Here is a 134,271-nt window from a genome sequence, read left to right as displayed (position 1 = left end):
GTGTCGGCCGTTCAACTCAACTCCCCCGTCATCGTCATACACTACGACTTTTCGGATGACGTACTCGAGTATCAAGTTGAACAGCAAGGGTGAAAGAGCATCGCCTTGTTTGAGCCCTGTAACGACATCAAACTCCTCCGTAAGGGTGCTACCCACTCTAACCCGCATTTTGCTTACTTGAGTGGCAACTTTGGTCATTCTGACTAGCTTGTCAGGTATGCCTAAGGTCTTGAGTATTTGGTAGAGAGCTTCCCTGTCGACGCTATCATAGGCTTTGGTAAAGTCAACGAACAATGAGTGAATGTCCCGGCCAAACTCCCATCTTTTCTCCATAAGCTGCCTTAGGAGAAAAATCTGGTCTACAGTGCTCCGGTTACGGCGAAAGCCACACTGGTAGTCTCCGAGTGCTGATTCTGCATATGGTTCTAGACGACCCAGAAGTATGTACGAAAGAATTTTGTATGCCGTCGGAAGCAGCGCAATCCCCCTATAGTTTGCACACCTTCTCCTCGAACCTTTCTTGTGTATGGGACATATAACACCCAGGTTCCACTCCTGTGGTTGTTTTTCGTCATTCCAGATCTTAACAATTATCTCATACAGTCTAGACTGCACTGCCCCTCCCCCATATTTCCATATTTCTGCTGGTATACCATCAACACCCGGACACTTATTGTTCTTAAGCCTCATTATCGCCTTTCTCACCTCTTCAAAAGTAGGTATTTCAGTTTGTGTACTGTGTGAAGTATCCTCTGGTACATTAATGTCAGTTTCAACAGGTGGGCAGTTGAGTAACCCTTCAAAATACCGTCGCCACTCATTTCGCATTTCTGATGGGTCTGAGATGAGGTTTCCTGCATCATCTTCAAGGAACTGGACTGTTGGTTGATAGCCTTTCTTGACCGCCCTTACTTCCTGGTAAAATTTCCTGCTCGCATTTGATCTCATTAACGTCTCTACTTGGCTCAGTTGGTCTTCTAGATGTTTTCTTTTGCACTGCCTGATCAGGTTCCTTAGGAAGTTGCGCTTCTCAGTGTATTCGATCTCCCATTTGTGGTCTTGTAGCGATAGTGCCCTGAGTCTCCGCTTTTCTTCCATTGCCATGTCACACTCCTTGCTCCACCACTTCCGCTTCTTGCAACTTCCTCTCTTTCCTATCACCTTCAGTCCAACCTCCTTAACGATGTCCCTTACTTCTACCCAAGCCTCGTCCACATCGTCTTGCGCCTCTAAACCATTAAATCTATTATGCAGCTCAAGCTGAAAAGTCCTCCGTACAGCTTCATCTTTCAGATTCTCTGTGTTCATGACTGGTTGACCTGGTCTATCGGTCTTACGTATCGCTTTGATATGTCATCATCAGCCATTTCTGCATACGCACTAGTGGATAAAATGCGTTTTTACCCGCTGGTATTAAAGGACAAAACACGTGTTTCCAAGCTAGTGAGGGGAAAATATAATTACTTAACCGTGATAAATCTACCAGCCGTTGATTTCCAAATCAAACCACGGGAAAGATTCACCTTTCGAACTAAATAATAGGAATAATATGCGAATAAAACCGTTCCCATCGCCCGTCTTAAGTGATTCGCGAATGCAGCTGTCGGCCCGGTGCAACGACAATGCACATGCACTTTTATAAAAAGACTTTTCGTAGTGGAAAGTGTCAGGCGGTTAGGCCCTTTTGATTGGAGTAAAAGTTCGGCGGGTAAGAAAGTTTACGTTATTTTTTGCAATCTACTTACCTATGTTAGATTAGGATGCAGTACCCTGAAATGAACTGAGGTAACAAGGGACAGGGACTGTGGTACCTACATTTGACAAGGGTTCTTTTTCTCATTTTTAAGAATACTTAGATGGACTATTTGTACGTACCTGTCGTTTTTAATTTTATATGATTTACTCGAATATCTTTTCTTTTGCCCTAACCGGCCTATTCTGGGTTGGTTGTTAGACTTGTAGATTTGAGTGCTGCAAATCAGTATTATAACAAAAAAATACATAAATTATTGATGTGATTCTGGGGGGGCGATTTTTGAATCTCACATAGGGGATTTATCACTAAAATACCGGTTGAAAACGGTGACTTGCTTATTATTTTCAGTGACAATTTTCTGAATTCGAACGCATCTTAGCAGCAGTATAGCATAATTTTTAACGACAATCTGGAAACGTTAGGTTCGTCACGCTGCAGGCTAGGGTCGATATTAAAGAAAGTCGTTAACATCAATTTAATAACGCACGTTAAGGTCACAGCTAATTTATAATAAGGAAGCAACAGGCGGTCCCATTGCTAAAAACTCTAAAAAGCATACGACTCCTTGGGGTGGGCTAGCAACCCTGTAGAGTTCTTAAAAACTGAAATTAATAGTAACGGCTTCCTAGGTGACCCCTGTTTGTTAAGCAATCTAGGGAAGGAAGAGTCTCAGATTCGAATGCTTGAGTTGTCAGTTTTTATTACAGATATTCGTTTCTTAAATATGGACGGTTATATAGTTATTAATATCATTTTTAGGGTTCCGTACCTCAAAAGGAAAAACGGAACCCTAATAGGATCACTCGTGTGTCTGTCTGTCCGTCGTCACAGCCAATTTTCTCCGAAACTACTGAACCGATTAACTTGAAATTTGGCACACATATGTAAACCTGTGACCCAAAGACGGACATGTAATTTATATTAAGAAAATTTAATTATAGAGGCCACATTTTGGGGGGTAAAAGTGAAAATTAAAAATCAAAGTTTCTAGAACTATATTATGTTACATATCAAATGAAAGAGGTTTTTATAAGTACTTCAAAAATATTTTTTTAATAATTTTTAGTAAGGTAATTTTGAAGTTATTTAAGAAAATAGGCAAATAATGACCCCCCCTTATCTCCGAAACTACTATGCGTAAAATTTTCAAAAGATTACATGAAAACCTATTAGAAATCTACAGTAAAGCGTAAGTCGGACTTAAAAGAAAAAAACTCAAATTACGAATTTCACTCACTGCCGCTGCAAAGGAGTTACCAAATCTCTTGAAATTGTTTGAGCGCGTTTGAATATTACATATAAACTCATTTCTGTTTCGTTTTGTTCAAAATATTGATTATTCGCAAAAATTACTTAAATTCCTACTAAAAAGGAGGCGCTTAAGCCCTTCTTGTAGTGTACGGAACCCTTACGTAGCGAATAGAACTCGCACTTGGCTGGTTTTTTACGTGTGTCGTCGCCTACCTATTACTATAACACATATTATTGAGTTTGCGATGGGAATAGGACTGGATTACCAGATTACCATTCATTATACGCGAATGCAGTCAGTTGCCACAGTTTTCATGATATCTATCGCGATAACCGACTAAAATGTGTTCACTATTAATTGCAATACGTTTACACATTACATTAAAAACAAGAACCAGATTTTACCAAATGAGCACGCACCTATTCCTGTTTGGAATTGGTGCAAAGGTCGTTGACCTCGCCCAGCTGCCAAGGGTCTCCCCTTCGAACCCATAAGGGTCGCGAGTTTTCCTAATATTACACCGAATATTTTACTCAAGCTCTCATCACGCGATCTCCCGAAAGATGACTTTCAACTTAATTTGCTTAAAGTTATGGTTGGTTTTAGTTTAATATGATTGAGAGAAATAAGAGTTTGTGAAGGTTACAGCTTCAAACAGCCCTTAATTCTTATACATACAAGTTATGTTTGAATCTCCATGTTTATGTTGTTTTTATGATTTTTTGAACTCGAAGTGCTTTATGTTTGCGGATGGAAATTGAGGAAATGTTCCACTTTAATAGTTATTTGTTATACAAGGGGGCAAAGTTGTATTTTAACACACGAGAAGTAAAATACTTTAATACATTTCGCTACAAGAACCCGACTGTCGGAAGCGTAGCCGATTACATGGGTTTCCCCGTATGTAGCGAAAATGTCGTAGCGCCGCGTAGAGCCCGGTTTCGAAAGTGTTAAGTTACATAAAACATCTTAACCTTCCTATACCAAACATGTATCATTTTAATGGTAGTCCGTTTTCATATTATCCGATCCGATATCGGATGTCGGAAGGATTTCAATGGAAAAATCTAAGATGGCGCCTGTAATGTATGGGATATCGGTCCTACATCCGATATCGGATGGGATAATGTGAAAACGCACTTATTCTTAATTTGTCGCATTGGTAACTTTATTGCTTAATGCTTTAATGCTTACATGTTTGAAACGAAGTTAGCTGGCTAAGACCAGAGATAAGTATTCTTCGGCCCTAAATCATCCTAGTCCTAGTCTCAAGGATATATCGTCGATGATGCTAGAAAATTAGAAATAAGACAGGCCATAGGTACAAATACATAATTACATACAAAATTACTAGAACCACTAAAACGAACTTTTGAGGCGTATACCTACTTCTGAATATAATTTTTTTGCGTTAAAAATGTCTTAATATTAATATTATCCCTTGCAATGATTTCAGTATTTACCTACTTAAAGATGACGTGCTGATGTTCATGGGTGTACGTGAGAGTTCCCCTTTATGTACGAATATTAGAAGCTTGCCACCCTCCTCAAAGCAATAGATATATTTTATTCAATGTATATTTCCTAATCTGAAAACAGGATTTTATTAGGATTGCTGAGATAAAGACATATAAGTACATAGGTGATAGGTGCAGTTTAACAATTTCATTATTATATTTAAAAAAAGTTAAAAACATTATTAGTTTTATAGTTAAAATTTCATTATTATCAGTAAGCCACTACATGACTGTCATAATAAAACATAATTATTTTTTTACCACATCAACTGGTTAAGGCTTAAAACAGATAGATTGCTATCTGTATTAAGCCTTAACCAGTTGATGTGGAAAAAAAAATTGATTGAATTACATTTTATACACAAGAGTGCAAAGTAATTTTCCAAAAAAAAAAATTAACTTGATATAAGCGGGCTGGTAGAATTTTTCTATTAAATGGTAATTTTGAATCATACATATTGAATAAATTGATGGATTTGATTTATGTAGTGTTGGTGTGGTGGAAAATTTTGTGTTTCACTGGGTGGGAAAGTTTGTTTAACCTTCGTGTCTTGCAACCCTCGCAACGCTAAAGACCCCACTTTTTGAACCATGAGCGAAGCGAGTTTAATATTGGAAATGTGGAATCTTTCGCTTGCTTTGCCCTCTTGTAAAACAAATAACTACTTATTGTGTCAGAAGCCTTTAACTATGAGTTCTTATGTTTTGACGGACCAAAACCAAAACCAAAACTGACATACATTTTCCGTGGCGTTGACGCCATCTAGTGACATATTCTAAAACGTCACGACACATTGTTGAGGCTATTCTCTGCTACGACAGTGCTTGCATATTCCATCTATGTAATGTAACTGCAGTTACAGCGATGAGATTCTATTAGACATAGAAATCAATCTGGCTCAACATATTACCATAACATGCCTATATATAAACACGGCGACAGAATGTTAATTCCATCCACGTGGTTCTACCATCTGTCCAATCAAAAAAACGTAAAAGCACAATGCCTATCTAAATCTTGATGATACATTATTTCGCCGACAATACTTGAAGGTACGTACAGTCGAAAAAACATAGATAAAAAGGTCTGTCTTCGCCCTTGCATGAATGGCTCGATTCCCTTTGAAAAGTTTTAAGAATGCAATTTTTCTATTTCTATGTTGATCTTTGTATTGTACATTTGGTTCAATGTCGCTAGGGTGGTTCAGATTTGGGATAGGGGAGGACACGAGTGGAATAGTTGTCATTAGAAGAATGATATAAAGAGTAATTTTTATTATTAATGATTTTTTAATATCATTTATTTGATGTAGATTGCAGTGACTTGCATATTTCTCGGTGTAATGGTTTTGGTTAATAATAAAATCATGTTCTGCGTATATGAATGGTTGCTGCCCTTTCTAAGACAGTTTATTTTAACTAATTAATGTAGATGTAGGTGTAGATGTAGATGTTGTCTACTTATATGTAGACATTTCGATAAGGTTTAAATATTTTTTTCCCCTCACTAGCTCGGAAACAAGTGTTTTGTCCTTTAATAACAGCGGGTAAAAACGCATTTTATCCACTAGTGGGTAAAGTAATTTGACCTTGAATAAAGTCAAATTAACTGCTTTAAAATTGATAAAAGCAGGTGAATCTAGTAATAAAGATGATTTACCACCTGTGGAACTACTGGAAGCAGTGATAAACGCATTTTTTGCGTTGTAGTTTCCTCGCTACTGTGAGGGGAAAAGTTTTGTGTTACACTCGGGTGCAAATGTATTTTACTTCTCGTGTGTTAAAAAATTCGCAAGTTCAGGGTTCTATTCTCGAACCACTCGCTTCGCTCGTGGTTCAACTATAGAATCCTTTCACTTGCTCGTTTTTCAATTCCACACTCGGCGTTAAAATACAACTTTGCCCCCTTGTATAACAAATAACTATTTTTCCAATATCGAATGTGATTTTATTTGAAGAAGACACAGACCAACCCCTATAGACATCTATTACAAGACGACTCGCGGTGGCCAGCCTTCCTAGTATTTGCACTGATATAAGCGCGGGCGCTCGCCGTGCCCGATCAGTATCGACCAAGTAACAGACCCGAAAGCAGCGCGTGTTTTTCGCACAAAAAAATTGGAAAAGGGTATTTTGATGCCTTAAAGATGTCCACCTGTAGTGTGAAATGGTGTGGAAAGGTAACAAGAAGCTCAAATTTAAAAACAGACGGCATTACATTCCACAAATAAGTCATATTTATAATTTATTCAGAGCCGGCATAGGTCAACTTACATTGGCCACTTACGCGTCAGTAGAGGGACAGTCATACTTCTGTCCCTTTTCATCTGGCGCGACTGCCCGCCGTCCTTGAAACGGCCAATCACAGCGCGCTTAACACATTCCCCGCCCGCTCCTCGCACCCCAAACACTGGTGACTCGTATCGCGAACCAAATATACAAGACTGCCACTCTATAGGAGGTTCTCTGTGGAAGAAGACCATTGTGTACCTAAAATAAGTTTATTGATTGCACTGGAACTAAGTAACGTAAGTAGTTATAAAATCCATATATAGTATGCTGTATGGTCCATGTGCGTTTACTTCCGTCCTTGATATACTCTGGCAGGTGGTAAGCGTAACTTTCATTCGCTGAAACATATCGGTGTCAACATGAATGCTTCTTTTGCAACAACTTGACCTATATGCTACAGCTTGAGATGAGATATTGTACTTATACAATACAAATAGTCTTGATTGTTTGGTTAAAGAAAACAATTGTCTTTTCAATATTATTGAGAAATGCTATAGAGATACTTTTTCTTTATTGCCAGTGTGTACTATCCCTTGGAAGGTTTCAGGGTCTAAATTCTGGTCGTGTGTTTATTTTGTAGTATTTTACTTTTACACATTGTGTGTGTGTTTATTGATAAATGTCCTTTCTTAAACATTTTGAATATGTTTTTGTTTAAGATGGATATTCGTTTTATTGGTTTACTGGTCATCAATCTCCTCAGGACTCGGAATCTCGGGAGCTTTATAATTTCCGAATTCAGACTGTCATTTTATAACATAAAAGTGTCCTTTATAAAAGACGGTAGGGTCCGTACGGTGACAATTACTTGTTCCTTCATAAACTGGAGCCATTACTCACAAGTTGAAAGCCACACCGCACTCAAACCCAGTCCCATGGGAACGTCTCCGTCTCTCAGCCGCCTTGTCAACCCAGTCCGTACCTCAACTAAACGACAAAGGCACTAGGCATACTGCGAACACCCAAGATCCCCCATCTTTCTCTTTCACTCTCGTTAAAGAGTAATACAACTGACAGAGAGAGATGCTCCAAAATTGGGGAAGATCAGTGTTCGCGGTAGCCCCCTGCGTACCTCAAGTACAAAGGCCCACAGGTAGTGTTTTTTTTTCGAACATCTGCACAAAAACCCCGGATAGCAGATGGTACGCTCATTGTGTGCACTACTTTTTTTTTCATCTTGAGTTTCGGATGTTGTCCAATTTCGATCGCGAATCAATTTTAAAGTATAAATAACTTCCGTTTAGCGCTAAGGGAGATAAAAGTATAGAAAGTTTTTTTTTAGTTCCGTTACATGTATGATTATACGGATTTTAAGGGATGGTAGACGTCTTGTTATGGTGATGCATGCCTGAATCTACATTGATATAAAATGTGTACCAGTGACACAATAAATACACCTACCGTGTCTGTTTTAAGCCCCTAACGCAAAAAGAGGCACGGTATACGTTTGACGCCTATGCCCGTCTGTCTGAGGTATCGTATCTCTCAAACGGATGCACCGATTTAGATTCGTTTCTTTTACATAAAAGCGGGTTTCCCTGAGGTGGTTCTCAGATAATAAGTTAGTATGTTTGACAAAAAGACCAGTAGTTTGAAGACTTTGAAGAGTCCACCTCTTTTCTACATTAATGTTATGGTAGCGTAGAGAAGTAGGGATTATTAATATGTATAATAAAAATTAGACAGTGCAAGCAAGTTACCGTTCGCTAGTTACCTATGTAAGAGCTAGAATGACGTATTCTGCACATGTGCCCTTAAACCTTTAACGGGCAAAAATGTATGGATTAAATCCTCATCGCCATCATATAGTAAGTCCTTACTAAATATTAAAAGTGCAAGATAGTGTTATAGGGTAATTTTTACGAGACTAGTGCTCTATGAAGGGTTACACATGTTACAATGCAACTAAACACTATACATACAAAGCTTTACATAAAATACCTATCGTAAGTCCTTGAAGAAACGACGTAGCTAGTAGGTACCTAAAATTGCAAGTTCAATGCTGAAATTATGCAATGGAAATGATGAATCAGCGATAGCTAACACCACAGTTTGACACTAACAAGACACATTAATTTTCTTCAACTCGCAAAAATATCGTCATATTTTATCGCTATTTGCTGTTGACACGGCCGACCTCATCGCATCCGGAGGTCAAAGTCGCCCGCATTTCGGCAAACTTCTGAAGCTGTACTACTGTTAACTTGTTTGTTTATTTATAGGTTTTTTTTTCAAAGATCTTTGTTTTTATGTGAATATAATTATGAGCCAGACTTTTACACATTGACCTAGACTTAGACTTGCGATATGAAACTCATGACATGAGACGTTTTTTCTACTCTACTTAATATGTTTCTCAATAATGTTGTATTGTATTACACCAACCTATTTGGAGTATTTAGCAATTCACTAGATAATTATTTATGTATCTATAAAGTATGAAATAAAGTATGAGTACAGAAATGTAGAATAATAATTGCCTTGAGTTTCTTGGTTGCGGCGGTTTACTTGTCAGAATTATATCGACGTCAAATCTATGAGTCAAGTATCGATATTTTTAATTGATTACAAAACTGACAGAATTTACGATATGTAGACTTATCTAGTCACAATAACCACAAAAATGTGGATGTTCTCGTGTCTCCTTAGTGCCACACAAGGTCTTGATTTTTTTATTATAACTAATGTGGGATGGATATTGACAATTCCTGTAATCAAGACAGGTAAACAATTCCAGATAAATGTGATATTTATAAATAAACTGCGTACTTATCCCAAAATGTTTTTCAGTCCTATTGCGACGCCATTTTGTCTTAAGGCGACTGTAGCTTATGTTGAATTTAGTCCTGACAGTTTTGTGAAAGCTATAAGCAAATTATCGTTCTTATACAAGGTGCTCGCGAGGAACCCAAATAACTTTAAGCGTTTTTTCTCTTTGAGTTGCAGACGTCCATAGGTTGCGGTGACCGCTTTCCATCAAGCGGACCGTACGCTTGTTTGCCACCGACGTAAAATGTCATATAAACTTGTCTAATTTCAGAGTTATTACAAATAAAAAAAAACATTTCCGTATTGTTGCTCAGTACAAAAGGCCTTCAAAATGTGACAAGAAAAATTTAGTTTTTAGAAAAAGAAATTAAGAAACTCATTTTAATTGCCAAATTTATGGATATATTTACTTTTTGTGTGAAAATACTTCCAAAACAGTAAAAAAAATTTTTTGGCGAAACATTTTCAAATTCATATAACATTTTTTCTTTCTTTTGGCCTCTGAAACGCGTGGTTCGATTAAGTTATGCGGGTTCCTCGCGGGCACCTTGTATAGGTATTCTGTGGTTCTGTGCGCTCTTCATAAATGTTCACAGGGTGTCAGGAACTCAATATAGGTACATGTACAGGTGTTTACGGATTCTGTATCAAATCTCACAAGAATTGTTAGGGTCAAAAGGCTATGGGAACCTCTTCCTATCAGGCGGCTCGTGTGCTTGTTATCTACTTTTTCTTTATGTTTTTGCTGACTTGCAGTGTAGTTGGCATCACTTACGCTATTTTATTTATTTTTCAGTTCAATTTACTACCCCACTAGCAACCAGTGAAAGCGTTATTCAAATATCGATCGCATTTTTACGAAATAAGTTCCAAATTCAAACTAATGTTTCAAAGGCTGTTACGTCCATGTTTAGTGGGCAGACAAATCACGACGTAACCACTAATAGCTATAAAGATCACTTTTCCACAGCATCACAAACATGTAAAGATGTGCATGAGGCATACATACCATTTTACCTGTAGACGGAAATTCGAGGCACCCGACGTTTGCACCTCGGAGCTTTGGAAGCTAGCCCTGTGTTTTAACACGAAATGTCTAACTGTCTTTACCATTTCTTAGTGCATTTTTACATTATCCGATCCGATATCGGATGCCGGACCGATATTACTCCTACAAATTTTCGAATACCTACTACAAGTGACTATAATTTTCGAATAACTACCTACTAAAACATAAATATTTATGATAAAATGGATTTGTTGTACACACACAAATGTGTTTGTAAATGCCTGTTTACCAAGATTTGAACCTGGGAATTTCGAGTAAAAAAGTTGATTTTATACCTATATTTTTTTCCAATTAATTCACATACCTGGAAAGCTAAAAAACACCATAACAATCCAAAATCCCACCACTGATCTCGAAAGCTTAAGCTGATAAGAAATAATCTATTTATTTACAACCGTGGTAGTTTTATCAAAAAGGGTTCAGCATTCGTTATCGAAACTCCATTCTATTTCATGTTATCATAATACTAACACATTTGGATTTTCTCAGGTAACAATTTGTGATAATTCTATCTTCATTCATTTTTGAGACAATAGGGCAAATATAGTTAGCTTTTGTTGATTTGACACGGAATAATAGTTCACGTGTTTTTATTTATGGTAGTTTTAACATTAAGCTAAAGTCTAAACGGAAAAAGAAGAGTCAAAGAAAAAAAAAATTAACAGAAAGCTAACTGTTGTAGTTTTATCAAAAAGGGTTCAGCATTCGTTATCGAAACTCCATTCTCTTTCAAGTTATCACATACATACTAACACCTTTGGATTTTCTCAGGTAAATTTGTGATAATTTTGTTCTTCGTTCATTTTTGAGACTACTCAGTTCCTAAAATAACGTTCCTCAAAGTAGGTACCTACTTATCTATTTTTAAACAGTTTTTTTTATACCTAGCCTTTTCCTATCGTCTATAGGTAATTCTGTCCTTTGCATTATAAATAATATTAGTTAAATAACGTCGTAATAAATAAATAATAATATTTTGAAATCACAAATCGTTACGTGAGCAAACTTCACGATTGTATCAAAGCTGTAACAATTTTCCACATCAGAATAGTTCTCCTCATTCACATGTAATCATGCCTATATGTATATATAGGCCACGGCGCCAATATTCGGTGATCTCAATTAGTTTCCCAGATCCCTTATCATTTCTGCGAACCGGGTCCGGATCTGAACCCACTTCCGTCTGACTTTGTATGCCTACATACTTATAACTTATACTTGTCTTTGATTATTTCGATAATAGCTTTTGTGATTGGTAACGTTTTAATTTTATGGCGATGTGGTCAAAATAGACCGTAATTTTATAAACTTCACAACTCTAACTATATTAGTTAATGTAGGTTAATCTTACTACATAATAAAAATATTGACGGTTGCTTCGTAGGAAAAATAACAACTTAGGTATTTTTTTATTATTCTAAACGTGATGAGAAAGTTGCGTTTTATCCTCAAGAGTATCAAAGTTATTTGATGCAAAAGTTAGTTGTTTACCTATTTACTGTTTTCAATTTTGATTAAAATTGAGTTGTGTTGATTATAAAGTAGTCAAAACGCCAAAGCAAACAGTTGACGCATTTTAAGAAAAATACAATTCTTTAACCCTCGCCTGGGAAATTTAGAAACATTAATCTTATTTTAAGAAAGCTTAAAATGTAGTTAATGTTCCCATTTCAGTAGGTATTTTGCGTGTACTATACCCGTAAGTATGGAGACTAATGAGGGGCTTCACGAATCATGTAATTCGCCCTGTGCCTACCGCAACACTTTATGAAGTGCAACGGCCGCAGTGATGTGTTGCACATAAGTAGTGGTATAGTAGTCGCGGGTAGGGGTAGTAGCCAGGTAGCGTGGCCGTAGTACAGGGCGGGCGGAAGCTGTGCCGCTGCCGCCCTGATGCAGTCTCCCCGCGCCCCGCGCGCGGCGCCCGGCCCGACCGCGGCGCGCCACGCGTGCGCGCTGCGCCCGCCGGCCGGCGAGCGACAGTTCACCGCCGCGAGCCGACCCGCACGCACGCGTCCATGCCTCCGCGCGGCACATAGACGATCGAACGCACATTTTAACCCAGTGACGAGAGGGCGACCTCTCTTTGACCAGCAAAATAGCTTCGCAAGTGGAAATGCCGTCGAGCCTCTTCGGCGAGCTCGGCTCGGTCGGCGGTGGCCTGGTAGAAGACCAGCGCGCCTTCCAACTCGCGCTGGAGCTGAGCCTCCTCAACCTGGGGGAGAGCCTGCCCACGGCGAACCCGCTGGCGAGCCCGCTGGGGTTCGCGCCGCCGCCTGACGACCGCGCCAAGAAGTCGCAGAACATGACCGAGTGCGTTCCTGTGCCGTCCTCGGAGCATGTCGCCGAGATCGTCGGCAGGCAAGGTACGTTAACAGCTGTTGAGACCCGGCGTCTCCACCCTTACGTAAGGGCGCACGTGCGTCGGCTTTTAGGTTATATTCGATCCTCCCCTAGCTCGAGAAATTCGCACTAATTCGCACCGAATTCACAATTCCTGTGCTTTGTAGGTAGTGTTTTGTTTACCTACCCCACGAGTGGATGTTCGTGCCTCCAGACCCGCTAAATGTGTCGATTAGTTGTTAAAAGTAGCTTTGGTGCTTGTGTTTCGGTTACTTTAATGTTTGTTAGTCGTAGCTTGAACGTAGGTTCTCGTAGGCGGTTTTATTCGTTCTACGAAAGCTCACCTGCTAAAGTGAGGCAGCCGCGAGACTAGGGGTAGAAAGGTTTCGCTGCATGTTTACCGTTGCTAGGCAGATGTAGCATGCCTTCGTGGTTAATCGCGCAATCAAAACTTGTCTAAAAACTTGTTCGAGTGGCAAAAAAACTCGGAATTAATTAAGGTTACCTACCCTTGGGCAAAAAATCGGGGGATGTTGTTTTTTCTGTTGTAAAACACCGACAAAGGCGTGGGTCGGTTTCCCAGGAATCGTAGAAATGTGCGCAAGATTGCATCTATTCTCCGATGTTTTTTAGATGGTAGAATGCAGATGGATCGGCTGTGGGTTGTTGGGATAGGCTCGGGCGGTGTTGGAACTAATCATTAACATCAACAGAGCTTGGTATCGCTTCGAACATTGTAGGCTTCTTGTTGTTATTTTCCGATTTTGTTACCTTAAATTTGTAAACAAACTTTTTGATGCATATTGTAGGTAGTTGTAGTGATATTAATTACTCTCTTTTCAATATTTTTTTAAAAGAGAGCTTTCTCTCTAATTATACCTATTCTAAATCTTAGTCTAATCTGTTATTTGCCACTAATTTAGTATCCTTAGTTACATGTTTGTTTCCTTCAATTTTGTCATAAGCATGTTATTCAGACGTTATTCAATGCATGCTGTAGGTAGATGTACAGTGAGCTGCAAAATTGCATGGAGAAATTATGAATGAATTCATTGATAAATTCGTCATGCACGTTTGCAGCTAGTACATAGAATAACATAAAAAAATCATCATGTGTGGTTGTACATAGTACTAACTCCGTATGCCTGTATAGTGTATGTATATTGTATATCTATATCTGCAGTTTTGTCTATCATTGGTACTTGGGTGTCGGCCTCAGGGATTATTTTATGAATTAAGGTACATTATTCACGTGCACAAGTTGCCTAAGATCTGTCGGTGGTGTAATTGGCCCGACACGAAATTAGTTTGCGACTAACATGCTATACAAGACAACCGGGGTTAGAACGGAGCTTTCCTACCTAGTTAGTTTAGGTACACTGGTAACCAATATCAAACTTAGGACAATTATGTACAGTCGAGTTCATAGGTAGGTTAATATTGGTACAATTTTTCGCCTTAATTCGTTGCACTATGGTAGAATAGAAAATGTGTACCTACATATGAGCTCGACTGTACAACAGTCCTCAATAAATATCGGAGCGGGCAATGTGCTCAGAAATATCTGGACAAGCACAATCGTATCGTAAGAAAATTCCTTAATTATTTATGAACACCTTGATTTCTCATTTTTAACCCCCGACGAAAAAACGACGGGGTGTTATAAGTTTGACGTGTCTGTCTGTCTGTCTGTCTGTCCGTCTGTCTGTCTGTCTGTCTGTCTGTCTGTCTGTCTGTCTGTCTGTGTGTGTGTCTGTCTGTGGCATCGTAGCTCCTGAATGGATGAACCGATTTCGATTTAGTTTTTTTTATTTGAAAGCTGTATTAGTCGGGAGTGTTCTTAGCCATGTTTCATGAAAATCGGTCCACAAGGTCGCGGTCGGGGGTTTTTTCAAAATTTTAATTTTGTGGTTAGGTTATTCAATAAGCTTTCTTTGAAGCACAATAAGGTAGAATGTAGCTTTTTTGAAGCTTTCTAACACATGATGGATCTAAGACCATGTAAACGTAAAATTTCCAATAGGTTACACAATGCTTAACAATGACTAGGTAGTACGAAACTAAAATAGGTAGTACTAGTACTAGTACCCACATAAAAGCTCACATCATGCTTCCCTCACTTAGGTACCTAGTACGTCTAAGTACCTACTTTAGGACAAAGTCGAACCCAATTCAAAATAAACATACAAAGCTTTCCACAATTCCCATGCCACACATACAAACCATACAATACAACCCTTCGTGCTTCCAGACCTGCCTACACACCAACATACATATAAGAAATACTATTGTTACCATTGCTACTATAATCATTGCTTACTGCATAAACCAATCTAATGACTAATATAATACATAATCACATTTCACTGGTAACGCCAGAAGCGATAGCTTTCTAGACGATTGGAATACGGCTTTAAATCAAGTACTGTATACTATATATGGCTTAAAGGCATTCTCTTATCATAACCGCTTACGCTCTTTTGTCGTTGAAGCTATGCACACAGACTTGCATCCAGACGTCGTAAAATGAGAGCAAAAAACCGGCCAAGCGCGAGCAGTGTTTATAATAATAATCTGATTATTACTCTGATATGGGTAAAACAGGGTGGCTAGCCGAATGGCACAATCGCTCACGAAACGCTCACGAAACGAAGCGCTAGTAGATATCTATCTCTATCGCGCTTGCGTATTGGCGCGACAGAGCCAGCGGCGTATCGCTTTCGTTTGGCGTCGGAGAAATGCCATTCGGCTACGGGGCCAGTACTTTTGCAGTGGCATTTGAAGGTCTTATTTTGAATGAAATTTGGGTAGATGCAAATTAAACAAATATATGTACATACTAGTTTTTGCCCGCGGCTTCGCTCGCTTTAGAAAGAGATAAAAAGTAGCCTATGTCACTCTCCATCCCTCCAACTATCTCCACTTAAAAAATCACGTCAATACGTCGCTCCGTTTTGCCGTGAAAGACGGACAAACAGACACACACACTTTCCCATTTATAATATTACCTCTACTGTATGGAAGTATGGATTCACGTTCTATCATAAGCAGGAAAGGGCATATACACGTACAGTCTAACCAAAAACCGTGTGTCATGTCTTTCAAATCAATGTGTGAGAAAACGGGACGACACTACAATGTTGCCACTTTTTACTTTCTTCTCTTTTTGTTCAGACTGTAGATGTACACATTGTAGACACACCTACACATATTATGTGTGTATGTTACACACCCTCATTGCCTTCCCCTTTGCGGCTATCAGCTAAAATGCCGGATCTCAAAATGGATTTACACTTTAAAGTTGCACTATAAAAATTATAAGACGAACCACACAAGACAAGAAAATGTAAACTTTCAAGTAACTGACCCTACCCCACACACCTAGCGTATACACAAAACTACATAACGTTCCCTATACTCAGTTACTCACCCTGTTACCCAGTATAACCTGACCCACATATGCATTAAAATAGTACTGAAACTGTCCCAGGTATATTGGTCGGCATTAGATGCACTTGGATAAGAAGAGTGCTGAATAGCAACTCCAGACAAGCCCTTTCATCCTGCCCTAAATATACATACCACTTACAACCATGTCGAACTACCGCGCCGCGCTCCACGCACCAATGTTTACGAAGACGCCGAAGCCGCTTAGTGTGACAAGGTATCACGGCAGGTCGTTATATTTAGGAGCCGTGTTTTGTTTTTCGAGCGCGTTATTAAATCAACGTTTCGCGAAAGTTCGTTTTGTGTTTTAGGGTTCTTTGAGAAATTCGGCCTTTGTTGTGTAATTCGCGGTTTATGCGATAAAGTATCGAACCAGAAAGTGACTTGCAACTCTTGTACTGTTAAGAAGGCATCCATTAGAGTAAACAAGACAGATAGCGTTCCTGCTGGATTTTGAAGTGTAGCCTTATTCTTATTGCGCAGAATTTATCAGTCTTATAGATAGATAGATAGTCTTATAGTTTGGTAGATAGGTACATTGCACAGGTACCTTATTTCCAGTCTTTTCTTGAAAATTCAGCACTGAGAAAGTTTTATAAACAAACTTCTAAAAATCATCATAGATGTGTTCAAATGTTTTACACTTACCTACATACTTATAATATATTTACAACATCCTATATACAAAGCAATTATACTTTATTTTTATCTTCCAACCGTTCAATTTCGCAAAAAGTTGTTCTATAATAATACAGATTTACGCTCAATGAGTACTTTGGGTTTATTTTCGTTCTATAGAATCTCAGGTAGCTCTGCCTTCGTTCCAAGAACATCGAAAAGCACTGCTTTTTTTGCAGTCGGTACAATGGGTAACTCAATACGCCCTTTTTGAGCTTTCACAGGATTTCTTTTCTACCTGTATTTTTGAGTACCTCTAAAGCTGTGAAGATTATTATGTTCAATCATTCATGGCACTAAAATTAAACACGCGTATGTTGTGCGCTCTCATTAATTTATTCAGAATCAGACATCATCATTCGCTTGCCCTTATCCCAATTATGTGTGGTCGGCGCAGCATGTCTTATTCCATGCGTCTATCATAAGAATAAAATAAGAATAGTTTATTGGTAATAAGAAATAATTACAATAAGGTATATTTTGTCCTGTGGCCCCACACTAGGCTAAGCCTGTCACGTGGCAGCCAAAATTAAATGAACATAAATACGTCATGTCATTTCTCGCACAGTCTATCCACCTATTCTTTTCACTTCAGAATCAGACATTTCAATATCAATACATAATTGTATGTATTGAAGTTTGTCCTACTTATCAAAAAGCACACATGCAAATTAGTTTGATAAACAGATTTAACAGATTACAAACTTTGCATAGGTTCGTAAACAGGCTAGGATTTATGCCTGAAATGGAAGGTACTCGAAAAGGGAAATCGCCTTTATAATGTGGGTGGTAACTGGTAACTTGGGAGTTGGTAAGGTACATAATTATAAGTATTTAATTTTAATAGCCCTTGTAGTTTTATTGTAATTTTAGTGCCCATTTCAATATCTCATTAAGTATACTTTAAATCCTCAATAAGGGATTCAGAGATATCCCCTTTAGATTTCTATTTATCTCTTATTAAATTGACAACAAACATCATCGATCTAAACTACCTAGATGCACCATCATGGCTTAGAATGTGTCCGCAGCAAATTGTGCTTGAAAATGTTCTAAGCACAATTGGGCGGTCAGTAGCGCTTCATCCGCCGTGTCGGCAACATGCCTAAGTGCTCCGTAAAAAAGTGCAAAAATAACACCTTATATACGTTAAAAAAGGATGACGTATCGTATTTCCGGTAAGTAATTGTTAATAATTTTATAATGTTATGCATTTGTGGCCAAAATAGCTTCCTAACTTACTAAAAACATTTATTTTCTACAATAATTAAAGTAAATTCCTTGATTTGGTCTTACGCAGTTTGTCTCTTTCTCTCGCGCTATACTAGTAATGAGCGGACGGCGACAAAAGATGGATGAAGTGGAACATAGTTAAAAATGGAATGATGGAGTCGCTAATTTATATTTTTTGGAAAAGAAGCCTATTTCATATTATTAGTGTATGTATTTATTTATTATTATGGACCAATAAGTCTGAAATAAATGATTTCAATTCAATAATATTAATACATATCTTATAAATTACTTTAATTATAAAAAGAAACAACCCGGGAATAGCAAATTCGTTTTTAAGTAATAAAAAAGGTTTTTATTCCAGATTCCCAAAACAAGACGTTGAAAGGGAAAAATGGCGCAAGATTATAGCTGAGGAGCGGAGAGAAGATTTACCCACACAAAGCTTTGAAAGAAATTACGTAGAATAATAAATTAATGTCATCATTCAATTCTTCTTTGTTTTAATAGCTACTTAATTCATATTCTCCAAGTGCACCATCCCTCACACACACCACATACAATCCCTCAACTGTTTACCTTCACATAATCGCTACACATACAATCACTACACGCACACACACACATATGTTATATATATTAGACGACCGGTCTGGCTCAGTCGGTAGTGACCCTGCCTGCTAAGCCGCGGTCCTGGGTTCGAATCCCGGTAAGGGCATTTATTTGTGTGATGAGCACAGATATTTGTTCCTGAGTCATGGATGTATCCTATGTATATAAGTATGTATTTATCTATTTAAGTATGTATATCGTCGTTTAGTACCCATAGTACAAGCTTTGCTTAGTTTGGGGCTAAGTTGATCTGAGTAAGGTGTCCCCAATATCTATTTATTTATTTATAAACATACATACACACACACACATATATATATATATATATTTTAAACAGTTTTTCGCAAAAATACAGCAAATTTCCTCATTCTCGTCTTTCATCTCATAGCGCGACTCCCATGATGCCTCTGTCCATCCTCGTTCCCAATTTAAAAATGGCGTTTAGATTGTTGCAGCGCGAACGAAATTAAACTTATGTTGGTTGCAATAAGACGTAGATTTGTTTAAAAATATGCACACCTGCGATCTGCGGTCATAAAATTTTATGGCTTTCGCGATGATCACATTCATTAATGTCATAACCGCCAATTGCTTGCATTTGAAATTGAACTCTAAGTACTAAGAAATAACGTTGTTTTTGTAAAAAAATTAAAGTAGTTTTTACTACATTGCGAAGTTTTCGTTTGTCAACTAGACGCACACATTTGCAACTAAGCGATCGGACACTTTTGAGTGTCGAATTTGTAGGCGATAGTGTATCTAGGGAAGTTTAAATCGATGACAAACATATTTATACGTACTTTTATACAACTTTTATGTGGTTCCCTTGTCCCGTTGTCCATCTCCTGTCCTATCAAGAAACAATACAGTCTCTAAAAATGTCAAATGGCTACAGTATTTCACCTACTTTATTTTGAATTTCTAATTTACGCAAGGAATATTCTGTGTTACCACACCACGTGTCGAGTACAGTTTGAAAACTCATTCATACATTTGTGAAAGCGCGTTTAGATATTACTAATTCTTGACGATTCCTAAAACGGGCCTAACAACGCACTTTATATGACATGAATAACAATATAACAACGCGATACGCTCAATTTCCGCCTTTATGCTTTAGATTGAAGGACTCAGTTTATTCAAATTCGGACATCATTTTCGTACTGGTGACATTCTGGTAGGTACACATAAACCTACTTCCAATGAATATTGCGAATATTGCCTTGTAGTAACCAAATTAAGGTAAGACCTGCAAAATATTCAAATTTCGTGAAGCTTTGTTGACTTGACTAGATGTGTGAGAGGCTTCGCCCGATTAGCTCTTTTATTTGTATTGTATGTTCATATTTTATGATATTTATTATCTATAGTTGAGAATATCTTCAAGTAACATATAAAAAACAAAAGACATATACATATTTCCTAATATATCCACAACATTTTCAAGCCCTATCTTGGGAAACTCATTCAACATTTCCCATTTCGAAGAATCTAACCAAAATGCTGTTCTCAAGATCTCTTATACTGGTCCTACAAGTGACACAATTGGCAAGAAGAACGACAGCCTTATTGAAACAAGCTATGTTTAAAATTCTCGCGTTTACGCGACGCGTCACGTCCGGTCCGACTATCGGTTTCGATGGCGATCGTCGATCTGACCTCCTGTCGGCCCCTCAGATCCTTTGATTTGTAGCACCAGCGTGTGCTTTGCATGTGTCAATTCCATAAACGATTTATCCTGTCGCGATTTACATGCGCGCAAGGTGTTTTACATGGAGCGTGTAGCTTTTAATGTTACATTTGCATCGATGCGTTTTGGGTTTAAAATGTTGCTTGAAAGACGTATGTTGTTGCGCGTACAGTTGAAGCGATGTTTTTATTAATGTAACGACATTTTTATACATGTTCGAGCTATCAGATCAGTCAGTCACAGCAGCACTCTGTTTACTTCTTTAATGTTTAGCTGACATCCCTTGAATCAACGGTAGTAGCTTTTAAGCAATAACATTCACTGGGTAGCTTCTCCCGTATTCCTACAACATTATCCACTTGATATTGTGTCTGCGGCTAGAGGCTCGAGCCATCCATCCCCGTCGTGACGAGCGGACCGGTTTCACATCAATGAGCCCCTCTCCCAGCCATCTTTTGATGTTCGGCCTTTTTATACACAATAACTCTCGATTTTGACGTTACCCAGCCGCGTAGCTATCTTCACTTGTACTTTTTCTATGTATTACATTTCAATTTCTTTAGCCTTCATGTCTTCTCCGGTGGCTACATATAAGGATTAATGTGAGTGAGTAATCGATGTAATTATCGATGAAACAGCAACATCGGAAGGTACGCGTGCGAGCGGAATGTACCAAGATCACAGCAGCAGCCGAGTGGTGGCAGAATGGGCAAGATTCGCAATAATCGCAATGTAGCTCGGTATGCGTTCCGGTCGACGCCTCCGACTCAGGGTCAAGGCTTCTGCACGCTGCTGCACCGCTAGTACTTTCGTCTTGCTCTTTCCCCGCTCACCGGAAGGCTAAAAGCGAAACTGATACTTACTAGCTCCTTTTCCCACGAAGCGCGGCCCATACGCCTTACTAGCCGTTGACCCCACACCGCCACGTAAAATCATAAGCGTCCCGGCTGAATTGGAACCAATAAATGTCAGCTTATTATTCGAACGATCGCTAAATTGGTTCTTAAGTGACCTGCTTTAACTTAACAAGATTACACAAATCTCCCTATCCGTTGACAATTTTTGAATGAAACTCCACTAAAAAATAAACGAGCATGTGTCCCGCGCTGAGACATCCCGAAATTCCAGGGCCGCGTTTTTTGTTAAACTTGACAGATGCATTCTGGGACGCCGCAAGCATCTTGCGTCCTTATCGCTCGAGAAAGGGATCTATGATATGTACTACGAGTACGACGAATTCGAGGGTTATTTTTGTGCTCCTTAGCATTTCCCCGTCCTTGTCGCTCGCGGTGGCGCCAGTGCGCGGGAAGAGGCCTGCCTTGTTGTTTGTATTGTGCGTCGCTCGGCATTCTCCACTGCTACTTTTTGTGATCTTGAACCAGTCGGTGCAGCGAGCTAGAAATCATTGCGCTGCGAAAGAAGCAGCGTGACGTCACGCGGCACCCCCACGTCTGCGAAACTTAGGGACCCTAATGAATGACTTCCTAATTGCCGAGCAGTACAAATAAACCCGTAATCCGGCGCGTCGAAAACTGCTGTTTAATTATAAACCTTGAGCTCTTTTGTTTCTGAGTTGCGAATCGAGTGTGCGGCGTCGCGACGCTTACCGCTTCACGGCTCGGACGCGCGGTTAGTTGTCGATCGAGGGACGATGTGAAAAGCGGTCTTATTTGGATATGTTTAGGTCACATTCTCGCTGTCGGGCAGATTTCAATAGGTTACTCGCTGGCGAGCGAGCAAGTCGATGTGCTTGCAGGCATGTTGACAATCCATCTCGGCTGTCAAGGCGATAGTTAGACACAGTCCCATTTCGATTACTGACTATAATAACCACCGCTCATTACTGCCCTCACCACAGAGGACTTCACTTACAGAGTCCCAGCTTTAAAGATAGAAGCTGCGCGTTCCCACAGTTGTATGGAGCTATTACTCTGTACCTTCAATATTCTGTACTATGCACGCAATTTGAGAGAGCAATTTAAATGTCGACTACATTACTGAACAAAAAAGCCGTTTCGTTTTCTTGTAAGGTTTAATGACAGGATACGGAGGAGGACGCAGATGTGCGAATGTATGAAAAACGGTTCCGTCCTAGCAACAGCACATGTGGGGCGTACGCATGTTTACGGCCGATTATGATATTGTTAACCTTTTTAACGATATTGGAATCAAGTCGACGGCAAACCATGTCAAACTGACATGAACAACCCTTTGAGTGCGTTTTTAAATTGCATCATTTGCATCCCTACTTCAAACAGGCAATGCAACAACATTTTAAACAAATGTATTAATTGCAGTTACGCAGGGAAGTGTATGAATGGGTACTTATAGAGTTAACTTCGAAGGTCCTTGTGCTCCCAAAACTACTAGTTCATAAAGATAAGATAAGATAAGATATCATTTATTGTATAATTATAGGTTTACATAATGGGTGATATTTTAGTAGGTATTTAGGTGGTATCACTATAATTCATCCTTTACTTCCCAGCATTTTATGCTGAATTGACATATATTCAAGGAAAATAAAAGTTAATTATAGATGATCTGTCCATCTGGCATGACATCGGCCTTGAACTCATTAAATTCGTCATTAGCATCCCACCATCTTACCACGTTGTTAGTTTGATATTTGTCATTTTATCATGCTGATACTTCAGGATATACCTATTATAAGTTAAATACTTCAGGATACACTTGTTTATAGGCTATACTAAACAAAGTTTTGTACAAAGTACAACAATACTTGCTGGCTTCCAAACTACCCTAAAACAGAAATGGTTGTTTAAAACATTCGTTATGAAATGTTCCATTAAGTTCTTAAGGCCCATTTCTTACCTCCCTTTTAAACGAATTTATTATGCAATAGTTAAAACGTACAAGAACGGTTTCGTTGGCATCTGCGCCAACGGGCGGGCCACCTGCCCCCAACCGACGTACGATTACGTTGGAAAACGTTACTAATGTCACTTGACATATCATTTATTGGTATTTTGTTGAAGTTTTGAAGGTTTTATTTGTATAAAACCGTTACACACAGAACGGTGGTAGGGTTTAGTCACCATAAAGTCCATAAACCTTATTCTTTTTTGGTCTTAGGACTCCTTTATGTCAGTAAGACCTTACTTTTATATTTCAAAAAGTCAATTTCCTTTTCTGATTAACGGACCTTAACAAAACAGGATTAAAGAGAATATAGCGTCTTATTTGCGAAACTATTTTCGTATTTAAATTCTCCAGACATTAAAACACTTGTCCTTTTTCGTTCTACACGTCTCAGTGGATTCCAATCTTTATAAGTATTGTTTAATTTACATGGCTGGCATTAACTTATTCACAGCACTAGTAAGTATTTCTCAGTACTTTCCTGATCTATGATTACTCACACTCGATATGGATCTAGGGGTCAAGTTATACTGGTGCAATGTATTGTAGTTTGTAGACGTTTTGTTTTTTTCCTGTCTTCACATACTGGCAGTATGATTGCTATATTAATACTTGCAAGGGACGCGCGAGTTGTAGCACAAATTACATTGCTGCGATCTGTATAAAACCTTTGATAAAAAGATTAAAGACAAATATTTGACGGTTATATTCAGGTGACACAAAATAGAGTAAATACTAATTACACCTAGTTATTAACGGAACAATTACGAGCTTTTAAAAATGTAAAGGGTATTTTGTCCCCCGCGGAATGCAGTATAATTCTTAATTCAAAAGGGCAAGGCGCATTCAAGTTGCAACCGTCGATACGCCATTCTTTCGTTCGTTGGCAGCTGCCGATGGCGTGTGAACGTGGAACCTGTGTGTAAGCGCGTTACGAACGTACACCTCTTATCTTTTATAATACCCTGGTGTCCCTGGTATTGAAGCGATAGTTTGTTTTATATTTTTCTATAAGAAACTTTGGTTTGGAACCATTGATATAGCGAAAAAAAGCTGTCAAATGCTAGTTTGGGAAGTAACCTACGGTTACTACAAAAAATGTACTTACAGAGAATTTGAATCTTGATTACTTAGCGTAAATAGGTACCTAATGCAGTAATGACCATATTACACTGCAAATTTAACTTATTTATTTATAATATTGTCTTCGGTTACCGCGATACTTAATTACTTACTCATGAAATAAAACTATGTAAACGGATTAAATCGCGTATAATGAATATTATTTATTTATCCTTGTAAAACGAGGACTGTTATAAATACACGAACGCCTACTTATCCCACCCACCTGTTCAGAAGTAAAGAAATACAACCCACATGCAAAATGCAATAAAAAGATATAAGTACTTATTTATTTGTTATCTATTGCGGTAAATTAGCTCAACTAAAATTAAACACGATTAGAATGAGGTTTTCCTCATACGCATAAATTTACTGAATGAAATAAAATAACATAAGGAAGTTGCTAGTACTTTGTTGTTGTAACTGAAAAAAATGTGTTAACTCGTGGTTAATGGTATTATTGTTTGTACAAAATAGTACAAATGTTAGTTTAATATACTTAGTTCAGTTATGGAACTGTTCAAAATGTCTTACCTTCATCAACTTTGTAACACACGCCATGGTTCTTATCGCTTCTATCACAATAAGCGGAAATATATAACACACATAATTACACTACATACTTAACTATGGCTCGGAGAATCGGCAACACAAAGAAACTTCAAGGACTCAATGAAAAAGCGTACAGAATTACCCGAAATTTAAAAAAAATGTTATCTCTCCCTTTGTTAAAAGTCCATTATTGTGAAATGCCTTAACACTTGCAACAAAAGCATCCAACTACTTAAAAATATTCCCAAAGCCATACGAATGTGACTCCTAAGCGACTGAATTAGAGTCTCCATAACTCATCTTATCTTTTACCGAATATAATGCTATAGAATTGAAAAGGTCTATAGTTGTTTTGCGATGCCATGCACATAATGCTTTTTGACTTGGCAGGGTGTTATAACTGTACCCGAAATCCGCGTGAAGGGCTGAGCTACCTGGACCCTTACCTGCTCTAATCAGGACTAATGGCGATAAATTAAATGTCTCGAACGGGATTTATGGATTCACTTCATTATTCTTGCATTTGCGGGCTTATCAGGTATCGAGTTGACAGAAAATGAGTTAAAAGAGTTGTCATTTAATTGGCTCGACTTTTAGTTGAAACATTTAAAATTTATTGGGTTTTAAGAACTTTTTAAGAGCCTTTCGTCTGAATACCATCAGAGTTAAGCGCTTAGTCCGGCTGGATTTGACACTGAAAGATGGACCTACCGCACATCTGTCGTAAAATGATCATGGGAACGCCATCTTCAGAGCAACGAGACTGTAATCAAGGGCCTTACGATCACGGAGGCCTTTGTCTATCAAGACAATAACCTCAAAAATAGTGGTCTGGGCGGTCGCTGAACCTGCAACCCTCTGCACGCGACACGAATGTCATCGGTGTAGAGTTTCGCAGGCTCCGCGTAGTGGGTGGCTGATACCCGATCCATGGAAACGTTTCAATAGCGCTCAAGAAAAACGGTTAAGAAACGCCCGGTTTTTTCGCTCGGTGTCGTGTTGCCTTTAGATTTTCGTATGCTGGCGCATTATTTCGCGTCGTTAATTGTGTGCTTTTTGCGCGAGCCACCTGCTGGCGTAATTAAACATAGTCGAAGAAGTCCGGTATTGTCGCTACACGCTCACCTTCGATCAGATATTTATAGATGGCCAGTCTTCGAGTACTAGTTGTCACATTGCTGGTGTAAGGTTTATAGTGTAGGGCAAGGATGATTTATAAGGATTTACAATCTTCAACTAAGAATCGTACCTTGATTTTTTAGCGCCACCTATTAAATACTACCATAACTACATTGATGAGGCCTACTTTTTTTTTTCAAAATGTGTATTGACGTGATATCATGATATTAAAATAAAGAAATATGTCATTTGTTCTTATAAAAAATAAGAACATGCAAAAATATTTGGGGAAAATATCATTTTTGCCACTCCAAGGCTGCAAAACAGCGCCATTTAGTTTTAAGCCTAAAAGGCCAATACATTTCAGGGGTGCGCACATCAGAACAATAATAATATGGTGTGGTATGGTGGTATACAACGTTGTAAATGTAGTAATATTGAGGTAAGTCCTCTAACCCCCCAATGTTATTCTAAGAAGCCAGTGCTTTACGTACGGCATTATTTAAAGCAGATCGCCTATATATTAGTGCCTACTTGAAAAATAAATATTTCATTTTCATTTTTTTTTTTTCAAACAATGCATCCTAAAACAACGGATCGCTTTTGCAAACGAAATGAAACGTTTTGTATCGCAAAATGTGCCACAGTTTAGCGTGTCGGGGATAACGGATGACGGCCGTCCGAGACGTCCCGAATCTTGTCGAGTGCAGGCATTAAGTGCGCTTATCTCTCGACAAGCTTTGATCTCGCTCTTCCAGCTTACGTTTGTAATTGTAACCTCCATCCCAACTAATCTGCATTGTTAGTGTCGGTGTCGGCTTTAAATCGCGCAATCAACGGAGACATTTTTTCAATTACTCGCAGCGGTCTAAATTACAGACCGGCGTGCGTGCGCTCAACTTTTGCTTATTTCCTTAATAACGAGCGAAATAAAGGCGAACTTCGTGCCCCAGGTGTCAATTGCAATGTAAAGCAGCCAAATTACACACAAAACGGTTCGCTTTAAAAATTATCTTATTGATCCATCAAGCGTTTGTAATTTGCGAAATTCGAGACTGAAGGATTTACAGAAATGAGAATGTTCCTTTGCACATTTCATTATGAAAATGTGATCGTTACAGATTTGATCGCTCAAGATAATGTAGCCAGACAGGCGTTGGACTGCTGAAGCGTTGAGATTCACCAGGGGAACATAAAGCTGGGGGTTATCAACCATTCCCATCTCATCGCGATCATTCGGTTTGACGGAAAAAAACTTTAAAGTTCGCAGGTGCTCGTGCTCGTGCGGCAGATGTTTCGTCTGGGTAACGATTTCGAAACCCGTGCATTCTGAATGCGCTCTACGATTTCTTATGTCCCTGGTAGTTAAAACTGATTCGCTTTCTTATTTTGGAACAATCAAAGAGATAATTTACAGCTGACCTTTAAAGTAATATCGGAGATTAAACGTAAACAGCTCGCTGTATCTCGTGTAATTATTTTACAATAACGATCCCATTCAGCTATAAAGGAATTGTTCACCCGAACCCCACATCTGCCGGTAGGTACAGACTGACAGACACGTGTTTTATAACTACGCACCGGATCTAATTTGACCGCTTCAGTATGTTTCACGTTAAGATAGCGTGGCGTGCCTTTAATGGTTCTAGTTTTTATTTAAAAATTAAATGAAAAATTACGTTTGTCGGAGTGTGACGGGTCCGTTAACCGCAAAGGCGAACGTCTGGCTGCTTTGCATACAGTACAGTACCGGGAATCGAACGAAATTCGAAAACAAAACAAATTGCATTTCCGGGGCGCCGACAGATGGCGCTTCCCGTCAGCTGCTGGCGTAACGGCTACACGAACCACTACCTCCACTTACAGAATTATATCATTATAAACTATAATTTTATACTACGTGTTAAAAGTTCGACTGCTTTCTCATAGCATTAAGATTGAATACGATTTTTTATCGATTTGGGTGCGGAAGCAGGAGCGTTTTCGCTCTTGGCATTCATAGTGTTAAATTATAGGTACTTATTGTTTAAATGTACTAATAATATTTTTAATAAACTTTTCCGAAATATTTTCGCATCGGCTCACCCTATCCGCCATCATTGGTTTTCGAGAACTCGTCGAGATAATAGCCGTATTAAATAAACTATAAAAACGATCACTGCCGATGTTCGGACGCTCGCAACAGTATTTCTTGAAAGGCCTTAAGCGCATGAAGATATGGTGAAGATAGAACTTTCTCGATTGTGGTAGAATATTGTATGGACGAGAGCGAGAGTCGCGGAGCGGCATTCCGCTGTAATAGTCCTTAGAGCCCATCGCTCGCGACAATCGTACCTCAAATATAGCGTTTTATTCACAAGCTAGCTTTCGGAGACTTTCAACATATATTACATATAACATTCCTCTTAAAAGCTTCAGCAGAAAGGCGTGGCTAGAATAAAAGCTGACTATTGTTTATTTGACAATTTAGGATACTCGCACAGGAAAGTGATTCCAAGTTTCCCGACGTAATTATGTTATGACTTATGATACTGTTGCGTTGCTCCTTGGCTCTTAATATTTATATGCACTTTTTTCTTAATGTCCTTTTAAAAAATAATACAATATTCAAGTTTTTTTTTGGAAAATTCTTTCTGTCGGTCTGCTTTGAATCTGACCTTAGGTAAGTAGCAAAAAATATTTTCCAAATTAAACATTTTTTGCCAGCGATGTTTCGCGGGGTATCAGTTTGATCTAAAGTTATAAATCTTATCTGAGTAGTTTAGTGTTGTACGTTAGATACAAGGTCAGTTAGTCAGTTGTATGTAATTGTTCAATTCGGAAAGGAAACATCCAGATTACGATCCATGGCACTTCGAATTTCTAAACGTATCATAGTTACAAAGTCGTATGTGGAATATTTGTCGATGATAAAAGACCTTACGATGTTCTAGACACGAGTAAGTTGTTATTTTGGAAAGGTCCTATAAATTTATACATTCTGGAGAGTGTGCACAGGAACTGCATGACCTGGTTCCTCCTTCCCCGTTCCATCACCGGACAACCAGGCGCGGGGAGCGGTTTCACCCTTACGTTGTCGACCTACCTTTCATTCGCACGAAGAGGTTTGCCTCTTCTTTCCTAATGCGAACTGCTAAGGAATGGAACATGCTCCCCTCATCTGTATTCCCGGGCGAATACAATCTGGGTGAATTCAAGTCAAGAGTGAATAGGTTACTGAACCAGTGAGCTACAACCTCGGCCTTGTCGTCACTTTCCATCAGGTGCGACTAAGGTCAATCACTGGCCAGTTTATAATAAAAAAAAATAAAAAAAAATTTCCGATGTACCTTGTAGATAAGACCCTTTAATATTAAATTGATCCCATAATTGGCGAAGGTTTTCTTAGAAGTCGATTTGTGGTCGTATTTACCAATCATTTGATCTTTTTTCACGAGCAGTCGTTATGAATGTAAAGTTCATGTTATCCTGGTCTCCATGAGGCATCCACTCGGCAAGGAAGAGCAATGAGCCAAGTCTGTATTTCCTTCGCTGGGTCTTGTTTTTGCACCGGATGGGCTGGCATTGTTTTAAATAACTCAGGAAAGCGTTGAAAGTGAAAATCAAAGATCTATAGGTATTGTAGGTACCTACTACTAGTATTACATATTTCCGAGTTAGAGTATTCCTTTAATTACTTATTTTGGGCTATGTCCAAAAATGTTCGGTTTTGTAATGAATTCATTATATCATATCTAGTATCTGAAGCTTACTTACTCCTTAGACGACTATTTTCAAGTGTCAGACTGAACTATATAATTAAACCATAATAGGTACCTACTTCATTAATAAAACGTTAATTTTTGTAAAAAAAACATAACTGGTTGGTTAACCAAACGTGAAACGACTGATAAACCTATGTAACAGATTTGTTAGCATAAGTACCTAGAATGAAGAAAATGACATGTAAAATGTCTTTTCTCAAACATGCAATGAAATATTGTCTTTACGTTCCTTAAAATGGGCTGGGAAGTATCGCTTTTTGGGCGCAACAACTCGAGAGGACTGTAAAGGGATTTCATATTATTTTTCAGGCCTAGGCCTGCAAAGTAACTTTTTTTTTTTAAATTGTCCTTTAGAGCATTTTTTTTTTATTTCATTGTATGTTTGAGAAAAGCACTATACATGCCTCGGCGTGAAAACGGATTCCCGGCCTCGTATCCCTATCCGGCCTCGCTCGCACGCTCGCTCGGTCGTATATACCCACTTGGCCGGAAATCCTCATTTTCCCGGCCTCTGATGTAATGTACTATTTTATTAATAAATGATCGTATCGTATCGTAAGATAATTAAATTATTGACTATGGTCTTAAAAACCTTGGACTTGACTAAAAAAATATGGCTTGTTCGCCATTACAATCGCTAATTTATTAAATTATGGAAGTATGGTGTCAAAACAACATTAAATTAACGATTCAGGAATGAGGGCAAATTTTAATGAAAAATATAATTATGTTCTATTTATGCAGCGAATTTCTTCTAAGTAATATTTATCCATTTCTATCTGAAGTCTTTTACCGAAAACGATCCACGTGCATTTCCCTTAAAAAGTGGCTACTACGTCTAACGTCAACTGTCAGCTGGTGTTTTTTATTTGGCTCGCGTGTTGACATAGAAACACACTCCTGCTTATTATCGAGGGGGCCCGAGGGACCGGCCAGTTGGAGGGTTAATGTTGCGCGCGAGTTAAAAAAAAGTTGCGCTAGTAGCTAGTAGTATAAAAAAGTTGCGCTAGTAGCTAGTATATAGTATAGTATAATGTTGATCTCTGGTAGATAATTTACACTTAGAATGGCAAAGCAAATATTGAACAAAATCGAAAGTTCGTTATCAGACTCATAATGTCTCTTGCCTTGCCAATTCGAGCCATAGCGAAATTACAAGTAATTCTGAAAAAAGTCCTCAATGTCCTCATTCTATGCTATCAAGGATCCTTTGTGACAGAAAGCTTGAAGAATTTTTGATTTTTACGGTGCACCCTTCGTTCTCGAACATCGATCTACAAAATTCTATGCGGCCACCCACGATTGTCAGTTAAAACTCGTAATTTACCTAATTTTGTTTACTTAGTCCGTGATGCTCCAGTGCATTTCTGCGCCTCTGGTACTTGACCGACTCTCATTTGCATACCCAAAAACATTTAATCACAAGAAAAACACATTAATAACGCCAAACGTCACAGATCCGATAATTAAGAATTAATATTGGAGTATATTTTTAAATTCGGCGATAAATAACGCCGATATTTGAGGTATGTCGGTACATTAAATCGCCGGCGACATTGTTCGGGCTAATACCGACAACGGAATCAGACCGGATTATTCCTAATTCGACAGATTCAGATTTTTAAAGCGACCACTTTAGTGTGAGCTCACAAACCATTAACTGTGCCTCATCGTTGAGCGTATTTACATAGGTATACTTGAGTCTACTCGCTCTGTGTGCGATTGGAATGTGATTTCGACTAATTGATGCGCACGGCGTGCGCCCGCCAAGTTCGAGGACCGGACATTCTTTATCCAACACACCTTTGCTTTAAGGCTTTTTCGTATTGTTGGTTTTGAGAGGTTGTTCAGTGATTTTTCACAAATGAAATACAAAGGAAGAAATAACACTTAAGGCCTTAATGGAAAGGTTTATAAAATTATACAGGTAGGTAGTCTGTCTGTCTAGTGCCAATATATTCCCTTTAATGTACGTGTCAAGTTGTCAACATCATTGACCACTTTTTATATGGCTAAATTAACTAAATGCTAACATTGAATACACATAATATATTCATAACAAAAACACTGTTAAATTAAATGCAGTTTATATAATTCGCCTTCTAGATCAGGTTCTTGGTTCCGACCAAAGACTTGGCCTATTAGGTACTCCGTGGGAATTTTTAGGCCGCGAGTGTCGGCCGCTGTTTCGACAAAATAGATTCACGGCTATTCTAGCCTGGCCTTCTGGCGATTCCACCAGCTTTGTAATTACAGGTATCGTCTATGATTCTGTAGAATCTCAAACGGGTCAACGTTCATTGGGTCCGTCAGGGCCTCCGTTTGATCTGAACCGCTCCCAGCCTCCTTTTCCACTTAAATTTCAACGATACAAAATTCATTTAGATGTTTATCGCTTTTAAGACGAAAAACTAATAACGTCAATGGCAGTTGAATTATAGCGAACCGGCGGCGAAACGTTTTAGGTATTCATCTTCATTCTTTAAAAGCTAATTAATTACATGTGTAGCCAAATTTGTTACCAATTGGGGACTATTCCAGTTGGAACAGTAGTAGCTTATTAGATTATTTATTCATCGTTAATTTATTTCTAATAGTAAAACGTTCTAGTTTGAGGGTGTAAATTGTTGGGATCTTCAATTCTTCAAGACCTTCAAGTCGTAGTTGACTGGGCTAAAGCTCGACCGTGTACAGACTCAATAACGCCTGCATAATCCTATCGTAAACGCCGATAGTTCCTAATCCTATTGACTACGCGTAGTCTTTATCATGGCTAGTGCTGAAAGTCTGCCTAGGTGTTTGTTTGCAGACTCAATATATCCAGTCTGTTGCTAACTAAACACGTATAAAATGTACTTTATTAGAAATAATTATTGGACGCTGTATATAAAGTTAAGGTGCGGCCCAAAATGCACTTATCGCCAAATTGGCAAAAATGCGATGACGAAGGCTCGTCTTGTTTTGTAACAGAGTGCAACGGTCGGGGAGTGACCGACCAGGAGCGCAGCGGCGGCCGGAGGTCCACAAGTGACCAATAAAACGACTAACAATTAAATTAATCGCCATGCGAACGTCACGTCACGGGTCGTGCCCGGATTCAAATAAGAAACACGGTATGGCCGATTAGTTTATTAATTTGTTTGATGTTTTTTGGTTATTATACCTACGTGCGGTCGTTTTAGTTTCAAATTAATTAAATATTTCGCCAACGGTAATAACAACCTAAAATACCAACATGTTATTTAAATTTAATCATAAATTATCTGTAAAAAATTTAATTGCTACCAGACAATTCACGCATGAACCATGATCGAGTCACGTAAAACAATAAAATTAAAAGTAAATGCAATGTGACATTTCACTTTCCGGGTTCGACCGCCAGGTGGAGCTGAGAGCGGAGACCACCGCGGACGCACAAAGTCACTTATACAAGTAACTTTGCAGAAAAACAGATCACCGGCTCGGAATAAGTCATGCATGCATATATTTATCGTTAGATTTATATCGCTTGCATTAAATATCAAAATATCTGTCAACCGGCGGCTCCTTTTATCTATGCAGCCTTGGTGCGGCGGCGGTCGTCGCCGAAATCTTCGCACCGCGCTCGACTTACTGTCGTATGGTAATTTGTTTATACGCCCAATTTGGCGAATCGTCAACTTAATTTGAGGAGGCGTCGTGTGGCTTTACGATTTGTTATCGTGAAACCTTTAATTGTAAGACTATATTTTGCAAGCAAAAAAAAAGTGTGCTAACTTCGTAATTTAAAAAAAAAAAGTAAAAAAATCGGACTTTTTTTGGTTTTTATTTTTTATTAAAAAACTATGCGTTTTTGGTCAAAAGTTGCTTTGTAATGTTGAAAGCGCATTAAATTTTAAACAGTTTGACACCTTTTTTATCAATGTCCGTCAAATAGTTTTCGAGATATGAAGCGTCAAAAAAGGTTAATTTTTGACGCATTTATAAGTATAAAATGTAGCGTTTTGCCAATATTTTTGGACAAATATCTGCAAAATACTTCATGATATGATATATATTGCAATATAACATTGTATAAAATTTATTTTGCTTTAGTTTTAGTGCAAATAAAGGTCAGTAAGACGAATGGTTACTTTGGTAAACAAAAAAAAAATCTATAAATAGAGAAGCCAAGAGTCTGGTAGATTGGTTAAGGTAAAATAGTTTACGCTAAAAGTTTTAGGTTGAAAGTGCTATCTATTCGATCTTAATTTCTTTGATATCTAAAAATTGTCTAAGCTAACTTTGCATCGATTTGACTATTACTAATGAAGAAATAAAATACAGTAAAATTTTGAAGTTTAGTAAACTAGAAAAATCACAGAACTTAATTTAGATAGAATAAACAAATTCATATATTTGTATAGGGGCCGAGCGTGTCAAATTTTGTACTGAAGTTGATTCTTGCCTGTAATTTTAAATATGTCTCACGCTCTTGATTGTTCATAATTTTTGTGTTGTTGCAATTGAATATCACGTAACGAGGCATTTTTTATGTTTTGGTTGACTTCAACTTACAAAAATTGACGCCCGAAAGCTGCAAGCTGCGAGTAAAGACGGACAACTCAGTGGATTTCACTGAGTTCATTTGACACGCTAAGTAGATACGTTTGCTTGATCTATGGTATATATGACATCTGTGAGAAAAATAAAACAGAATTAGTTACATTGTAGTGTGACAGGCCACACTCACACTACATTTTCCTTTTACATTTTCCTTTTTGAGGGTCCTGGTTCTGCATCTTGATGGCACAACTGTAGTGATAGAAAGTCCACTTGAGTTGTATTTGACCACCAATTGCTGTGGAATAAACTAGGGGAACGGAAAGCGCCCACGCCAATTATTAAGATACTGGAGAAGTGGTATTCCCAGCAGAAGAACGTAGTAAGATGGAAGTCAACTCTGTCCACAGCCAGCGGGCTAAACTGTGGCGTGAGACAAGGAGGCAGTATGTCTCCGGCTCTCTTCAGCGTGTACATGGATGGGCTGTCGCAGGCTTTGACCAGTACCGAGGTTGGCTGCTCCATCAATGGGCAAATGATAAATCACATCGCATATGCAGACGATATGGTCCTACTAGCACCATCTGTGGGAGCTATGCGTAAGATACTTGCAGAATGCGAGAGATACGCCATACAATCCGGACAAGTCTGAATTTATGCTCATGGAGGCAGCACAATATGCCCACACATGTACCACCTCTTTTGCTTGATGGAGTTAAATTGCGGAGAGTCCACGAAGTCAAATATCTTGGTCACATCTTGTCCAGTTTAAAAGACCAGGAAGACATAGAAAGGCAGAGGCGAGCCACCGCAGTAAGGGCAAACATGTTGGCTAGAAGATTCGCCAAATGTAGTGAACTAGTGACAGCGTAAAAAGACAGCTGTTCCTCAGTTTTTGTACAAGCGTGTATTGTATACTGTCGAGTTATGGTCCGACTACACCTGCGCGGCGGTGAGAGACCTGCGCGTGCAATACAACACATACTATGTACTGATATTTCGTTAAACGGAGAATACTATGATTCGGGCACGTCCACGACAACGCTCGTGAGATTGCATCGAATTCGATGTTATTGACCCTCAGTGATATGCTTTAAAAACCAGTCCGTACAAGAACAATTTCGGAACAATCTGATTCAATTAATGAGGGTTTTCTACTCGTAAATATTTTTTTCCGCCAAGCGGCGATCCTGAGGTCTTTTTGACCGTAAATTTAACTTACTAAATAAATGTTGATTTGATATACGCAAATATGTGTCTGAGTAATACTTGAACAGCCCCCAAATAATAATAATTTATTCTCCGCTACACCTCCTGTAAATATATGTAAACTATGCCATTACCATCCACCGATTATTTCTGATCCAGTTATACTAGACTTACGATATAATCCTATTTTTTAGGGTTCCGTAGTCAACTAGGAACCCTTATAGTTTCGCCATGTCTGTCTGTCTGTCTGTCCGTCCGTCCGTCCGTCCGTCCGTCCGTCCGCGGATAATCTCAGCTCAGTAACCGTTAGCACTAGAAAGCTGAAATTTGGTACCAATATGTATATCAATAACGCCAACAAAGTGCAAAAATAAAAAATGGAAAAAAATGTTTTATTAGGGTACCCCCTACATGTAAAGTGGGGGCTGATATTTATTTTCATTTCAACCCCAACGTGTGATATATTGTTGGATAGGTATTTAAAAATGAATAAGGGTTTTTTGATAATATTCATATTTTCGGAAATAATCGCTCCTAAAGGAAAAAAAGTGCGTCCCCCCCCTCTAACTTTTGAACCATATGTTTAAAAAATATGAAAAAAATAACTTTATAAAGACTTTCTAGGAAAATTGTTTTGAACATGATAGGTTCAGTAGTTTTTGAGAAAAATACGGAAAACTACGGAACCCTACACTGAGCGTGGCCCGACACGCTCTTGGCCGGTTTTTAAATAACTGGCACACTTTTGGTCTTAAATGAAAGCTAGTGAAATTTTCTACATTTTATGTAATAGCCTGAGTTGTTTTGCTGATATCTGTCTCAAAATATTAGCAAAAGGAATATTTTCATAGAAAGGGGAAAAATGTTCTTTTTTTGACGCTTCATATCTCAAAAAATATTTGACGGACATTGATAAAAAAGATGTCAAACTGTTTGGAATTTAATGCGCTTTCAACATTACAAAGCAACTTTTGACCAAAAATGCATAGTTTTTTAATAAAACGGCAAATACCAAAAAAAGTCTGATTTTTTACTTTTTTTTTAAATAATGTGTCTGATCACATCGCGTTTTGGGATATGCAGCTTAATTTACAAAACGTAGGTAAATTGTAATGGTTTAACCCTTTTAATCCTTCTAATTAAAAAAAGCTAAAGTTCTTGTTATTTTCGGTAATCCTTCTACTGATCTTGAACTTTATTAATAGAAACGTACTGGGTAATAATTGGTAATCCGTACGCCCTGCTGATCGGTCTCGCGAAGGGCGTCGCGACCTGACGACCTATCACAAACAAATATAAAGACCCATTCACGCTATTCACAGCCTTGAACTAGTTAAACGGGGCGGGATAAGTCTCCAGACAGACAAAAAAAAGAATCGCTCGCTTAGAGCAGATGTATGATTATCTTATTATAATATTTTGCTCATATCATCCGTAATCCGTAACTGTTGTTATTTGAGACGTTTTTTGCCCTCGCGTCAGCGGTGCAACATTGCAGTACTCCCAAGCGAATAAGGTTCTAAACACCTTTGATCTTCGAACAAATAAAGCCTTTTTCCTTTGCATCGCGGCTTACGGGTCACACGCGAACCGTTTGATGTAGGTTCCTAATGACCACAAATCATAAACGGGCTGCAGTATGCAAAAAATCTTGATATTAATCTATATTTTCCGTTAGACCAACTCCGGTTTATTTTTATTTAAACGGCGTCGATGAAATATAGCGATAAAATGAAGCCGTCCCTTTTTTTAGGACACCAATTTGGCCATAAATAAATAAGCCGATTGGGTCGGCGACTACTATAGTATCAACGCGTAGAGCTTGCTTAAGTATTTAAGTATGTATGAATCTATTTTTTATACTTATTCTCAGGTCCGTAATGGTATCATATTAACTCGTTTCACTGTGAATGTATAAGTAGTTATTTGTACAATATAATGACGGGTTCGGTGATTGCCTCTCCGAATTGTAATTATGGATCATAAACAAAGCTATGTTTTTAGTGTCCGGAAAAAACTGCCAAAAGCTAATCTGTTCACAGCAATTAACCTATCAGGCGTTATTTAGTGTTGGAGGCCGTTGCTAATGTATAGGTGCACATTCCATTTAAATCAAAGTCTAGTTTTAAAGTACACTCAGTCATACTTAATAATTACGATGATCTCAAAAAACATAAGTAGTCTGAGGTATGATACTCTTGGTATGCTTAGTTAGACTTACAATTAATTTTATTTAAAGAATAATTTACTTAGAGTAGTTTTAATATTGCTATTGAAGTTTAATAAATCTAAAAATATAATTATGAATTATATCAGTACATAAAACGTGAAAATAAAATAATAATTATTATTTATTACCGACTAACTTGGCCGGACGCACTGCAGGGTAACCAAAAGTGTCTAAATCGGTGGTGTAATTCCTATATTCTTACAAAAGAAAATAAGGCTTAAACTGAACTGAATTCAGAAATATATTTTTATAAATGTAGGTGTAAAAGACAAGAGTCAAGACAATACAAGTGCAACTAACAGTGTAGGAGTGTACGTACTACATATTGATATGATAGATTACGCCGACTGCACGCAATGCGTGCGCCCCCCAGTTGTCCATTTACTTCGAATAAAAGGAACCAATCACATTCATTTTCCGAACAAAGCGTTATTTTCATGTTTTGACATCTTTTGATGCTTTTACGTATTGGGTGCAGTCATATTAACAGATATTACAGACACGGTCGCCGCACAAAGGATTGCCAATTTAATGACTGGGTCGTGATGCGTGAAGCAAGATTCACAAAAGCTCTTCGGGAAAGCGTTTATAAGGAAACAAAGCATCAAGACTCACATCTGCTTCACTTATACCTTGTGTTTCTTCGTCATAAACTTATTCTTCCGGTGTTGCTTTTCAACTATAACACGTACTGTCAAAATTCCTCACTCTTTCCCGACTAGCGACAGTCAGATATCTGTTAAGTGTCTTTTGACGTTGACTATACCATCAGACGGGATGTCAACGCTTGCCAGAGGAATTATTCCACTTACGTCACCTGCCAATTAGGTCAGATTTTATTTTTTCATACATCAAAATTTTAGAAATTCCATATAGGTCAGAAAATCAAAACCGCTGACGTAAGTGGAATATTTTAATGCCATTTTCGTCAGGTCCAATTAGGACAGAAATTTTTATTCCACTTATGTCAGTTTCCAGTTAGGACAGATATTTCTTATTCCAGCTACGTCTGATTGCAGTTCTGTTAGAGAATCACATTGCCGATGGTCCCGGGTTCGAATCCCGGTAAGGGCATTTATTTGTGTGATGAACACGGATATTTGTTCCTGAGTCATGGATGTTTTCTATGTATATACGTTATGTATGTATATATATTAGGAATCGGATGAATTCCTGACTTTACCAGGATAAGCTGGTGGACCAGTCTAAGTGATTCCGGTGGACGGAATGGTCGAAACTGTATTTGTAGATATAACAGAGTCCAACTGTAGAGTCAGGTTAACATGCTGTCATTATTGGAGTGCAGTCAAGTCAGCCTGCTGTCATAACTGGAGTCCAGTTAGGTTAGCATGCTGTCAACACTGGTTTCCAGGTAGGTCAGTTTTTTGTTTATCCACATTGGAATCCAATTAGGTCAGAGATGACCTAGATGGAACAAATTTTTTTCTGACCTAATTGGCAGGTGACGTAAGTGGAATAATTCTGCCAGAGTTGCCAGTAATAGTACAAAAGGAAATAATTTTTAAGAAAAAAAAACCGTCGCCTTTCGGGTTCTGGTGAAAGCTACTTGCGAATGTTGGATTATGTAGAAATGTGTAAGTATTTTTTTAAACTGCTTTTAATGCTTTAATTATTAGATGGCAACACAAATGAATATACGTATAACGTTAAGGTTTGAGGAGTTTCCTCAATTCCTCATGAATCCTATTATATTATAAGAAATCGAAGCTTGACAAACTTTGACTTCAAAACTTATGCTTAACAAACATAACTAAATAAATGTCACTGTTCTGAACTTAAATGCATGCTTTTCTTACAAAAATACCAAAGTCACTATGAGTGTGGCACGTTCAGGTTTGAGGAGTTTGGTTCTGGCCATCATCAGCAGTTCCACTGCACCAAATGTCACTGTTCTGGACGAAAGTGCATGCTGTTCTTATAAAAATACCACAGTCACTATAAGCGTGCCGTTCAGATTTGAGGAGTTCGGTTCTGACCATCATCAGAAATTCCACTGCACCAAATGTCACTGTTCTGGACGAAAGTGCATGCTGTTCTTATAAAAATGGCAAAGTCACTATAAGCGTGCCGTTCAGATTTGAGGAGTTTGGTTCTGGCCATCATCAGCAGTTCCACTGCACCAAATGTCACTGTTCTGGATGAAAGTGCATGCTGTTCTTATAAAAATACCAACAAAAAAAAAAAAAATGAGAGCGTTTTACTGGATAGCATAGAAACTAGTTTCAAGCTCCCACACATAGACGGCTTCCTTGTGGCTGATAGATTCATTTGATACCTTCCACCACTTCGTGATCATGTGTCCCTGGTAGTCTTGTGCTATGTGCAGTAATAATTTTATAAAAATCAACTTTAATCATTATTTAAAGGTTTAAAATATTCGACTTAAGTAGACGTTAAACTGTAATATTATCAGTACAGGACCTTGCCATGTCCAGAGAAATTTGTGCCAGACTGGCTCTCAATTGGATCAGATTAATGCATCGTTAAAGTGCAAAGCGCAGCTTGATGCACATCACGAGTGCAATCAATTTGGCATATTCAGGAGCCCGAATATCTTAAAATTGATCAAAAACACCATCCCTGTAATTTTACGACTAAAATTGATACGACAGTGGAAAGTAGACTGACTGCATTGAATAGCAACGGAAAGTTCACCAACACAAGTCGTTTATCATAAAAGTGGCTTGTTGATAAAGTATTCAAAACAAGCCAAAGATTCCAGCCGTCCCACTTTTCAAATAAAAAGTTACGCAATGTTGCTATTTTTAGACGCACTTGCACTTCAATAAAATAAGTGTTGACAGATCTTGAAATAGTCGCTTATTGATTATAAACGGAGGAGATAAGGCTATTTATGAATGCATAAATAAGATAGAAGGCCGGCTCCCACGCAATACATCGAGGTAGGTCGGGACAAACAGTCAAACATACAAATTAACCCTAACACATAAGGTCACACTGTGAGCAAAAAACTGTTTTAATAGCTTCCTAAATTTAATAGACCGTTTAATAAAGATGTACAAAGATTCTGAGAAACTTGTTACTCAGACATTGGATACCTAATTTGAGTTTTCTGTTATTAAAACATCATAAATGATTGATGCATTATTCAGTCGGATGGCCGACCTTGCTAATTTGATCATTGTTTTCGCTTGTTTGATCGTCTAGCGGGCCGTAATCGCTTATTAGTAATACATTGTTCACTAATTTAATCAGATTGCCTTTAAGTTCTTGTTTTAATTTTGACGACAGTATTGAAAACAATACCGCTAAAATAAAATTGTTTTAAATGTGCACTGACATAAATTGTAAAGAGAGTTTTGGCTACCATATTAGTCAGACCTCACACCTCACAATAAAACGATGCGGTTCGTATGATTGATTGCTTATGTACCTACCAGAAAACTGAGAGACGTTTATAGGTAGGTATTTACTTCGCAATGCATCCGTACATACGGCACCAGGGCGGCATGGGCAGCGAGAGTGCAGAGGTTATGAAATTGCGTGCGACCGCAAGGCATCCGGCGGACAAAGACGTGCGCCGGACGAAAGCTCCGGATGCGCGTAATGCGCTGATATTGGTGTGCGCGGACGCGTAACTATACGTACTACTTAGCCCTTATTGGCCGACAAGTTTCGTGGCTTCCATTTTGGGTCATTTATTTCACCGTTGCTTTTTTATCATGTGGTCATTTCATGTTGGAAATCTGTTGACGTCCGCATAACAATCCATATCAAGGGATTCTTTCATTTCACTCAAGTCGTTGACTTATTACTCGGTCTCGGACAGTTCAATATGTCATAAAGATAACAATGTTATTGTATCCTCCGTCACTATAAATTAATAAACACTGCTAACAAACTGCTCTCGTTAAATCGATTATCACCCAACACCCAATCGTATTGTTAATTCGGAACGCGAGTCGGTTAACCGGCGAACTTGAATTTCGAATGCGCAAAAGAAACGAGTCCAAACTGGATAGGCGACCCTAACGCCCTTCGTTTGTTATGTCGCCCCTCGCTCTTCGCTAGGTTTTGTAACGGTACAGTGTCACTTTCGGGGCCCAGTGCTGTCGGATCATTTCGACGTCTAATAACCTCTGGTTCGGGCTCATAATTTATAAGGCGGTCGAGGCGACCGCTTTTTACCTCCACCGCTGTCTGGGAATCCGCAACAAAGATTCCGTTTTGCATTCCGCGGTCCCACCGACCAATTCTACGTTTCGTTCGCATTTATAAATCGATGAGCCAAAAAATCTGTGCGTCACGTTCGGGGACGAAGTTTCCCACGTTAATCCTCGTCTAGAAAACTAATCAGTCTTGCTGAGCCCGCTGAAATGAGTTTCCTGTAGGGACGCGAGTGCGGAACGTACGTTGGAACGACGTATCCAAAGTACACGTACCCGGTGAAATAAAGACCATTCCCGATCTGAATTCAAACTCCCATTTCTGTTATCTCGACTGAATCGGCAGTTTCGGCAATGCGTCCGTTTGACAATGTTTGTGCGTGAGGCGTGTGGTTATTATGCGTATGTTTCCCCTTTGTCCGCGACAGGGTTCATGCTCTGGGGTACAGTTGCGCGCGTGACCTACTTTTGGCACCATAAAGTGCCCATCAAATTTCGTCTCGTCGGTTTCGGGTGAAGTCGGGGTTGTTGCTTTTTTAAGTTTACACGGGCCCGTTGCATTCCCCCGTTTACGAGCGGCTGACCGGTGCTCGCAAAGCTCGTAAAAGATCAGATTTTATTTCTTATTGTTCGCCTTTCGCGAAATCTAATTGAAGGCGGCAAGCGACCACCGCAGCCTTTACGCGTTTTTAATTTTACTGCCCGGGACTTATGTCCTGCCAGTAATCAACCGGCGGAATTCGTTCATGGCTTTTTATAACGTAGAGGCCTTAAACTGTTTCGTGATTATATTGACTCCCAACTGCCATCCAATATACCTGCGATCTTTGGAGAGTACTCTAAACGCCTTATTTACTTATATCCTGGGTCGAAACCACATTTTGACAAGAAGCTTTCGATCTGCTTCAAAGCTATATATTTAATACAGATTGCGGTTGTTCCCCGGGGTCCGCGGAGGTGGTAATCAAGTTTAATAATCATAATGCCGCGTCTCCGGCATCTGCTGACAACTCGTAATGTTTTCATCGTTCGCTTCAAGTCTTAAAATAAACATAAAATTGTCATGTAGGTACAGTAAACTTGAATGTATGCAAAACCGCCATCTGGGCTTTGCATGTCCTCAAGTCTATTTATTTTCATTAACTTACTTGTTTTGGAGGCTGGCCGGTCAGTAATTGAACCACGTCGAGTCGCTACATCCATTTATCGGCTTATTAAAACCCGATAATTGGCACAAATTGGATGTAATTTAAGCCCCTACTTGTATAACTTATCCGTACCATTAATACGACAAATGACAAAAAGCAGATAAATAAATTAGTATATTTTTCACCACGAACAAAACACATCCGTATGTTCGTACAAGATTAACGACATGATATGGCATAGGCGTCGTATTGGCAATAGGTTACCTGCAAAGTATGATAAATTATCACAAGCACTCGTCTACCGCGATACTTCATATTAGTATCATTAATTTATTTGTACTCGCTGTACATTACGCAGCGTTAAAGACTAGATTGCATGATTTTTATCCTACAAAACATTCTATGTACATCGAATAAGGCATGTTCTCACTCGTGACTGGAAGCGTAGCAGCCGTGGGGTCCACAATGTTTAGTGTTTGCGCTGACCCCGGCTAGCTGACTCACTTAGTATTCGCCTCCAGCGCAAGTGCGTCACGCGGCTATCGGAAACGCTAACGGCTGAGGCGTATTTAAATATACCCCGTCCAGTTGACTACGACCCTTCATTGATTCCTGCTCATCAAGAACAAAGCCCGCCTGGAGTCGGTCACGTTAAATTGGCTACAATAATGACTATTGCTGAGCATGACAGTAAGGAGTAAAATTGTCGTGTGTATTCAAGCTGCCTCGCAAAGTGCGATAAAAACCTACTAAATTCCATTTCGAAATTTAAATTTTGGAGCGCGATAGCCGAAGGAATTCGGCTGTGATACGGTCTTTACGGCGGAGACACCAACTTTTTAATAAACTGTGCCATCATTCCTTAAAAAAAAGCAATGGAATGATTTATCGTATCATAGTACGCGACGCATGAGTTACCCGGTGTTTGTATTGCGAGTTGCGCATATCTCGCTGGATGTTTACTGAAATTCCACTTTTCTCGAGACAAAGATCGTGCGTGAGCAAATTTGAGGCAGACTGCATGTTTTTTACCTTATTGTTCGCGATGACGTACTGTTCGTCAGACTCGGGGTAATCAAATGAAAACACACGCAACGTGTAAAAGCCCTTTTGTAATGCCCATTGTTTTGAACAAATTAAATTATTTTCATAAAAAATATTTTAACTTGTATTTTTTAAGTAGTAACACTACTATTATGTTATAAACATTAAATAAATGTCATATACAAAGAAAAAGTGACCAAGGCCTCCAGTGTTCCGAGCTGGAATCGAACCAGCGTACTCCGCTTACCGGGCGAATGCCTGAACCACTCGGCCATCGGTGCACGAAGGCAAATTTCCATACATTCCCGAAGGCTCGTGGCGCCCTTTGCCATCCCTGAGGTAGAACAGCTCGGAACACTGGAGGCCTTGGTCACTTTTTCTTTGTATATGACATTTATTTAATGCCCATTGTTTTGTTCGTTTAGCGAAATAACAATATTACTGACTTTGTATATTGTGTATAAACATTATAAAATGCATACTAAATATACCTTGTTAATGACTTATTATGTCTTGATGTTTTTAGGCTAAAATATGTTATCTAATATATGCACATAAATTATTTATAGTAAGTAATAAAGCTTGTGTGAATTGGTACTGAATATCTTTTATTTCTTTCGCAGGTAATAATCGAGTCGTCGAAGATTTGGTCCTATAAAAACTTGTAAGTTATCCAAATCTTTTGGAAAGCAGACAAGAGAAGAATTCGGCCTTTCTGAGGAATCCTATTCTTTCCTAATTTCCCGTCGGGACGAAGGAATATTAATGAGAATAAACTGTATTACTGGGACAATACTCGGGTTTATTCAATTTAAAATATATAGTCACTTCAGAGGCAATTAAATGCTTTTGTTATTGCAATCTACATAATATATAATAGAGTATATGGTAATTGGGAATGGTGTAGCATAGTTTGTTGATACCGGCAGTTATTTCAATGTTAACTGAGTAAAATCGTCTTCTATTTAATACAATATTCCCAAATTTCTTTCTTGACTGTCTGTCCGTTTTTTGTGTTTGACCCATAATCTTCCGTTAGACTCATCCGAACAAAGTAAAAATAAAAAATGGAAAAAAATGTTTTATTAGGGTACCCCCCTACATGTAAAGTAACCCTACACTGAGCGTTTGGCACGCGCTCTTGGCCGAACTTCGCATCCGAGTAAGTTAAAATTTGGCACGCGCGCGAAATCGCAGTAAGATCGCATTCAACACAGACCATGAAACTCACAAAGGAATAAATGGTTTACAGCCATACAATTATTATGGGACCCTAAACTAGGATGTTTTGTAAATATTGTTTGCGCACGTTCCTTTAAAAAATGGCTTAGTGGACTAGACTCAATAGAAATTAAGTAGACATACGAATTGCTAAATACTTGATCACATAATATTTTGGATGAACTTCTGTCATGTTTAGGACAGTCGACATCAGAAACAATTTAAATAACATTGTAAATATTACGAAATGATAGATTGATTGCTATCAACTAGTACAAGTAGCAAAAAATTGCATAAATTAATATACATACCGTAACATCGGGGTACTTTAGCCCTAGGCGGTAACTTTGGCCCAAAACGGAAAAAAGATTAAACTTCCCACCACGCCGCACGTCAGGAGCTATAGATCTAATTCGTGCTACTCATCGATAAATGGCCGTGTGGGACAGCCGGTAAAACAGTTTCACATTACGAGTAACAAAGCTCATTGGTTAATCCATAATTTTAGCGAGGAGTTGGTACCAGTAAACGTAACACGAATTTAAAATGTGCAAACTTCTTCACGAAACAAAGAAAGCAGGTGAGGTTAAGTGTTTGATTGTTATCAATCGTAACAGATATATTATGTATCTGGGACCCTGAAGTGATATAAATCAAAGGAGAAGTATATAATAATCAAAATCTCAGTATTCTTTGGCTAACTCTTTTGGGTAACTTTGACCCATGAGCCGTGAACATTACAATGTATTGGTTAAATGGTAATTACGCGTTTATCAAGGAAAAAATGTATCTGTATGCGAAGAAGCAGCGCTAGTAAGTTGTACGAAGAGGGGAAAATCCTGGAAATGGCCTGCAATAAAAGATGAACAGTTATACTACTGAGAAGAAGAGACAAAGAAAATGAATGTTCCTAAATTAGTAAAAAAGGCTTATTTACTGTACCTGTAATTGATACTGCTTAGTTCTGATTAGTCCTTGTTGATTTAAGTAATAGGTACGCATAAGTCTGATTGATATCTTACCTAATGATTCTCAATTTTGATTTTAGGTGCCAACCTATTAAAATAATTTGATATCCATGATACCTATCTGTTTTTAAAATAAATAGTTACACATGTTAACTGGTACTTAGGTACTAATGATTAGGTATAATGAATAAGTTTAGAGGATTATTCTGCTTTACCTGGCAAAGTTTTAATAAAAATAAGATATGTTTGATATTTTTTTTGAAGTTTTTTTAGCGTAACAAACAAATTAATCAGGATACTATGGCTTTCTTTAATATGTGTGACCAATCTAAACAGGTTTCTTTGTGCTTTTATTGTAAACCGTTACGTTTAACTTAATGGAAAATCGAGGATCAAATAAACGCGCTATAAAGAGCAATTTTAGCCCAAACTTTAAGAAAAAAAAAATCACTTTGAGGGGTCATTTTATTAAGTTTTATGCATGTGCATGAGTTGATTATATCCACAACTAAACACCTATATGCCTATAAAAGAGTCATAGTGGCATTTAAATTCAAGTAGGTACTCAAACGAGAAGTAATAAGTAAGTAATAAGTGTCATGATTGTGGGACAAAGTACCCCGATGTTACGGTATGTATTATTGACGTTCGTTTGGTTTGGCGGCCAGCGCAAACATCTGCTCCCAACCCAACGTTCCGACCCACCGGCCTTTTGTTCCCCACTCATTTATTAACGTTTAACACGAATCCGTCTTGTAAAAATCGATCAATTCGTTAGCACGAACTATCAAACTCGTTTGGGCTTATTATCTCGTATCGCTTATGTTCAAATAAAAAAGGCCATATCATTTTTAATAGCGCTACTATTATAGCAACCGATCTATTCAAGTTTTGCCGCCGAATCATGTGTCTTAATTTTACCTATCATGTTAAATAGACTTTAAAATACTGTGCAAACTTTTTAAAAGCTCTGTAAACAACACTAAAGTATCCCTCCTAATATTGCATCATTTACGAGAGCGAAGAAGCCTCACGCGCCGCGAGTAATTGAGCTCGGTACTGACCTAGGCCACAGCACTTTCTTCTAAACTCAAAATGTAACCGTAACTATGATGGCGGCGATTTCCGGCGCCCGTGACGTCACACGCCCGCCGGTCGCCGCCCGCTGAGCGCGAGCGCGCCGCGCCGCGCTAACCTCACTCCGACGCTTACTTTCGTTTACTTACTTCCAATTTCGGTGCTTTAAATTCAACTATTTTGTATTTTAAATCGATGCTAATTTGGCTAATCGAGAACGTGCTCCTTAATATATTCAGCAGGAAAAATTACATGTATCGAATGCCACTTATAATGCGAAATAAGAGCAAAATCCTGAGTAATTTTTCACACGATACGGCGCATAGTTGCCCTAAGCGCGGGGTGAGCGAACTCGCGCAACCTGTAATTTCGGACCGCAAAAGGAGCAAAACGCATCGAGATTGGTGATTAAAAACCTTTGTCGGGTCTACTAATATTTATATTTTCGCGATTCGCCCGACATCTAATTGGCCGGCCGTATATTTGATGTAGGTGCGCGACCGCGACCACACCGGCGCTTCATTAGTTTTCCTGGTAGAGAAATCATAAACTACTCGGTTTTTATGGACCTCGTATATGTCGAACCGTGACCGCTGACCGAGCGAATCCGCCGACAAACAATTTACTTCGCCGCGTCCCGTCCTCGCGACCTAGTAGCTACATTATAAGAAATAAGAGCAATACAATTCTGGTTCAGGAGCAATTTTTGACAGCTATGGTCAAAATTAAAGTGACCTAGTTTCGTAGAATTGCATTAAATTGAAGATGAGTCCGCCAGCAGGCGCATGCACATTGACATGCTTGATTGACACCCGCATTTTGGTGTCCTCTCTCGCCTTAATTTGACAGCTTCAAACGAGCCAATTGCGATAACCAACCAAGGCCAGAATCAAGAATTTCATGGAAACAATCGAAGTAGGATTGATTGAAAACATTAACGTCATATTTAAAGCCATTGTTATATCGAATCGTTTTGGTATGTTAAAAATAGCAAAATTACAAGTTATCGCAGGTGGCATGAGTAACTAGTTTGAACTGGCGGGAACTCTCGCTCGCCCAAGGTCTGGGATATTGAACCTGGCCGGTGCAACAGCACTGCAAGGTCCGCCGCGAAAGGGACGGATGCTATCACTCATTGTTATGGGGGAAATGTCGCGGCCACACGCGCGCTCGAACCTTCGGTTCCTAATCCGCTCCTAACAGAAATAGCGAGAGGATGAGTGAGACCTACTTCCGTGAACGAACGAACTTAGAAATGGCATTAAACTTGACTGAACAAAGTGTTTCAAGGGAGGGGCGTGCTGACGCATCCGTCTGCACTCTGCACCGTCATGTCCTTTTTGTTATTGCGCTTTCGTTCGTTGTTTAAGCAAACGTTTATGCCAATATTAATCAGAAGTGGCGCAATTAAATCCGCCGGTCGGACCGGTCTGCCGCCATTCGTATGTTCCCACGCGGTTGATGTCATTTTAATTATGAGCGACCTTGGGCCAGGGATGTCTGGGGTGGCTGCTGGGACCACTGACCCACTGGCTGTGACCGGATTCCTGTCGGTGGTTTTCGCCTCGTCAGCGCGTTCCGCGCCGCCGGCTCCGAGGAAACGCGTTAAGGTTATATCAAATGTATATAGCGCCTTTTGGTTCTGGTTCTAGGTTAATGTGGCGACGCGCTCAATGATCACTACTCAATGATGGGAAGTAATTAACTGTCGAAGCAGGTTTCTTGACCCTAACCGTTACTATTATTTTTCTCGATGCCTCTTTTGACTTTTGTCAAGAAGTATTCAGCAGTCTGTGCTAACCTATAAATTCCCATCGAACAGGAAGCGCAGGAGTAGACACAAATCGAAGGTAAACTTCTTAAGCGTTCATTGGCATTAATAAGAATTAATAACGTTCGGTTTTGGAATGTTAGCGTCATCCATCCGCCTCCCGCGGAGATGGCGTGAACTCTTTATCGGTCGATACCGCACTTATAAACAGACCCAAAGATTTTAAATATAAATAGCAATTCAGGTCCTCCTTTGGACAATATTGCCCCTCCAGTAGCTTTCCGACAACTTCGTCAAAGTCAATTCACAAGACGTTCAAAACAAGTATTCGCGACGAAAACTTGGTAATCATTTATGGCAAGCTTGTTGTTAAAATATCTACTATGTAGTTTGGGCTGCGTTTTAGGCATATTTTACTGTCGAAACATCATTCGTATACTTCGATTCGGCGGCGTCATAACGACCCGCAATGTTCTACTTTCCGAACATTCCTATCAGCATATTGTACCGAATTATCCGTTGCGCAATATTGTACACAAGACGCTTTGAGCTTCGACCACGTGTGGCTGCTAACACGAGCTAGTTCAAGTTCTCACGACGTCACGGTAACGAGTGCGTTCACACCCGTGCTGCGGTACCTTAGAACCAAAAGGACGTAGCATGAAGCTGGAACACGCGACATACATCGTTCTTGTCCGAGGAGGGAAACGTAACCAAGCCCCGGCCGTGTGTCGGCCGCTGCTTATTTATACTTGGCAAACACTCCAGATAAGCGCTGAACGGCGCGCCTGTACTTCCCACATCTGCTGCGACCTTGGCTCCTGGCTTGTGTAACTTCCTTATCAGTCACGCTCCCCTGGCACCACCGCCGCTGCTTTCCGGCGAATCTCACCAGGTTTTCCGGTGTCGATAAAGCCTTATCAGACAGATGTCGAAAGGCCGAAACCACGTAAGATGCCGATCAATAAAGTGAAGTTATTGACGACTATCATCGTAAAGAGCGCTAATAAACCAGCTCATCCTCGTTAACATAATTAGAGATTTCGGCACCCGAGAACCGGTTTTGATATCAGCTCTTTTGTGGCTTTTATCGTGCTCTAAATCATGAGCGTCGAAGTTTAGCGAAACCGAAAGTGTGTGTCGCTCGTGGCCGGTCGTCGAGGGCGGAGGAACCTCGCCTCTGTCGCGTGCCAGGAAAGCCCAAAACTCGTTGAGTTACAAGAGGCCGGTGGGACAGTGGAGACCGTTTTGTTGACACTACGACTACTACGAGCGATGTGGGCATGCGCCGTCCTTCCGTGAGTTTATTATTCTGATTATAAATTAAACTGCTCGTTAATCGTCCCTTTAATCTGTCTGGCCGTTGACTCCGGCAATAGCTCACTCGGCCTCGAAAGTTGTTAAATCTAATGAATGCGTCGTGTTTGTTTATATGAGAAAGAAGCTACAAGTTGGTTGCAGGGCACAGTCCCGGGGAAGGACTTAACTGGTTTGGTTTTGTTAGTTATTATGCGTCGTTTAGGGCTCGGATGGTACAATGGTGGCCGAGTCACCGGCGCGGAATGTGGCTGCATCTCGGACAGCCTCCGAGCTCGCATTAACTCTTTCCCTCGGCTAGTACCCTAGTCCGCCGCTCGGTAGATATCGACGTGCGATATCTTTTTTTATACCTTATTGTTTAGCCTCCAAATGATACACTCCTTGAATATTTAGCCATATCCGCTGACTTCACCGCTTATAAAAAAAACGCGAATAATTAGTCAATAAAAATTCCACCGATTATATAGTTGTTACACGGGTGTTACGTAATTGGAGTAAATGACCTAAGAACTAGTGTGGTCTCGCCGAAGGTCTTGGGGACCTCATGGGGTTGACTTGCCTACCGTGGTGCAATTAGGGTCCATCTTCTGAGCTAGCGTAGCATGACGTAGCGCGATGTAGGGCGTCAGAAAACGACTGAAAACAAAAGCTGTCAACAATCAGCATACAACAACTGACAACAATGAAGGGTAATAATTTAGAATTAGCTTAATAACACTTCGGCAATATTTCCCTTGCCAAATGCGGTAACGATTGTATCGCAATTGTATTAATGTTTGTTTCCACGGCGTCTCAAGTGGAGGTGGGGCGTGGAGTGCTCAGTTGCAAGCGCGCGTTGGACGCTGCCCTTGACCGAGCATCGAGTAAACAAATTGAATGAATCGCGTAGCGTATGAGCCATTCACGTGAGCCGTTAAGGCATAATAATTCAACGAGTGTGGGACTTACGTACAATTGCGACTGGTGGGCAATGGCGGGCGCATCCATACCACAACATTCATATCATAAATCAATTAAAAAATGCATAACTGTATATTTTGAATTTTAATACACGTCAGCCTACCTACATCTCATGTAACTTTTAGAAGTGTTCAAACGGCTACCATGAATTTATCGAAAGATTGTCACCTCACGCTTAATGTTTGAATAAATGCAGCGCAACCCGTCTCAATGTATCGGTGCCTGTTTGAGCTTCCTTTAATCTGCCTAAGTAGTCCAATTTAGCTGTTCTGCGTATGTTAAATCGCGTACCTGCAAAGACAGTGGTGGAGTTGTGTGACTTGTGTGTGTGGCCGGCGGAAGTGCGCGTCACGGCTCGCGGCGCGGCGCCCCTGCCTCAAGACATCGATACTCGCAAACACTGTTCCATCTCATTTGCGGCCATCTCCGATGTTTACCTCATTCTAGTGCTCGTGAAAGAATGTCAACTCATGCTAGAGCATATGGGTCCAACGAATTCTGAGGGTTTAATAATGCTTTGCGAATATTGGTGTGAAACAAATTGGTCCGAGGTATAAAAAATAAGAAACTTAATAATGGTAGGGCGGAGATATTGTCACGCAACTCGGAGCACATAACTGCAGAAGAGTGTGGGGTGCAGCACGCCTGTAGACAAACTCGGTGCATCGTGCATTCGAGCCTCGGCGAGCGAGCGACGCGCTGGAGCGCGGGTCGACGTTCGCCCGCTCGACCGATCGCTGCCGAAGGTCAAGGCTGCCCGCCAGCGATCGAGATCCTACTCCGAACGCGCCACTAGTACCGCCGCAACGAAAGAAAAAGTGACAGCCCAAACCTGAATAGAATGCGAGGACGAATAAAAATGAAAGCACTGTTTACCTTATGCGCGCCTAGTACTCGCCCCAAATAACTAGTTTTTTTTACTCGATTAATCTTAGCCTAATGCGGTTCTCAAAGCTCCGTTTTTGTCGCGATAAAGCAGGACGTTTTAATCGATTGTTAGTCATTGCTCGTTTATTCTTATTAGTGTCGAGCGGAGTGCGTGCGAACATCGCGATGGGCGCAGATATCCTGCGCGTTAGGTCACCGCGGCGGTCACTGAACTCTTCCTGATTTGTGTACCAATCAACATAGATCAATTAACCTATTTATGCCGGTGCAGCGCGAATCCGATACCCACAATCGGGACGTGAAATGGCTCGTGAACGTCGACGTGGGCCGAAAAGGGGACCTAATGGTTCGGAGCGATGGCGTGGAAACGGATCGCATTTGAGAAAAAAACTAATTTCTGCGAAGCTCCGCCGGACCGGTCCGGCCACTTATTTTGTACTTGTTACTTGGCTTTGTCTCGGATCTCGAAACTGTATCGCATTATGCCGCCGCTCCCTAATTAAAATGTTCCGAATTGGATCGCTCGTGGTTATGTTTACGATCTGTATCATTTTTGTTTAATGGGTTATTTCGCCCATAGCCGCTGCTAATTACGTCCGATCATCAGTGTCTAAACCCACTCGGTTGCGATACCTACTGGTGATTTTCCATAAGAATGTATTGGTGAATAGGTTTTGGTTTTTTTTTTCAAGCTCTGACGCGAGATCTTGTATTACAGCCGTTTATGAGCCGAGAAACGTGGATAGCTCGTAAAACCTGTGCGTGTGATCGATTTGGGCAGCAGACTAATTTGTTCACAGTTTAACGCAATTCACCACGGCTCGCGCCTGAAGTGCCCAAGGACCAACACCTCAACTAGACACGGAAACTATTGATCAAAAAAAAAAAAAAACTAAGTAGTAAATCTAAAGTGGAAACATTTGTAAATAAACATATACAATTCTCTATATAAGAATACTGCATCTGAATTATCTGTGTGAAATTTCAAGCGGTTACTTGATATATTTCAATAGTAGTTCGAAGAATGTCGGAGCTCGCTAAACATCCTCCACGGTTCCAAACGCCTGAAACGCGTTAGGCGTAAACAACTCGCCGCGTCTTTGAATTCCTTGCCGAGTTAGACTTAAAAGACTTAGCGTTGTATCAGATAAAGTACACTTGTATTTATGAATGCCACAACAACATGCAGAATTATGATAAAACAGCAAAATTCTCTGCGGCAGGTGGTATTACTAAAACTGACGGTCAACACGGCTTCTCAGGCTGCTAAGTTATGTTTTAGACTGTTCTATTCGGTTGTGGCAATACATTTCGTCCACATAGCTCAGGGCCTTCGCGTGGTCCTATTCATAGTCCCGTCTCGGATGCACCTAGCCCGTCTAAACTCTAAATGTCACTCGGTCCCGAGTCCGCATTTACTCGCTTTAAAATAGACCGTTCGCGTTCATCAACCTCTTGCATTCGTCACCGGTCCGCGCGCCGCCGATGACCTTTTCCATTGCCGCTAAGGATTTAAAGAGCATACGTAACCCACGTACATACCGCGCCATGCACTAGAAACATAGCGACACACTCGCCTCCGCAACATAGATCTGAAAACTTTTTCATACGTCCCCTCGCGCTGACGCATTGAGGTTACTAATATGTAGTTGCGCTGTAGGATAAAGTTCCCCGGTAATTTGTGCTGTCAAATCAAACTCGAAACTAATTGAGTGTTCGTTTCAAATTCAAATGAAACCGCTAAGATACGCTGCAATTTCGACCCGTCATAATGACGGTGCAGCAAAAAATGTTGACACCTTCGAGAGGTAAAAAATAAATGTCGATTATGCATTTAATCTCGAGCGAATCAGTTACGGTTAGCGAATTGGAAGGTTTACGTGTACCGAGTCCGGGAGTCAAAGGTCTCGTAATGTGACGGTGTTTGTAAACATCCCGCATAATTTACACTTTTTCCGTGGCGGCGCTCCAAACAGCTGCTTTTTATTATACAATCCGAGTTTTATTACACCCACGCCATCATCGACCTAGCGAACCGGAAGGCGGTCATTGGGCTGCGCGAATGCCATTCGACAGCGATGTTCGTCTATTTTGTAAACATATGTTTTCTATCCTTCAGTAGGTATGTGTGATTGGGAAAGCGCGCCGGCCAGCGTTGGACATCGACATTTGTGCGAGTACCTTGTTATTTAAAGCGGCCTGACAGGCGCCAACTTTAGATTAGACTGCCCTCATCTGCATTCAGCGGTGTTATTTGCGGAGCCAATATCGTATCCATTCAAGTCCTGGTCAGTCGGAACGGCGTGATCGGCGTTCTCGTTTCGGCTGCCGGTTTTGACAGTTAAGTTAATGAGATTTTTTATTAAAATTGAAATTGTTTATGAGCTGTAGGGTTTAACGTATGGCTGATGGTGGCGATAATGAAGACCTTAAGCTCGGGTTTCGCGAGCACGTCGTAAAGGCGAGTCACCCGACACACGCCGCCGTTCTGCGTTCAAAAGTCTTATCTGTTTGGCAGTTGCGGTTGCGCGTACGATGTTTTGGAGTTTATTATATGCGGATGCGATTACTACCGCGCCCATGGCTCCTCAGATTCCGCTTCAGCTTGGCTGTACATATGCGGGCAGCCGCGAGACGCCTGCTGGTACTGGCACTGAGCCTTTGTTTACCTCGTTACTCTCCGTAACTTTATCCTGCCGCTGACCTTTGCCATTTTTCGCTACACAAAAACACAAAGGCATATATTGCCATAATAAATCGTATCGCTCGATCATACGAATGCCGTGTTCGATATTCCGCAAGTACAACTTGATTTAAACACACAATAACATGGACGTCTTAAATCTTATTAAAAGTCTTTACTCGTCTGACCAGTATCGGATTTATTTCAAGACGCTCGAGTAGGTGGTACTATTTTGCATACGATTATTAATTTTCGATGTGAATGCAAAAGTAAATTTGCTTTTCATACGCAGATGTCAGTTTTAATAAGGTAGGCTTTTATTGTACTTGATGAAAGTCTTAATGTTGTTTAAAATGGTAAACGACATTAACATTTGTAGGGCACTGAAATTGTTTTATATTTTTTCTGCGCCCTGAAAAAACTGTGCGACTTCATAGATAAGCTGCATGGGGTTTGAAAGAATGTTGCTCTCATATGAGTAAGACAATATAAGGTATTTTCCATGTAGTGGCACAAATATGCCAAAAGCTGAATCCATTTCATATGTATCTAAATTCATATTTATTTAAATACATGTTCTCATTCCCGCGACAATGCAACTGCATCCACACGTGTCTCTGCGGGGGCGCTGCTTATTCCTTAAATATTCGCGAGCGCATCCATCACTCCGGCTTTCTTTCCGGCCAGCAACTTAGGGGCTTTCTACACTACAGTTTCTGAACCTCAACCATTTTTTAATTCGATCGGCCGGCGGCGTATCATGCTTCCCATTTTATCACTTATCCACGTGGATAAGACATCAGCAGGCCTAGCTTCCGCGGGATTTCGCCGCGAGATATACCTGTCCTTATGTCATTAATACAATCAGACAAAGACGTGTCATCTATCTCGCGGCGACATACTCCCGAGGCCATCATGTGCTAGGCCTACTGTAACTCTCACACTGACATATTTGCCAAAGCGTGACGGATACTTTATCCACATAGGTAAGTTATGAAATTGGAAACATAATACGCCGGCAGAAGCGAGTTGAGCTGACTTCATGTCATCGCTGAAAAATAAAGATGCTAAGAAACGTTTATGTGTCTAATACTTCATAGGCCTTTAGCTCATCTACCTATTATCAACTTAAATTTATAACCAAGTGGCCTCCAGTTATCCATGGCTGGAATCGACCCAACGTCCACTGCTATTGCGGCAGGTGCCTGAGCCATTCGACCAACTGGGTTGCCTTGAGGCTTTTTATTTGAGTATGTATATGTTTAAACCATTGTTATGTTCTCCGAAACGCTAAGAAACAGAGACGCGGTATATAATATGATACTGTACGCATATAAAGCTCGTTGAATCATCATTCGATGGAGCAGGTCGAAACCCGCAAAAATCTTATCTATCTTCACATCTTTATAATAATCACTATAACATTTATTTCACAAAGCTAGCATTGTAATCAGTGAAACAATCTCATGTGTACAAGTTACGCGCAAGTTAATGTGACCGGAGGTCGTAAATACGTCGCGTACACGTATGTACGTACATACGTTGTGTTTACGTATGTGTGCCGTCTCGAGTCCGTCTGGCGTTCGTAGATTGTACAAGATCATCCACTTTGCAGTAAAGTAACAGATTTAATTCATATTTCACTTATTTTACAACTCACTCACTTACTTGCAAGTGTTATATCTTCATAAGAATTTTTCATTTCATGAAATGCTGTATGTATTGGAAAACATTGCTGGAATATTTACCTAATCTATTTCATTATACCTACTTACCTTCAGTATATTAAAATCAAACTTATTAAAACGTAAACTGTCTTGATAGACGGCTAACTTGATTGCATCTTGTATTGCCTTTTTTGTAACATCCGAAACATATGATGATATCAGTATCCCACATCATCTGTGGGACCCAAATTGAACAGGAATAAATGTACATAAACCGACAATCAACTACCTATAGTAACGTCCCGTTGAATTGTTTCGATCGAATTTACTTATCATTTATAGACAAAAAAAAATATTTTATTGCCAAACGAAAGCCTAATACAGAATGAAGATATAAAATTCCTTTTTAATCACTTAAGGTCAATATTTTAAAAGCTTACGACGTTCGAGAAGTGCATGCGATTAAAAATACATAAAACGCTTCTTTATTTTATATTTTCGATTAAAAGTCACCTCCCGCGAAGTGTTTGTTACATTTAAATTCTATAAAAAGTAAACTAAGCATTCTAAGTCATTCACCTGTCATGTCATGCAGGTAAATACAAAAATTCCTAACGTACAAAAAAACAAGAATTACATCTATCTACAGTTTGTTCCTCTATACCTACACATTCGAAACATCATAGCAAATTAATAGTTATAGGTGAACTAAATTAAACACCAAGTCGAACGAAATCTAATGTATGAAATCTAGAGGCACGCCATATAAAAATCGCTCTCTTCCTATAAGTCTCACATCTCACATAAAGCATTATCTTTTGAATGTTTACACCTAGGTGGTCAAACTTTTTTGCCTAAGATGGAATTTTTTCGCCGTCTAACGTCCGACGGATCGGTAATACCCGATCGCTAGATCAGTCGGAGGTGTAATCGAACCCATTCACAAGCCAGTCTATTATAGATGGATGCTAGTCGTGGACGCGTCTACACCATTTTAGAGGAAAGGTGCAATGTGAAAGGTGTATTTTTCGATTTTACAAAAATATATTCCAAAGAGGGTTCCTTCATATTTGAATATGTTTCATTTTTGAACAAGGATCTTTTATAACATAAATAAACTATGTTTTTTTTTGACGAATGTCCTGTAGTTTCACATCGTTGCCGAATCAGATCCCATGTTCCGTGGAATAAAAATGAGTCACACGAAATTGATGCTGATTAATGTGACTCAATGCGTATGCATCTAAAGTGGCAAATACATGTACTCGTTCTTCAACCATCAGTATTTCAAAAAAAAACCTTTTTTTTTTTTTTTAAATTTTCATCAATCATAATTTTACTTGTAGAAATCTTCTCCGTGTCTGCCATTTACTAGATCTGATTGTGCGTTGTAATCGCACTCTCGCGCAGGTCAAAGCCGAATGGCCAAGGCCGCGCGTGCGAGTGACGTCATCCCATCACCTTGACAGTTTGGTGGGGTGTTTTGAATCCACGTCCACACGGTATAAATAAAACCATACCATGTCTGCGTTTTCTCACTGACAGATAAAAAAATGTGTTTTTGCCGTTCTTATTACAGATTTTATTATTCACTTTGCCGGAGAATTATTAACACATACAATCGTACATGACGGGATTATATCTGTTTGTTTACGACTGCGTGATTGTATTGACTAGTATTAATTAACAAAGAATAATTAATTAGTAGACTTAATTTACTGATAAACAATATTTTGATAAAGAATTTTCTCTTCTTTTTTTTAACAAAACTCATCTTCGCTAGACAAAATACTCCGGCCAAATAAGTCGGAATGGTATAAAATAAAGCTTTTTCTGCGCTCAGTGATCCTTGAAAAGCCCGTTTTTGGGACATTGACGTCTCGCATGTAATACTGGTATCAACGCAAGGTGCTACGCTAATTTTCTTAAACAATTACAACTGAATTTTATTGTATGATCATAGACAAATGAAACATGACAACTTACAATGGCTAGTTATACTAAATAGTGTTCCTCCGATACTCAGATGACCAACCGCCAACATGCATAGTATTCGAACGTTGTAAATCGTTCACTTTCTGACTTTCTGTCAATAGAAAGGCAGATAACGTTTTCGTTCGTTTTCGATTGTCCTATGTGGCAGTGGACTTCAGGGTACGTAGCCGAATGGCACAAATGCTCACGAAACGCTCGTAGGTATCTATCTCTATCGCTCTTGCGTATTGGCGTGACAGAGCCAGACTACCTTTCGCGGCGTTTCGTTTTCGTTTCGCGTCGCAGAAATGCCATTCGGCTACGGCACCAGGCTGTGGTCTTCTATGAACGCCATCTGCCGCTTTCAGCGTCACAACCTTCTATAGAGCTACTGATGGTAGTCTTCACACGTCATCGGTGGAGTCCGGGCTTCGTATGTACTCAATTGTACTCGTACTATATTTTCCACTAAGGTCTCAAATGATATATCAAATATAATAAACCAAATCCTTGGGATTTGGGAGTCGCGCTACTTAAACGCGTCTCAATTGTATTTGGCGCTTAGACAAATGTTGGATGAACGCAATTTTGTAAAGATACTGTCAGTCTTCTAGTTCATTCGTCCATGATATCAATTAATCTAGACGTCTGCTTACAAATGTGACTGAACTTGAGCGCACTAAACTGGTATGTTGACCCTGACTTTAAAATATTAAGCTCGAAACATTTTCAATTTTCATTCTAGGTTGTCTTTTAAAAGTTTACCCTCGAAATTTTTTATACATTATACATAAAGATAAACGTGAAGTGAAAACTAAATTTTTGATCTCGACTTTTATCTAGAATCTTCTTTTTTGTCGTTAATCGAAGAAATTCGGGAAAAAAGCGTCTTATCTGTAAAAAAAAAGAGAGTTTACAATTTCAAAACACTTTTACCGAGCCTGCTTTAATTAACAGTTTAACACTTTCAAAAAGAACACTTTTACCGAGCCTGCTTTAATTAACAGTTTAACAAGTATTCGTTTGAATGATGCCTAAAGGACCCGACGGACGAATTTTGCTTTAAAACCAATCTCTCATGGTGCTCACAGCAAATATAACGCACAACTTTAACTTTTTACTACAAAGCTGTGACCCGGAAAATGCTTGTCTACAGAAAATTTATCAGATCACAGTATACGCGCTCAAATTTTTAAAGCATAAAAGCTAAATATAGTTTTCAGATAACTCAAGTTTATTATGCCACTTTTCCTCACCCAAACCTTAGCAAATCAACTAATATATCACGTAGGTCTGTTTAGGTACCTAAAAATAAATTACTTTAACGTGATCCATGCAAAAAGTCAACGTTTAGGCTCCGTCGTGTGTCTACAATGACATTGGATTTAAACTAGTTATGTAATGTCCAAGTTAGCTCACGTTCCGACTTCTCGCGAACTTTGCCAGAGTATAACTATTTGCAGTTGTCTATCTTCTGACGTGAACTTATCACGTGATTCGTTAGAAAGAAAATATTATGTTAAGACGAAGAACCTGAAACCTAATTTATACTTAGCTGAATCGCATCGCAATCGCATTGCATCTGAAATGCACATGTAAACAGAATCAATAACTTGTTCTGTGTTTGTTCTGGAACTATTGCGGATAAGATCTGTAAAACGACGTTTTACTCTGATTCGGCTAGCAATTAGAAAAAAAAAACACTATTACAAATCGATAATTTGGTGATTTGTTCAAACTATTTGGTAGAAGCGCTAAAATATTTAACAAAAAACACTTTTATACAAGTTTTTTTTATAAGCCCGTCATACCGTACTGTTTGTATATGTACTGTGCTTCTAGCCGGAAATAGAGTTAAATACCTTATGTATTCGGCAATGAAGCAGGTCATAGCACCGACTTATCAGCATCTAAACTGCGCCGGTCATAGTTTAGTAACGATTCGCAACTTGAGAATACCCTACTCTCTGTCCATAGTTATACTATGTTTCTAGCCGGAAATAGTCAAATACCTTATGTATTCGGCAATGAAGCAGGTCATAGCACCGACTTATCAGCATCTAAACAGTCATGGTGGCCTGGTCGGCAAAACATTCTTGCTTACACCAACTTTGATGTGCCGGCTAATAAATATTATTGTTACGTAGTTTTTTACTTACATAGTGTTGGCCAGAACATACAGACATCTAAAATTCCTGTTATACCTAAGTAAATTTTAAATACGATACTAACAGTCGTCATCATACATATTATATCGCAGCGGTGAAGTTGCTCCAAAGTATAGGGCTTTGTTAGGATATTGTAAGCATGTACTAAGAACCTCTGTTACTTACGTATCACGTGAACTCAGGCGCGTCAATAAAAGTATACTAACTACATACACTATGACTACGAGTGCCATATGTTTTTGTCCCCCAATGTATGCAGTTCGTGTCAGTATCCGATAAGCATTATCGCTTATGAAATCTAAACTGCAACGGTTTTCTTAATCAATCTACGTAGTATCATTTAAACTATCTAACTCTCACTATCCATGGGGTTTAGGATGAAAACAAAAAACTTCATCCAAAACTTTATTTAAATTATTTTCGCCTAAAACAGTAACAAGCATAATCCTTCACCTTTATTGTATTAAAGGTCAAAACTTAGATAAACTTGTGGGATCAATGAAATGGTTATTTGGCAGCTTCCTCGTCGCCCCGATATGTTCCACGTGCCAAGTAAGGCCGTTTATTCCGCAAACGCGAACATTTCTGACGAGCATTTGTCAAACGTCGCACTTATTTGGCAGCCGGTCCAGTGTAAACGAACTTTGTTTAGATACTTTAGACCACACTGGTGGGACATAAACCTTAGTGTGATGAATTAAATGCTACCAAAGGTAACACTAATTGCTTGAATGTAATTTAAACCGTTTGATATTTTCAGATAGGCACTAGTAGTAGGTACTAGTACTAAACTAATAGTACCAGGGAAGCATAGCCGACAAGAAGCACTGCTACAGTTCGGCAGGTATCAGGCAGTTATAAGCTAGGAGCACACTAACTGGTAGTGCTAGCTCAGTCGGTGATTAGACGTCGCTCTGGCAGGGAGCCAAGCGGGGCACTTTAGAGCGTTCACCCAGCCATCACAAATGTTTTTATTTCGGTGCATTGCTGGGATATCCCAAATATTCAGGGTTCGCACAACGCATTTGCATGTGTAGCCTACTTAAACTTTATCTAACCAGTTTTACGACAATGATGATATAAAGATGGTTATCTTCAGAACGGTCGTCGCACATGTCAAAAGTCTCGGTTCGATGCACTGACTCTCGAGTGTTCTACGCGGCACGTTTTGGAACGTTACTCGGTTCGCACATAAATTAACCCTTAATTTGGCAGAGACTCCGGTGACATAAATTTTCCGATTTTACTTAATATATTGAATAACAGGTGTTTTTAAAGCGTCCGAAAAATATTTAAAAAAATCTAGATTTATTAGTTTTGGAAAAAAAATATGTCCGCCACAGCGGACTCTGCCAAATATTGGGATAAATTAATATGTCCGCTGAGGCGGACACTGCCAAACATACGGTCATTTAAAATAAACAAGTATTTCTTAACATATATTTATTTTAAAAATTAAAAAATATAATAATTTTGTATGAAAATCAAACTGACACATATTTATAGTCAAATATCATTATTTTAACTTTTTTCCGACTTTTTGGCCAGGTTGCACAGGCCGTGATCACGACAGACTGATGTGACAGTGATGTCCCAGCAAAATGTCGTCGAAGATGTAAACAACACAAAACTACCCGAAATTAATTATATCAATATTCGGGGCAGACAAAGAAATTATAAATTTTGATCTACCCGGTTTTCTTTAATGTTTATTGCCCCTCGCGCGACATGTAACATTCACAATATCCGCGCACTACGTATACCTAAAAGTGCCAAAATTTTAACTGCTTGGTCCAGCACCACACGCTGTTGGATTAAATAAAAAATCTAAGCATAAAAGCAGGCCACCAAAACAAGAAAATCAAAATAATAAACAAAACAATATAATAATTTGTTACAACACGTGTCACCGCAACATTGGCATAGTCCGCCACGGCGGACAAATCGTATTTAGTATATATTTGGCACTGTCCGGTGCGGCGGACAACTTGTTTAGATGATGATTATGAGTATTAGAAATTGAGAAATAAATTGAAAACATAACCACTTGCAACTATTATGTAATATATTTTATTATTTATACAACAGAAATACCCTGTTCTTACAAAAACCAAAAAAAAAACGCATAAATATTTTGCTAAAAATAGTTGACTTCTGATGCGGTGCCATCTTGACGAGTAACTGTCAAACGAGTGTTGACAGTGGTCAAATAGTATTTTTATACAAAGCATGTATCATAAAAGAGTCTCTTTCCATACGTTAAATTAAATAAAATTCTACCTAAAAAGCGAAATATTTTTTTTTATCACCTGTCCGTCCCACCGGACTTTGCCAAATTAAGGGTTAATAGCGGATGGAATTCGTGTTCCATTCGCGAATGTAATGATCTATTAAATGACGTAATGAAAGCTGATCCGTCGTAAATGGACAAATTAATTCGGCAAAATGATTGATCATGTTCAGTAGCGTTTCGATGTGTGAAATTAGAGATTTGAACGTACTTTTGCAAACGAGAACAACACACGGATCGAACATTGATAAAAGATTAAATAAAAAATTCAATAAAGATATCATGTGCGTTGGTTCCCGTTTGCATAAGTACTTCCATTTATGCTAGACCACGTTTCGTTCAAAAGTGTCTTCTTTATTTTTAGTGCTTTTATAGAAACGTTCTGAAGGACGCCGATAAAAGATAGTTATTCCTAAAATATCTTCGTGGTTTGGCGGATCACAAACTCTATGGAACGCTTTTGTCATTCATATAAATTTTTCCCTTGAGTGTGTCCTTAATTCTCTTTAAATTAATGCGAAATATCCGATTTGAATACATCACTCAACACATCCTTAATCCGACCATTCCAACTGCTCACAAACTAGTCATTTTCCAAAACCAATATAAGTGTATTCTCGCTTAAAACATTCTTGTTCTTGACCCCAAGCTCACGATACACTGGTCTGAATGGTCCACAACGAAACTCGCGCGCAGCCTTGAGCGCCGAAATGAATGGACACCACGTGTGGTGACGTCATGTAAGAATACAATTTACGCGATTGTTGTTAATGAGGTTATAAATTTTGGGTATGAATGTACAGTCACCGGCATAAATATGTGATGATTTCCCATACAAAATTTGATCCCCTATTTTACCCCCTTAAGGATGATTTTTCCAAGACGCTGAAATTACTTTTCTTTTTTCACATTCCACTACCTTTTTACTAAGTTTCAAGTCCATAGCTCAAAATAAAACTTATTTCCCATACAAACTTTGATCCCCAAATTAACCCTCTTAAAGTATGAAAATCCGAAAACGCTGAAATCACTTTTCTTCCATTTTAATTTATTACCTTTGTACGAAGTTTCAAGCTCATATCTCAGAATAAAGATAGATCCCCATACAAAATTTGAACACCCATTTCACCCCCTTAGGGAATGAATTTTGAAAAATCCTTTCTTAGTGCGCCCCTAGATCTTAAAAGTAACCTACGTGCCAAATTTGGAATCTTTAGCACCAGCGGTTTGGGCTGTGCGTTGATTTAAGTCAGTCAGTCAGTCACTCAGGACTTTGCCGTTTATATATATAGATAGAAGATTTATCTGTACTCTTGTGCTTGTTTTATGCAATCTATTTAATACTAAACATTGACCACATACTAAGGCACATATCTATGGTCTAACTATATGTAATTCGAGTGCTGATAGGTCAAACCCGATAAACAGCAAAAAAACACATTTTGAGTTAAGCTCCTACATATTTTCTCGCATTGGAAATAATTTGTAACGAATTATTATCTATTTGTGAATTGTCTAAACCTTGTGGTCGCGTAGGTACTATGCTATAGTCGGACACGGGTGTAACGACATCACAAGTCCAAGGCCGGCCGAGACGTGCAAAGCACTTCCTTCTCGCTAATCGGTTATCCTTGAGTTCTACCTTTGACGTTCATAATCTAATCTACTTATATTATAGATAACTTTGTAAGTTTATAAAAGGTTTTTTTACTAACCCTGTGGAATCTGTACTCTTATCACGAGTAACTGACATTGTCAACACATACATATATAATTGTAAGTACTCGAAAGTCTTCGTAATATACAAAATACTTCAAACTAAACTTGCTTTAAAGAGCCAATAGGAGCTACTTTAAGGAAAGAATATCAGAAATGTGATAATACTTTTCTAATTTATGAATTTAACTTTTTCATTTTAAAGGATTGTGCCAGCTGTACTTATGAAAACATTTTTTTATATACTACTTTGGTGGCAAACAAGCATACGGTCCGCCTGATGGAAAGCGATAACCGTAACCTATGGACGCCTGAGTGTCACATGCGCGTTGCCACCCCATTAGAAACTTGTACATTCCCTTTTAATTACGCTTCACACAAACCGTTATTTACGTATACTAACACAAAGAGGATCGAGTATTATAGAGAGTTACTTTCAAAGTAAAATGTGTAATCACAGTGCATATAGACTGCCATCTCTCGACACAGGCTTAAAACTTTTAAACCTCAGTTTTGACAATTTGGCCCATATTGTTAACTTGATATGTGTTCAAATGTCAAATATTAATATTAGCGCCATCTAGCCGAGCGTTCCCCAAAGGTGTAACGCCATCTAGGCCACCGTACCTTTTTCTCTATGGCTTTGAGGTACGTTTTTTTCTTAGACCTTATCCGTCTATACCGAGTTACATATGTCTTTGGTATAATATTTGTATTATACATTAAATGTTTTTATGGACCTATCTGTTACATCTTAATCATGATTGACGCTTATTGAATTTTAATTCGACAGCAAAAAATACATATTTGTTTTGAAATGTTGCCCTTCATTGACAGATATTTACATATGTTAACACTGTTCATAATTGAGTGCTGTTTACTAATAATTCTTTTTTTCTTGCTTCCAGGTAAATTGGAGTTTCTACGAAGAATCTGACAAGTATCAGTAGAATATAATATTAATCATCATTTCAACATAAACGTAAACAATCAAACATATAAGATATAGCTAGTTGCATTTGAGCTATTTTGAAGCGTTCACTAAACGTAATTAACACTTTGCTACTAAGTTTGCGCCTTGCGACACTCAGACAGATAAACACATTAGCATGACCATTCCTTTAGCAAAGTCGGTTAACTTTCAATGCCCGCCGACCGTGAAAATCGCTGCGAGTACTAGGCTCACATGAAACACAGGTGATACCCAGGAAGCTCAATAAAAAACTTCGTTCGTGCTTGTTAACTCACCATCCGCTGATACTTTCAATTTTCTAACTTAAAGTAACCGAAATGAAATGTCTCGAACGTTTGCTACAAAAAGAATAACCAAAATAACCACACGTACCATTTCCCTTTCGTCAGATAGATGTCTATCTCCGGCGATTAGAGAGAGAGGCCCGGTCTTACCTCTCGCTCGTACCCGCGAGAATCCCTAGACACCACGTGACAGCGTCTACTCACAAAACGTATACCAACTCTACATCCGGCGCAAATTAAATTAATGTTTATGACTCTAGAAACAAGGTTGCAATCGTCTCGGTACGGGTAACTCGGTTAAACGGAACTCTGGAATGAGAACGAACTATTTACGCATTGCTTGCTTAGGATATTGAACTTTTAACTTCAGGCGTAAGGTGCATATTGTTTTGAAGACATTTGGTTTTTGAAACAGGCGTTCGATATTTTGAATTCCTAAACTGGAACATGCTGCATCGCACTAATTTTTTAATACAATTTTGTAGGGTATCTTCCACTTTACATGATATAATCACTATAATCAGTTTTTTCTAAAAGCGAAGACTCATATAATAAGCTCAAAATTCATTAGTTGCTGGTTATAAATGTAGCTCACATTAGGACGGAAATCAGTTCCACGGGTACCTTGTTGTTATTAAGGTCGTCAAACCCTTGTTGGGCTATGATAAATTAGCTGGGCGCCAAAAGTCGGCCGCTGAACGTGGCTGACTTCAGTTCGATCAACCCCGAGCCCCCCGCGCTCCCCGCGCTTCTAAGACGCATCATCAATCACTTTACGCATCTCGAGGAGGCGCCCCATTCAAGAACGAGATTTATTGACATTGTAGCAAAGTTGTTTTTGAATCGCGCGGCGGGCGGGACTTGAGCCTATTCGGCGCGCGAGCCGCCCGGCCTACCTCCTTCTACTTCTGCACCCCCAGTGTTATGTAAGGCGGGTGCAATGGCCGAAGCTTTTCCTGCGCGCTTGATTTCCTCAACCTTAATTCTAGGCACTTTGCTTAAAATATGTTGATGATTCACGTTTCGTTGCCTTTATAGCGCTTGTATAAGTTTGACAAAGACGAAGACATTTGTTAGTTTTAATTAGCTCGTTTACTGAGCTCGAAAATGGGAGCTAAGCTCAGTAGTGCGACTTCAGATAAGATAAAGCCTTACAAAAGCTAACAAAACAAATCTTTTTTTCTCTAGTAATATGGAAAATACTTATAGATCTAGCCTACTATCAAAAAGATTTGAAATATTTGCCCGCCCCTGGGCTCCCAAACGCAATTCCAAAATAATGATAGGTAATCGAATTACCGCGGAAATAGTCATATAACCTCCCAAAATTATATCAGGCAGCATTAAAACGCGTAATCAGCGTTAGAACAATTATCGGGGAATGTGGGTTAAATTCGCAGGGGCTGCCAATGCACCGGCCGGGGTCGTTGGCCGGCTATCGATCCGGTGCGACGCGCCCCCGCGCCCCCGCCCCGCGGAAACTCCGCATGCGACATTTGGGGAAAACTTTTGAGATGCTCGGAGGTTGGAGGAATATAAGGAGTTTTGGGGTTTAAACTGGTTGTTGGATGAATAAAAACGCGTTTTTACGTTTTTTATCTAAAATAATATTTGTGGGTAAGCTATTCTTTAAGAATTAAGACGTTTCAGTCGAATATTACGACAACGTAGAGTTTGGGATGATTGCTACTTGTATCGATTTAGACATATGTAGATGAAAATTGGAAAACGTTTTCACGATCAATCAATTCTTTTAATGCAAACTAATGTAAAATATCAAATATAATCTTTCGGTTTCATAGTTGACTAATTAGAGAATGCCACTTGGCATTAAGTGGCATTTGTATTTTTTGTGCATTGTGCAATACAATTTAAATAAATAAAATTATATATCTGAGAGCGTTACAATTTAGATATCATCGGCCATTATAACGCGATTAACCTACTTATTTGACGTAAAATTACGTAAAAAACGCAACAAAAATAAGCTTAACACGTCGAAACCATTCAGCAGCGCCACTCAGAAGCACTCGGCACCCCAAGCGATTCGATAGCTACTATCAATCTATCCCAACGACAGGCAAGCGTTTGAATTCACGAAATAGAAAACGTACATTCAAGGTATATTCTCTGCGGTTCAGTTCGTTGGACGCGCTGGCGAAACGCCAAATCGCTATGACGAAAACGCTTCTATTAATCACGAGACAAAAATCAGAAAAACATAGAAGATGAAAATCATTACCGGGTATATAGCATTGTGTAGGGAACAGCTGTAGTGTAGGGCGGGTAGGGGCGCGGTTAGCGACCCCTGGCGTGTTTTACTGACAACTCCTGATTTATATGCCTGCTTGGTCATTTTGCGTATAGATGTTTTGATGTTTTTAAGAATAAATAGATCTTACTGAGAGTGAGACTGGCGTTTTTGCTTGCGCGTGCGTATTCTTTCTAACACCTCGCTCACACTGGCACTAAGTGCGAACGTATAAGTATTGAAAGTAAATTACGCAGACATTAGTAAATGTGTACATTGACTCGTGATGAATGATGAAGTATTTTTTCAATACATAAGAAATATTTTGAACAATTATTTTTTACATATCGTATTTGATACCGAAGTTTAGGTTTCAAGTTTTCGGATACGACATCTATATTCAGTTTACGACAACTTTTCTAAACCCACCCATAAAAAAAAGTTTGCTGCTAAAAGGGCTACAGATAATATTTTCCGACTCATAAAACTCGATCTCAAGTATGCACCGAACGTAACCGATGAACGAAAACAATTCGGCTGAAGTGTAAATAGAGTCTGTTTATAAACAAAACAGCTTAATTTCCGTCGAGCGCGACTCTGTTACGAGTATTGATTTGTCTGTGGAGAGGTAGAGTACAGTCAGAATCACAAGTAGCCCAGAAAACGTGTTAAAACTGTCTCCAATTTTTAACCATCTTTACAAATCGGAGATAGTGTGATAGAAGCAAACATTAGCACAAAATTAATTAGCTATGTGGCAGACAGACGCACCCACAAAATCGCACCACACATGAATTGTGCATGTACAGTTAACAATATAGCTGCGAATACAGTGCGAAAAATATCTATACATATTTTTTTGCCTGAACATTAAGGTTTGTATACATATTTTTGGCACTTTGTATTCACAGCTGTGTTGTTGACTGTACTTATTTGTTGTATAAATATTTCAAGAAATTTACCCAAAACCTTAACAATTTATGTGTTATATAAACGAATCGTGAACATACAGATAGACGCGGCGAGGAACTTTTTTTTATTTGGTTTTGCTATTTGGAAAAATGTTCTAAGTATCAAATACTTCTCGTTCGTACCTACGAAACTACCTAGTTTCAATCACTTCTCATGCTATCTGTAGGTACCCTTATAAACGTTCAAGTAGAAGCAAATTAAGGACTACGAGTAAGTATATATATAAATCTATGTAGGTGTGCTCGATCCATTAGCTTGTCAAACTTTTGCGATTCTGATTCGATCCTTCATGATGTTACGTCACGTGTTACCTAATTTTTATCTTTTGACAATGAAGAGTACATTTTAACACGTAAACTGTTTATATGAGCCGTAAGAGTAGAAACAATCCTTCTTAAAAAAGATTAAAACGGAGCAGTTTGCGTCGCGAACAGCGACTTCTTTGGGATAATTCGGCAAACTAACCTCAGAACAGAAAAATTCAATAAAGTAGAACAATCAACCCCGCCGCCTAATGTTTTTCCTTCGCCTAAACGCTCCCCTAGAGATCTATTCTTCCCGCGAAAAAATCAAATATGTATTGTATCGCCGACTTCCATCCCGCTCATACTTAGCGCGGGAGAAAGCGATAGATTCAGAATAGAGCCGTGTCATAGCTTTATCCTCATTAATCAGAGTGCGAGGGAGACAACTTCATCATTTAGATGTCTTCGCTTTTCCGGGCCGTTTCCGTTCGATTCTCTGAACTATTAGAACAGTCCTTCTTGATCTATCTTGACTTGATATTGAGTGTGTCTTGATACTCTTGATATATTTAAGTACTTATTAAGTAAACTAATGTGATTTTTAAAGCATTATATTGTTATTGATTGTTAGCATTATATTAAATGTAAAACCATGAAACGATTAATTGGAACAGAGTTGATTTTCTTTTGTTTCGTTTGATTACAAAACAAACGATAGTCAACCAAAGATTTTGCATAAGCGACATATAATGTGACAAGATTGATATCACGTTAAAATCGGAACACGCTATGTGTGACCATGATTGACCTATTTTTTGAGAGGGATAAAATGTTTTAAGGGCTTTTATATCGCCCTGCTTCTGCTCCTTTTGAATCAATTTTACCTTTAAGGCTTATGATGACATATTTGTATGAATATTTCATTGGTGCGCCATGTAGCCTAAAATTTTTGATTATCAAAATATTTTCATTTTGATTTTCGTATCTATATGGTGGTATAAAATCTTGAGTTCAAACCATATACATATGTAATAAAACTAATACTTAAATGAGTATAGGCCTGCCACATAAAGAGTGCCTGTTCTAAAAATTATGAACTAAAACACTCAGAATCCCTATAAAAAAAATAGAAGTTTATTTCGAAATGCTTCTAAATATGAAGTCTTATAAAACCGAGATAACTTCAGGTAAAACGGTATTCCGATTACGGCATTGTACTAGAAAACAATCCTTTGAAGTTAGTTCTGAACGACCTGAAAACAACCGTTTGTTCTGCCTTTATTACTGCTACTCTTTCTATTCATGCCGACCTGGTATTTATGGTACTTGGTGTTGTAAAAAAATTGTTTAAAAAGTCGCGTAGCTGCATTTTTGCTACATATTTTTTTCTTTGTATTCAATATTATTTTGAATCTTAGCTGAAATTGTTTTCTAGTTTTAACTCTGCTAAAAATATTCTGAGATCCCGAAGGCATGTTTATAGTCACTCGCCCAGCGGTGAGCTATCAAAATCGCCGTGTCTCTTTTATTTGCACGGGAATGCTTATCTTTTGTTCGTTGTTATAGCCGATAGCTCATAGCTTACTAGCTCGCGGTGGGACCAGTGCCGAAAGCACACGTGAAAAATTACACGAAAACACACGATACAGGTAGATGGTATTACGCGGGAAATCTGTATTTGTATACTATGTATGTAACACCATCAAAATGCTACCGCATTTATAGTACCTATATAAGAGTACATAGGCATACGCCAAGCCACGTAGAAAAGGAATCAGCGGTTCGTTAGAGCTTTCATAAACTGACACAAATCGAAAAGGCCTAAGCGCGATAAATTCCTCGGCGCTTACGCCTTTTTAGCAGCTAGCTAGCGAGCGCACTGACCCGGTTGCTACGCCGCCGTAGCGGGGTGCACTGCCCGCGTAGGCGCGTAGCAATGCTCTACGGATTATGCACTTACTATGCCTATGTACTTTCCTTACTGCTGTATTAGAACAATGCTAAGTGTAAGTAAGATGTCACTCGGATATGGCACCGATCTGTCATTGCTAAAAATAAAATTTCTTCAAAAAAAACGTCAAATTGACACTGACATATCCGATCCACATGTAATGTAAATTGGACGTAAATTTTCATCCGTATCTTTTATTTTCATACTTGGCATACGAATATTTTAACAACATGCGATGTTGCTGCATCTAATTCCATAATTTATAGTGCCTATATTTTTCAAAATTTCCCTAAAATTTCAATATTTATCTTTCTGTATGGTAGCTTGATAAATTGAAGCTGTTTAACTTGCTGACCCATCCTAGGCGGCGGAAAGTGTTGCCAAGTTGTTTAAGATGCTAATTCGTGCGAAGCCTGCTGGCCGCCGGCCAACTCTTATCGTCCACTGTTCTCCTGGTACCTAAGCCTTTGCGTTGCGACTAAACATTCTTTGATTATGGTCGAAAATCCACACCTGAGTCTGTGTTCCCACATGAGTACAATCCAGGTCTCTTTAAAGCAAGAGTAAATTAAATAGGTATCTCATAGGTAAGCGTGATCCACCGTAGACCGCATCATCGTGGCATCATCACTTACCATCAGGTGTGATCGTGGTCAAACGTCTACCTATTCATACAAAAAAAAAAAAAAAAGCTTGAAATTATTCGAGCAAAGTATTTTAAGATTTCGTTATCACTCATAAAAATATTCTTTTAAGTTTAGTTAAGATAAATTCTCCCATTTATTCCCGTCTGCGTTATTAAATTTTAGAAAAATCTAGACTTCGCATTTTCTCCTAATTGCACCCATTTATTTAGCTCTCCTAGCGTCAAAGCCGTCACCATTTCATTATCTACAGTATTGATGTGTGGAGACCTCACTATTAATCATCGGCAACCATCGCGACCTCTCATTTTTCACGAAAACAGCCCCATTTCACTTACAGCCTTACTTAGGACCTAAAATAACCCTGCAGTCTTGTTTCCACACCCAAAAATCGACTTTAGCGCTTGCGGGGAGAGTTGAAACCAGGTCGGAGGTCAGGCGGGGTTAACGTCCGGGGTCAACGACCGGAGCGGTCTACCCCGGAGCACCTGATGTCACGTGGTACGGAAATTCATTCAATATGGGTTATGAACGTATTTCTGATTTACGTCACAGCGGACGTTAGCATACTTCATGTTTACGCGGTGAAGTAAAACTGATCCTACATTAAAGATAAGACATCATATAAATATAAAACGAATAACATAATAAAATAGTACATTACATCAGAGGCCGGGAAAATGAGGATTTCCGGCCAAGTGGGTATATAGATAGGGATAGGGATACGAGGCCGGGAATCCGTTTTCACGCCGAGGCATGTATAGTGCTTTTCTCAAACATACAATGAAATAAAAAAAAATGCTCTAAAGGACAATATTTTATAAAAAAAGTTACTTTGCAGGCCTACTTAGGCCTAAAAAATAATATGAAATCCCTTTACAGTCCTCTCGAGTTGTTGCGCCCAAAAAGCGATACTTCCCAGCCCATTTTAAGGAACGTAAAGACAATATTTCATTGCATGTTTGAGAAAAAATACATTATATACCTACCTCATTGTAAGGTAATTATTTGAAATTTAATTGAAAAATTCCAAAATTATGACAATCGAGTAACATTCTTTTCTTTTTTTTTTTCGGTAACTTCATGAGTGTTTTATTTGTTATACAATATCTTACAATACTTAAAATACTTAAATTTTTTCCGAAGTTTCAGCCACGTTGCACTAGCCGTGGGCACGGAAGATAAATATTTGTGCAAGTATTTTCAATTGTACTTCTCTATTCTAGGTATACTCTGACTTGTGCTTAAACCAAAAAGTAGAGCACAAACACAGTTGGCTTCTCTTCAAACTTTATCTTTGCTTCCTCGAATCCACCCTGGTCGAGCAGTTTCCAAGAAAAACTGCATTTATTTATTTGGCTTCAAGCTGCAACTCTGCGTCTTACCTTGAAACTAGATATTGCCGTTTAATAAGCTCTCGATAAACTTCTCTATGATTTATTTATATTGGTTTATTTATGTCTAAAGCATCCGTCGCACGTGCAAATAGCAAAAATTATAAATATGTTTGTAGGTACTTATCATTTTATGGATCTTAGGTACATTTATTCATCACTTACAGCTCTAACGATTTCGCTGAAATATATTTTGTGGGGGTTTTCAGGGGTAAAAAAAAAACAATCTAGTTTAGTCTTAGGTCTCGGGATATGCGAATTTTCGAGTTTTCAAACTCTCAGCGAAGCTCGGTCGCCCAGATACTATATTTTTTGAAAAAGAAGTCTTAGAAACTTATCATTCTGTATTAGTATTATTTATATCAATAACACAATTCGGAGCTTACAACCCCCATAGATAAAAGCCTCCATAAGTCACGAACCCCCAAAAAATTAGGTCAAAACAGGCCTCATACAGACATAATCGTGTCGTAACATCATAATATTGCGACGTCATTGTCGCGAGCTGGCAGCGGCGCGCGTCGCGACCGCGTGGGCGGCGTTGCCGCTCCGTGCGTCGCGTGGCGGGGTGGGACGGTACTTCTTACGGGTTGCTTGGCGATGGCGCTTGATTGATTTCTAGTTACGTGAATTATGTACGAATTATGAAATTACAAAAGGCTTTTGTGTAGGTTTGTGTAGAAAATGTATTCTTGTGTTTCCTAATCTTGGAGCTCACCTGTAACAGTAAAGAAGGCATTTAGGGCTAAGATGGGCGGACATCTCTTACGTTCTAACAAGTTAGTAAGTGCGAAAGAGACAACAACGCGATCATTATACGGTCACAGGACCAACAAAGAATAGATGTGTAAAATGAACGTAATTTTAGCCGAGTTTAATTTACTTAATGTTAAAAATTAACTATTCAATCAGGATAACTATAAGAGCTTTATCCCCAAATTTGCCAACTTAAACGACAATCAGCTTAACTATGTACTTAGCAAATCTTCATACAAATTATAATACCTATGTATGTATTAAAGGAATAATAAAATAGCGTTCTTAATACTGAAGCAAACAGTATGAATTCATAACTTGAAGACTTCAGCCAAATAAGCTTTTAAATTAATGACTAATTTCATTTAGTTCATGCTGTTATTATTAGTCACCCAAAACGCTTATTTAGTATTGTATGAGTCACCTAATTATAATTATAACTTTAATAACATACGTATTTCTAGAGAGTACCAAATTTTTAGGGTTGCCATACATCAGGATTTTCCCTGACATTTCAGATTTTATGAAGGTTTCTCAGGATTATAGGGTGTAAATTTTTTTTGAAACGTCTAACCACTAAAAGCTATTAAGAAGTTTTGTGTTGGCAATATTGTCAATATGATACGACTATCATAATGGCGAGTTAAGGTACACACAAGTTGTAGACCACGGAGCATCTTCTGAGGATCAAAAAAGCTTAAACCATACAGTATTTTAGGCTGAATAATAGTGCACGCATATGCTGTCACAAATTTAAAAAATAATCTACAGCGTTGGTTTGAATTCCTACGCTACATCATTACTAGGAAAGTGTCGTTATATTTATTTCGTATCTCTGGAAATAATTACTTAGTACTGCAGTCAAACATTTTTTCGTGTTAACCCAGAACATTAATAACTTAATAAGGATTTTCCTTTTATCATACTAACCACACTAAATCATTCCAAATGCGAACTCATCGACATCTAAAAACCAGTCTCAATTGATCTGTAATAACTCGTATCTATTTCCTGTATTGAGTTCACAATACAATGGACCCATACAACACACCCTTAAAATACAATTCCAGTAACCAAAGCATCAAGGACTCCCCCAAACCAGCTTTAAATGATCTCTGATCACAGAACTATATTTAGATAGAAGAAACAAGTTCATCTATTTGTATAGGGGCAGAGCGTGTCAAATTTTGTACTGAAGTTGTTTCTTGCCTGTAATTTTAAATATGTCTCAGGCTCTTGATTGTTCATAATTTTTGTGTTGTTGCAATTGAATATCACGTAACGAGGCATTTTTTATGTTTTGATTGACTTCAACTTACAAAAATTGACGCCCTAAAGCTGCAAGCTGCGATTAAAGACGGACAACTCAGTGGATTTCACTGAGTTCATTTGACACGCTAAGTAGATACGTTTGCTTGATCTATGGTATATATGACATCTGTGTCTCTGATAGCACATGGTTTACATGTAACAAAAAATCAAAAAACACTGGTACTATCTGAACCAAAGGAAAGCAGACAACCTTTCAGAACGATACAGATTTTAAAATCCAGTCTTAATAGAGCTCTTCAATCCAACGTGGTTATTAAGTACCGAGGTCATGATATACTGGTTAGTCGGCCGAGTGGGAATAGCCGTCGTGTTAGATAAGGTTGTAGAGAGACGACCGTTCGTGAACTTGAGCCTTACAGGGTTGTTCGGAAGGCTGCCGTAGCCTCGAGACGGACGACAACTGAATATTAGAACATTAGCTTTTTTACTACTTATTATAATAACAACTTTATGAAAGTTTCATGTTATTCATGAAAGTTTATAGACACTTTTTTCACTTTTTTCCAAATTTACATATAAAATAATTAACATTTATACAGAGTGGGGCCTGTAACAAAAGCAAAAAAATTAAACTGTAGGCTATTCTCCTTATACTGATCAACATTTGTTCAGCGACTTTTAAAAATAACTTGTATTTTGATTTTTATCACCCTTGAAAGTTTTTTCTAAGAGGTAATGTATTGCGAATTCTGTTAAGTCTAAAGTGTGACAGACAACGTCAATGACAACAATAATGGCGTACATTGAAGCTAATATTTATTTTGTATGAAAAATTGAAAATTTAAAGACTTCATAATTTTTAAAAGACACTGAACAAATGTTGGTCAGTTTAAGGAGTATAGCCTACAGTTTAATTTTTTGCTTTTGTTACAGGCCCCACCCTGTATGTAGATACCTAATCGCTTTTATATATACGTAACGTCGTAAGTAAATGTAGGAAGACTAAAAGTTTTATCCGTTGGTACTTTTTTGCCATCGTTTAATGTTAGTAAATTATAATTCGAATTTCGAAGTAGCTGGCATACCTACAAAATAATTATCTTTTACGTAGGTTATATTTGGATTTACGAGTAGTCATAAGCACGGCAAATTTAAGCAATATTTCTTACTATTAACTACTCTCCAAAATAAATCCTAAAAAAGATCTACACAAGAACGACCCCTAGGTTATTATCGTATCGTGTATGTCGAATATGACAATGCTAAGTTGCTTCGCTTACTTAAATAGGTTTCGAATTCATAATACGTTCAATTCCTAGTATTGTAGTCTTCATGTCTGGCCTTGGCAAGCGACCCTCAAAATTACGACCATTTCATACAAATCCTAGTCTTAGAGGAAAAAAGTTGCAAGTACTTTATATTCAAATGCGGCATTATTTGTTTAGGAATTGTGCCCCATGATTTATTCAAATCGTCTATTTTTGAATACAATGTAGTCTAAAAACGGAACTAGACTTATTATGAGTTTGAAGCTTGTTTTGTTCCACTCTCAATTTCAAGTAGGTGGTTTTCTGTAACAACTTTTTTGTGATCATTACGATTTAAAATATCTGTCTAAATTTATAAAAATATCGATTGCCAATCAGTATACAATTACGAATAAATACAACGGAAGAAAGACTTTTAAGTTGTTTCAAACCTTGAAAACTCCTTAGAGAATACGCAAGGCGTGTGGAGACTTTATGCAAATGCCTCGGGTCAAGTTTATGTGGTCGCATCGGATGCTGCGCCGTTGGCTTTGCCGCAGTGGGGGCGCGACCGAGACGGCGATACGGCAGCTGGTGCTGCTGTACTTACAACACGGGAATATGTATGGTAGGATTGGTAGGGCACTGGGTCTGTGCTGGCTGACGAGATGTAAGAATAGTTGGTTCTTTTAATCGTAAAAGTGCAAATGGGATGGTCAAGATATGCGGGAGTTAATGATCAGAGTTAATTTTATTTGTATGAGTGTCTTACTAAAACCTCCCCGCATAAACATTCTATACCTATGGCACCTAACATTTTAGACGTTTTCATGTTACAAACCTAACACTAAAGATACCGATCGATACCTAACGTTAATCTTATGAGCAAGTTAATAGGCATACCGTGTGTAAAATCAGTCACGTAAAAATTTAACGCTGTTGAAGTATGATCTAGAACTCCGGCAAAATTCCTAAATATTTTTTTATAAAAGCCCTGTACCCTTAAATAGCGCTCGGGCGCCAACTCAACCAGAATAACCTGGCATTAACGTTTGATCTCCATTGTTTCAGGCTGCAAAATCAAAGCGCTGCGGGCGAAGACCAACACGTACATCAAGACACCGGTGCGCGGGGAGGAGCCCGTGTTCGTGGTGACCGGGCGCAAGGAGGACGTGGCGCGCGCCAAGCGCGAGATCCTCTCCGCCGCCGAGCACTTCTCGCAGATCCGCGCCTCGCGCAAGTGCGGCGCCGCGCCGCCGCCGCCCGCCGGCGCGCCCGGCCACGTGACCGCGCAGGTGCGCGTGCCCTACCGCGTCGTCGGCCTCGTCGTCGGCCCCAAGGGCGCCACCATCAAGCGCATCCAGCACACGACGCACACGTACATCGTGACGCCCTCGCGCGAGCGCGAGCCCGTCTTCGAGGTGACCGGGCTGCCCGAGAGCGTGGAGGCCGCCCGCAAGGAGATCGAAGCCCACATCGCGCTGCGCACCGGCGCCGCCGGCGGCCCCGCGGGCGCCACGCCGGCCGCGGACAGCGAGCCGCTGGCGCAGCTGTACCGCGCCGGGCTGGCGTCGCTGCTGCCGCGCCCCGAGCAGGAGGCGGCGTTCTCGTCGGCGGGCTCGTGCTCGTCGGGCGGGTCGTCGGCGCGGCTGGGCGACCTGCTCGGCATCTGGTCGTCGACGGAGCGCGACGAGGGCCTGGGCGAGTCGCCGTCGTTCGAGTCGCCGGGCGGCGGCACGGCGGGCGTGTGGGCGTGGGGCACGCGGCCGTCGCCGGCGGCGTCGCCGGTGCGCGCGTGCGCGGTGTGCGGCGAGCGCGGCGTGGCGGCGGCGCTGGTGCCGTGCGGCCACAACCTGTTCTGCCTGGAGTGCGCGCAGCGGCTGGCGGCGGGCGGCGCGCCTTGCCCCGCGTGCTCGGCGCCGGCGCACCAGGCGATCCGCATCCTCTCGTAGACGCTACCTCGGTAGTTGCACTGACGCGGGCGCGGAGACGGGGACTACCGCCCGACACCGGTGGTTTTATCGAGCACGTTTTTGTAATAGGGATCGATCTTTTTTACTTAAAAATCGTTATAAAAATATTAAAAAAATAAAAATCGCGTAATCGAAATCCTGGTGCCAAAAGTCGGCGCCTCGCCGGCACGGCCCGTCCGCCGCGCCGAACCTACCTATCGTAAGTCGGCAGAGTTATTCACGATATATTTTCTTATTATGAACGTTTTTTATTAAGGCCGCGGCCGAGCGCCGGCGGCCGCAGAGAGAGCGAGTACGTTACGATAGAATTTCGAAAAAAAAACATAAAATTTAAAAAAAGTTGTATAATTATTATTATTGATAGCGTAAATGAGAAATCGAAAATTTATAAAGCTTACCTAACGTAATAGCGTAAAGTATTAAGATATAATAATATATTAGGCGATACGGGCGGCGCGGGGAGCCGGGTGGCCTGTTGACTGTTCAGAGTCTAGGAGTAGGCAATAGGCGCGAGCCCTAGCTAATGTTGGTTGTAGGGAGGCCCCCCCGGCGGGGAGCCGGGGGGGCGGGTAGACTAAAGCGCCGCCGCGCGCTCCCCGGCGCGCCATGCTCATACTATTTTTGACTATACGATTATTCGCTTAAATGATATTATACATACGTACTACACTATGATTATGATAATATTAATATAATGTTTGTTTTAAGTGTGTTTTAATGTTTAGATTTTTATTGTAATGTTTTTATGAATGATTTTTATCTGTATGATTATTATTGATTATTATTTTATGTGTTGACGATGTTTTTTTGTGATTATGAGAGCCCGCTATGCGGGCCGAGGCTGCATGTTCGTTTAGTGTTATAGTATATATATATCGAGTAATAAAATTATAGTAATAAATAATAAAGAAATAATACGACTCATTCATTATTATAACTATTGTAGTCCGTAGCACGAACATTGACTAACCATTACCTATTGATACTTATTAAGTATTATTATTACATTATTGAATAAATTTAAAGAATGCATAATTATATTTCATAGGAATCATTATTCTGTATAATCTAGTTAATGTAACTATAATAAATATGTTTGTATATGTACGCGAGGGCGTTGTTTTGTTCCGGGGGAGGGGTTTATGGATGGATATTTTTTTATTTTTTTACCGTTATAAGTTTTTGACTTACTCATGTAAAGATACGCGAGATTTAAAATACTGCCTATTAGATTATATTTTAAAAATAATGTTGCGTAAACCTCCCCCCCGCGTGTAGATCCAGTGATTTCGATAATTTTATTTTCATAATAAAATGGGTAGAACGCTTTAGGTTCAAATAACGTTGTGAAAATTTGTGAAATTTTGTAGACTACATATCTTATTATAAATCTAAATATAAACTATAACTTTCCACCTGATTCTTTCATTTGACCCTCCTTGCACTGTGCTGCCTTCTCGACAGCCACCCTGTCACACGCCTGTCAAATCTTCGTCATTTATCACATTAAAACAAAAGACAGCTGTCGAAAGGCCAGTTCGCTGCAGAACTTAGATTTCCTCGAGTATTTCTCATTTTGTTTTAAAAATTAGATGTAACGACCATTGGTCGCCGCAGATGCATATGTGAGGTTCACACACCGCACAGCCGAGGCGTTTTGTTTTATGGAACAAATAAGTTCATAGGAAACAGACATCACTATATTAATTATTTCAACGTTTTCAATTTGGTCAAAAATACCTGTTCCATGAAGTAACTGAGAATATGCAGCCAGCTGCTTACTCTGAAAAACTGCAGAAAATATGAAAAACATTCCCTTTAAAACAGGAAGCAATTTAAATGCATAAATACCCCAGCTTAATATTTCTTTCTCTACAAAGAAAAACGAAAACCTGAGACGCTTATCCAAATAGGTAATAAGATGGTTATTTTGATATGAATAATCATCATTTGTCAAGTGTAGAAAATGAGAAATTTAATGACATAGTCCATAACAAATGCAGATATAATTATTAGAATCTGAATAAGCCTAGTAGGTACAACTAGGGAACAAATCAAATTATTTTATTGAATATCTTTGATTTGTTTCTTTTTCAAGTAGTCACACTACTATAAGTATATAAATTAAAATAGATGTCGACGCCCCCGCCGCGCGTGGCGGTTGGGTGGTCTAGTGGTAATGACGTTAGCCGCATAAGCTGAAGACCCGGGTTCGATTCCCGGCTCGGCCTCCAGTGGATCTTGTCGTTTTTTCTTTCGTATATGACATCTATTTCAATTTATAAGCCACTAGGTATTCTAGATTATTATCTTCTGAAAAAGGAAAATGATCATGTTTGACACATAAAGCTTTTTTTTAAGAATATCCAGAAAACTAATTTACTCATGAATAGTTATTGTGGAAATAACAGGCATTCTCTCATGAATAGTTATTGTGGAAATAACAGGCATTCTCAACCTTAGTTTTTATCTTTTACCGCATAATATTTGAAACAGCCTTGTCTACTAGATATTTGCACATTGATTATTTTCTAAGAAATTGCAAAATAAGCTGCTGAATATTCATAGAAGCTATCACAGTATTTTGCTGAAATCGAATCGAGACCACCAACTAAGGAGCCTTGGGTAAAAGTACAATATCAATTTATTTATATCTATTTGCGTCCCTGGACGTTCTAAGAATGGTGTACAATCAACGTCAAAAGTAGATGTATCAAAATGAAGCGGAGCTTATAAATATTTTTCGAAAAACTATTACAATTTTTGGTTCTTAAGGAAAAAAAATAAGGGAGGAAAGCAGGTAGTTGTTTAACCGCATGTGCCAGTATTGGTATACGAGCAAGCGAAAGATTCGTGTATTGATTCATACATACATACATACATACATACAATCACGCCTGTTTCCCAGAGGGGTAGGCAGAGATCACGGATTTCCATTTACTACGATCCTGACAAACCACTTTCGCTTCACACACTTTCATAACATTTCTGCTCGTCGGTTTCGAGTACTTCTGACCTGGCCTCTTTGATTGTTCTGGTGTATTGATTCAAAATGTGGAATCTGGAGAGTTGCGATGGTTTCAAGTCACGGTTAAAAATACTATGCAAGGAGGAAAATATTCACTGTCAAAACATCGAAGTAAATAAATGCCATCAATTTATTTAACATTTATGGTTCTAAGGCCCACTTGCATCAACCACTTAACTCAGGGTTAGTGGGCTGTCAACTGTCAAATTCCATATAAAATGGTGGGTTAACCCTCGGGTTAACTACCTAAAATGGAGGGTCAACCCGAATTTAACCCACCATTTTATATGGATTTGACAGTTGACAGCCCACTAACCTTGAGTTAAGCGGGTAGTTCAAGTGGCCCTAAATCATGATTTAAACGTCAAATTGTACCAGTTTGCCCATCAGGTTAGATAGAATGCGCGGTCAGCTTTGGCCATCAGGTTAGAATCTGTAGGTATGAAATGACTGCACCCTTGTGGATATAATGCCACTTTCTCAAACTTTATTCGTTGGTTTGGTAAATATATTTTTTAAACTTTCACGATTTTTACACATATTTTAAATTGCAAACGGGACTTAATCGCGTATTTACTATGTTTTAAACACTAACCTCCGACGTTTCAAGGACGGCATTGTCCCCGTGGTCTCAGAGCAGACTCAACGGACAAACCGACACACAATGCCGTCCTTGAAACGTCGGAGGTTAGTGTTTAAAACACATTAAGTCCCGTTTGCAATTTAAAATTAAAAATTTTCTGAAACTTTGTAGTTTTTATCTTTGATACATTGGGATTGAGGTGTAACAGTGTAAACATATTTCGACGCCGATAAGAGGGGTGAACTGAGCTTGAAATGTAATTCATAAACCTACAATACGGCCCTTGCGGTAAACAAACTGCAGGAAAACTACGACTTTCATTAGAAACATATCTACGCTAGATGTGCTACGAGCGTAGCGGTGCTACGGCGCGTCTATCGCGCTATCTATTGCATTCTATCGCTGCACCGTAGGCGTGCTACGAAGTGCATTCTACGAGCTCTACGAACGAACTAGAAAATACCACGTAAGTATACTAGTGAATTAGGGGAAGTATTTGAAAGTATGTCCGTAAAGAGGATGTACGATGTACGTATGTATTGCAAGTTAAGGACAAGATAAAGAGCAACTATAGAGTAGGTAATATAAATAGAATTATCTAGAACTCTCGAAAATATACTTGCTATATGCATGCTTAAACGCATCTACAACCTACAAACCTTGAAATGGTGTTCATGGGGCGTGATCACTTGTCATCTTCATCATATACTGAACTCGCCTACAATATATACGGTGTTTCCGTTATCACTCAAAACCTCAGACACCCCAACTGATTTTTATTTTTTTAAACTTATCTAGAGTATTCATTTTTTAATCTGATGTTTATTTATTTTTTAAATTGAATGTTTAAATTTCTGTTCAGCTCTACTAGACTCTTAACTCTACACTCAAAAAAATAGTTGCTAGCTACCATCATAAACCTTAAAACTACTTATTTGTGTACGTTACTGCAACGACATAAGGTTTACCATAATGTCACTGTAAAACACTTTAAAGCTTTGTCACAGCAAACTTCAAATTGGACAGATAATCTCAGTAAGCAAATTTAAACCCAACATTTAAAATAACAAGGTTGTAATTAGGTACGAGTTCAATTTGTTATGACTTATGACTTATTAGAGGTAAACATTAAAATTAAACTGACAAACAACGTCAAACTCGTAGCGGAAAAAATAGTCGTCCAAGTAGCCAGTATGAATAAGGTGAAATACCCCATAATGGACGGTGATGCCATTATGGACAAAAAAACACAAATCCTTAAAAATAAGTATCTAAAATTAGTTTCTAAAAACTGACGGCTATGTACCATAAACTAGAGTTGTAGAGCTGTTTCATCTTGAAGTTTCAATTAATTCGGTTATTTCTGAAGGATTTGGCGACAAGATAAAATTCATCAGTTTACGGAAAAAAAAATCAAGACGAATTCTTAGCAATGTTACTAAGAGAGTTGAGTTCATGTATAAAATAATAAAAAAACAATACTCGGTGTAAACTTGAATGCGTTTTACTTAATGCATTAAGCATGAGATAAGGTATAAAACATACTAGTTTGTTGCTTCAAGGATATAAAGAAATGGCGTTATTTTGCTAGTATCCATTACTGGAACCGAAAAACTGCCTACCTCCTATGATGGACAAGGAACAATTTACAAAACCAAAATTTACAAGAAACAATCGTATGTTAAAATAACTCAAACTAATTGTATTTATGGTATATAAAATTGACTCATTGAGTATCAGTTGGCTTTAAAAGTAAAATTTTAAATTTATTTCACTGTCCATAATGGGGGATCCATTACTGGAGAACTGCCGTCCATAATTGGAGAAAAAACACCTAGTTTTAATTTGTTAAGTATGAAGAAACTAATAGGAGTATACATTTTGCAACACGCTTGAAATGTAAAAGAAGGATAGGACATTCAAGATTTAACACGCTTAGCGGTAGAATTTTTACATTTATGAGTGAAATATCAAAAACAGTCGAAATTTTTTCTTAAACTGTCCATGATTGGGTCCGTTACCTTACCCCTAAATACTGAAAAAGGTATACAACCTCTAGCAATGCGATATGCACACTGTTGTATTACGAATTTGTAGAATGGGCACGTAAAAAATAACTAATAATACAAATTAAAAAAAAATATTACCCCCATCAAGATCATATAGCTCAATCGATTCTACTCTCGACACTGAACAAACGGTTTTCAGGTTTTGAGCGTTAAGTGAAACACGGTGTATAACCGGTGCGTGGACACTAAATACATAATAATGCAAACATGGACCAGTTACATTTGGCCCCCAGTCGAGATTTGCCCCACTGTACCTTATACCTTTGTTTCAAAACTTGCAGCAAGCTTGCAGATGTAAATTCAGCTTAAAGATCATTGGCCACATCAAGTTTAGTAAGTTAGCGGTATTAACTTGTACAGCAAGTTTGCATGAATGTGGTTCGTCAGACATTCATTCGTTCAACATATTATTAAGTGTATAAATAGAGCAACCTTCAACCACACACCACCTGCGTACATCATATCCTGTGAGCAGAGAGCATGTAAAACCGCCAAAAACAAATACAATTGTATTGTATGTCTAGTCATAATAGGTATATAATTAATATCCAAATTTTTCGTTACTTTAATTAATTGTATACCTACTGTACCTATGGACTAAGGTTGAATGGAATAAATGATTTAATAATGATAAATGATGATATTTATTAACTTTCAAAGAGTGAGTTCGACTGATCAGCCGGCGTATCATGCTGCCAATTTTATCACTTATCCACGTGGATAAGACATATGTTACTCTCACACTGACATACTTGCTAAAGCGTGACGGATGCTTTATCCACGTGGATAAGTGATAAAATTGGCAGCATGATACGCCGGCTGGATGCAAGGTTAGCAGGTCAGTTTTACCTGACATTTTAACAAAGTATCAATTGGTTGTTTAAAATAAATAGTAACCCCATAATTATGTATTCTGGCACATCCAGATTGTCAACAGAAAGGGCCCGTAATTTCTAGACATAACTAGTAACTACATAGTGCGACGTGCGTCGACACTTTCGCCGTTTCCCATTTGCCGGGCACTAGCGCTCTTGCTGGTCATGCGGCGTCTACTGCCGAAGACCGTAAACGTCGCAAGTACGATACGCTGGGCAGTGGGTATATTTTTGAGGCGTTTGCGGTCGAAACGATGGGACCTTGGGGGCCCGGGGCTCGGCGCCTCTATAAAGATTTGGCGTCTCGTTTGGTAGATGTGACGGGTGACAAAAGGGCTGGCCAGTATTTTGCTCAGAGAATAAGCATCGCCATTCAGCGAGGCAATGCGGCCAGCCTTTTGGGCACGCTGCCTGTTGGTGGCGACTTGCAGGGTGTTTTTGAGTTGTAGGTGTGTGTGTGTGTGTTTTTTTTTTTTTTTTTTTAATATGTACTTTTAGGTTTAGTTTATTGACGATGCATGTTGCGGATTTTCCATTGTCTTACTTTTTGACGAAGCTTGTAGCTAGTAATAACGGATTTTGTATTCAGTTGACGAAGCCTGCGTTGCGGATTTGAGAATATGGTCTCTGAATAAATAAAGTGATGTGTTCATAGTTATACTACATAGTCCCAACATGCGCGGTTTCGTGTCATGGTCATAACTCCGTTTGATGATCCAGGGCTTGGTCCAGAATTAAGCCATGACATCCTCGTGCGAAACAAAAAATGCCAGAATTTGACCACATTAAAATGTCAAATTCCTGTTTGCACGTAAGTACAATATACATACATACATACATACATACATACATACATACAATCACGCCTGTATCCCATAAAGGGGTAGGCAGAGCACATGAAACTACTAAAGCTTCAGGGCCACTCTTGGCAAATAAGGGGTTAAAAGAAAACGAAACTGTGACATTGCAGTGACAGGTTGCCAGCCTCTCGCCTACACCACAATTTAACCCATATCCCATAGTCGCCTTCTACGACACCCACGGGAATAAAGGGGGTGGTGAAATTCTTAACCCGTCACCACACAGGCAATATGTCTTGAGTTTAATGCCTACAACCCGCTAAACGCTCCTATTTAAACCAGCTTATATTTAAGATAAGAATATAATATGATTAAGTTAGGGCACTCAAGGTCTATTAACACATCATGTATTTTCACTTTATTGTTTGTGTGACTGTTTGTTACCTAAATAAATTAAAAAAAAATATCGTATTTCTGTTAACGGTGTATGAATGCGGTTCGTCAAATGCAACATTGTAATAAATGTATAAATAGAGCAACCTTCAACGCACGCACCACCTGCGTTCATCACATCCTGCGTGCGAGAGACATGCAAAAACATTTATTTTTTTATTTTTTATTTTATATAAGTCTTACACAGCTATCTTTACAGTTTCCCAATGCGATAGTGTGTACAGGTTATTTACATTACAAACTAAACTTATTCTACTATGTACTACAATTAATTAAACCTATACTAAGAATAACACAACACATACAATGCAACTTTCTTAAATTCACCTTCAGAACAATAAAATACGTCTGTCCGACTAGCTACCTGGTTAAAAATTCTGGTGGCTCTCGTCCACGGGCCTGTGCGCATCATACCGGTGCGCGCGCGCGGCTCGGCTAGCAGTGGCGGCCTGCGCCTCCGCCACACGTAACGCTGGGGCGCATAAATCCCTATTGTCGCAAGTAAATCTGGGTTACTCATTTTTCCACGGACTAACTTAAATATATATGACGCTAGTGCCAACTCTCTTCTAACCTCTAGTTGGTTATATGCAACCATGCCGAGCACAAACAAGGTTGGGTACATTAAGGGATAAAAGGGGTACACTCCGTACAACTTTAAGTATAAGAACCTTACGAATTTATTTTGGATTCGTTCCAGCATAAATTTGTATTTCGCCTCATTTGGGCTCCAGACGCAAGAACTGCTCTCCATGTGGCTTTTGACCAGAGCTTCGTACAGTGCGCGTATAGCTCTTACGTTGGAAAACCCGTGACACTGCCGCAAAACGAATCAAAAACATCGGTTAAACATGCTATAACTCGGTACGAGTATTTATCTGTCGTTGACAATCAACTCCTGACTGACAGAATCGTCAACACTGTCTCTTTGCCTAGAATACCTATCATCGCCTTGCGTTAATTTGCCAATTTCGTTTAATTTATGGCGCTCCCACACTGGGCTGTTATAAATATTATATAACATGGTGTTACAAGGACAGCGCGCTATCGCTCCATTGTGGGAGCAACATTAGTCAATTTTGCGAAACTAGCGATAAAAACTAGGCGGGAATTTCAAGTATTATAAAGCCGGGTAAAGGCATCCTAGGCAAAGAGACGTATAATAACTAACAACAATTTATGCTAATAACTTTTGTTGCGCGTGGATATGGCTCAGGGTTCAGCTCTTAGCCTCAGGAACGGGATCAGCAGCAAATAATGTAGACGACGCCTTTTATGATTTTATATGAGTTTAATCTCAACAAGAAGTACATTAGGTACAGAAAAATATATTAAAAAGTAGCTTTAAAAAATAAGGCACGTATGCGTGCGTCTAAATGTGAGGTCAATAGCGAATGCCTGGCGTGGGGTCCGATCTCTTATCTCCTCTTCGTAGCAACACCCTGGACCAATCACAGGGCGCGTACATGACGTGATATGGGCGCTGATTGGCTCCCGATGATGCGATATGTGTACGGTAGGCTGCATAAGTTGCGCAGGTACACTCTCCCACATAAGTTGCATTGACATACTCCCGGCCTTGGAAACTGGTGGTTTACAAAACGTCTTGAATAGATGGCGCAGCGTGGCTAAGAGTCTGGCTGAAGAAGCGGACACAATTTGGAGAAAGCGCGCCTTACAGTTCCTCCTGAGGGCACCCTTACGTCGGCCACTCTCGAGACGCCGTCCTTGCCCGGATACGTTTTGGCGATACGGCCTAAACTCCATTTAAGCGGGGAGTGTTGTCTTCTTTTATGATGACGAGCGTGTTTTCTTTGAGGTCATCAGACTGGAACCTCCATTTCGATCGGGTTTGTAACTCCGTCACGTACTCTCGGGACCAACGACTCCAGAAATGCTGGCGAAGCTGCTCGACTCTCTGGTAACGCGTTAGCCGATGCTCAGGAACGTCGCTCAGGCTAGCGCACACAGGTGCGGTTAGCGGACGACCAATCAAGAAATGCCCTGGACTAAGCGGTAAAAAATCGTTGGGATCCGATGACATAGGAGTAAGTGGCCTGGAATTAAGCAAGGCCTCGATTTCGATCAAGGTCGTGCTTAAATATTCGAAGGTCAAGTGTGCGTTGCCTACAACGCGTCGCAAATGGTATTTACAACTTTTAATACCTGCTTCGTACATTCCACCAAAATGACTGGCATATGGAGGATTCATGCGAAATTTAATTTTCTGAGATATGGCGTACTCTTTTATATCGCCAGATATACTTGAAAGAAATTTTTCAAAATCATTCATTAGTCCGACAAAGTTTTTTCCGTTATCGCTTATTATTTCAATAGGTTTACCTCTACGAGATATAAAACGCTTTAATGCTAATAAGTAACCATCAGACGTGAGGTCACTGACCAGTTCAATGTGAATCGCGCGCGTCACTAAACATACGAATAAACAAATATATGATTTTATTAATTTCGCGCCCCTACCTTTGCGATTCAAAATAAGCACTGGACCACCGTAGTCCACGCCGCAGTATATGAACGGATACCCTGGTTCCAAACGCTCGCGAGGCAGATTACCCATGATAGGCGTCAACGTTTGACCTTGCATGCGCTTGCACGTAACGCAATCGTGAACAATCTTCCGAGCTAAGTTTCTAGCACCTACTGGCCACCAGGTTTCCTTTATGTTAAACAACAACAGCTGAGGCGGCGCGTGCAACAGTCGCTTGTGTTCATAACGAAATAATAACACGGCTAAATAATGTTTACATGAAATTAAAATGGGGTGTTTTTTCTGATAGGTAAACAGGCTAGCATTATCTAAACGGCCGCCTACTCTTAGCACATTCCTTTTGTCAAGAAATAAATTTAATTTAGTTAGGCTTGCACCGTGTTTATTAGTTAACATCTGTTCACGTAATAAGCAAGTAAACACGTCCCGGTATGACTCATACTGCGCCAGCCTGGCTAGCAACAGAACGGATTCATTCAATTCATCGATACTGAATGACCCAGTTTTTTTGTCATCTTTATTTCGCGCATTATAAATGAATCTCAAAACGTACGCCGCGGTGCGCTGTAAACGATTGAATTGAGAAAATCTATGGAAAGGAAAACATCCCTCATTCTCATTATTTTGTACACAAAAAAGTGTGACATTAGCCTTCAACTCCGGTAAATCGTCATTATTTTGATCACTTAGTGAATCAGAGTTAGGTACAAATTAATATCGTGAAGAAAATCTGGGCCCTGTCCCCAAAATGTAGAAGACCACAGCGAATTTAATGGCCGAGATCGTGAAATCAAGTCCGCGGGGTTATCCTCACTTCTCACGTGGTGCCAGGGATGATTTTGCGTTAATTCTTGTATTTCGACCACCCTATTTTGCACAAACGTTTTAAGTAAGTTAGGTGGAGTGCGTAACCAACCTAACACGATTGTCGAATCGGACCAAAATATGACTTTATTAAACCGACTGCGAAGTGAGCTATCTATTTTTGAATAAAGTCGTGCTCCAACTAGGGCTGCACATAATTCTAATTTTGGCAAGGTCACGGGTTTGATTGGAGTAACTTTCCCCTTCGCGCATAATAACCTGACTGTGACACTGTTGTCGTTATCAATAGTGCGAACATATGCGCAAGCACCGTACGCGGTTATGGAACTATCGCAAAATATATGTAACTCTAAATGCATAGGGTTGTCGCTTAATACGTAACGCGGAATACGAATTGATTTTAAATTCGAAAGATCGGCGACAAACCGTGTCCATTTTTTAGCGATGTCGCTTGGGACCGGGGTGTCCCATTCGACCTTCAAAAGCCACAATTTTTGTAAAAGCATTTTTGCGATCATAATAGTAGGGCTGAGCAAGCCGAGCGGGTCATAGACTTGAGACGAAACCGATAAGATAATGCGCTTTGTTATCGGCTTTGAATTTGTTTCGATTCTAGTGTGATAAAATAATTCATCAGAGCGGTTATACCATCCTAACCCTAACGTTTTATTTTGAACGTTATCACCTAACGATAGCTCTTTCGACGAGTCTATCGATTCGGAAAATTCATCAAAATCGAAATTGAAAATCCATTTACGCAATGGAAAACAACCCGACTGCAACACCTTGACGACCTTTGTGCAGATTTGTTTTAATGTATCTTTATTAGGGTTGCCACAAATAAGGTCGTCAACGTAAAAATCTTCATTAATGACGCGCGTTATTTCAGGGTCACCACACTCTGACCCTAACTGCTTAAGGCACCTACAACTTAAAAACGGGGCGGAATTCGTGCCGTAAGTTACAGTTTTTAATTGATATACTTGTAGGGGGTCAGACGGATTTTCTCGCCAAAGAATTAATTGCAAGTCGCGTTGCTTTTCATCGATTAATACCTGGCGGTACATTTTTTCAATGTCCGCGCACGCCACGTACTTGTTTTCCCTAAAGCGCATAAGTATGGATAACAAATCACCCTGTATCGGAGCGCGTACGCATTGCAAATCATTTAGTGAAAATCCCGATGTGGAAACACAACTACAGTCAAAAACCACTCTCAGACGTGTAGTGGTGGCGTGTTCACGAAACACGCCAAAATGTGGCGTAAAGTAGTGTGGCGTCCCATACGAATCTATTGGCGCCATGTGACCCAAGTCGCAATATTCCTTGATAAAGTCACTATACATCTTTTTATAATTCGGATAACGTTCTAACCGTTTCTCTAATGCGTAAAATCTATTTTCGGCTTGTTTGCGCGAATCGCCTAAAATATCAGGTGATTTTTTAAAGGGAATGCATACACAGAACCTACCATCGTCGAGTCGTTTGGTGGTTTGCGTGAATAATTCCTCACAGATACGTTCTTCCTCACTGCGCGGTTTGTTAACCCGTTGACTTATCGGCGCGTCTTCGAGTTCCCAAAACTTACGTAACTGCTCATCTATAGAAACTTGCGGACTGTCTATAGTTTGCAAAAAATTACATACAACGTGAGTGTTATTTGTATTTTTGCGCGTATTGCAAGGATTGTGCGTACGCCCGGATACGAACCAGCCAAAATGCGAATTTTGCATGACCGCGCCGTTACCTAGGCGAATAATACCTTCTTGAACCACGTCCCAATACCTATCTGCACCTATGATTAGGTCTATCGGTTTCTTTTCATGGAAATTGGGATCCGCGAGTACGATTCCGTCCGGTATATCGAATTGTTCTTTGCGCATATTAACGTATGGCCGCGGGGGGGTTACGCGTGGTAATACCAAACACTTAACGCGCGTAGAAAAAGTGCTAGTTAAAGATTTAATGCTAATATCACAAAATCGCGTGTGCTGTGATATCGGCACCACCCCGACCCCATACAAGCTTCGAGTGGACTGTATAACGCGCGTATTTAATTTATCGCATAATGATTGAGATATAATGCACCGTTCGCTTCCATTATCGAGAAGCGCGCATGCCTTCGTAATTATACCTAAATCGTCGACTATTTCAATGAGAGCGGTTGTCAACAAAACCGGTTCATCGAAATCATCGACTGATGCCTGTGCGCATAGGACATCTGTGTTTAAAGATACATGACCGCTGTCAATGTGTGCGTGATTAGTTATGGAATAACTACTCGATTTACCTGTGGAGGTATGGGGCTCATTAGGCTTATTTTGGCTTGCCTTAGACGTGCCAGGACAGCTGTTCGTATTGATAACATTAACTTCGTCGCGATGAATAATTGAGTTATGTTTTTTGTCGCATTTCCTGCACGGCCCATACCTACACAAATCAGCTGTATGACCAGTTCGCAAGCAATTTTCGCAAAGATTTTTATCACTTACTAATTGCAAACGATCTTTCATATTCAGATCCAGAAACGATTGGCATGAATATAAAGGATGTTTCTCACTACACATCGGACATAATTTAAATTGTTTTTTAAATGGTGTTTTCACCTGCGGTTTTTCCGTCGCGACGTTGCAATGCACTTTTGGAGTATAATTGCTATTTGTATACTTTTTTGAGTCTTGCGAATTGGTCTTACTGTGCGTTACGATTAAAGTTTCAAGCATGTCTGCCCTGCCTCTTAAAAATGATAATAAATCGTCGATAGTTAATTTTGACTCAATTGAATCCGTCGACAAGGAACCTTTATATTGCTCCCACTCTCGCTCAGTGGTGGAATCTAATTTCGAAACGATCATATAAATTAATAAAGTATCCCACGAGTCTACAGGCTCCTTTAGGGCTTTAAGAGCGCGAATGTTTTTCAACACGTTATCTATAAGTTTCCGTAGCAACACCGGTGATTCCTTTTGCAACGTTTGCATTGAGAATAAAGCCTTTACGTGATTATGAATAAGCAAGCGGTTATTATTATACCTATTCAACAATAACTCCCATGCGATATTATAATTGTCGGTTGAAAATTCAATTGAGTCTATAACTAATTGCGCGCTTCCAGTAAGTGACGATTTAAGATAATGAAATTTTTGAATATCTGAAATTTCTTGCGAATTGTGTACTAATGACGAAAATGTATCTCGAAAGGCGATCCAGTGCTCATGTGAACCGTCAAAGCTAGGCAATGAAATTGTAGGTAATTTTACCGATTTTAATGCGTTTGAGGATTTATCGGAATCGATTTTAACCTCGTCTTTCACTAACTTTTCAGCTTGGGCCATTATACTATAATACTCGGCTTCAAACTCGTCTCGCGCGTCGAGTTGAGCGTCTAGATCGGTTTCGGGAAGAACATCTTCAATTTTAGATTGAATATTATTAAATTCCGTATATAAGCCCGTCGCGCCTTGAGTGCGTAGCCTAACTTCGGCCATTTGACTAACGGATAAACCTTTGTCGAACGTTTCTATATATTTTATAAATTTAGTGAGTCTACCTTTAACAGAACCTCTCTTTTTAATAAGATCTTTTAACACCTTATCTTCCGCCATGTCGGTAGAATGTAAGAAGCTAGGTACTTACAGTTATCCGGGTTAGGTATTCTCGCCGCAGCTGCCAACGATGCAGCTACCAGCCTGGCGACCTTTGCGTGTGTAGGCAGATCACAAAGACGTTCGCGTTTAGGCACTGGAATTGAAATACGAACACGTGTATCACAACTATAATGAGACAGGGCCGCTAATCTTGATTGATTCGCCTCACCAGAGCACTGTGTAGCTGCCGATGGCTATCTTGCCGATTGCGTTTCTCTGGCCAAGTATCCTGGAGTAGGTAATAATGCCACGTCGCTGGTTGCATCCGAGGTCGAAGGTCCAAAATATGTTGCGCGTGGATATGGCTCAGGGTTCAGCTCTTAGCCTCAGGAACGGGATCAGCAGCAAATAATGTAGACGACGCCTTTTATCTAAATATATAAAAGAAGAAGCTGACTGACTGACATATCAACGCACAGCCGAAACCGCTGGTCCTAGAGATTTCAAATTTGGCACGTAGGTTCCTTATATAGTGTAAAGGAGCACTAAGAAAGGATTTTCCAAAATTCAACTCCTAAGGGGGTCAAATGGGGGTTCAAAGTTTGTATGGGGAAACAAGATTAGTTTGACTATTTTATACGAAACTTCACAAGAAGATTCCTTAAGACATATGACTGAATACGTGTTTCAGGTTTTTTGAAAATTTAACCCCTAAAAGGGTAAAAAGGGGGTGATAAAGTAAAAAAATCAATATGGGTATCGTTTTTATGGTTTATCGGGTCGCTGATCACGATAAATACAACGTTTTTAAAATCTAACGAGGCGGAAGTGAAATACCTTCTCCCCTGCTGTGGTACAATGGGGTTTAAATATCAAAAAAATATATAAAAGAAGATATTGACTGACTGACTGACATATCAATGCACAGCCGAAACCGCTGGTCCTAGAGATGTCAAATTTGGCACGTAGGTTCCTCATATAGTGTAGAGGAGCACTAAGAATGGATTTTTCAAAATTCGCCTCCTAAGGGGGTCAAATGGGGGTTCAAAGTTTGTATGGGGTAACAATGTTAGTTTCACTGTTTTATTCGAAACTTCACAGGAGGGATCCTAAAAACATATGACTAAAGACGTGTTTCAGGTTTTTTGAAAATTTAACCTCTAAAAGGGTGAAAAGGGGGTGATAAAGTCAAAAAACTAATATGGGTATCGTTTTTACGGTTTATTGGGTCGCTGATCACGATAAATACAACGTTTTTAAAATCTAACGAGGCGGAAATGAAATACCTTCTTCCCTGTTGTGGTGCAATGGGGTTAAAATATCAAAAAAAATATATAAAAGAAGAAACTGACTGACTGACTGACATATCAACGCACAGCCAAAACCGCTGGTCTTAGAGATTTCAAATTTGGCACATATGTTCCTTATATCGTGTAGAGGAGCACTAAGAAAGGATGTTTCAAAATTCTCCTCTTAAAAGGGTGAAATGGGGGTTCAAAGTTTGTATGGGGAAACAAGATTAGTTTGACTATTTTATTTGAAACTTCACAGGAGGATTTCTAAAGACATATGACTAAATACATGTTTCAGGTTTTTTTGAAAATTTTACCCCTAAAGGGTGCAAAGGGGGTAAAGTCAAAAACACAATATGGGTATCGTTTTTATGGTTTATCGGGTCGCTGATCACGATAAATACAACGATTTTAAAATCTAATGAGGTGGAAAAGAAATTTTCTCCCCTGTTGTTGTGCAATGGGGTTAAAATATCCAAAATAGCCATAAGTATAGCTTTAGTTTTTATATTTACTTCTGGTTCAAGAGATTTCAAATTGACACGGAAGTTCCAGGAGAACTAAGAAAGGATTTTTCAAAGTTCACCTCCTATTAGCATGATAATTTGACAGGGGCAAGGACAGGGACAGGGACAGGGACGGGACGGGACGGGACGGGACGGGACGGGATAGGGTTAGGGATAGGGATAGGGAAGGGATAGGGATAGGGATAGGGATAGGGAAGGGATAGGGATAGGGATAGGGATAGGGATAGGGATAGGGGACGGGGACGGGGACGGGGATGGGACGGGGACAAGGATAGAGATAGGGACAGGGATAAGAATAGGGATTGGGGTCGGAATAATCGGTCGGCAATCGATATCTAGGCAGTGTAAAATGCAGGTGGCTCAGTGGGAAGGGATTAGTAAGTAGGCATCGGCGAGTATCCTGCATCTGTAGACTGTAATAACTATTACATTCAATGTGCTGTAAGAAGATCGTTGTTTGCTTGCCTTTTATATGTTTACGTTTGCAATAAGTATAAGCAAAATGGAAAAAATTGTAAGCGATAATGCAAGAAAGTACTTTTTACCCTACCGACCATAGCGTCGAGATACTGGCTATGTGGGTTGTATGAAGTTTCCCCAGTATAAATATTCATATAGGTAAAATACATACATATTCGTACCTACTACCAAAGCTGTGGTCGCTGTGTAACAATTCTACAATCATTGCAAGAATTTCTTTTAAAACAATAGTAATATGTGTAAGGTACAGTCGGCCAAAAAAGTGGTTTACCACTTTTCGATCAATAGAGTCGAAATCCGATCTTAAATATGTCCTGGCTGACTTAAATTTAATTTTACCATACCCACTTTAGTGGACTTATATTTCCCACTTAGGGTTAATTTCGGACACGGTGCGTGGTTTTAAGTTTAGAGTATTTAAATAGAGCAACCTTCACCCGCATGCGCCACCTGCGTAGATCACATCCTGCGGGACAAAAACGTGGGACAATGTGCGCCTGCGCTTACTATTGCTAGCCAAGCATTTGGCTCAGGTGAGATGGATCAGTTTAAGGAGCCGAATTTTCAGCGGAGTTTTTGAAAAATCTTAACTCCATTTAGGTAGGTAGTACAATATTATAGCCGGTCAAACAAGTTTGTAATTGTAACCAAAACAGGCTCTAAAATAATTTGATTTGTTATAACGCATCTTTGTTATAACATAGATGTAAATTACTTGTTATATTAAGTAATATAAAAAAAAGTTATAATAGAAAAAAATTTTTTTGAAATTGCTGCCTTTTTCCAGTGACGGAAACGGCTTGACAGACTTCATTACTCTTGCCTAGAAAAATATTAGAAATCTAGAGATCTACCTCGGTATAACAGATTGAGTCCCAATTTTTGAGATTTATCTGCTTGATAGGTATAAACAAACCACGAATCTTCGGTCTGAAATTATATAATAAATCTAAAAAATACTAATACCATGTTATTTTGGTAGCGATATTGATGTGATTTAAACTTCTATGTCCGCAGATATAGTCGTGCATACGACCACCATTTGTTCGCTTCATCAAAGTGTAGGCAAGCGATGGGGGTACGTACACCCTGCACCAGCGGAACCAGCAGATGTACCTTAAAAGTACCATTAAAAACTCCAACGCACCAAAACCTCACTCCAAACGATTCACAACCTTTAACTATAACACCAAGGTTTAAGTTCACATTGGGGGAGGTAAAGTAATGCTGGCGGGCGTGATCTGGAAACAGGATCGAGTTACAATGTATCCTGGATTGCGAGTGTTGGCACTTGGCTAACGAGCCGTCGCTTACTGATATAAGTAGCTGGGGATCGCCAGTGTAGTATGATCTTTGGCGTGATAAAAAAGTTTGAGTAACTGAGCTTTTGTATAAGTACGTGAGTTGGTTCGGGTAAATTTTCATTCATTTCCTATACGAGTACAAACCTTTAAACCTTAAACATTTATAGCAATTATGATAAAATACATAAAGCTTCCTTATTTTTGAATTACATAATTAATAAATCTATCGTACGTCTAATTGTCTATCCCCTAGACTCAAACCGTCTTACACGTTCAGCAATTTTAGGGCGAAATGTAAACACTAAACAAAGAGGCATACTTTTCGGATAGACTAGCTTTTGCCCGCGACTTCGCTCGTATTAAATTCGAAAATAGCAGAATACTCCATACAAACTTTCACCCCCCAAATTGTAGGGAAGTGGGTCTTACTCTCGATCCCTTCAACTACATATCTCCTCTTAGAAAATGACATCAATTCGTCGCTCTGTTTTGTCGTAAGAGACGGACAAACAGACACACACACTTTCCCATTTACAATTTTAGTACCTATGGATAATAAGTGTTAAACTGGATAACGAGTTGAACGTTTTTTGAGATCGGAATGAAGAAGACACTGTAGAGTTTTAATTAGGATCAGGAAACTTGAAAGTAATGTAAACAAATGGCACTTAACACTTTTGAAGCTAGTTCATGGAAGTAACACTTTTACAAGCACAAATTATATAAACCCGAAGCCGCATACTGTATGTGTATTACAAATATTTGCCATACAAAAATGATTACTGTATAAATGATTTTTTGAATGATATTTTCTAGGGGATATTTTATGATGACATTGCTATTTATTAAGGTTAGTTTTAGTTTTCTTGTTATATGAATTGGTATTATAATTATAGTGTGAATTGTGTGTATCGTCCTAAAATGTATGTACGCCTCTACTTGAATAGAACCTAATTGTAACCCATTCTCCACATGCATAAATAAATCATTTCATTTCATTTCAATATTTGCCAGACGGGGATATTTTGAAGCGGCTGGTTCGAGTTTGGAAGTATCATTTGTTCCTTTGAATACTTTTTCAAATAAATATACAGTTTTTTTATGTATAATACCTCTGATATATATCTCTATAAACACATTTTTGTCAAGATATTGGGGGCAGTGCAGTCTCCCGTTGCATGTTAATAGTGAAGAGCAAAGCGACGAATTTCTATGCAGCGAAAACGCTATAATGTCACGGTTTTCTCGTCCGAATATACAAAACTTCGCAATGTACTATGGAGTTGATATATTTAGTACTAGCTTTTGCCCGGGGCTTCGCTCGCGTTAGAAAGAGACAAAAGCAGCCTATGTCACTCTCCATCCCTTCAACTATCTTGATTTAAAAAATCACGTAAATTCGTCGCTCCGTTTTGCCGTGAAAGACGGACAAACAAACAGACACACACACTTTCCCATTTATAATATTAGTATGGATAAGTACCCACCCTACGGCGCGCATAGCATATTCATCTTAAGACGCGAATCGTCGTGCGACTCACACCTTCGCATAGAGAGACGAAGCCAAATGTTAAAATAAACAGTTTAAAATCACAGTATCGGACGTTTTGAAATACGTATGAGTGCGTATACGTATTAAGTACTATTCTCAAGCCCATACGTATCGTATGGGCTTGAGAATAGTACTTATGTATAGTCAACCAATTGGAACCCTAGGCCACTCTATAACCATGTTAAAATGACAAGCAGTAAGAGATCTCTTACAATATGATTTATAACGTCACTATGACATAGTTCTACAGTGGCGGCAGTGGCCAGTTGACTGCACAGTCAACCAATTGGAACCCTAGGCTACTGTAGAACTAGGTATGTCATAGTGACGTTATAGATCTGGGGGGTTACCATGACGTACTAAAGACGTTCAGTTTAGGTTGAGAGAAAGGGACACAGCTATAGCAGTTACATAGCTCCGTCCCTCTCTCTCAATCTAAACTGAACGGCTTTAGCACGTCATGGTAACCCCCCAGATTGTAAGAAATCTCTTACTGCTTGTCATTTTGACATGGTTATAGAGTGGCCTAGGGTTCCAATTGGTTGACTGTACGTTTTGATCCGTCGCCTGTTTAGTTACTTTTGATATTAAATTCAATTAAGTTTTTATAACTGTCTATTTGTTTTACGTAGAATCCCATTTCGCAGAGCGCTAGCTAGTACATACCTCATAGCGAATGAAAAGAATAACAGAACGAGTTAACGATTGGCCCCTCGGCGCCGCCGTTACACTTCGCTCGCTAAATGAAGGTGGTGCTTCGTGAGAATATAATGTTGGTATACTCTGTCAACCAAGTCTGTTAGTAAATAAAAACAAACCTTTATGCATCCTTTTCTTTAGGGTACTAGAGAAAAGGATACCTATAGTTTTCTTAGTTCTTATTTACTGACAGACTTGTTTGACAGAATATATTTATAAAGGCTAAATCGGTGGCAAACAAGCATACGGCCGGCCTGAAGGTAAACAACTCCATTATTATTCACGATGACCCTAACATACTCGCGTTGAGTTTTGTTATTTTAATGAAATTATTCTAAAGATGTGTCATTAAAGTATAAAACAGCAGTTCTCGAAAAGTTTGTACAAAAATTAAGGAAAAAGTTAAATTTGTTTTTATTAATTCCTATTTTGTTACCAAGATTTTGTTGATGAATTGAGATTTTATTAAGTTTTATTTCGTCATTAAGGTTCCCTAGTATCTATATTTTCTTAATTATAACAATTATCCTGTATATATCTTACGAAAGTCGACTTATATTACTAAATGTTGGTAACAAAATAGGATCAATTAAAATTTGCTGACGTGGCTATGTACAAAGTTGCCGGGAATTGCTCAAAATATTAGGAAGAGATTTCTATAACCCGTTTCGCTTATTATTATTATTATATGTTTTGGTCATAATCAATTTCATTTGTAAAAAATACGTTTAAAAATCTGCAAATTTAATGGTGCCCTCACACTGGCCTGTTATAAATGTTATGTAACACAGTGTGACAGGGACAGCGCGCCATCGCGCGTGTGGGAGCACTATAACGATTTTAGTCTAAATGAGGCTTAGCGCAAGCCTCAATTTTATGCTGTTATCAAGCAAGCAAGCCTCAATTAAGATAAAATAGTGTTCATTTTCCTAAGAAACTCTTTGCCTATGTGCTCAATCCAGTTTCCGGGACTAATTGCCAAGGCATGTCTCTAGCTTCCAGGAGCCGTTTCAAAACTCAACAACACTAGGAAGATACATTCGTAAAAAGTTGCACCCTCACTAGTCGAATGCACGCCATAATTAATTTCCATAAGTACCCTAATGGCTAGGGCAGTATTTAGGGCCCCAGGACCAAACCAGACCAACCGGCAACCAGCGACCGGTTACCGGGTGACGTGTGACACAGGTGGTTCCCACGGAGGGTACCCGCTTTCGGGTGACGGTTAAATTAACCCCTAGTTGCTAGACGAATGACAGATGGGACTTATTCGTTTGCTTTTAACCCCCGACGCAAAAACGGTGCTATAAGTTTGACGTTTCTGTCTGCCTGTCTGTTTGTCTGTCTGTCTGTCGGTTTGTGTGTGTGTCTGTCTGTGGCATCGTAACTCCCGAACTGATGAACCGATTTAGATTTAGTTTTTTTTGGTTTGAAATTTGAATTAAATAGTCGGGAGTGTGAAGTGTGATATTTTTGAAAAAAAAAAATGCTTTTCTAGCCATGAAAATCGGTCTTGTCGCGAGGGGGTAAATTCAAAATTTTAATTTTTGAGCATTTTTTTTTTTTGTAAGCCACTTTTATGAAGAAATTTTTGAAAAAAAAGTTCTTTTTTTAGGAAATGCTATTTCTACTCAGAATTACTAGCCTTTTCAATCCTAGTAGTTAAAAAATTGTCCCATACGATTTTTTTTGAACTTATTTTGTTACCATTTTCCGTACATGTTGTATGGGGTAACAAAAGAGGAAAGTAGCAAAAATGTATGGAAATTCTGGGACACTTTTTGTCTGATTTATTTAACTGCATTAAAAATGAATTTGATGTCTGTTTCATTCAAAATTTTGGTGCGGTACTCCTAAAGCACATCTTTGACGCTTGGGAAAAAGCTCAATTTTTGAGCATTTCTCTTTTTTTTGCCACTTTTATGAAGTGTGATATTTTTATACTTTGAAAAAAAATGGGGTAAAGCCGCAGATGTATTTCTACTCAGAATTACTAGCCTTTTCAATCCTAGTAGTTAAAAAATTGTCCCATACGATTTTTTTATAACTTTGATTTTGTTACCATTTTCCGTACATGTTGTATGGGGTAACAAAAGAGGAAAGTAAGTAATGTCTTAAGGATGACACTAGAGACCATCACGTTGTCGTTTAATTTAGTTAATTTTAGCTTTTGGACAAAAATGTATGGAAATTCTGGGACACTTTTTGTCTCCCAGTGAGATTGAAAGTACTCGTGATTCTGAGTACAATTGACCTAAAATTCCCTAAAACAATAAAAAAAAATTATTGGCAAAAAAAAAGAAATGCTCTTTTATAAAGGTGACATTTGGATTGAGACTATGGCGCAGTGAAAGTACAGTATAATATAGAGTAGTATATCCTACAGTATGGCCACTCTGTCTCCCGCTAAAGTGCCGCCCACCCGCTCTCGGATACCTCACAGTCACCATTGTCACCAACTGTCAAAGACGCGACCAGCCAGTCTTATGAAACTCCTATACACTATGTAACATAATTGCCGAAGATAAATCCTACGGCTTATACATTACCTTCTATAGTACCTTTAATTTTCATGGTGTTTATTTTAAAAAAAGGAAGTGGTATTCGTAACCGCTATTCGATACCGGTTATGCTCTTAAATGGATCACCAGCATTAATGTTACACCCTGTATGTAGTATGTAAAATAAATAATGTATAGAAAACTCGTCACATCAGGGGCGGCTCACTCCGCGATTCTATCGCCGCGCTACAAGTACATGCCAGGGGCCGCGAGTTCGCGGTCCATTCAGTGATGACGACCTTTGCGCGGCGCAGATTTAGTAAACAAAAACAAAAGTGGACTTCGAATTAAGTTACCTAATTTATAAAACGTAAAGGCTTTTATGGATTTAATTAAAAGTTTAAAATTTGTGGACATATGTCACATGCATAAAGCGAAATAATAATTATGAAAACAATTCAAATACTTACATAGACCGATAGGTATAATCGTAACTTGAAATATATTCTGTCAAACAAGTCTGTCAGTGAATAAGAACTAAGAAAACTATAGGTATCCTTTTCTCTAGCACCCTAAAGAAAAGGATGCATATAGTTTTCTTTGTTCTTATTTACTGACAGACTTGGTTGACAGAGTATAGCTTTACAAAATACGTGTAGGTAGCATAAAATAAATTATCTGTTGTTCGCGACTTGGTACAGCGAGATATTTTTACAGCCTACATCGACTACGAAATAGAGAAATTTCCATAAAGAACTAATGTGAGTTTTGAATGATTCGCGGTTAAGTATTCATGACGACCGGTTTGGCCTAGTGCGTAGTGACCCTGCCTGCTACGCCGCGGTCCCGGGTTCGAATCCCGATAAGCGCATTTATTTGTGTGATGAGCACAGATATTTGTTCCTGAGTCATGGATGTTTTCTATGTACATATATAAGTATTTGTACATTATATATATCGTTGTCTGAGTACCTGCAACACAAGCCTTCTTGAGCTTACCGTAGGACTCAGTCAATCTGTGTAAGTGTTTTTTTTAAGAGCCTATATTGATTCCCACTGCTGGGCAAAGGCCTCCCCTGTTTTCCGGCACTCGTCACGGCTTTGTGCATGCTCCCGCCAATCGCCTGGTCTTTCTGCCATCTCATTTTTGGCCTACCTCGGCCTCGGGTAATTTGTGGTGCCCATTCGGTCGCTATTTTGATATAGACCGTGATTACCTTTTTGATTTTTGTCGTTTATAAAAAAATACATATATACATACATACATACATACAATCACGCCTGTATCCCATAAAGGGGTAGGCAGAACACACGAAACCACTAAAGCTTCAGTGTCACTCTTGGCAAATAATGGGTTGAAACTGTTGAAAGAAAACGAAACTGTGACATTGCAGTGACAGGTTGCCAGCCTCTCGCCTACGCCACAATTTAACCCATATCCCATAGTCGCCTTCTACGACACCCACGGGAAGAAAGGGGGTGGTGAAATTCTTAACCCGTCACTACACAGGCAAATTATAAAAAACCCATATCCCATAGTCGCCTTCTACGACACCCACGGGAAGAAAGGGGGTGGTGAAATTCTTAACCCGTCACTACACAGGCAAATTATAAAAAAATGCGTTTTCAAAATCTACTAGCTCACATACTAAGTTATATATGTATAGGTAAATGACGGTGGTGATCCCTTTTCAAATTAGCTTTTGAATTGAAAATAAACATATCGTCACAAGTTTCATTTCTCATATGATTACATAAACAATTTAAGGTACAGCGGGGCAATCTCTACTGGGGGGGGGGGGGGGGGGGGGCAATTGTAACTGATCCATTTTTTCCATTATTACACTAAATGATGTTAAGTTCTACATGTATTCACTGAACACGTACGCCTACCATATATAACCGGTGGACACTATGTAAAAATGTAAACATTGTAAAACATGGAAAAAATGGACCAGTCATTGGTCCCTCAGTCGAGATTTGCCCCGCTATACCTTATAGTGTTATTATATAACATAACATGAATGTATCTTGGTATCGCAACAACTAAGATTAAACACGTGTACACACGTTCTTGTATGTACCCCTCGTCCTTCGCACCACACTTGTCCGCTGCCTAGCAACCGTACAGCCCACCTTTAAAATTCTACCCCAACTGTTTAGTATCGTAGTACAAACGTATGAAAGCTTCAGTCGCTAACTGTACTCCACCTGGGAATGATGTAATAGTTTTATCTCTTAAGCATAAGGTTTATGTTTGTTTTTCTAATTTGAATTAGAAGTTGTTTTGGTTCACTAGTCGTATTTATTTTATTGTACACTGTATTCCAATAGAGTAAAGGTTTAAAGTTGACCAGACGAAGTGACTGTACTGTTAATGCTGAAGGTACATTATTTTTAATGAGTCAATGACGTCACGGATATTGTACTAAACCTTTAGAAGGATTGGCAAAACACCAATCTGCCTTTTTTACACTGACACATCCGATCCAATTCATCCAATATACACTATAAATTCTTTCATGTCGGGAAAAAGGGAAAATACCTAATTTATTTATCTATTTATTTATAATCATTATTAATCGCGCATAAATAATTATAATTAATCGCGTTCGTCTTGCAATGTATGTGACTTTAAATATATCGATTCATATCGTATTAAGACTTAATTTCTGATGTATATTCAAATATAAATCGGGCCACATGACATGACTATACGTATATCTACGTGTTAACTATTTCTGAAATACCTCAGTGAATTTAAGGTAAGTGCCTATATTTAACACTTTATATTAAACTGACATGTTGAAGGTTTACTCGTTGGTAATCATGTTAAGCTATAAATAAACTGTTCAACAGGGAAATGCAGTGAGTCAGACGGTGGATTTTCCCTGGGCTATTATTGGCACAGAATAAATAATATCACCTACTCTACTGTACACAAAATAGACATTCTACATAACTGAAGTTTGACAGCGATTCACAGTTGACCTTTTTGAATGGATTGGCACTTTCCCTTTTGCCTTTATTACCTAGTCAAAATTCAAGGAGGTAGGTAATTTTAAATTTAAAAGTCCCTGTAGGTACATACGTTTTAAACCTTGGAGAATTTACGCGGAACCCTGTAAAACCCTTCAAAATTATTGACTAACCCTTCACCACTTAAAATTAAAGATTTATCTCAACTTAAAACTTCCTTCCGATATCCGCTCACACGTTTTTGTGGACAAAAAGAACATATTAAAGTAATTGAGATCCAGAACAATATTTAATCGAGTGCTCAAAAAACATAACAATTTTAAAACCATAAAATGCATGCACTCCATTTTGAGTTTGAACAAATCTAAACTTTATAACTTAAGTGTTAAACTTTAAAGTCTCAGGTTTAAAATTGAGATAGGTCGTTTCGGTATAGGTTAAGTACGTTCATCCTGCGTATGAGAACAAAAAAAGGGGTAAAAAATGTTGAAATGTGAGGAGCGGAAGCTTGGGGCGGACGTACAACCGCAGCCTCCGAGTTTCGGCCCTTTGCCGTGTTCTGTGCTCTTGCGGATTTATGCGCGCCTGGTATGTGGGCTAATGGAAAAAATTGCAAAAACGAGAGACCTTATTTAATGGAGTTGTGTATTTCACTTGGTGCTAGCGAGCTTTTAACCTTAATTCCGCCAGGAGCACGATGAAATTAAAAAAATATTTTTGACGCAAGCTTTTATAGCCGACTGTACCTTTCTTTCAACAGTCATCTACTGTTCTCCGAGACGTTTTTAAAAACTCTTTTCTCAAACATGCAATGAAATATTGTCTTTACGTTCCTTAAAATGGGCTGGGAAGTATCGCTTTTTGGGCGCAACAACTCGAGAGGACTGTAAAGGGATTTCATATTATTTTTTAGGCCTAGGCCTGCAAAGTAACTTTTTTTATAAAATATTGTCCTTTAGAGCATTTTTTTTTATTTCATTGTATGTTTGAGAAAAGCACTATACATGCCTCGGCGTGAAAACGGATTCCCGGCCTCGTATCCCTATCCGTATATACCCACTTGGCCGGAAATCCTCATTTTCCCGGCCTCTGATGTAATGTACTATTACTCGATGGGGATACGACGTTTCATAACAGTTCTGACCACCTTTCTGCTCCATCATCAGATCAGCTCCACGATACCATAATATTGCATTGTCGCGTGATTTACATATGTGTGCAAAATTTCAGCTGAAGCGGAAACCGGGAAGTAGGTCAAGCTTCTACGTTTTGACCCAAACTAACATACTTACTAATAAGGCAAATTGAATAAAAGCTTGTAAAAATGCCAAATTTCATCAGAGACGAGTGACTTATCGCCATCTATTAAAAAATCAAGTGGCCAATCCATTGCTTTACATTTACTTTATGATAAAGTTATTACTTAGGTGCTACTTTTTCCGTAGTCTATTGTTGCACCTCTTCTCTATAAACACGTGTTATTTGCAAATGTAGCATAATATATATATATACATATATCCTTTGAACATAGCTACATTTACACTGTGTTAGAATCTCAAACACGATAACTGCTAGATTAGATACAAATAATTTAGAAAACATTACTTTAATTTTGGATAGAACCATAGATTAAACGAAAATAATAATTATGAGCTTCCAAAATACCTATACATAATTGCATATATGTTTACATATAAGCACGAGTCTTGTAGTCTCCCCACCACGCACATCGCACATAGCGAAGGTATTATCGGCCAGAAATCTGAGCACGCGATCCATGAATTATCCGAGGCTGACGTCCTAGTTGCTTGAGCAGGCCAACAATGTCGTAACCAACATGACAAACAGGCAGCTTATTAAGGGAAGGAGGGAAAGAGTTTGTCAGACTTGCACAGGTAATTAGGCACAAAATGAAAAAAAAAACCGGCAAGTTTAACCTGGAGTTAGAGGGGTTAACCCACCATTTTATATGGAATTTGACAGATGACAGCCCATTAAGTGCGTTTTCACATTATCCGATCCGATATCGGATGTCGGACCGATATCCCATACATTACAGGCGCCATCTTGGATTTTTTCTATTGAAATCCTCCCGACATCCGATATCGGATCGGATAATGTGAAAACGGTCTAACCCTGAGTTAAGTGTTTGGTCCAAGTGGGCCTAAAAGTCTCAAAAGTAAAACGCTCTGGCAGCCCGATTCGAACAACATAATGTGTATGTCAAAATTGTAGTTCTAGATAGGATATGAATCGAAGTTATCAGTGTTGAACATAACGCTTTTGAAGGAAGTAACGTCATTTTAACCCCCGACGCAAAAACGACGGGGTGTTATAAGTTTGACGTGTGTGTCTGTCTGTCTGTTCGTATCGTAGCTCCCGAACGGATGAACCGATTTAGATTAGTTTTTGCGCAGCATAATATTGCAATAAGGAACATCACATTTACACTATACGAATCTGATATCTGTCTGTGAAAAAAAAATCTAAATAGTAGGTACATTGCAATACAAGTGCAGAAAAAAATGACTGATGTGACGAAGAAAATGTTAATTTGACACGAGTGACGAATTCCCTCTTCGCACGTGTAGTCCTATCCTTTGTGTGAGTGTGTGTGAGTACCTACCCTTTAAAGTTTGGACCTGAAAAGAAATAGCCTACTTTGCAAACTAGTGAGCGAAAAAACACCGTATATAATAGAATAATTATATTACTATGGTTTAGGGTATCTGTTAGTGCTGCGCTCTAGCGGGCGAACATTGCAATAATAACCCTAGAGTCGGCGTTACGTTGTGCCCGGCCGCCGACCCAGTTCCGATGACCTCTGACCCCGTAAAGTTCAGACGGCAAAGTTCACAGTGCGCTGAAAATGTGCTGAGAATGCACCGTTCAAGGAATTCTTACCAATGCTGGTACTTTTTCTTTGTATTTATCTATTTGGACAAGTTTACTTAGGTCGTCGAAGAACGGAAGCTTGAAAAAAAAAACGGGAGAGCGAAATTAATATCGCGCCATTTTACTGGCACACGGCTCAATTCTAGCTTAACCTAACCACAAAATTTAAATTTTGAAAAAAACCTCGACCGTGACATAGTAAACCGATTTTCATGAAGCATGGCTAAGAACACTCCCTAACTCAGCTTTCAGACAAAAAAAACTAAATTGAAATCGGTTCATCAGTTCGGGAGCTACGATGCCACAGGCAGACACACACAGACATACAGACACGTCAAACTTATAACACCCCGTCGTTTTTGCGTCGGGGGTTAAAAATAAAAATATACCTAATTAAAATATTAGAATTAGATCCGATAGCGATCGTAGACTATGTCAGTGACAAAAGTAACCTTTTTACAAACAAAAACTGACATATTTTTAGGGTTCTCGGCAAAGCACGTGGGCGTTCATGGGCAGAATGACTGCTTCCATTAGGCGGCTCGTTTGCTCGTTTGCTGCCTATATCACAAAAAAATATGTCATCTACATCTTATGTAGATCCGTTACAGTAAGCTTAGGTCGATTATAAAATTTAAGCCATTTCAAACGTGCACCTAAACTAAAACGATATTTTCTGTAAATTTAACGTTCACTTGTCTCGGGCTCGTTTGTACTTGTATCAAAAATATTTAAGTAAGTAGCCAAAAGGTATAACATGCTACTCAGGCTCCGTAGCCGAATGGCATTTCTGCGAGGCGAAACGCCGCAGAAATGTTGTCTGGCTCTATCGCGCCAATACGCAAGAGCGATAGAGATAGATAGCTACGAAAGAGATATCGTGAGCGTTTGTACGTTCGGCTACGCACACACTGATCAGAATATAAGAAAATTCCGAGTATTGAATACAATTTATTATAATTGATAATCTGAAACATATTCAATACATATAATAAGCTCCACGTGTAAGGTACGTGCCAGAAAGCTTTTAAGGTGACAAATTAAAAGGCAATACATGAAGTGTGGGCGTCACTTATAAAGGTACTTTTCCACTAGAGACGCGAGGCGAATAAGACAATAGTTATTTGTTTTACAAGGGACTTCAAAAAAGGAGTAGTTGTTTAACCGACGTGCCAATATTGATACCTGAGAATTGCGAAAGATTCCAATATTGAACCGCGAGCGTAGCGAGTGGTTCAAAAGTGGAATCTTGAGCGTTGGAGAAATCGAGGGAACTATCAAATGTTATAGGCACGAATGTTTTTAGTTAAAAGGTAAACCAGTTTTACGCCACCGAGTGAAAAGGTCAAAATTTTTCACCACACCAACACGAACAAAATACTGACTATAAAACATCAAAATAAATCAAATTCATCAATTTATTCAATATTTTTGATTCAAAATCATCATTTATAGGGTAAAATCTAGCAGACATATTAAGACATCGGGTTAAAATTTGCATGAAATTACTTTGCCCCCTTGTGGATAAAATGCAATTTTGCTATCTGTTTTCGAATAGCAAAGAATGCCTTTACCAGTTGGTGTGGTGAAAAACTAATTTTATAGTGATTTTTATAGGGCATAGTTGGAAAGTGTTAGTCAGGCCAAGATAATTTGGTTACAAGTTTGATAGCCCTGCCCCTGCCTCTGCAAGTCATAATTACATCGAATTTTGAGGTTTGAAATAACATTTGCATTGCAAAGTCATTGCCAACTTATCAGTATCTTGGGCTGACTCTAACGCCGTGTCTTGCGTGGGCGACGGTCGCGCGACGGTTGCCGTCGCGTCTCATACTTCCATATCGATAAGGTTTGATTTCGTATGCGTCGCATCGCCGTCGCGCGACCATCGCCCACGCAAGCCATAGCGTTAGAGTCAGCCCAAGATACTGATAAGTTGGCAATGACTTTGTCATCATTCATCATCATCAGGCAAGTCATCATTCTCTTGCCCTTATCCCAATCACTTGAGGTCGGCGCAGCATGTCTTCCTCTTCCAATCATCTCTATCACTCGTCATCTCATCATTAACTTGTTCCCGTCCATATCACTACCGGTCTGGCGCAGTCGGTAGTGACCCTGCCTGCTACGCCGCGGTCCCGGGTTCGAATCCCGGTAAGGGCATTTATTAGTGTGATGAGCACAGATATTTGTTTCTGAGTCATGGATGTTTTCTATGTATACCGGGTGAAACAAAATTGGTAATACAAAATAATATTTTCTGGATCTACTCATGACTACAGCCAACTTTTACTATGGGACCATCTTCGAAAACATCACTTCAAAATCTACATCTTCATACAAATTATGAACCCAACTTTTGATATGATTCATTATTATGTACCCATTTCTCCATACTAATTCCTTGCAAATTTGCATATATATTAATGAACTCGATACCAGAATTTACACATTTTTTTTTGCCGAATTCGATATAAGTCCCATAGTAAAAGTTGATCGTAATCATGAATAGATCCAGAAAATATTATTTTGTATTACCAATTTTGTTTCACCCTATAAGTATTTATATATATCGTTGTCTGAGTACCCACAACACAAGCTTTCTTGAGCTTACCGTGGGCCTCAATTAATCTGTGTAAGGATGTCCTATAATCATCATCCTCCTTGCGTTATCCCGGCATTTGCCACGGCTCATCGGAGCCTGGGGTCCGCTTTGACAAGTAATCCCAAGAATGTCCTATAATATTTATTTATTTATTTATCATGTCTCACACAGTCCATCCACCACATCTTGAACTGACTCTAAGTAAAATTAAATGTCATAGTTTAACGGAGGTTTAACGTTTCAAATAATCCTTGGCAACTCTGCGGTTTCAAATTTTTGTCAAATTAGCATGTACAGTCGACTACATTGATATTTGTGGTACAGTCGACTACAAAGAGATGTATCCGCTTTTTCACCTTATTACAATGCAATAAGGTGAAAAAGTGAATACATCTCTTTGTAGTCGACTGTACCACAAATATCAAAGACCAATAAAATTCAAATTTATAAGAAAATTTAAATTTTGAAGATAATACACTGTGATGTACATAATATAAATACTAGAAATAAACATAAACTCGCGGTGCCCTTCACACGGCTCTGTAAAATTAAAAAATCATTCATGGGTAATTGTGTTCGATTTTATAATAAACTTCCGAATCATATTACTGACTTGTCAATTAATAAATTTAAGAATCATGTAAAGCGTGTACTCATTTCCAAAGCTTATTATACAACACAAGACTACATGAATGATAGAACAACGTGGGATTAATTGTTATTCGAAATGGTTTCTTATTTTTACGTTTTTTATTATTATTATTGTTGATGAAATTAATATTGTATTTTTTTGGACATTGGATTTTTCCTAGAAATATTCTAGACATGTATTTTTATATATACATATACCTAATTATATATTTTTTGTTTAACGATTATTTTTATATGAAATTGTATATTATAGACTCAATATTATTATGAACAATAATTTACAACAATAAATTGCTCTGATAATTAGGTTAGATTAAGATCATAATATATATGTAATGAACTATTCATAAGAGCTTGTAACTAGGCCTACATGAATAAAGATATTTTGAATTGAATTGAATTTGAATAATAATAATAAATCATTTATTTCGAGCAAGTTACCCTCATAATATTTGACATAGTGGTGGACCGATTTCCATCAAACATGGCTAAGAAGTAAGAACACTCGACTAATTCAGCATTCAAACAAAAAAAACTAAATCTAAATCAGTTCATCCGTTCGGGAGCTTCGATGCCACAGACAGACACACACATATACAGGCAGACAGACAGATATAACGTGAAACGTATAACACCCCGTCGTTTTTGTGTCGGGGGTTGAACTATATTGGATGGCCACCAGCATTTCTGCAGCAGAAAAGAAAAGAAAAAGAAAACTGACAAGACACAAAAAAAAAAAAATCAAATTTTGTTTACTTATTTTATGTATTTGTTATTTAATTTTAACGAGGGCGCTAATTTGTTCCGTCCTTTGAGTCATCGGCAACTCGATCCCTCCTTTGAACTTGTACACTCCTTTTTGCTGTGTACTTACTTAACACAGCAAAAGGGAGTGTACAACTACAAGTTTCTAATGGGTTGGCAACGCGCAATGTGACACTCTTTGAGTTGCAGGCGTCCATAGCTTACGGTGACCGCTTTCCTGTTTGTATGCTTGTTTGCCACCGACGTAGTATAAAAAAATTAATTCAATCACTAAATTCCCAGTTAAATTTCCGCAGCAGTATTGCAGCGCGGAATGTCACCTGACAAATGTGCAATCGATTTTGACATTGTTCTCGACTGCGACAATATCTCTGCTACTACTGCAACGATCCAAATTTTGCCGAATGCATAACGACAATACAGGAGGGGTCAATTCTCCATACAAACGCTCTCGACTATTTCCTCCCGGGTTTTTGAAGATAGAGCAATGATTTTTTTCAACACTGATTATTATTATTTTTAATGTGTCGGACCGTTTTGATTTTCTTGATATTCTTATTTTTAAAGACGCTAGAGCCCATCAAAAGTTTTCAAAAACGGACTTATTGATTATGGCGCAAAAAAGTGGTAATTAAAATTGGTAACAATTAGCCAAAAAAACTAAACGGTCCGACACAGTTTATTTCATTTTTATTCAGATTCTCAAATTTCGTTACTATTGATTAAGTTTTGAAGGAGGAAACAGTCGAGAGCGGAACCTCGATTTTAAAGATTTTTTTGCAATATTTTTTAACTGAGTTGTTCTGAATGGACATTTTTTTTCGATAAATCTAATTAATAACACTAGTATATTTAATTAATATTCCAAATTGAAAGGGGGCTTTTTTATGAAATAGGCAGCAAACGAGAAGGTTAGCCGCCTGATGGGAAGCAGTCATCGCCGCCCATGGACATAAGCAACAGGGCTTCTTTCCATTTTAGTTAGCATTTTCGCTCCTGGGGGCCGATTTTTGAGTTTCACGCGTTCGAATTTAGAAAATTGTCATTGAAAATAATAAGCAAGTCGCGTTTTCAACCGGTATTTTAGTGACAAAATCCCGTATGCGAGATTATCGCCCCCACTGTAGTGTCTTACGGGAATTTCCTAAGTATCTCTTTTCTCGGTAAATAGCATCTTACTCGCTTATATAGGAAAACATCCGTAAATATTTAGCACCGTTGTCTCACACGTGGATAACGAGTAATATGATACCGTAGTAGGACAGTGGCGCCATGTTTTAAAGAGCACATTATGGCGTCCTTTGTCAAAGGATATTCTTTTACCCTTTATTTTTATAATATGTGTCAATTTCTTTCACAAGAGAGTGAAGATTTTATAAAGACTTTATGAAGTATATTTAATGCTTCTGGCGTTAATCACAAACCCTTCTTATAATAATCCTTTTTTAACACTATTTGCCACGGCTCATGGGAGCCTGGGGTCCGCTTTTGACAACTAATCCCAAGATTTGGCGTAGGCATCAGTTTTTACGAAAGCGACGGCCATCTGACCTTCCAACCCAAAGGGTAACTAGGCCTTATTGGGATTAGTCCGGTTTCCTCACGATGTTTTCCTTCACCGAAAAGCGAATTCTTTTTTAACACTATGTCGATAGCAAACCAGCTTGATGGTATAGTCTTCGTGGCTTAAGGACACCTGCAGCTCCCGGCGCGTTAAATACGCGTTGCCGACCTAATACTCCGTGACTCTACACCCTCGCCGAGCTGAGAAACCTTAATTATGATTGACGCCGTGGCTTGCGTGGGCGACGGTCTATCATCGATAGTTCATCGACATCGCCTACCTAAGACACTTCCATAGAGATCGAAGGTTTGATTTCGTCGCGCCGCGTCGCGTCGCATCGCCGTCGCGCGACCGTCGTCCACGTGAGCGCGGCATCCATTAAATCTCTAGTAGTTTGCCTTGAAAACTCGTATTCGCTAAAAATTACCACACACCCTAGGTTTTAATTTCCGATTCAAGCAAACCAGTGGTACTGTATGCAACCTGTTTCCACCAGTTTAAACACTCAGTTTTCCGCGTATCCTCAATTGACCAGCCAGTGGGGTAAACTCGCCTCATTCGGTGACACGCCTAATTCGGTGATACAAGCTTTGAAGCACTATTCCGAAAGAAGATTTTTGGTTGTTTCAGGCGAGTTTACCCTACTTTACCTTATACATATAATTATGTAGGTAGTTACATGGTGGCTACGCTTGTATACCTAATGTCGGGCGACTTGTTGTGTTACATGGTGTTAATATAACATTGATACAAAGGCAGTATACAGATGACGGCGTCGTTCTAAAACAACTCTCTGTACTGACCATGCTGTCTAGTTGAGAAAAGGTTTTCCTTCAGCGAAGTTTTTTGGCTACAAAGTCTCCCGTTAGATTATTTCATAGGTACTACTACTATAATTATACTTACTTACTTACTGTGATGGCTCAGCGACCCGAAATGGATCTTGGCCTCCGACACTAGATTACACCATGCGCTTCTATCCTGTGCGATCTGATGCCACTCCGTCACTTGAAGGTCACACAGGTCTTTCTGGACCTCATCGATCCATCGGTACCTGGGCCTTCCGACCGGCCGTTTTTCAGTAGATCGCCACAGGTGAGCTCTTTTGGCCGCACGATCCTCTCCCATCCTCTCCACATGGCCGAGCCATCGCAGACGAGAAGCCTTGCTCTCGCCGATGACGTTGGGCTCGCCCACTAGCTCTTCCACCTCCAAGTTCTTCCTGACTCTCCAAGAGCCATCCTCTCGTCTCGGAGGGCCTAAAATATTTCTGAAGATCTTCCGCTCTGCCACTAAGAGCTTATTTTCCTCCTTCAGGGTCAACGTCCAAGCTTCGCATCCATATACCAAGACGGCCTTATGACTACTATATATTGGGTTGGTAAGAAAGTAATGAGCGATCGATTGAATTACACATAAAATTTTTGAGAGAGTTCTAGAATCTTCTATGGTCGAAAGTATATAAAGGGCGAGTCGCACAGTTTCTCGTCAGTCATTCACTAGCTGTCGCCGAGCTAATATAAGGAAGAAAATGGACGAATTAAAAGTGCATGTAAGGCATTGCTTACTATATGAATTTCAGTCTGGCCATTCAGCCGCCGAAGCAGTGCGTAATATATGTCAGCGTGTTGCTCCTGAAGTTGTGTCTGAGGCCACGGCGAAACGATGGTTCCAGCGGTTTCGTAGTGGCGACTTTTCATTATCATATCAACCTAAGTCTGGTCGACCGGTGAAGATTGATGTAGCCAAATTAAAAACCTTAATTGAAGGAGATCCGAGGCTAACGAGTCGTACTCTTGCTACCGAGTTAGGCTGCTCTCATGTCACCATAGAAACACATTTACACGAGTTGGGAAAAAACTACAAATACAGTGTTTGGATACCGCACGAACTTGATAGAGATCAACTAAACCGCCGTGCCGATATCTGCATACAACTTCTGTCTTTTCGCCGCACATTCAACTGGTTGGACCATCTTTTCACTGGAGATGAAAAATGGGTCTTATATATAAATCACACACGCAAACGTCAGTGGCTAGCTCCAAACGAAAAAGGAATAGAGGCACCAAAAACAGAGCCTCACCCGAAAAAAGTTATGCTGTCCGTTTGGTGGGGTGGGATGTGGGATATTCATGGTATTATTCACTGGGAACTCCTACAAAGTGGAATGACTGTTACCGCATCAGTATACTGTAATCAGCTTGAAAATTTAAACCAAAAAATCTGTCTGAATCGTCCACAGCATGCTAAAGTTTTTTTCTTACACGACAATGCTCGCCCACACATTGCAAAAGTGACTCGGCTAAAGCTACTGGAGCTAGGTTGGAAAGTGATACCTCATCCACCATACTCTCCAGACTTGGCACCTACGGATTACGCATTGTTCAGATCGCTAAGCAATGCCTTGAATGAAAAAAAGTTCGATGATCAAGCCCATCTACGACAGTACATAGCTGAGTTTTTTGAATCTAAACCTAAGAACTTCTTCGCCGATGCTATTCATTCTTTACCAGAACGATGGAGACAAGTAGTAGATAACGAAGGCCGTTATATTTTTGATAAATGATTAAAATAATAAATTAAATAAAAATTACAATATTGGTTATGATTCGCTCATTACTTTCTTACCAACCCAATACTTTCGTATAATAGCATAGATTTTTTTATGCTTAGTGAATAATGAACAGACAGGACAAATCACACATTATAATAGAAACATAGAAGGAATCATGTGCCATTTACTGGTGGTGTATTTCTGATAATGTACATATGTATAGCGAACTTTTTGTATTACAATGAGGAAGCACACTCAAAGGTTATGACAGATAGCGCCACCCTATTAGTCCATTGCACAGATAAAGAATTTCATACGTGAGAGCGAGAAGATGATATTTGTTTTCTCTCTCTTACATATGAATGACAGTGACATGCGCCGCCTAGACACTTGCATAGGCGCCGCCTGGCGAGATAAAATGTCAGTGTGCCTCTGCCTCCTCATTGTATTGATTTTTAGTTATTTCCCAATAGGCCCTAGGTTGTTAGGCTCTCGCTTGGAAGGTCAGATGGTAGTCGCTTTCGTAAAACTAGTGCCTGCGCCAATTTTGGGGATTCGTAATTAAAGGATATCGCAAACGAGATGATTATGACTGTTATTCTGAATTTTGTAAAACATAAATAGGCCGGCAACGCACCTCCAACACTTCTGGTGTTTCTGGTGTCCATGGGCAGCAGTGATCGCTTACCATCAGGCGACCTGTCTGCTCGTTTGCCTCCTATCCCATAAAAAATAATAAGAAAATAGTGCTAAAAATATTTATGTTCCTACGTATTTTGGGGCGGCTTGGATTTCTAATGATTTCCCCTAATTGATTTCACGTGCATCCACAAACTCCGATTCATCAAAAATATTCGTAGGCAGCTGCACAGTCTCTAGGGAAACATCAGGAGCCTAGCCAAGACGGCAAACGTTTTCTTCTACAACAATAACACATTTTCTCACTCTTACTACCTATACATTAGTGGGGTAGTTATACAGATAGCGCCATGTTGTCATAAGCGCAAGCTATTGTCACCGTGGCTAGGCCACTAATCTGTCTTCAAAACAGTCCGCCGGAATATTAAGCTTAACGCTTTATATGAATATTAGCCTTTGCCCGCGGCTTTGCTCACGTTAGAAAGAGACAAAAAGTAGCCTATGTCACTTTCCATTCCTTCAAATATCTCCACTTAAAAATCACGACAATTCGTCGCTCCGTTTTGCTGTGAAAGACGGACAAACAAACAGACACACCCACTTTCCCATTTATAATATTAAGTAATCCATCCAGGATTACCGATAGGTAATTTGATCAACATTGAGTGAGAGGTTGAAGATTTTGATAGCAAATATTGTATAGACAGAGCCTTGATCAAAACCGCTTCGAACTTATATACTTAACATACTTGCAACCAACCAAATACCCATCAGTTATTTTCATAAAGTAACAGTTCCGCAGCAAGAGAAGACTGGCTGATATCGACCGGCAAGTAATCTTTTTTTTAACCGACTTCAAAAAAGGAGGAGGTTCTCAATTCGACTGAATGTTTTTTTTTTTTTTTTTTTTTTTTTTTATGTATGTTATTCGATATCTCCGAAAATTGTGGACCGATTTTCAAAATTTTTTTTTTGATCGAACGGGTATAACCCCGAGATGGTCCCATTGGCACCAAGTCGGGGTCTGATGATGGGATCTTGGAGAAATCGAGGGAACTCTTCAAATGTTATAGGCACATGTAATGTTTTTAATGTATTTTTCAAAGGTACACCAGTATTTACGCCTGATGGTAATAATTTTATGTGGCTGAGCTGATGATGGAAGGTCAACTCCTCAATGGTTAGGAGTTAAAGGATAATTCTTTCACTACTGTACATATATTCGGATTGATACATATAATATCAATAGGAACCACTAAAAATCAACAAATAAATAAACTTTTTAACAAAAAATAAAACCGCCTTCAAAAAAAAGCGCGTTACAAAACACGTAGAAACTAAAAAGCAAAAAATAATAAACCTTTGAATTCAGATTTCTTATCGTATTGCAATAACCTAAACATCCAAATTATAAACAAATCAATTATTTTTGGAGTCGGGGCCAGCCTGAGTATGGTTGGGTGGGGCCAAACAGGCAATATAGCAAGGCGACGAACAGGTCTGGCACCGACTACAAAAATAATTGATTTGTTTATAATTTGGATGTTTAGGTTATTGCAATACGATAAGAAATCTGAATTCAAAGGTTTATTATTTTTTGCTTTTTAGTTTCTACGTGTTTTGTAACGCGCTTTTTTTTGAAGGCGGTTTTATTTTTTGTTAAAAAGTTTATTTATTTGTTATTTTATTAAATGGCTTCAGTCAAGGTGTCAAGGTGATATGAGCTAATATATTAATTAGTGATTTTGGTACGGTAAGTACGACAGTGCACGGTGAGTTAGCTTGTAAATTGACAGATAGATTTTACAAGAGCAAGTGGACTACCGGCCGTTGACGACAAAAAAGAGGCTAAACGCGTTTCGAGATTAATTATTCATCAGCATTACAACTGCAACATACAGCACTGCAACATTAGTTTACTGCATAATAAGCTATCGATATTACACTTTAGACAACATTAATGAGCAAAAGAAAAAGAAATTATTCGCGACACGAGGTCGCTAAGATGGCGGTCGAACCGGAAGTCCGGCAAGTAATCTATGTCTTGAGTAGACAATATTCGAACTGTCACGAATCGTAGAAGTCATAAACTCGCCCTCAGGCCCGAAGTGCACTCGCTGACGTCACAGGTCGGCAGATGAGTCGTTAGCCGCGCGGGCGACGCCGCGGCGCGACGCTAACCTTTTATTGCTTTACGGGCGGTGCGAAAATGCGCTATTTCGCTATAAGGGCGGAAAGTATGCAATTATCTGTGATAGACTGGCTGGGGTGCTCGCACTTTTATTTGACAGTGACGTCACAAGTTTTATCGTTAATTTTCAAGTTGTTGAATGCATTTCTTATATTTATTGGTTGTTTTACCTAAATAATAGAAACAAAAATAAGTCTAAGAATATTAAGTACAAAGTATGACTCAAGTCCAGTGGGTAATCCCAATGATTCAAACTTAGTGCGTTTTCACATTATCCGATCCGATATCGGATGTCGGAAGGATTTCAAAGGAAAAAATCAAAGATGACGGCGTAAATATATGGGATATCGGTCCGACATCCGATATCTGATCGGATTATGTGAAAACGCACTTAGGTACAGATCTTGTCTTATTAAATACAAGAAGATAAATCAAAGTCATATTTAATCTGTGTTCTTTTTACTGTCTCTCTACGTTCGTGTTTTTATTTATCGCCACCCGGTTCGAATTTCTTATTTATCGCACGTGCATCGTAATTTACTATTACATACTGTATTGAATTCAGCTTTGAATGTAAAAGTAAAAAAAAATTTGCTACGTAGCACTTAAATTTCATGTTAAACAATACACCTACGCAAAAAAATATGTATAAAATCTATATTATTGCTTATACTTACACACCACAATTTGTACACCTACGTAAAAATATGAACTTGAAGAAGAAGGCTCTTTATTGTTCCTTATTAATACTTACCAAAGTGAAAATAATCCATACTTTTACAATATTATTAATGGGAAAGTGTTTGAGTCGGTTTGCTTGTCCGTCTTTCACGACAAAACGAAGCGACGAATTGGCGTGATTTTTTAAGGAAATGGCTGAAGGGATAGAGAGTAACATAGGCTACTTTTTATATTCCCACTTCCCTAAAATGGGGGCTAGAAGTTTTTATAGAATATTCCGCAATTTTTGAATTTACCGCGAGTGAAGCCGCGGGCAAAAGGTAGTGACAAATAAAATTTGCTTAGAAAAACAGCTTTGCACTTTGTGTACAAAACCAAAGCCGCGTTGGAGGCGGGTAGGCACGTACCTAGTAATTACTTTGAACTGATGTCTCTTATAAAATAAACTATTGTTCCTAAAGTTTAGTCGAGTTCATTGAAACATGCCAGTTTGTACAAATAATTCAGTAATAAACAAGGTTTGAAAACTTTGAAATACTAATCATGGACAGTTTAAGATAAAATTTTGCCTATTTTTGATATTTCACTGATACATGTAAAAATTCTACCACCAAGCGTGTTAAAACTTGAATGTCCTATCCTTCTTTTACATTTCAAGCGTATTGCAGAATAGATACTCCTATTGGTTTCTTCATAGTTAACAAATTAAAACGAGGTGTTTTTTTCTCCAATAATGGACGGCAGTTCTCCAGTAATGGATCCCCCATTATGGACAGTGAAATAAGTTTAAAATTTTACTTTTACAACTGATACTCAATGAGTCAATTTTATATACCCCAAATAATATTAGTTTGGGTTATTTTAACATAGGATTGTTTATTGTAAATTTTGGTTTCGTAAATTGTTCCTTGTCCATCATAGGGGGAACGCAGTTTTCCGATTCCAGTTATGGACACTTGCAAAATAACACTATTTCTTTATATCTTTGGAGTTTGGAGTAACAAACTAGTATGTTTTATACCTTATCTCATGTTAATGCAGTAAGTAAAACTCATTCAAGTTTACATCGAGTATTATTATTTTTTTATTTTATACATGAACTCAACTCTCTTAGCAACATTATTAAGAATTCGTCCTGATATTTTTTTCAGTAAACTGATGACTTTTATCTTGCCGCCAAATCCTTCAGAAATAACCGAATTAAATTAAACTTCAAAATAAAGCAGTTCTATGACTCTTGTTTATGGTACAATGCCGTCAGTTTTTAGAAACTAATTTTAGATACTTATTTTTAAGGATTTGTGTTTTTTTGTCCATAATGACATATCATATCATATCATATCATTTATTTCATGCGAAACCATGGTTACAAGAGGTGTTACATAGCATAAATTAGGTACATGGTCACCCTGCAAGGGCGTAGCACTGTCTTATAGAAAACTAGCTTAAAACTAAAAACTTTACATGTACAATAAATAAAAGAATATTATCAAGCTGTGAAAGTATTACATTACGCGTACATTGTTATTTTCCGTCAATAATTTATAATATTAGTTTACAATTTTCCACTTTCAGATTAAAATTATGACTATAAAAAAACAATAATAGAAATAAGTTAAAAATAAGTTAAATGTCAATATTTATATAAAAAAAAAAAGTCAATTAATTAGTGCTAGAGCGAGGAAGTTAGATTGTCATCAAAGAACTCAGTAATTGTATAATAGCATTTTGAAATAAGTAATTTTTTTAAGAGCCTTATGAAAGTAGAGTCTAGTTCTTCATTTCTAAGATCGTCTGGAAGTTTGTTAAAAATTTTTATTGCCATAACATATGTACTTTTTGAATGTATTTTTAATTTTGATGATGGCAGCATAAGCATATTTCTAAGTCTTACTGAGTGGGCCCTAGATAAAACTTCTTCCCGTTTTTTAAACATGCCAATATTTTTCCTGATGAATTTACATATTTCTAGAATGTACAATCCCGATAGAGTAAGTAAATTATGTTTTTGGAAATGTGGTTTGCATGTCTCTGGTTCATAAATATTTGCTAGTATACGAACGAGCTTTTTTGTAGTATGAAGAGATCTGGTGCATCCGTACTATTTCCCCACAGGATGATGCCGTAGCTTAGCCATGCATAGGCGTAAGCGTAATACATCATAAGTGCGGTTTGTAAATCTGTGGTTCGTTTGATTTCTCCAAGCGCATACACAAAACTTGACATTTTTCCTCTGATTTTGTTTATGTGCGCTTTCCAATTTAAATTCGTGTCTAAAACTATACCTAGCAATGAAAATTCCTGTACTGACTCTATCTGTATGTCGTTATATCGGAAATCAATTTCTAAAGGTTGCTTTTGGTGTGGTTGGAAAGTCATGATTTTTGTTTTACTAAGATTAAGTTCTAAATTGTGATCGTTCATCCAGTTCGTGATATTATCAAATGCATATTTAATTTGTTCGTTTATATTTGTAGTAGAGTCACATGTTATTAAAAGGGATATGTCGTCTGCAAATAAAGTACAAGGTATGTCCATAATTTTTGGCAGGTCATTAATATAAATTATAAATAGGAGACACCCTATGACGCTTCCTTGTGGAATTGACGCGTAAATGTTTTTTTTTGGTTGATCTAATGTTGCAGATTTCGTTAGTATTTGGGTCAATATACTCTATTGCTACGTATTGCTCTCGGTTTTCTAGGTACGATGAAAACCATTTATGGGCTTGTCCGCGTATTCCAATGCTGTATAACTTATCGAGTAGTATTTTGTAGTTGACTTTGTCGTACGCCTTAGTCATGTCTAATAAAATCCCGATCGCATGTTTCTTTGAATTTATTGCGTTTAAGGCTTCTTGGACAAATTTGTAAACGGCGAGAGTGGTAGATTTGTTTTTCCTAAAACCGTTTTGACTATCATCAAAAATTTTATATTTTTCACAAAAATTGTACACACGGTCGCACATTGCTTTTTCGAACAATTTAGATGCAGTGGGGAGAAGAGCTATGGGTCGGTAGTTGCTTGGGTCCGTTTTTGAGTTTTTTTTATGTACAGGTTTAATAATAGCTTTTTTTAGTAAGTCTGGAAATGACCCCTCATGGAATGATTGGTTTATTAAACTACAGAAAGGCGGTGTAAGTTCGTTCGCACATTGTCTTATTAATGCAGGAGGTATTTCATCGATACCGCAGCTAAATTTGTCCTTAAGATTTTTTATAAGTTTGAAAACTTCACGATAATCGGTGGGCTTTAGGAACATTGTGTTTTCTAAGAAGTTTTTCACGGGTCTGGTTTGTTTATTTTGTCTCGATTCGCCAATTGATGCAAAAAAATTGTTAAATTCATTTGCTATTATATTGGGATCTGAAATTAAGCTGTTATCTATTTGTAGCTGTATGTTATTTTTACCAGTTTTCCTGGTTTTATTGTTTCGTTCATTTATAACGTTCCACATTGCTTTCACTTTATTTGTAGACTTTTTTATTTTGTCTCTATAGTGTAATTTTTTTGCAGTAGCTACGGCTTTTTTAAGTGTTTTTACGTATTTCCCGTAGTATTGCGTTAAAACTGGGCTTTTTGCTTGGGTTGTAAGTATTTTCAGCATACGCTTATTTTTACACGCTTGCTTTATTCCTACCGTTAGCCATGTCTTCCTACTCGGGATACCCCCATTTGCCAGAATTTCATTTGCCATAATTTTATTTGCCATCCTATTCAACAATCATAATATTGTTTCTCATAACATCTTATGCCATAATCATTGTTTACTATATTAATCTAGTGCCAGAAACTTTGTTTCCCATAAAGTCAGTTTCCATAATGTCATTTGTCAGAATCATCGAAATCCGTAATTACCACATTCCATACCATCATTTGTCATACAAATTAGCATCCAGAAAAGTCAATTTCCATAATGTGCTTTGGCAGAATCGAAAACTACTATAATAGGTACTAGAAGGACTAGAGAATGAAACTGCTATCAGAAAGTAGGTTAGGTTAGGTTAGAACTGTGACCCCCTGGAAAATGAAACTGCTATCAGAAGGTAGGTTAGGTTAGGTTAGAACTGTGAACCTCTGGAAAAGGAAATTGCTTGAAAAGTAGGTTAGGTTAGGTTAGAACTGTGACCCCCCGGAAAATGAAAATACTATCAGACAGTAGGTTAGGTTAGAACTGCGACCCCTGGAAAATGAAACTGCTATCAGAAAGTAGGTTAGGTTAGGTTAGAACTGTGACCCCTGGAGAATGAAACTGCTGGAAAAGTAGGTTAGGTTAGGTTAGAACTGTGACCCCTGGAAAATGAAACTGCTATCAGAAAGTAGGTTAGGTTAGGTAATAATATGGGCAACAATTAATATGGCAATAATTGCTTATGGCGTTTGAATATTCTATGAAACCATATTATTGCACTTAATAATATGGCTAACAAATAGTATGGCATTGTATGATTATGGAAGGTAATATTCGGATAAACAACGAGTATGTCATATGATTTTTATGGTAAACAAATCATTCGGGCAAATGAAATTCAGGCAAGTTAGATTCGGGCAAATGAATATTATGTTAAATGACTGTCGGGCAAACAATAGACAACCCTTCCTACTCGTGTCTTTAATTTTGATATTCTGTTTCGGAATAGTCTCATTTAATATATTTAATAGGGTGATATGGAACGCTTCATAGTTCTCGTTTACAGTTCTGTTTGGCAATAGAATATCGCTCCAATTTATGGTTTCAAGTTTCATTTTAAAATTTGTGATGTTCGCTTCATTGTAGAGTCGCTTTTTTATATGCCACGAGTTAGTCTTTCTATGATCAGTTTGAAGTAATTTTAATGTTATTGAGGTACCTGCGTGATCTGAAAAACCAAGTTCATCGACTGATGTGGACATATCTTTATCATAAAAATTTGTGAATATGAGGTCTAGGCATGTTGATACGGTTGGGGTGGTACGAGTTGGTTTTTTTATGTATTGTATAAAGTTATGCTCTAACATGCATCCCAAGAGCTTGCTTGTTTTTTTGTTTAAATTGAGTATGTTAACGTTGAAATCCCCGCCAATTATTACCTTATAATTATAATATTTATTTTTAATGTAAAATAAAATTGTGTCTAGCTGTTTATAAAAATATTCTTCATCTCTTCTGTTCCAGTACATAACTACAAGCAGAATATTATATTGCGGTAATATAATTGCACACGTTTCCAAAACGTAATCTATTGACATTTTTCTGATATCAGATTCATCAATGAACTCTATGTCATTTCGTAATAGGATACATACTCCTCCGCCGCTCCGGGTTTGACGACAATATGAAGAAGCAATTTTATATCCACTGATTGACACGACATCGATCTTATCCTGTGTTAGCCATGATTTCGAGACGCATATAGCTTGATAGTCTTTATTTTCTTCTACGAATGCTTCCAGTATATGTTGCTTATTGAATATACTTTGAAAATTTTGAAATAATGCAGAAAATAGGAAACATTTAGGAACGAAAAAGATCACGTTTTTCTGGTTTGTTCTGTTCCTCTTTTTCTTGTGGTGATTTTAAGTCTGGTTGTTTACTGTAGCCGTCTATGTTGTCCTCTAATTCGGTGTGTTGGTCGAGAGCTGTATGTTTTTGTGGTGTAGGCGGTGCTTGCAGTATCGGAGATTGTTTCTTTCCGTCTATGTATAAAATATCATCACCGTCCATTATAGAGTATATTACGTTATATTTTTAGTTGCAGGAAAACATCATGAGGACACCGGACTAATCCCAGTAGGGAATAGTTTTACTCACTGAGTTGGGAGATCAGATGGTAGAGAGTACAAAATATTGTCTAAACTATTATCTAATATTTTGGGGTGATCATTAGTGCCTACATACCTAGACTTTAAAGTTTAGCAACTGAAACGATGATATATTCCATACCGAAAATTCCTGAAGACTGCATCTCAAATACAAAGACAACAATGGAACGCTCCAGACGAACCAGCTAATATATTTATGCCAGTATCCTGACTTTGTACTTTGTTAACTTTGCTGCTGTGTATATTGAGTCGCCAGCAATATGCTGAGGTTAAACCATTTCGTGGCACCTTCTCGTTTTTATGTGTTCCTATTTGTAATATTTTTCTCTTTTGCGTGTTTACGAATAAAATTTATTCTATTCTATTCTATTCTATTCTTAATACGCTATTCAATAGCTTCGATATGGGATACCCCCATTTGCCAGAATTTCATTTGCCATAATTTTATTTGCCATCCTATTCAACAATCATAATATTGTTTCTCATAACATCTTATGCCATAATCATTGTTTACTATATTAATCTAGTGCCAGAAACTTTGTTTCCCATAAAGTCAGTTTCCATAATGTCATTTGTCAGAATCATCGAAATCCGTAATTACCACATTCCATACCATCGTTTGTCATACAAATTAGCGTCCAGAAAAGTCAATTTCCATAATGTGCTTTGGCAGAATCGAAAACTACTATAATAGGTACTAGAAGGACTAGAGAATGAAACTGCTATCAGAAAGTAGGTTAGGTTAGGTTAGAACTGTGACCCCCTAGAAAATGAAACTGCTATCAGAAAGTAGGTTAGGTTAGGTTAGAACTGTGAACCTCTGGAAAAGGAAACTGCTTGAAAAGTAGGTTAGGTTAGGTTAGAACTGTGACCCCCCGAAAATGAAAATACTATCAGACAGTAGGTTAGGTTAGGTTAGAACTGCGACCCCCTGGAAAATGAAACTGCTATCAGAAAGTAGGTTAGGTTAGGTTAGAACTGTGACCCCCTGGAGAATGAAACTGCTGGAAAAGTAGGTTAGGTTAGATTAGAACTGTGACCCCTGGAAAATGAAACTGCTATCAGAAAGTAGGTTAGGTTAGGTAATAATATGGACAACAATTAATATGGCAATAATTGCTTAAGGCGTTTGAATATTCTATGAAACCATATTATTGCACTTAATAATATGGCTAACAAATAGTATGGCATTGTATGATTATGGAAGGTAATATTCAGATAAACAACGAGTATGTCATATGATTTTTATGGTAAACAAATCATTCGGGCAAATGAAATTCAGGCAAGTTAGATTTGGGCAAAAGAATATTATGTTAAATGACTGTCGGGCAAACAATAGACAACCCTTAGATATACGTGTGTGTAAAAGGTGAACAGTGCCCCTCAACAATTACTGTGACCAAAAATGACATAAGTACATATTACGTTACGTTTTTGAATGAACTTTACAAGCTATGCTTCCAAAACGTCTTGCTTCTTGCGTTGTTCAAAATCCCATAAGGTAAGCAAGACGACGAGTTCGTAATGACCCTGCCTGCTAAGCCGCGGTACTGGGTTCGAATCCCGGTAACGGCATTAAATAAACGGATATTTGTCCCTGAGTCATGGATGTTCTCTGTACATATAAGTATTTGTACATTATAATAATATGTATAATTATATCGTTGTCTGAGAACCCAAAACAAGCCTTCTTGAGCTTACCGTAGGACTCGGTCAATCTGCATTAGAATGGCCTATAACATTTATAAAAAAGTTTAATTTTGTATTGGACATGTCGATGTTGTCCGGCAAACTGATAGTCAGTGGGCCTCTTTAAAAGCATACAAAGAGTTTTTAGGAATGAATATCTACATAATATATGGCGTTTATATAAACTTCAAATACTGGTAACAAACAGTAACTATAGCAAAGCCGCCAGGTGAACAACTTCGCAAGTTTTGCGACGAAGTGTTGCCAGTGTTGGGTGTTGGGCTCCAATTATTAAAGCACCAACATTTTAAATGTGTTCTGACGCTCCGCGTAAACTTATTTCGCGTTTTATCTGTCCTAAAATGTAATTTGATACGTTTGACGAGTTCGTTATACCTCAAGTAAAGCTTCTAGAATAACTTTACGTGCTTTTAATTAAGTTTTTCGATAATACTCGCGATTCGCCCTGACATCGACTGAAAAACGTCGTACGATACACGTGCGAAGAGGGAATTGGGAACGAATGGCAATAAATTTAAACACGACTGAAGGGACTATAGGCTACTTGACCATTTTTTAAAGTATGCCTTATATGATTAAGTACTGTCCAATTAACCAAAATAAAATATCACCATATTGTATTATGACTTAAAAACAGCAAAAAATATTTTTAAAGTATACGTTTACGTAATCAGGCGATCATGTTAATCTATAGATTGTCTGTGCATCAGGTCATTCTACTCGAAAACAACATTTTCTGACTTTTTAAGTATGAAGGCATAAAGTTCAATATGTCAGTGATTGTTTTGACATGCAGTTAGGTTCGAATTCGATGACGTCACTTCATCGCTGACAGCGTTTTCGGTGGCCAAAATAAATAAAAAATTACAGACATTTTTAATCGAAAATACGTAGTCATCATACACCTTTAAAATCCAAAATTTATAAATATTGTTTTTTATGTCAAAAACTACAGAAGACAATCATTTATTGTGCCAAATTCGATATGAGTTTAGTAGCCTATTTTAAATTAACACGAGCTACGAATCTCTTTACCGCACTTTTAATCTTAACTTTAAAGCGATATCGAGCGGAGCCCCGTTTATCGACAACAAACAGACAGACACACAAACGGCAGCGGTTGCGGATGTCTCAATTTTAAATAAGGTGGAGAATAAGTACTTCCGTCTGTCTCGCTGGTTGTGATTCTGTCAGGCTGATCCTAACTAGAATTTTCAAAGCCTAAAATATTCCTAAACATTTCTATGAAAAGATAGATAAGTACTAAATAACAATTTCATTAACACTTCTAATAGGTAATGACGCATCGGTGGCGCCCTCACGACTCCACCCCTAAGCTTACAATGATTAGTCATACATTATACCAATACACCTACTTTTCCAGCCCGATTCGAACATTTAGATACGCAATATTCAATCTAGATACGATATTGATTAGTTATTTTCTTCTTCCTCGGTTCCTCATGGCTGAGGGTCGCGACCATGTGAGATCTTTATTTTGAGCACCCTCAGACCATCTCAACTACTAGACGGAACATTCAAGCAAACTTAAAGTCACCACACATAATTTTATTATGTATTATGTAGGTATATAAGGTCCTAATTTATTAGATGCAGATATTTTTACAGCTGATAGTACTCGGTCTCTGGAGTATATTAAACCGTGAAACATTATAGCTTTTACGATGTTTTTTGGAGAAAACGGAAAAACAAATTTGCTACGTAAAAACACCCTGTTTATGTGATTATTAAATGAAAACTCATGGAACAGATTCTAGTACCTCTTTTACGTACCACTTAACTGTAACTGGCCACTTTAATGACATGTGCAGTTTTCCCGCCGAACCTTTACGACATTTACAACAAACAATTGTTGACATGACAGACAGTGTTATTGTGACATGTGATAATGCACATAATGATTTTTTTTAGACGAAATTATAATTAATTTTTTTGTTAGGAAAATGAAATCAAAAAATTTACATGAAAAGATTTCTTAATTTATATTTAAAGTTAATTATTTTAATGTAAAGTATCATGTGTTAAAATATCTGCAACTAATAAATTAGGACCTTATATAAGTAGATAGACATTTTTTTTGTGGCGCCATCTATGTGTATGCGCGTTCTTAGGCGGTCGCATTTTAATGTATGGGATGGTATGAGCTTTTTATATTTAATCTATGATATGACGTAACGTATCTTAACATTATCTAAGTTTGAATCGCACCGTTCGTCGATATCGCTATCGGTAATCCATAATCACCTCAAATTGCTGAAACACCGGCACGGGAAGCATGGTCGCGCGATAGACGATAAAATTATCAGGCCGTCCCTATCGCACCTGCTATTTTATCGTCTATCGCGCGACCATGCTTCCCGTGCTGGGTAAATGTTGGTTTGTCTATTATTACTACCAGTAGGTAACTAATTATTTCGTCGATACGATGGAGAGTAGAGACACTGTTCAGTCCGGTCTGGCTCAGTCGGTAGTGACCATGCCTGCTAAGCCACGGTCCCGGGTTCGAATCCCGGTAAGAGCATTTATTTGTGTGATGAGCACAGATATTTGTTTCTGAGTCATGGATGTTTTCTATGTATTTATATATTATATATATCGTTGTCTGAGTACCCATAACACAAACCTTTTTGAGCTTACCGTGGGCCTCAGTCAATCTGTGTAAGAATGTCCTATAATATTTATTTATTATTTATTTATTTATTTTACTGTTTACTTGTTTTTGTGAAAGTTTGGTCGCTGTCAAAATCGTTGCAAACTTATCTTGGACTCACTCTAAGGATTATTTGTTGAGAGTATTCAATTGGCCAGCTCAATTATAACGCACAAGACCCGTCTACAATCGTCGTTAATTTTTAACCGACTTCAAAAAAGGAGGAGGTTCTCAATTCGACTGAATGTTTTTTTTTTTTTTTTTTTTTTTTTTTTTTGTATGTATGTTATTCGATATCTCCGAGAATCGTGGACCGATTTTCAAATTTTTTTTTTTGTTCGAACCGGTATAACCCCGAGATGGTCCCATTGGCACCAAGTCAGGGTCTGATGATGGGATCCTGGAGAAATCGAGGGAACTCTTCAAATGTTATAGGCACATGTAATGTTTTTAGTCTATTTTTCAAAGGTACACCAGTATTTACGTCTGATGGTAATAATTTTATGTGGCTGAGCTGATGATGGAAGGTCAACTCCTCAATGGTTAGGAGTTTAAGGATAATTCTTTCACTACTGTACATGTATTCGGACTGATACATATAATATCAGTAGGAACCACTAAAAATCAACAAATAAATAAACTTTTTAACAAAAAATAAAACCGCCTTCAAAAATAAGCGCGTTACAAAACACGGAGAAACTAAAAAGCCAAAAATAATAAACCTTTCAATTCAGATTTCTTATCGTATTGCAATAAGCTAAACATCCAAATTATAAACAAATCAATTATTTTTGGAGTCGGTACCAGCCTGTGTATGGTTGGGTGGGGCAAACAGGCAATAGCAAGGCGACGAACAGGTCTGGTTACTGGAACAATTAGTGAAACCCTCCTTACAATCTGTTCCCTCTTTATTTTCATTCCTTTATCTCAAAAACATCATCAAGTATCGAGTATTTCATTAGCCAGATGTCGTCTTTCACCGAACATTCCACATAAATACATACTTCCATATCATTATAATTGCGTTCAAATGAAATTACAATAAGATATTTTGGAAATTACGTTTCGTATTTTCATTGAGTCGTCTTTGAACAAGGATCCTACAGTCGCTCTGAGAGGCTCCTGACCGACCGAAGAAAGACAAAAATAACTTACACAACCTCTTATTTATATGTACCCACATTACAGTAAAAAGAACCTTATTTTACTCTGAGAAAGTTCTAAAAACGCGTACGCCTGAAAACAGGATGTGTTCTCCAAAAAATAAGTCGATCTATTTCGATATTCTGCCAGTCATCAAAAAGCTGTCAATAGGCGCCCCTAAGAGCTAATTGTTTATTTAAATAACGACCCAATACGCACACAATAAGGCTTGTTATTGAGCGCTGAGTAACACGCCTGGGCCAATTTTCCCCTCGTGTTTATTTTGTACCGTAATTCTGGAGAATCACGTACTTCCCATTCATTTATATATTTAGTAAATGGCAAACAAAGGTGATGGATTGGTGTATTAAAGACACATTAAAATTTTGTTACGTACATTATTCTTAATCTTTTTCGGTTAAAAGATACATAATACCAATAATACATAACGATACTAGTGCGGAAACGACACGGATTACGAATTTCCTCTTCCTCTTTGAGGTTTCGACATAAATAAGTAGGCACATAAAGTTCTTCTTCGCGTACTAGTGTGATAAAACAGAACCATATATACTATATATTTGACGACCGGTCTGGCTCAGTCGGTAGTGATCCTGCCTGCTAAGCCGCGGTCCTGGGTTCGAATCCCGGTAACGGCATTTATTTGTGTGATGAGCACAGATGTTCCTGAGTTATGGATGTTTTCTATGTATGTATGCATTTATCTAGCTAAGTACCTACCTATGTATATTGTCGCTTCGCTTAGCACCCATAGTACAAGCTTTGCTTAGTTTGGGTTATAAAACCTTATTTATTCATTTTATTTTATTTTTATTGCTGGGACGACAGCAACTAAAAGATTTCGAGGAATTGCTACCTAAGAGCTACATCCGCTCAAAGCTATTTTCATTGTTACTAACATTGAGCATATTGTATGAACAGTCCGCAGACGGACTGAACAAACACCAGCTAGAACCAATCATTTACCTAAACCAGACAACGCCTATGTACCAGTATCAGTCATTGTTGCGTTCAGCAATGATAACAAAACAAACAATAGCCCGCGCCGCACTCGCGACAACAACTGCACACAGATAACCGATTCACGACTTCCAACGTGAGCTCGAAAATGGAACACCAGTCTCACACACACTCACAACTCACCCACACAGGAGAAACGGCCGGGGAAATCTCTCACACTACTAGCGCAGCCAACTTAACTTGAGCTCCCACCCCTCTTGTCACGCGTAGGGTCCTTTTGCTACGCGGAGCGCTCAAAGTCGAGTCCGGAGCTCCGTTTACCCTGGTGGTTAGAGAGGGCGATAGGAGCTGCGCACACAGACGCGGGTAGGTAGGTTTCCCGGGCCCGGGCGTAGTACTAGAGACACATTGATCCAGAGGCGGCGGCACAGCGTCTGGCAACATCGATTGTGCAGTTTCCTGCAACCGGTCGTTGCCTGGCAACCGCCCACCTCGCCTGCACCACCCGCCCCTCGAATACTCAGCTTTATTAGAATTTTATTTGCCTTACGTAATTAGTTTGTTAAACAGAAAAAGTTACGTTATGAAAGGTTACGTCGCGTTATTAAGGCTTTGTGTTTATGTTTATGAGTTGCGGGGAACTTGGGACTTTTTGGGTTTTTGTAAGGTTGCTTACCTTTGAGATTTATTTAGGCAAAGGGATACCCTCCGGAACGAGGACAATTAGGATTTCATAATCTTGATTGTGAAAATAATCAATTGTTGTCAACTTGTAATTTGTATGAAATATTTATATTCAGTATTGTCTGATTTTACCTATGTTTTGATTTTAGTATATACTTAACTTAAGCAGGTAAGTACAGTCCTAATACTTAGACTGTGTCGATTCTTATATTTTCTCAGGTTAGGTAAGTTAATGTTAGGAATTATGGATTCTTGCTGTTAAAAGAGACTATACTGATATTTATTAACAGACATAAGAATCTGTGGAACACATTATCTTGACAGGTAGGGACTTCCTATATTGATAAACCAAAATATCAACATAGGATTTTTCTTGGTCTGACTCCGCTCTGAAAAACGTCAATCTTGACAAAGCTAATTTACAACAAATTGACTATGTTAACCGAAAAATTACACAAATTAATATCCTTCCAGTTTCATCGAACAAATTATGCGTCCGCCGAATAAAGTAAAGTTTGCCCGCCACCCTCCGCGCCATAATCCCTGAAGCCAGCCTTAATTCGTGTTTGAAAACCGACTCCATTGATAGCCTTCCACTTAATTGTACGGAACTGAACACTCCTGTGTTTAGGCTTCTAATTGTTCTTAATGAGAATAAAGAGCGAAACATTTCATAAGGAAATCTTTGAGACAGTCTGATCAAGTAACTTTGTGACGCAGGAAAGAAATTACAAATTAACAGTCTCAGGATTTTCGCACCTACTTGAGCATAATGGGTATCGAATATGATTTAATTTGTACAGTTTTCATGCAGATTTTTCCTTCTACATCCACTAAGAAATTCAAATGTATATGTTCCCTGGACATACATAATCATATGGAATTAAAAACTCCTGTGTTTAGGTTTCTAATTGTCCTTAATGAGAATAATGAGCGAATCATTTCATAAGGAAATCTTTCAGACAGTCTGATCAAGTAACTTGGTGACTGACGCAGGAAAGAAATTATAAATTCACACACGATTTTCGCACGTATCAGCACAATGGGTACCTATCGATATGCGTTAATTTGTTAATTTGTGACGCAGGTTTCCCTTCATTCGTACATGCTCTAAGAAATTCAAATCTATATGTAAAATCCCCTGTAATGTAAGACCTACATGTGTAGGGCCTGTAATTCTCCTTATTTCAGTGAAATATTTCATAAGGAAGTCTAGCCAAGATTTTGTCTTTGTGACTTATGAGAGATCTATATCTTCTTTCGATTTCAAATTAATACAGACTGGCGTTTACGGATTTCGGAAAAAAAGGTGTATGAAAAAGATGAAATGACATGAAAATTTTATGAGCATAATAAATGAAAATATTCTACGTATAAGTAGTTGCAGCTAATAATAATAGACAGGTAAAAAATCATAAAATAAAAAACAGGAAAGTAAAGGATGGAGGAAAAGTTACATCTCGGCCTTTGTAGCACCCGGCAATCCAATAACCAGCCGACACCGGGGCTGCAATCCCCTGCTGTAGGTGCCGCTGGAACACGGCATTCCTGTAGGGCACGGCGCATTTGGCTCAAACTCGTACGTATCATAGATTATATATTTATATAA

The 134,271-nt window shown here is 38.7% G+C and overlaps 1 protein-coding gene and 1 non-coding gene across 2 annotated transcripts; both read left to right on the top strand.

Moving 5' to 3' along the window:
• The first annotated feature begins 12,656 nt into the window (after nt 1-12,656).
• Nucleotides 12,657-80,478, top strand: LOC125234157 (RNA-binding protein MEX3D). The gene is made up of 2 exons (XM_048140360.1): nt 12,657-13,021; nt 78,162-80,478. Exons 1-2 carry the CDS (start codon nt 12,772-12,774, stop codon nt 79,040-79,042), a joined length of 1,131 nt encoding a protein of 376 aa, XP_047996317.1. The 5' UTR covers nt 12,657-12,771; the 3' UTR covers nt 79,043-80,478.
• A 744-nt stretch (nt 80,479-81,222) lies between these two features.
• Trnam-cau lies at nt 81,223-81,294 on the top strand. Its single transcript has one exon. It is a non-coding gene; the product is annotated as a tRNA-Met (tRNA).
• The last annotated feature ends 52,977 nt before the right edge of the window (nt 81,295-134,271 follow it).

This window comes from Leguminivora glycinivorella, chromosome 15 (genome assembly GCF_023078275.1).
Source record: "Leguminivora glycinivorella isolate SPB_JAAS2020 chromosome 15, LegGlyc_1.1, whole genome shotgun sequence".
Lineage (NCBI taxonomy): Eukaryota > Metazoa > Arthropoda > Insecta > Lepidoptera > Tortricidae > Leguminivora > Leguminivora glycinivorella.
The sequence above is the reverse complement of the archived record's forward strand: the minus strand, read 5'-3'. Positions and strand labels throughout refer to the sequence as shown.

What these genes read in the sequence shown, in the direction of transcription:
- LOC125234157 (XM_048140360.1), top strand. Translation starts at nt 12,772, where the DNA reads ATGCCGTCGAGCCTCTTCGGCGAGCTCGGCTCGGTCGGCGGTGGCCTG. An exon ending in CGAGATCGTCGGCAGGCAAG is followed by an intron (nt 13,022 to 78,161) that starts GTACGTTAACAG and finishes CCATTGTTTCAG; the next exon opens with GCTGCAAAATCAAAGCGCTG.